Source organism: Aedes aegypti, chromosome 2, assembly GCF_002204515.2.
Source record: "Aedes aegypti strain LVP_AGWG chromosome 2, AaegL5.0 Primary Assembly, whole genome shotgun sequence".
NCBI classification, from domain to species: Eukaryota; Metazoa; Arthropoda; class Insecta; order Diptera; family Culicidae; genus Aedes; species Aedes aegypti.
In genome coordinates, this window is record NC_035108.1 from 246,236,887 (window position 1) to 246,381,065 (window position 144,179).

At 39.0% G+C, this 144,179-nt stretch overlaps 5 protein-coding genes across 11 annotated transcripts; 2 read left to right on the forward strand and 3 right to left on the reverse strand.

The window, feature by feature from the left end:
- Positions 1 to 4,407: 4,407 nt before the first annotated feature.
- LOC5578155 (ribosome biogenesis protein NSA2 homolog) lies at positions 4,408 to 17,074 on the reverse strand. Of its 4 annotated transcripts, XR_002500472.1 has the most exons (4): positions 16,985 to 17,074; positions 7,812 to 8,834; positions 4,798 to 5,127; positions 4,408 to 4,722 (listed from the first exon to the last, which is right to left on the reverse strand). XR_002500472.1 is itself a non-coding variant. In XM_021844709.1 (2 exons), the coding sequence occupies exon 2, from the start codon at positions 8,799 to 8,801 to the stop codon at positions 8,022 to 8,024; it is 780 nt and encodes a 259-aa protein (XP_021700401.1). In that variant the 5' UTR covers positions 8,802 to 8,834; positions 16,872 to 16,996; the 3' UTR covers positions 7,877 to 8,021. The 4 variants fall into 4 exon arrangements, 3 of the variants coding, with proteins under 3 accessions (XP_021700401.1, XP_021700403.1, XP_021700402.1); XM_021844709.1 differs by lacking the exons at positions 4,408 to 4,722; positions 4,798 to 5,127 and having other exon boundaries at positions 7,877 to 8,834; positions 16,872 to 16,996; XM_021844711.1 differs by lacking the exons at positions 4,408 to 4,722; positions 4,798 to 5,127; positions 16,985 to 17,074 and adding an exon at positions 16,569 to 16,873 and having other exon boundaries at positions 7,877 to 8,834.
- On the reverse strand, positions 4,408 to 17,145 carry LOC5578156 (ubiquitin-40S ribosomal protein S27a). Of its 3 annotated transcripts, none has more exons than XM_001663679.2 (3): positions 16,985 to 17,145; positions 4,798 to 5,127; positions 4,408 to 4,722 (listed from the first exon to the last, which is right to left on the reverse strand). In XM_001663679.2, exons 2-3 carry the CDS (start codon positions 5,116 to 5,118, stop codon positions 4,573 to 4,575), a joined length of 471 nt encoding a protein of 156 aa, XP_001663729.1. In that variant the 5' UTR covers positions 5,119 to 5,127; positions 16,985 to 17,145; the 3' UTR covers positions 4,408 to 4,572. The 3 variants fall into 3 exon arrangements, with proteins under 3 accessions (XP_001663729.1, XP_021700404.1, XP_021700405.1); XM_021844712.1 differs by having other exon boundaries at positions 16,872 to 17,013; XM_021844713.1 differs by lacking the exon at positions 16,985 to 17,145 and adding an exon at positions 7,812 to 7,944.
- A 20,048-nt stretch (positions 17,146 to 37,193) lies between these two features.
- Positions 37,194 to 39,046, forward strand: LOC5578158 (cyclin-K). Its single transcript, XM_001663680.2, has 2 exons — positions 37,194 to 38,195; positions 38,650 to 39,046. The coding sequence occupies exons 1-2, from the start codon at positions 37,332 to 37,334 to the stop codon at positions 38,944 to 38,946; spliced, it is 1,161 nt and encodes a 386-aa protein (XP_001663730.1). The 5' UTR covers positions 37,194 to 37,331; the 3' UTR covers positions 38,947 to 39,046.
- Positions 39,047 to 48,750: 9,704 nt separating this feature from the next.
- On the forward strand, positions 48,751 to 107,189 carry LOC5578157 (cytoplasmic protein NCK1). 2 transcript variants are annotated; one of them, XM_021844714.1, is made up of 6 exons: positions 48,751 to 49,245; positions 73,771 to 74,319; positions 74,553 to 74,876; positions 96,648 to 96,984; positions 97,048 to 97,372; positions 105,871 to 107,189. In XM_021844714.1, exons 2-6 carry the CDS (start codon positions 74,298 to 74,300, stop codon positions 106,078 to 106,080), a joined length of 1,218 nt encoding a protein of 405 aa, XP_021700406.1. In that variant the 5' UTR covers positions 48,751 to 49,245; positions 73,771 to 74,297; the 3' UTR covers positions 106,081 to 107,189. The 2 variants fall into 2 exon arrangements, with proteins under 2 accessions (XP_021700406.1, XP_021700409.1); XM_021844717.1 differs by lacking the exon at positions 48,751 to 49,245 and adding an exon at positions 49,337 to 49,425.
- Positions 107,190 to 133,086: 25,897 nt separating this feature from the next.
- On the reverse strand, positions 133,087 to 142,037 carry LOC5578159 (arrestin homolog). Its single transcript, XM_001663682.2, has 4 exons — positions 141,702 to 142,037; positions 133,828 to 134,638; positions 133,636 to 133,765; positions 133,087 to 133,576 (listed from the first exon to the last, which is right to left on the reverse strand). The coding sequence occupies exons 1-4, from the start codon at positions 141,808 to 141,810 to the stop codon at positions 133,475 to 133,477; spliced, it is 1,152 nt and encodes a 383-aa protein (XP_001663732.1). The 5' UTR covers positions 141,811 to 142,037; the 3' UTR covers positions 133,087 to 133,474.
- Between the last annotated feature and the right edge of the window lie 2,142 nt (positions 142,038 to 144,179).

Sequence of the window (144,179 nt, forward strand, 5' to 3'; positions counted from 1 at the left end):
CAACACAAGCGCATGGAAGAATGGTAGTCGGAGAACTGTCAAAACGTATGGAAAATAATGAAAAACGTAAATTACTTGCAATTTAGAAACTGGATCAAAAGAGTAGTGATTAGAAATCAAATGTAAAGTGAATACATAACTTTTTGTGTTTAGTTCATCTTTCGTAGAGCTTTCTTTGCTTCAGGATTTCGTTTTTACTACCACTGAAAAAGAGCCATCTATTGCCTTTTCAGTTTTGAATATCGCCCTATTGCAATAGGTGAGTGAGTGATGAAATTTATGAATAAACCATGACTAAAAAATCAAGAAAAATGAGGTTGCACAGTAGAGTGATGCAAATTTTGAAATGTTTGCTTCCCTATGCTTAAACGATTTAAATTATGATAAAAAGCATCCTCCCAAACTTTGAAATGATAAGTAAGAAATTTGACTGTGCACACGCTATTTGAAGTTTATATGGAAATTACTATGGAAAACGCCAACCTTTTGTGGTTAGCCCTCTATCTCTTCGTCATAATATTTTATGGAAAAGTGAACACACTTTTCTCATGTGAAATCAATCCTGCTACAACTTTGCCGAAGACCACATTTTGATTAGACGTCAGGATAAATTGCTATTCATATTTATAAAGTGGGTTTGCATGTAGCATGCTTCACCAACTGTTCGGCAGGCAACAGTGGTACTCCTGGTGGGAAGAATAGATCAAAGTAATACAGGCTACTATGTTCTACAGCAAACAAGCAGTGTTGCTCTGAAAGTAGTTAAATGATCTGCCCATAAATGCATGTCAGTCCCATGTTTGCTGGATTTCCTATTCACATGGGACAATTATGCGTTTATGGGCAGTGATCATCTCAGCATGTTTTAGACTGTTATCAATAATAACAAATTATCCTTACGTCCCATCAAAATGTAGTCTTCGGCAAAGTTGTAGCCGGGAAGATTTCACATGGGATGAGTTTGTCCACTTTTCCATAGATTATTATGACGAGCTGTTAGAGGACTGAACACAAAAGGTTTGACTTTCCCATAGTAATTTCCATATAAACTTCAAATGGCGTGTGCACAATCAAATTTCTTCCGAATCACTTCAAATTTTGGGAGGATGATTTTTATAATAATTGACACCGTTTAAGCATAGGGGAGCAAAAACTTCAAAATTTGCATCAGTCTATTGCACAGTCAATTCAGATTACCTACTGAAATTTTACTGGGTTTTTGAACTACGGATTTTTCGGTTATTTTTACGATTCAAAGGTAATTGTTAAGTAATTGCGAAATAAATTAACGTACATATAACGTTTATCTAAAAACTTCAAAATTTGCATCAGTCTATTGCACAGTCAATTCAGATTACCGACTGAAATTTTACTGGGTTTTTGAACTACGGATTTTTCGGTTATTTTTACGATTCAAAGGTAATTGCTAAGTAATTGCGAAATAAATTAACGTACATATAACGTTTATCTAAAAACTTCATAAATCAAGAATAAGGGATTATGCCGACACTTCTAGTGACGAACCGTCCATAGTTTGTTTAGCGATTAAGGGACCGTTCATATACCACGTGGACAGAAAAATCTTAATTTTTGACCCCCTTCCCCTCCCCCTCCGTGGATAAGCGTGGAGATTTTCTTAACCCCCTGTCCCCCAATCAATGTCCACATGGACATTTTCGATTTTTTCTCTTATTTTTTTTAATAACTAAACGACGTACAATGAGTTTTAATAAAAGCGATTTTGTATGTATATTGTAAAAAAAGCAATAATGTAATGAATAAAATTGTAATTGCTCAATCCACACCCTGGCAGACAATTATCCGCCCATCTAGACACGGGCTGGGTGAGGACCTACCAAGCCTCCCCCGTTAACATGTCCTATACCGTTTAGCACACCGGGATCTTCCACAAGCAGGCGCCGGAATTAAAGCGGTCCCACAAGCTTCAGATACATTAAATAGATATAGTCCCTCTGGCACTAAACCGAATAGCGGCCTTCATATCATCACTAGCACTGCCTATCCCGCACGCCAAACAAAATGCCGGAAGTAGTGTGCCGTGTAGAACATCCGATGTTCTACACAGCACATTACCTCCGACACCATGCTCAACGTACAGCAAAGACATCGCTAATAAAAAGCGGAATGCGTCATTCGATTCAGTGCCAGATGGACTATAAATGTAACGAAGAGGAAATGAAAAGATAGTAGAGTTGGTTTGGTTGTTGGATTGCTGAAACGAGAAGAAATAAAGTCATTACGTTAAAACGTGGTTTTTATAGTTGAATAAATGTATCGATAGTTTCTCATCTGTTTCTTTCCGTGTCGTAGTTGCGTCGATTCTATCCACCTCGAGTTTTGTCGTCTCCGCTCGAGCAATGAGGACCGCGATGAAATGAAAATATAAAAATATGACCATTAGTGTTTATCTATTATGTAATGTGGTTCTCATTTGCTTTTAAATACCTAAGTAACATGTGAACTCTGCCTCTATCAGAAAATTCTAATGAATTATATTTTATTCTCCTGCACTTTCCCTAACACAAAGTATTCCTATTTAGTAAGACATTTACAAGTGCAAAAGCGCAAATAAAAGTGTGGGACCTCATCGAATCATGTTGATGCCCTCAGAGCACTCATTCTTCGATTTGCGAAAAATGAGTCCGCTGAAAACACCGACCCGACTCGACGCAATCGCGCACCTCTACCAACGCCTCCGCACATGTAAAAACTTCTACGATAAACCTGTGGTGTGAAAGAAATGCGCAATATTATTTTAATTTCAATCCTAACTGCATGACCCGTAGGCTCTATGCGTATGATTGTTCATTATTTTAGCTAAATATACCAGTTATTCCTGTACATCAGAAGAAAAGAAAAACGATTAAGAATATCTTGCAGCGTAAAGTTTAAGTGATCAAATATTGATCCTTTCTTCGAACCTAATTTCATTATACATTGGGTTATGCTATGCTTCGCGTGTGATACGAACAATTAGATTTATCAATATAATGCATTAGCATCCAAACAAATACCCTAGAAAATTTTCTTATTGTCCGACAAACATTTCAAAACAATTACGAACTGCAAAAAATCAACGGTAACTTTACTCAACAAAGCTTTCATTCGATCACCCTTAATATACACAGTCATCAGTAGACCATGCACTATAATATCCTCCTAATATAACGCAGAGCTAAAAATCCTCTCTTGCGTTACCCAATCTGAACAAGAAAACATTTTCAAATACTTCCCATAATTTGTGCACGGCAAAACAGATTCCACTTTCTACGTAATGTAACCTAGTATGAACAGCTGCCCAACTCTCCAGACCTGCGCCCTCCAAGATCCAAGGTGCTGCTGCCTTACGTTCAAAACTTCTTTCCTCAAAGTCTGTCTATCAATTCCGAACTCTATTGCATACTACCATACCAATCAGACCCTATTCCTGACAAGACACAGAGTCATAACCCCAATGTGATGGATTTACCCAGTAAATCCACAACCTTGTCCTAACCCCTCTTACGTTTCGCTATCCTCGAAAGTCACCCATATTGATGCTTGGCAAAAAATATCAGTATTCAATCCACAAATCCCAAATTACACCACATTACGTTGGTCCGTTTGGCGTCGCCGGTGGATACCTGTTCTGACATTCGTTTCTTTTAAACTCCATTTCAACCATGTCCCTCCACTTTATCAATACGAATGTTGACGAATCACGATAATCTGAAGATCGTGACCAGAACGGAGGTAGGATAAATCACTAGGGACCAACTACCACCAAAATTGTGTAGGAATCATCGGAGGATTTCTTGGAAAAACCGCTGTAGTAGTAACTAATGTGAAATCTTAGATGAACTTTTGAGAATTCAATAATGTAATGAATAAAATTCACCAAAAATTATAACAAAACATAATAAAAATGCTCAGTTCAAATTCATATTAAAACCTCATCATGGTTGTAGAGAGAATGAATTGTTAAATAGTAAATAGGTCAAGAAGAGCAAAATTTTGCCTTGATCCGAAATATTTTGCAGCATATTTAGTGTGTCCACGGTGACCTCATCCATTTCTTGTGACGAGCTGCATTTACAGCCTAGAAACATTCAATATATACTAAAGTATTTTAACTGCTCAGTTCACCCAGTCCTTTGGTTCAGAAAGGGGTATGGGCGCGTTTTGCCAACTCGGTTGAGGCAGATTTCTTGTGTGAACAAGTTACAACATAGATGTTCTAAAGTGCCAGAATGAAGTTTTGTGCTTGTGGGGACCACTTAAAGATGGGATGGAACGTCATTACTTCGCGTTCGTGCTTTACTTCTACTTATATAAAAATACCCTACTACTAAACGAGTTCTCAAATCACTATGTCATCATCAGAAAAAAATGAACACAGCCAACCTCTTAGGTGTCAATACGGAATGTGAAACCGTATCAAGCTTTTATTAGGTGGATTTAACCCCATTTATATTTTCGTAATCCTTAAACATTAGAGAAGAAGATCCCTTCGGGCATTTCTACTTAGTAAACGCAAAAAGCACCCGGAGAGAGGCGCAGGCTAGCCATCTTTTACTTTTCCTCCTGCTTGGAATAGACCAGGGTCAGGTGGCACTTGCCGCAGTAGTGACGATCTTCGTGGGCAGCCATGAAGACTCCGGCACCGCAGGTCTCGCTGGTGCACTCACGACGCAGACGGTGGATCTTGCCGTTTTCGTCGACCTGCAGGGATGAGAACAATAATAGTGGGGAGTTAGAGAGATTGGTCCTTGAATGTGTGTAGATTGAAGAACGAACCTTGTAGTACTTGAGGACGGCGAGTTTGACCTTCTTCCTCTTGTGCTTGATCTTCTTGGGGGTGGAGTAATTCTTCTTCTTGCGCTTCTTGGCACCACCGCGCAGGCGCAGCACCAAGTGGAGGGTGGACTCCTTCTGGATGTTGTAGTCGGACAGGGTGCGGCCATCTTCCAGCTGCTTGCCGGCGAAGATCAAACGCTGCTGATCTGGCGGGATTCCCTCCTTGTCCTGGATTTTGGCCTTGACATTCTCGATCGTATCGGACGGTTCGACCTCAAGGGTGATGGTCTTGCCCGTCAGGGTCTTAACGAAGATCTGCATCCTTGATGCCTGTAATTGGTGATCGTGTGGGAGAGATGGTTAATTAATGGATATAAAAAAGATTGATCTTTTTTTTTGTGCAGCTACCTGGAGTTCGAAATAAGTTGAAGAAGTAGTTTGGACAACGGTGAGGCGAAAAAACATCGAAGCACTAAAACTTAGTCTTTACTCTTGAATTGTAGAGCTACGGTACTCAGTAATCAATCATCGTCCAAATGTGTTTACGTAATTATCGATAAAATTTTATCATTAAAAGTTAGTTGCGCTCAAGATACCGTAAAATGTACCCTGACGTTCGTGAAAAAGCTTCAGGATTCACAGAGAAAAAAGCTCAAATATCTCAGAGATCCCACTCAGAATTGATACAATTCTACATCAAATTCTTAGGAGTTTGCTAAGTATCTCTAGAATCCCGTTAAGTAGGGTGCAGAGCTACTTGGACACTTCCATGATTCACTTTGGCATGAGGGGTTTTTGTCAGCCAAATTGTCTGAAACTTTGCAATAAGAAGCAATTTAGTACGACGCATATTGTGGCCAAATATAAACACAGTAGCTTTCAAAAAACCCCTCCGCCCAAGTGAATCAAAAGTGCCAAGAATTGGATCCGACTCCCTATCTCATCATCTCGCATACTCAAAATCCCGCTGAAATTTATCAAAAATTTATAAAAATCCCTACATTCATTCATGACGCGCGATGCACAAGCAGCACGAAAAAAGGAGACTACGCTTGCCGTGATGAAAGGAAAGGTTTGTCGGTTTGCAAGGTTTGGAACGAAGCAGTAGTTTCAACTGAAAGACAAGCTTGAATCAGTCAGCTGAGGACTGAAAATGCTTTCAATGAAATTAAATTGTAGGTACGGCCCTGGTATGGCGGTCCAAATTTTTCTAGAGCAGCATTTTTTTTTAGATTTTAGAATTATCAAAATGTGAAAAAATCTTTTGGAGAAATTAAAAATAGATATTTGCTTTCCTGTTAATCTGGCCGTAGATTGCATGACAATTGTAGATATCGTCTGAAAATCTTTTTCAGAAATTTTCATAAAATTTTGTCAAAATTTAATCTATTTGAAAGTCATAATCTCACTTATTTGAAAATCATGTCCGAATTTAAGTATGCTGTTTCGCTCAAGAAAAGTACAGAAATTCCTTGACTTAATGGGTCAAGAGAGATTTAATTGCTACAGAGAGCCCCATTTGAAATGGCATTTCTTCTCAATAGCGTACTGCAATCAAGGAAATGTGATTTTCTTAACCATTTCTTGGAAGAAATTTTCCACGCATCGAGAAAGGCGATGACTTTTCTTATCAACAACAAACCAGCATTTAGAAAAAAAAACCCGGACTATTGGGTTTATTCTACAAGTAGCGTTAGCTGACAATTTTCGAGTTTATTTAAGATTGATAGTCCGAATTTATGCAAAAACTTGAGGGCATTTTTGGAAGATTTCCTGTAGAAATCTTTGGAAAATCTACAGGAGTAATAAATGAATGATTAGTGGAAATAACGAGGAAGAATTAGTGGAAATTCGCTTACGAGAGTCCTCGAATAGGTATTTTTAAGTGTAATCTCTGTGGATATTACTGGAAGTGTTGGATGTATTGGAACAAACCCTAAAGAAAATCTTTTAAGCATTGTAAAATCACTGTATGAATTTTTGAATGAACTCCTGGAAGAATTGGTGGGAAATTTGTAGAGAAATCTCTGAAAGTATTTCAGAAAACAATTGTTGAAGACTTCACTAGAAGAATTCCTAAGGCTTTCGGTCTAGGAATCTGAGAATAAATTCCTGAAGAAACTGTGGACTAAAAGCGTAAATCTTTGGAGCCTTCAGAATTTCGAACTAGGATTCTATGGCAAGGAAGAACAATTGACTCTGAAGATCTAGGGGCCCAGATAGCCGTAGCGGTAAACGCGCAGTTATTCAGCAAGACCAAGCTGAGGGTCGTGGGTTCGAATCCCACCGGTCGAGGATCTTTTCGGGTTGGACATTTTCTCGACTTCCCAGGGCATAGAGTATCTTCGTACCTGCCACATGATATACGCATGCAAAAAAAGCTGAGAAGCAGGCTCTGTCCCAGTGGGGACGTAACGCCAGAAAGAAGAAGATCTTGCATTGAAAATATATACTTTTCAGGGAATTGCACGAAATCAGTGACCAAGCCTCTCAGCAATGAGTGAGATTCCGATAGAAATTCTCAGGAATTCGTTAAGAATTCCCAGGAATCTTCAAGATACAGATTCATGATTTGGAATTCACTGGATCTGCCAGGTTATTGCTGAATTTTTGTGGATGCGAAATTGAATTTAAAATAATACGATAAATAAGGGGTCATGCACAAATTACGTCACGCTCTAATGGGGGGAGGGTGTCAAGCCAAGCGTGACAAGCCATACAAAATTTTGGGAGGACTCATACAAAAAACGTGACAAAGGGGGGGAGGGGTCCAAAAAGTTGAAATTTAGCGTGACATAATTTGTGTACCATCCCTAACTACTTGCCACCTCAAAGTTTCACTTTTGTATAGGGGTTTTTAACAGTACGAATTGTATAAAATGCAAAGAATATTGCTAATTTTGATCCAAGCCTTTTAAAACCCTCATGCATTTTTTTCCAATATACATTTCTTGAATAATGGTTCAAACACACTTTAAATATCCCTATATGACCAAAATTAAAGCGAAACTTACCGAATTACACACTGCTGCAGTCCATCTGAACAATCTCGTACCCCGCCCAATAAAAAGACCATATCTTGTTACAAAGTAATGCAGTCCTTGGCAATTATATATATTTTTACACTTCCATACAAAACTATACGACGCAACCTTACACGCTAACTTAAGATGAGAACGAAAATATATCAGGTCAGAGAGGGGCGACTTCTCCCCCCACACACACTAAACTAACAGCACAGCGTTAATACATCCGTCGTTTTCCGGGTTGTTCGTCACCTGGGCGTACTTGCCCCAGACGACCTTACCGGACTGGGTCACCAAACCCAGCTCGGAGATGTTCACTTCGATCACAGTACCCTTGGTGATGACGCCCAGGCTGGTGTACATGGGCGAGGAGGGGTTCTTCTTGACGCCGATGATCGGCAGGTGGAACGTGGCCTTCAGTTCCGGATGTGTAACGTGTGCCTTGTTGAAGCGCAGGGCCATCGGCCTGATAAACCGTTCAAACTTCGGAGGTTTTCGGGTGAAGTTCTCGCCGACGTAGGTGACCTTAGTGACCATTCGCTTCCACGCTTTCCGCTTGGTTTTACCACTGCGGATAACTTTGAACACCTCAGAATCTGCCTGGGCGCGAACCTTCGGAATCGGTACGTCCCATTTGCCGGCCTTCTCCTTTCGCTTCTGCTTGATCATGTTAGACAGCACCTTGGCACTGGACTGCACGCCACGATCCAGCAGATACGCCGGGATCGCTCCATCTTCGACCTTCTCGGTGGTCTTCTTGACCTTCTTCTCCTCGTGCGCTTGAATCTTCTTCTTCATCTGGATCTTCTCGTTGCGTCGTTCCTTCTGGAACAGTTTGGCCTTGATGCCGCGCAGCTTGCGGGCCATGGCGGCGCGCTTCTTGGGCTCGCGGGCCTCACGCTTCCGCTTGCGCTCCTCATAATCGAGCCGCCGGCCGTGCAGCTTGATGTGGCGCTCAATGTACTCGTTCTGCGGCATTTTGCTGGCGGTGGTGTGATGGTCCGATCAGAGCTACAATAGAAGAAGCATTGGTTAGGGGGTTGGGCTCAATGAGATCCGGTTTGGATACAGAGGTTCCTCCGCGATGGACACAAAGCAACGATTTCGTTCTGATCCTGATCCTAGACAATCGGAGCAAACGTTAAGCATTTCTTTTGATTTTGATATCTGTAACTCATCACACATGTTATTGATACGCCATTGGAGTGGAGCGTTCAATGACCGTCGACAAGTTGTGTTTTTCTCTAGGCCACGTATTTGACTAGGGTCAAGGTGGGTTTCCCAGGACCCCAGCTTCGATCAGGCCGGATTGTTACATATATGTACGCGTTTCACAGATCTTGTTTGGAATACGATAGAACTGATGATTTGGACAAGATGAGTAGGGTGGCTGATCCAGTGATAGTGTGTGCCCCAATAATAGTGGTAGTGCGGTTTTAAGCGTGTTATAAGCAATTTATATTTTTATGTGTATTTTTCTAACATGACCCTTGGTCAAATAATATGAATGTGTATAAAAAAATCTTGGATATCAGTAAGAAAATAGTAGAAAACAAAACTTTTTTGCTCCTTTGCACCAGTATAGTGGGGCGTCCCTATAATAGTGAGTCTCAATGGGAAATCAATGTAAACCACTATAGAGGTCCCCAAGCAAACTGCCACGAACACCAACGCACAATCAATCTTACACAAGTCGATTTCCTCAGAATGAAAACGTATCGATGTTTATTTGACGTCATTGAGCTTTCGGTCAACGGCAGGCCAACAAGGAAGTGGTTGTTTTGCAGCAATCCTGTTTATATTTGGATTCTCACAGCAAACAAAAGCAATGTTGTGACAGTTCTCACAGCAAACAAAGAAAATTTTGTCAACATTGCACTACTACGCAGGCAACTGGATTGGTCTATTATAGGAACACAAGTTAGCAAATACCACTATTACTGGAACATGTGCCAGTAATGGAGGAAATTATTTTTTTAGAAAATTCAATGATTTTATCATTCTAAGATTATTTTTTACGTGAAATAGAATAGAATACCTTTCGAATGATATATTCAGATATGAAAAACTAACTTCCGTTATGTTTTGGCGATTTTTTATTCCCGTTACTATTGCCTCTATCACTGGTACATACGCCCTATGGTTTTTAGGATCATGCTTATTACGATTGTTCACAATATGAGCTCGCCTGGTATACACTACAATTAGCGAACTCAACATTACTAAAAGGGGAAAATTGATCAACTCGAAGAAAGGATGTATAACCGTCCTAGTCGGACGATTCTGAATCAGTATTGAGGGGTCCTACGAGCAATAATTACTTCTCAGAGGGTGCGTTCCTTAGCCTGATGGTAACATCCGTGGCTTCAAAACAAAGTCATGTGTAAAGGTGCTTGGGTTCGATTCTCAGCCGGTCTACGATCTATGCGTAATGGAAATTCCTTAGACTTCCCTGGGCATAGCGTATCATCGTACCTGCCTCACGATATACGAATGCGAAAATGGCAAAGAAAGTTCTCAGTTAAAAACTGTGGAAATGTTTATAGAACACCAAGTTGCGTAATCCCGAGAAGCAGAAAAAAAATTGATCGACGTCACCGCCAGCAAATCTCAAGATTCTAGACATGATTTCCGAAAGATTTTACACTATACCAAACATCAAGGACTTTTGGTGAGATCTTAGACGGTTTCTAATGGAAATCCTTTGGAAAACCCACATTCAGGATTCTAGCAATATATTCATCTTCAAAATTTTCAAATTTTTTGGTTTCAATTATACTGATGACGTACTTTTTGAAAGGGTTGCAAGACAATTACGCAATCCAGGGTTGGTAGGGAATTAGTGTGTCAAACATAGGAACTTCAAGAGACCACGTGGCTAAACAAAAACCAAACCTTGATAATTTATTGAATAATCCTGGAGGAATGTCTTCAGCAATTCCTGGAGTATTAACTTAAGAAAAGAATGGAAAAATCACCCAGAATAATTCCTTGAGAATTTTTAGAGCATTTTCTGGGAGAATCCATGAGGGATTTGTTGAAGCAATCTCAAATAATTAAATAAAGTACACCGAACCAACTAATCCGATTATAATTATCTAAAAATTAATATACCTGCATCCAAATATTCATTTAACTAATTTTATTGATGTCTAATGTGAATAATATGAATTATTATTGGGGGCCCAGATAGCCGTAGCGGTAAACGCGCAGCTATTCAGTATGACCATGCTGAGGGTCGTGGGTTCGTATCCCGCTGGTCGAGGATCTTTTCGTAAGGGAAATTTTCTCGATTCCCAGGGCATAGAGTATCTTCGTACCTGCCACACGATATACACATGCAAAAATGGTCAATCGGCAAAGAGAGCTCTCAGTTAATAACTGTGGAAGTGCTCATAAGAACACTAATCTGAGAAGCAGACTTTGTCCCAGTTGGGACGTAACGCCAAAAAGAAGAAGTCTTATTATTATTATCTTTATTACCGAGACTTTCAGCCGGAGGCTGGTTTGTCTCCACGGGATAATATGAAGATCCAATGCATTTTAAATAATGATCTTATACAGTCAACTCTCCCTAACTCGATATTCGAGTTAGGGAGGTATCGAGTTACAGAACACAAAACCAGTGCAACTGCGATCCAAGGACCATCGAGCCATGAAAAGTAACTTTTACTATGGTTCTCTAACTCGATATCGAGATATGGAATATCGAGTAAGGGAGAGTTAACTGTATGAGCAATTTGGATTTTATATAAAAAATACTGGATATCACTCATCTATCCGATCGTGCAGCGGCCGCAATCTTGACAAGTGAACACTCGATTTTTTTTTATATTGGCAAATCATAATGTTTTTACTCTAGTTTCAGAATGTGGAATTACCCTTACGAGCTAATTTTTATTTGATTTTTGTCAAAAATTGAACCAACATCGGTTAGCTGGAAATACGACGTGCTGTTCGACACTATTCAAAATTGGATTGGAGGAAGCGTAACCTTATGTTGTTTCACAGGTAAAACTGGGATGTTTTAATATGTATTGTTATAATATTATGAAATTGTTTGTCGCGAAACCAACGTCGCTTGTTAAAGAAATCCCTTGTAGAAATGAAGTGATTGAAGATGTCGTATACGAAGAAGTTTCTGATGCCGAAACATTTGTAGATGGTGATCTCGAACTAACAACTAACCTATCATCTTTGGGGTTGTTCAAATATTACGTAACACAACAATAGTGTTACGATCCATACAAAAATTTAAACTTGTCCATACAAAAGCTGTTACGTGGGGGAGGGAGGGGGTCCAAAATTAGCAAATATTGCGTTACGTAATATTTGAATGAACCCTTTGGTGGCGAAGCTGATTCACCCCAGGAACAGAGAATATGATTATACTAGAGAAGCGCGGAGAGGATTTTGACTTTGTTTATAAACAACATTTGCAATGACTATTAATAATTGAGGTCATTCAAACAATATTTTAGTGTCATCTTGTCAGTCGCAGTCGTTGGTTTCTTATCCAAGCTTATCAATGACGTCACTTACGTATCGCTTTTCACCAACACACATCCATCGTCTCTTTTGCATAACATCTTTTTGAGTCTCATTGATTTTGCTCGATTGGAACCACGTTTGACGGTTCAATTGGAACCTTTGGTTTCAGAATTCGCGCTTCTCTATAATAAACAAATTCTCTGCCCAGGAATACGATGAGTGCTCATTCCGTGTATTCCGTCATTATTTCACCTTCATATTTGGTCGATTTGTTCCAAGGGATGATAAGATACGAAATCATTGTATAACATTGGTTTATTTAGCGTCTAAAACGATCATTTTCAGCAGAAGAACTTGATATGCTACAGAATTTAAAAAGAAGTCATCGCGAATTGTATCTACACAATTTCAAACGTGATTCTAAAACCAAAGCACCATTTTTTGGTTTGGCTTGTAGTAAAACCTAGAGTTATCTTTCAAAAAACTCCATAAGCAAAAGAACTACTAGTGATGTTATGAAGTATTTCTTAAGGTGATTATGAAACTAAGCCAAACTTTGAATTTTCAAGTGCACAAGACGAGATAATCTGACAACAGTTCGCGTTGAAAATCAATCAAATTGCTTGCTTGCTGGTGGTGACCAATGGGATATATTTTCAACGCTGAGCGCTGTTTGTGTGTTTCAAGTCTTGTGCTCTTGAAAATTTGAGGTTTGGCTTCGTTTTATAATCACCTTAAGGATTCCAACTGAATAATATCTGGAGGTGTGGTATCCGTGTAACCAACAATTTCATAACACATTGAACTAAGATTGATCTCGGGCCATCATTGCAATGGCTCTAATCAACGAGGCCGCCACTAAATCGATTCTAACGCCTTTTAGATTTTAGAGACTACCACACTTAGAACAACACTTTGAAGTCATTCCATTAAGGTTCTAATAAGAATCGATCATTGGCCAAAACTAAAAAAGCAGTTTTCTATCGAAAATCTAACAATTCACGAACAAGAAGAACGTTATTTTTTCTCAATAAATTAGGTATATAAATAAACAAACGTTTTTTCATTATTTCTGGATTTTATGATCGTTAAGGAGAAAACTGCTTGTTTAGTAACCAAGTCACTAAAACCAAGCCGGGAAACCCACATTACAATCGGGGGTCGCAACTTTGAAAAAGTGCTATACCAACCCCTTCCAAAAGTTTTAGAATCACTACAGCAGCAAACAATGATCTTCAGTGATTCTCAACTTTTTGGAATGTTGTAATACAGTCAACTTTCGTTCGTTGCACTAATCCTGTAGCCCACTTATAGTGGTAAGCTCCATCGAAGTTAATACGCCAATCGCGTATTATCCTCGATTTTACCATAGTAAAATCGAGGATAATACGCGATTGGCGTATTAACTTTGATGGAGCTTACCACCATTAGTGAAAGACTTTCACTAATCGGGCTGAGTTTTGAGCTGTCAAATAACATAGAACAAAAGAAAAACAGAGCTACCAACATTGACAAATTGCGTCTTATGCCAAAATATGACGTTTGCCTCCGTTTTAGGTGGGCTATACTGCCCATAAATGCATGTCAGTCCCATGTTTGCTGGGTTTCCTATGCACATGGGACAATTATGTGTTCATGGGCAGTATAGCCCAACTAACGGGAGCCCAATTAAAACGTATCCCACTTAAAGATAGTGCAGAGAACGAAATTCGAGAGTATTGGATACAAATTTCTAAGTATAAATTGAACTTCAGACCGATTTTTTATTTTTTAGGATTTTTCAGCTAAATTTTCCTGATTTCATAAAGGACTTAGAAAAACTAAACTCCAAAATAGCAAGGCAGCTAGATTCTAAGCATTTTTCTTGTAAAAACATGAAATGCTTTCCACATCAATCAAATTTGAGTTGACCGACAAAAATACGTTTTCATGCATTAAGTTAAATTTATTAGAATTACAAGAAACCCTTTTCTCTTCCAATCCACACACAATCCCACTAAATCGAAGGCTGGATCCATGAAATTCAGAACGTGAATCTAACATAACTCACAAAAGGATTCCCTTGGATGAGCGACTTTCTCTCATAAACTTGAATAGAATACTCGAAAAGTTATAGGAATATCTCTTAATAGGATTCCGGGACATAACTATCATCGAATCATGGGCAAGATTGATTTCTGGTTAGAATTGTGTACAAACAAGATTCGTACAGAATCTGTTGGGACAACATTCTGGACAGTTTCTAAAGAACTCTGAAAAAGATTCTGACGGAATCCTCAACTTTCTTGAATTTCTAGGTAAAATTAACACATAACAGTGGGAGTCTATATCAGAAAAATTAAAGAGAGCTGTATAACACTGAAGTAATACGAATAAGCACCTTAGAACGCTTGGCAGCAATACGACCTAGCGTCCAGGTGTGAAAAAAAGCTAGCTAACAAAGATGCATATTATCATCTATATTAGAGAGAATCGACAAAATCGATCACATGCTTGATATAACCATAAAAAACTTAAAGAAATGTAAATTAACCGCGGTTTAGTTTCCTTTTCTTATTTTTTTTATGGAAAATAACATTGCGGTGTATCATCTAACGCGGTCGTTCCTTTCCTGGACCATTCAGCGCGTGGAAATTGGGATAAATGCGCAATTTTTTGAAACTGTACAACAGCCGCGCGTTGTATCATATCCAGTGAACCAGTTAATAACTTTCTTCAAGATTACTAAGCTTAGTGGCTGGGTCAGTGTTGCATCTAACACAAAATTCCTCGTCAAATACATAAATTTACAAGTACACAAATACAACTCAACTTACGTTAACTACTGATCTATTAGCTTTACAATAAATTATAATATTTGTGTGCTTTGTTCTGTATTTTGGAATAAGATTTCAACAAAATTCCTAATAACGTAAATTAACCACTGTAAGGCAGTGTGAACAACACAACTATTCTGAAACGAAGATAAGAGGACTCCAATGTTCTCGCCACGACGATCTTGAATCCTCTAATATTACTTCAGAGCGTTTTGATGTCTTCTCCTTTAATTCCTGATTGCGCAAGGAATTATCACACAGAAGACACCGAAACGACTTGAAATAACTGCGATCTACAAGAGCTTTTCAAGATTATCGGAGCGAGTATTTTTCGTGGTACACAGTTAAATCCTCGCATAATTTATTATCACGCCCTGAAAGCCATTGGTATAGTTCGTTGTTCCCAAACATATGGGTGAATATTGAATTGAAGTAATTGACAAAGTTAAACATTCATTTATTCAGAAACAACGAGCTACGCACTTAACTACCAATGGCTTTTAGGATGTTATCATAAATGCGAACAATGGCTGTTATAGTGTTCTGATCCATAATATGGGTCCGTTTGATTCATAATAAGGTCTTCCTCTCTCACTGATCCACATTTGCGGGATGGACAACTTTTGAAATTTTTATCGAAATCGACACTTCTGCGTTGAAATAATCAGGAAAATAACTATTTTCTGTAGAATTATGGTTTCTAATCATACTGTCTTTCAGACAGTGATCCTTAGATGATTCATAACTGTGGGATGACTGAAGATCTTGAATAGTACTTCACACAACGACTTCAGTATTGTTTACGGAATTCTGTACTTGTCCAAATCATCACTTTTATCGTTGCACTTCAAACAAAATAATTTGTGTCCCATGAGTTTACTTACGGTCAAGATGAGTTCCTGACAATCGCGAATCGCAGGTAGACGATCTTTTTGGTTCTACCAATTTGAGGTTATGATTTACAGAAATGCTTTACTTTTGCTCCGCTGTTCGTTGCTTTGTGTCGACGACTGGAGGAACCTAAAATAGAATCAATGTATCGTTAGTCAAACAAGAAAACATTCCCCCACGGTTGCACGATTACGGATCGAACGGGTTTCAACAATTATTTACAATTCCGGACAGTGAAGCAGGTCGAATCTTCAGAGGCTCGATCCCCGCAATGAAACTATAAACTCTGTGTGGCAAGTTGCCTTCTTTGAATCGTCCCAACAAGTTTCTTGTCGCCTTGCACTGAATTAAACTGCACGCACTTTTATGTTTATCGATTCGCTTCAAAAAAGATCTAACACGACACTACAAAGTTTTAGTTTCTTGGGGATCTGCTTCTGAATATTCGACGTGTTTCACTTATAATAAAAAAGATACCCAATCGAGAAGTCATGCTAAGGCTTGGAATGTTTTCTTTGCAGTTTGAAGAACGGATTACTATACTCACCGCGATTGAAAGCCAAAAGTGAATCAACAATTTGAACTGAAACTTCACAAAATCGAAATTGACTGGGATTTTCGCGAAACACAATCAAATTAAACGTTCTTTTTTATAAAAGATCCCCAACACATCATCGTATTCTTCACAGAGCCCCAAAAAGCTTCACTTTTGTTCAGAATTTCACCACCGAACGTTTTTCGTGACACTTCTCTCCTCCGGAAACCAAAGAGTTTACATGTGCCTGTTTACACCGCAAACTACCAAGTCCAAAATCCGTCCGAATTTCACCGAATCCGTCACCTCATTTACCTGTTCCGCAGCGGGGCACCGTTAACCACCAGATTATCAACTGATTTCCCAGGAAAACCTGCACAAAATTACACTTTTTGCCGGAAAATTGTCGCCAGCAGTACGAAACTCACCTTACTCTGACACCATTCACAAAGTAAAAGAAATAGGAAATGGACGACGACGTGCAGCGCCTCTTCTGGCGTCAATTGACTTTGACAGTGACAGCCGGCAGGAAGTGACGGAAACTTCACGCTGGTCGATGCCCATGCAGCCCGGGCAGTGGCAAGGTTGCCAAAACACATAAAAGACGCCGATGACGCTGGAATATTCGAGCAGTTTTCGTAAATACACTCAAAAATACAAACGGTCACCAAAATTAGGCCAATCGCAACTCCGAGTTCACCGGTTGAACTTCCAAAGCGAAGTTTCAATCCAGGTTTTTGAAAGCGCTAATGGCTGCCACAAACAGGCTCGATTTCTGGTAGGGACATGTCGATTTGACGTTTGGCTTGGGTCATTTTCTATTGAACGGACCCAAGCTAAACGTCAAATCGTTGAATCCCTACCAGAAAGCGAGCCTGTTTTCGGCAGCCATTAGCGCTCGTAAAAAGCTGGATTGAACTAACTGTCATTGCTCTGCCAGCTCGGAGTTCATTCATATATTTCATTCATAACGTTGAAAATGGCTAGGGCCCATTCACATATTTCATAACGCTGAAGGGGGTGGGTGGGTGTCCTCGTGATGTTACGGCTCACACATGTAAGCGATATATTTTGTGTACACGCTTGAAAAGTTATACAGAAGTGACGGAGGCTGGTAAATTTTAAAACTCGATGGGGAAATCTTTAGTGTTATTATATATTTAATCATCTTGACTATAGTCGTTGACATGAACAATATGAACTAAAAATCATATTGCTAAAATTTTATATGCGAAATCAAGGTCAGCATATGTGCAAAACAAACAAGTGTTCAATCGCTATGCACATACCTAACGTGTTAATTTTTCAGCGTGTTTGTTTATTGCTCAGTTTGCTTTCAAAAAAAGGAAATAAAATACCACAGAGTGTAAAATAAATTCAAATCGTTAAAAAAACCTGTGAGAAAATTTCCGGCCTGAACCGCTACCAGATTCGGGGCCTTTGGTGAGTTTAGGGTTTGTTCACAAATTTCATAACGCTGAAAATGGCCATTTTTGACACCCACCCACCCCTTCGTAACGCTTTATGTATGAATGTTTTACTAATTTTGTATGAACGATAATGTCATGGAGACACCCATCCACCCCCTTCAGCGTTATGAAATTTGGGAATGGGCCCTTAATCTTTATTTCCCTTAAGGGCTCACTCACAAATTTCATAACGCTAAAGGGGGTGGGTGGGTGTCCTCATGATGTTACAGCTCATATTAAATTTGAAGAATGTTTATACAAAAATCGTTACGAGGGGGTAGGTGGGTGTCGAAAATGGCCATTTTCGGCGTTATGAAATAAATTAATGAACCCTAATCGGACCAATGGAGCATGATGTGGCCTCCAACAAAGCGATCAGCCTGCACCAAGCAACGCATTCGACCTGACTTAAGAAGGTATCCGGGACCTCGTCCAGGACTGGAAATGGAAACCGACAATGCTAGCTGAATCTGCTCTCGCAGCCCCTCCCAGCAACAAATATCGCGGAAAGCTGGTTTCGTTTGCAAGGATGATCGGACTCTCGACGTTCCTGTATCATTTTATGCCGGATTTGCTGCTGTATACCAGCTAGACTGAATGATTTCCGGATCGGCGGATAGGGATCAGCATTAGACTGGCCCAGATTAGTATGGGTGAAAAATAAAGTTGTATTATTCCATGGGGCACCCCTAGGATTAAGGGTAATAGGAAGACTTCCTAAACATTTCAGCTAATTTGGTCATTCCGTGAGCTAGCGCAATTGAATTGAAGTTGATATGAGATTTTCAGCGCAAACATATGCGATCCTGTTTGGGTCGGGAAAATTGTTGATCACGTTCAATCGAACCAAGAATGCCAAAAACACTACTTGATACCATAGGGAACAATATTGTAGAAGGTTGTATGATGATTAAAATTGAGAAAAAATGTGTTTTAACTATCTGAAGTAGATTTGCTATACAGCGGGGATTCGCTGGTTGGAACACGACTGCCTTCCATCTAGCGAATCGAGCGAATCCGAATCCGTTAGTTGGAACGACTGACAGCTGGTGAAAATGCTCCAGACTAACGCATCTGGAGTGCAAATCGTCACGAAACGCACATATACATACACATTTCATTCCTTGTTGTGCGCTCTTACGAGTAGGTCGACAAAGTTCCTATCTCAGTCATACGGCACGTAATCGTACATTTTTTCGCCCACTTAAGGGTTTTTTTTTTTGCGATTATTAATCGCTGAATCGCGCAGTGATAGTGCTCAGGTGACGCGCATTCCGAAGGAAGCAGCTTACCTGTGACGGTGGACAAGCCAAAGCAGTTCCCCACACCGGTAGGACTGTGCAACTTTACCCACGACGATAGCTGCTGAGAGCTAGCAGCAAAGCATACATCACCGACGGTATCGCCGGCGAGCGATTTACCCTACGCTCCAAGGCCATCCATCCAGTCGCTCATTGTTTCGGGTGTATGGACTGAAAGCAGTGGTACCGTAGTTGAGGTAAACAAATTTTCGCATTTTTCGAGCCTTCTTCTCCGCTGATTAATAGACCATTTCCGTGAATTTTTTTAAATTGCTCATATGCTTTCTGGTAATTTACTGAACAAACTTTCCCAAGGAACCCATATGTTTTGAAGCCACTAACTATTGAAAAACAATGAAAAACTGGCGGCACGACTTTACACCCCACGGTCCCCTACACTTTATTTCTCTCCGATTTTTATCAGACCCCTTTTTCTCCTATGATTTTGTCTCCACGTTGTGGTGAATATTTGATCAGCTGATTCGGGTCAATCATGACAGATACCTTTATTTACGTTTTCATCCGCCACTTCCACCGTGGCTATATCCCGGAAACCATCTTGGAGCTGCTGCTGGTCATCAATGTTTCGGTTCCCCTCCGCAATTTTAAGGGTAATTGAGAACGCAAATGATATTGTTGCCCCCGTTTTTATTTGTCTCAAGACTCCCCGGACGCTTTCCATCGTCGTGGTTCTACTAATTTAATGGTAAAAGAGATCCAGCACGACGAAATTTTTCACGACAACGATGGGTATCCTTTTCATCTCCATCGCTTGTGGTTGCTGTGGTGCTCCGCTTGCTCCTGTTCTCTTTTGGTTTTGTGGTTCGCTAAGGGTGGCGAAGAAGATTTTGCTGAAATCCAGAAGATCACCTTCTTCGAGATCGCAAGAAATCTTTGATTGGCACATTATTCTGTTTTGGATTCCTGCAGCTTCCATTGGAATCGAGTAATCGAAACAGTATGCGTTGCATGATGAAATCTTTGTCCCCAGTTTGCCGAAGGGCACAGAGCCGAAGAGGAGCAGAACCCTTTTCATGAACTATTCTGGAGTACGGCAGAAACTTCCACCGGGAAGATGAAGGGGATATTTGTTGTGGTCGTGGAGGATTTTTCGGGGAGACCTGAGAGTGGTAAAACGGGGAAGTATGTAAGCTCCATTGGTCATATGGTTCCGGACGATATAAGCTAAGTATGCTGTTTCGCTCAGGAAAAGTGAAGAAATTCCTTGACTGAAAGGATCAAGAAATTTCCTACAGAGAGCCCCCTTTGAAGTAACATTTCTTCTCAAGTGCGTACTGCGATCAGAAAAAAGTGATTTTCTTGACCATTTCTTGGGAGAAATTTTCCACGCATCGAGATATGCGATTCCTTTTCTTGTCAGTAGCAAACCGGCAGCAGATATCAAACGGTAATTGCTACACGCAAAAAAATTGTGCGGTAAAAACTACCATTTTAGGGGGTTAACTTAAGCGCTCGCACCGGCAATTTTCAGCAGACCAGAAATGCGCTTGATTTTACCATGTCTGTAGTTGGAATCAGATTGTTGTAAATTATTTCTGTCAAATATACCAGTAATGCGGTGGGGTGTACCGAAACATAGTAACTTGGTCTGAATTTCCATGGTAGTTTTAAGAATGGGCGTAGTCAGCTAAAATAGTTATTTTTACCACAGAATTTTTTCCCGTGTAGGTATCCGTTGTGGATCTCAGATTTGTCCGTTTTGTCGTGTAGTCCGTATGTTTGATTCTTGATTTGACATTGACATTTCGTTATGTCTACAAACACTCAACGCAGGGGTGAGAATGAAAGTTGTGGAAAAATCTCCACTTTGTTTACCCACAGGGTTGAAACAACTGTGCCGCACTACTCATAATGTGGTGAATTCTCAAGTTTTCAAAAATTTATATTAAAATCAGGAGTGCATATAAATAAGATCTGAAAGCGTCAATAATCATTAAAAATAATCGTCTTTCGAAGAAAAATATAAAAATAGGGGGTAAGGTCTGACGGAAATGGTCTATTAACCCATTTAATACCAACTTTTTTTTTTTCTCAATTTTTTTTTTTTTGAATTATTATTTTGAAAAGTGATTAATTCACATAAAGTGCAAACCAATTCTTCCTTTTAGAACTTTGTACCGACTTTGTGTTTTTTTTTTTATTTTTTATTTTTTTTTTTTTAACGCCATTAGGAATAGTTTTTTCTATCACCATTCGTGTGGAGTGGAAATCCCACGATGGAAGATTCTGATGAGGGCGGGGGTCCATCGCAATTTTTTATTTCGGATGATGAAATTACTCCTCCTATCCTTCCATTCGAACAAGTTTTGTTATCTGAGGATGTGAATACCATGGAGACGGACGAAAATGGAAAATCCGCTCCGCTGAATAGCGCAGTAAACCATTTGACATGTAGCCAAACAGGATCGCTCGAATCTGCCTCCACCGCTAATCTTACATCCGTCTCCCCTGTGGGATACCCTATTATGCGAGATAATATGTTATAAAATGTACCGCTCGGTTTGCTGTCAGTTGACGTTCATCCAACCAAGTAGGCATGCACTGCCAACACGCACACCACTAATGTATGCACGCAGCAGCCCAATTCGTCCTCTTTCTTCTGTGGACTACCGACTCGACAAGACGTCCCAAGCCTCATCGTATAGTGAGTATTGACATCGATGGGCAATCCTCTACGGGTTTATTCTCAGAATTCCACAATGGCGATCCTGCCAGGTTAGCAGCAAATTATTTGCAGCTAACAATTAAAAGCGAATCGAGAGGATAATCAAATTGAGGATTGCTCAACATGTCGCACTTGGAAAAAAAAAAATTGAATCGAAAAAAAGTACTGTGTGCTGCAAGCAATGTGTGTGGAATAGCGTCGATGAAAAACATGGCGGCTGGCGTCGATGGAACATAGTGGGAAGTATTTGCCGAAGAAAATGTTCAATTTTACTTGTTGGTCTGCATCGAAACGAAATGTGCTCAAGTGTTTGTTTGGTTCTGTTTGTGCAAGATGAGTGCTAAGTGTTGATAGCGGACATGATCGTTATTTTCTCCCTGTGAATGGTGCGATGCTGTTTGACAGACGGCGTGTAGCTATTTGAAAAAAGCTGATGAAAAGAAGTTCTTCAGTGTTTTTTTTCACGAGACGGGACGCTCGGTGAATGTCGCAGATAAAGGAAACTGTCACGAGTCGGGACGCTCGGTGAATAATGCAGGCTATAGGTAATTTCCACGAGACAGGACGCTCGGTGGAATACAGAAAAAGTCAACCACAGGGTGGGATGCTCAGTGGAAATTTACAAGTATTTCGTTCACGAGGTGGGACACTCAATGAAATGCATGTCGAAATATGCCACGAAACGGGACGTTCGTAAGACTAGAAGAAAAGTCTACCTCAAGGTGGGATGCCTAGTAGAGATTTAGAAATGCTTGGTTCACGAGATGGGACGCTCGGTAAAATATTTCATTACAATAAGAATCTGCCACGTGTCGGGATGCTCAGTGGAGATTTAGTGATTTCCACGAGAACGGATGTTCTGTGGAACACGAAAAATACGAGGCTGTTCCAGGAGCCAAAGGCAGGTACATTGTAACCAAATAAACACCAGTGTCAGTGGGTTTAAATCTGATGGAAGCCAGTGTTACGAAACAATTTTACTTAATAAGCCTGTTGAAACGTTGAACCGTCCTAGAAGGGGACGAGCGTGTATAGGTGGATAAGTTTGTGGACGTGGGAATGCTATAGAGCTTGGTTGATTGACTCTTTATTATGGGGAAATTCAGCCCGAGGCTGGTTCATACCCGTCAGAGCTTGGTGACATTTGAATTCACGAACACTTGTCATACACAGTTTGTTTTTATCAACCCCGGTGTTACGGTTACTGATAGTGAATGGTTGGAGGTATCTATGGTCAGCGATTGAGCTCATGGGCACCTATGCAAATTTGCTGGTAGGCAATTGTCCCATTCAAATTAACCCCAAACAGCTGAACTTCGTTTATATTTTCCACTAGTAATTATTATGTGGTATTGGTGACATGGACGTATACGTCCACACAACCACTATGAATGGTGTTCAAAACATGGACGCCGGAGAGATACATTTTTTTGGGCAGATTGCGGAATCGAAATTACTTTAGGCGTAAGGACTAAATGATTTGGTTGAAGATGGCAAAAGTTGTCAGGCAACGACAGCCGAGACTGTCGGCGGAGTACAGGATCACACAGCGGAATACCAGCGAAGGATGTTCGGAATAGTTGAGTAGGAATTACTCGTGAGAACTACGATTTAATAGATACTTTATTCAGCGAATGAAAAACACGTCGCGCACGTAGTAGCGAACTTTTACTTGTGAGCTTTTCTCTCTAGCGAAGCACACACCATAAACAAGGTGCGTGCGCACGGAAGGTGCATACATCAAGGTTCGGCGAAAGAGGTACAAAGTATATTGATGTAAGAGGTGAACATTGTACCTTCCCACACTCCCCCTCAATGTGAACTCTCTTCACTTGAACGTTCCTCGTACAGCCAAGCAGTTCGCAGAACTCTCGGTGCTTCACGGGACCCAATGGTTTAGTCAGGATGTCGGCTTGCATTTGGTCTGTCGGGCAATACTGCAAACGAACTTCTCCTCGATCACAAAGCTCCTTTATGAAACGCTCCTTTGTATCAATGTGTTTCGATCTCCTGCTTACCCGTTCCGAGTGAACAAACGCCAAGCACCCTTGATTATCTTCCATAATGATCGTTGGTTGCTTCTGAGTTTCACCCATGTCACAAAGAAGTTGTCTGAGCCACAAAGCCTCCTGGCACGCTTCACTGAGTGCCACGTACTCAGCTTCCATCGACGACAAGCTTACACATGGTTGACGACGACTGGCCCACATAATGCAACCTCCTCCAATCTTGAACAGAATACCGGATGTCGAGCGACGACTAGCAACATCGCCAGCCCAATCTGCGTCCGAGAAAGCGGTAAGACTTTGCTGTTGCTGATCTCCTCCAAGATGTAACTGGTAGCACCTCGTTAACTTCAAATATCGAAGCACACGCTTCGCCGCAGTCCAATCACAATCCCGGGGAGCACTGAATCTTCTTCCCAGAATCGCTGCACTTGCTGCAATATCCGGCCGTGCAACGATGGCCAAATAAAGCAGCCCTCCAACCAAACTACGGTATCCAGTTGATCTTCGAACGGTTCACTTCTGTCCACCATCTTCACATATCCGGGGTCCATTGGCGACTTTGCCATTTTACATTGTTCCATAGCGAAGGCTTTCAACAACTTGTCAATATAGTTACGCAGTCCCAACTTGAACACATTTCCTTCACGCTTAACTTCAACCCCCAGAAAATGTCGCACTTCTCCAAGAGATGTCAGTTCAAAATCCGTTTTCAACTTGTCGCATATTTTGTCGATCTCCGATTCGTCCGTAGACGCAATCAGCAGATCATCCACATACACTATCAAAATCACTTTGGCACTTACAATGTCCTTGATATACAGGCACGGGTCTGCCGAGGCAGCCTTGAACCCATTCTTCACTAAAACTTCATCCAATCGCCGGTTCCAGCATCTAGCTGACTGCCGCAGCCCATAGATGCTGCGTTGTAGACGACACACGAGATTTTCCTTCCCTGGAACGACGAAACCTGGCGGCTGTCGCATGAACACCTCCTCCTCGAGTGAACCGTACAGGTAGGCCGTCTTCACATCTAGGTGACGAACGAGCATATTGCTCTTCGCCGCTATCGAAAGAAAGGTACGGAACGTTGATTGGCAAGTTACGGGTGCGAAAACATCTCCAACGTCAACTCCGGAGCGCTGAGCGTAGCCTTGGGCTACCAGCCTCGCCTTATGTTTTACGATTTGGTTCTCTTCATTCCTCTTCTCCTTGTACACCCATTTCGAACCAATAGCCTTCTTGCCTTCTGGTAACGGGACCAACTTCCAAGTTTTGTTCTTTCGATGAGATTCCAGCTCTTCCAGCATCGCTCCGCGCCACACAGGGACTTGTAAAGCTTCCTTGTGGTCGGCTGGACCTTCAACTGCACACGCGGCAAAACCTACGGCATATTCCAGGTCGTAATCTTCCAAATGACGTGGCTTTGCTCCAAGATTCGGTCTACCCGACCGACGAACTCTCGGACTGGAACTTGCTTCAGGTTCTTCGACTTCATCATCTACTTCGGCTTCATAGTAATCTTCGTCAGTTTCATCAAACACTTCTCCCTTCTCTTCTTTGAAGGGAATCAAATCGATCACTTCTTCTTTTTCTTTCACACTTTCAGTTTTCTTCTTCATTTCAGCCGATACTTCCACTGACGTCGACCCGTTGTCCATCTCGATGAAGCGAGCATCTCGGCTCACCGTGATCCGATCCGTCTCGAGATCCACGAAGCGATACGCCTTCTGCTCCATCGCATAGCCAACAAACGTTAGCTTTCTTGCTTTGCTATCCAGCTTCTTCCTCTTAGTATCCGGCACGTGGACATACGCTTGGCTACCGAAGACACGAATGTGGCTGAGATCGGGCTTTCTTCCCCACCAGAGCTCGTGAGGGGTTTTCTGGATTGACCTTGATGGCAACCTATTCTGGATGTATGTGGCGGTTAGCATTGCTTCGCCCCAGAAGCGCTTTTCCATTCCCGCGTCGACCAACATACATGTCGCCATTTCCGTCAGCGACCTATTTTTGTGTTCGGCAACGCCGTTCTGTTGCGGTGAATAGGGGGCGCTGTATTGCGATTGAATTCCTTGCTGCTTATAGAAACTGCGGAGCTCTTTGTTAATGAACTCTCCCCCTCCATCGGATCGGATAACCGATGGCTTGCGACCAAAAAGGTTCTCAGCCCACTTTACATACTCTTTAATGATCCCAGCAGCCTCGGATTTGTGTTTCAGGAGGTAAGTCACCGTAAATCGACTGAAGTCATCTGTTATGGCCATCGCGTAACGGTTTCCGCTCGGTGTCTCATTGTCCATCGGTCCACAAAGATCCGTGTGGACGATGTCCAGAATACGAGCCGACTTCCTCTCGACAACCGGATTGAACGGTAGCCTTGCCGATTTACTCTCCAAGCAACATTCACAAACTATTCTCAAACCGCAATCACTCACCTTGATTCCTGTAGCCAAGTCTTCCTTCAGAAGCCGTTCAGCAGCGGCCCAGTCACGGTGGCCGAGCCTCCTATGCCACTGATGCTGGCAGTCCACTTTATGCCGGTTTACCGACGCAGCCAACGACGTCTCTGCTACACGAAGGTAATACAAACCACCATGTCGAAATCCAGTGGCAACAACAGCACCACCAGCAGCCACAATTTCACATCCGTCATTATCGAACGATACACGGAAGTTCTTCTGTGCCAATTTTCCAACCGAAATCAAACTTGTGGAGAGTCCTGGCACGAATTTCACCTCATTCACTTCAATTTTCATGGTTTCGCCGGAACCGTCAACACCAAACACTACACCACTTCCTTCACCCAGGATTTGGGTTTTCTTGCCATCTGCCATCGTGATAAATCCACCCGAAAATTCCTCCAACGAATCGAAAAACGAACGATCGTTGGTCATATGCGCGCTGGCGCCACTGTCAATGACCCAACTGCACGATTTCCCATCACCGACGACAAAAGCAACCCCTCGCGATTCACTCTGGGCAGCTTTGGCTTTACCGGATCCACTACCACTTGCACTGGACGAATCCCCTTCCTTCTTCTGAGTGGCCAGAAACTTCCGGCAATTTCGTTTGATATGGCCGGCCTTCTTGCAGAAGTGACAAGTGCGAAAATCACCAGTCGACTTGCCTTCCGCGGATCGCATTGCCTTTTCGATCTTAACAGATCCACTACCTTTTCTCTCGAGTTGCCGATTATACTCATCAACGAGCTTCGACTTGACGACATCAAGCGAGATGTCATCGTCAGACCGACTGTCTAGCGCGGTAACTAAACCGTCGTACGAAACCGGTAGGCTCCTGAGCAGCATACAAATTTTAGTGTCCTTGTCCAAAGTTGTACCGGCTGCATCAAGGCGATCGAATAAATCATCAAACTCGCGCAAATGATTTTCGATATTTCCGTTTTCGGCGAGATTCGACGCACACAGTTTCTTCAAAAGCGAAACTCGAACGGACCGAGTCGTCTTTTGATGATAACTTTTCAAAGCGTTGAACGTGTCGCGCGCGAAAACACAGTTCTTAACGAGCGACAACTGGCTGTCTTCCAGCAACAAAATAATCGTCGCTTTAGCCTTACGATCGTTCTTCTTCCACTCTTCGGTGCGGCCTGCTTCGTCGGGGAGAGCATCTTCGACAATGCCCCACAAATCATCCCGAGCCAAAAGCATCTCCACCCGCACTTTCCACGTTTGCCAGTTGCAACCGTTCAACTTGGCGATCGAAAATTTTGCCTCACTCATCGTCACCAACACACTGCGTACGGGGTGAACAAATGCAGTTCCCCTCTTCTCACTTGCAATACTGTACCACTTTCGCTTTTCACACCAGCAGACTTGCCGGCCGTTTTCTCACCAATACACGCACACTTTTCCCCGTCGCTTTCGAACGACGCTTGCCCTGCCGATGCAGTGGCGAAGTCCCAAAAGCACTATTCGGCTCTTCCCGGCCGAATCTTCCAACTACCGAATTAATTCCTTCTTTGGCCACTTGCTGGGCTCAAAACCTGTCGGCGGAGTACAGGATCACACAGCGGAATACCAGCGAAGGATGTTCGGAATAGTTGAGTAGGAATTACTCGTGAGAACTACGATTTAATAGATACTTTATTCAGCGAATGAAAAACACGTCGCGCACGTAGTAGCGAACTTTTACTTGTGAGCTTTTCTCTCTAGCGAAGCACACACCATAAACAAGGTGCGTGCGCACGGAAGGTGCATACATCAAGGTTCGGCGAAAGAGGTACAAAGTATATTGATGTAAGAGGTGAACATTGTACCTTCCCACAGAGACTGGAATCAAATTATGACAATCCCACATTGTATTGTTGCTTCGCCATCAAACCGAATAGCACAACTGGCCGCATTTTGAAATCATTTTTCAAGCATGGTGCTGCATTCTTAAGATTCTTATTAACACAGCGCACAGTCGCTCGGAGATTGAAAGAAAATAAATTTAAAAGCAAATTGTCCTGAATGCTGCCAGAATCATAACATGACTATACATCAACACAGTTACCATTCATTAATAATTTGAAGGACTGAGGCTACCGACACATTTTTTTTTTTTCAAATTTTCGTATGTATTCCTAACTATCTTATATAGTAGATGAATGTATGATTTTGTTTTTCAACTAAAAACTTAGTTTGGATATTGGGCTCTTGCCAGCTATTTAAAAATCTGAGGTTAACGCATGGAAGAGCCGATTTGAGTGAAAATAAGTCAAAGTTAGGTTGATTAGTAACTCCGTGTAATCGGCCATCTATCATCGCAATACACAATATATCATATGCTGCTCGAGGATACAACGAAGGCAGTTTTCAATCATGATGACACAAAAAACGGCGTGTATCGAGTTTTAAAGAGTTGACAGAAATAATAACAGCGGAGAACAGTAGAAGTCTGAAATGCTGGAAAGAGTGTATTTGATAGACAATATTTCGGAAATCACCTTTTTTTTATTTAAGCAGAGAAACTTTAGTTTTGAAGATATGCTCTATACAGTAACTTTTGTAGTAATCAAATGTCTACCTGACGGAAAGAGCTGTATTATATTCTATAAACTGATCTATAGAACCTATACATGCAGGCAACTGGAGTAAATATCTAAATCGAACGCTTTATGTATCGTTTAGCATCATTCCACATCGAGTTGTCGATAGGCGCGCGATGTACGTTCGCAAGGTTCTTGGTTCAATTCGCGGTTGCCGTGGAAACTTTTTGGTTTTATAAGATAAATTGAAGTTATTTCCCCGGGATGGCATTTTTTTTAGAGAAGGAGTGGGATGTGGGATACCCTATTATGCGAGATAATATGTTATAAAATGTACCGCTCGGTTTGCTGTCAGTTGACGTTCATCCAACCAAGTAGGCATGCACTGCCAACACGCACACCACTAATGTATGCACGCAGCAGCCCAATTCGTCCTCTTTCTTCTGTGGACTACCGACTCGACAAGACGTCCCAAGCCTCATCGTATAGTGAGTATTGACATCGATGGGCAATCCTCTACGGGTTTATTCCACATCCCCTTCAACTTCTGGTACTGTGCAAGCGACCCCCCGCCGCCGAGCTTATCCACCCGGATCTAAGGGTCCCTTTCTGGTTTTTTTTCGGCCCAAAGGAAAACCGTTAAACAAACTACAAATTGAAAAAGATCTGACAAAGTCGTTCCGAGGCATAATCGAGGTCGCTTCTCCCAGCCGTGACAAATTGCGCATCACAGTGAGTGATCGCGAACAGGCTAACAAGATTGCTGCCTTTGAGCTGTTTTTGATGGAGTACCATGTTTACATCCGGAGCGCTACGGTAGAATGCATAGGTGTTGTCACCGAACCCTTTTTGACACGTTCCGACATCATGTCTGGAACTGGGGGGTTTAAAAATCGTGCCGTTCCTCCGGTTCAAATACTTGATGCGATCCAAATGAATCACGTGTCACCGGATGGCTCAAAAAAGCCGTCAAATTCATTTCGAATTACTTTCTCTGGATCAGCTCTCCCGGATGTTCTTGTGATTGGTTTACTTCGATTACCTGTGCGTCTTTATGTTCCGACGGTTATGCACTGCGAAAAGTGCCAACAGCTGGGTCACACCTCATTGTACTGTTGCAATAAACCACGTTGCAACAAGTGTGGCGAGCAACACATCGAGGGTTCTTGTACCAAGGATCCAAAGTGTGTGTGCTGTGGGCAGGCTCCACATGAGCTCGCGGCATGCCCGAGGTACATTGAAAAAGAGCGACATACCCTGCGCTCTTTGAAACAGCGGTCGAAGCGATCTTATGCAGAAATTTTGAAAAAGATCTCTCCGACTGCTGCACCATCAGCCTCTTCAAACACTAGCAACAACATCTTCGCATCTCTGCCGGATAATGATCAAGGCTCTGGCTCTGAGGATTGCGAAGTGTACACAATAATTGAAACAGGTTCGAAAAGGAAACGTGCTGCTACAAAGCGGCACTTGCAACAGCAGGCTTCTAAGAACGTACCTGTTGTTCAACAAACGCATCAAAATCCTCTGGAAAAATCAAGAAGTGCCGGAAATACCAAAAAGACTTCACCTCCAGGCTTCACATTCTCGTCTGGAGACTTCCCGTCACTTCCGGGAGCATCAAAAACCCCAGATGCCCCAATTTTTCGCTCAGAAAACCAACAAACCTTCCGGGGAAATCGGCCAAATCAGGCCGAGGCTTCTGGAAAAATGACTCTTTCTGGGTTAGTGGATATCATCTTCGAAACGTTGGAAGTCTCACCCACCATTAGAAGTCTTATCAATATGATTCTTCCTTATTTGAAACCTCTTCTGAAGCGATTGGCTTCAAGTTGGCCGATTCTTGACTCGTTCATATCTTTCGATGGATAATTTAACCAACGAGGTCGGGGATATGATCGAAGTACTACAGTGGAATTGCAGAAGCATTATCAAAAATATTGACGCGTTCAAATTTTTAGTTCACAGCAGCCGCTGCGACATATTTGCTCTTTGTGAAACATGGCTCACTTCAGATAAAGACATCTCTTTCCACGATTTTAACATTATCCGCCTGGATCGAGGGGATGGGTATGGAGGAGTACTCTTGGGGATCAACAAGCTTCACTCCTTTTATAGAATTGATTTCCCCCCGATGACAGGCATTGAAATAGTTGCATGTCATTTTACAATCCGAAGTAAAAGTATTAGCATAGCCAGTGTATACATACCGCCGAGTGCTAAAGTATCTCGCCGAGACCTTTCGGCTATATGCTGCGCTATGCCAGCGCCGTGGTTGATCCTAGGAGATTTTAATTCTCACGGTACAGCCTGGGGGTCACCGAAGGACGACAATCGCGCAACTATGTTGTATGACCTCTGCGACTATTTCAACTTGACAATTTTGAACTCAGGGGAAGCAACGAGAATAAAACCTCCAGATGCTCCAAGTATGTTAGACCTCTCAATCTGTTCGAATTCACTATCATTGGATTGCACGTGGAAAGTGATTCAGGATCCCCATGGTAGTGATCACCTGCCAATCAAAATTTCAATTACCAATAGTTCGTGTCAAGCTCGCCAGATCGACCTCGCTTATGACCTCACGAAACATATTGACTGGGGAAAATACGCCGAGTTGATCACCGATGGCGTGCAGTCGGTTGAGGATCTTTCTCCGTTGGAAGAATATCGTTTCTTATCCGGGTTGATCATTAACAGTGCTCTTCAAACTCAGCGTCGCGCAATACCGGGAGCATCAATACGTCGGCGGCCGCCCACTCCGTGGTGGGACGACGAATGTACCGGAGTTTACCGAGAAAGATCCACCGCGTTTAAAGCATACCGAAAACGCGGCGTACGAGATAATTACGAGCGGTACACCTTACTCGATCGTAAGTTCAAGAGTCTAGTGAAGGCGAAAAAACGCGGTTATTGGAGAAAATTCGTCAACGGATTATCACGGGAGACTTCTATGGGAACGCTCTGGACGGTTGGTAAAAGAATGCGCAACGCGTCGTCAGTTAACGAGGACAGAGAAAGCTCGCCTCGATGGATTTTCGATTTCTCGAAGAAAGTCTGTCCGGATTCCGTTCAAGTACAGGCGATATTTCGTGAATATTCAAATGAAAGAACTGAAATGGATTCACGCTTTTCAATGGTAGAATTCTCACTCGCTCTCCTTTCATGTAACAATTCAGCTCCAGGAATGGATGGAATAAAATTTAATTTGCTGAAAAACCTCCCAGACGTCGCGAAGAGGCGCATATTGAACTTATTCAATGCATTCTTGGAAAGCAACATTGTTCCGGATGAATGGAGACAAGTGAGGGTTATTGCCATTCAAAAGCCTGGAAAACCCGCGTCGGACCACAACTCGTATCGTCCGATTGCAATGCTGTCGTGCCTACGGAAGCTTTTCGAGAAGATGATCCTACATCGGCTCGACAAATGGGTTGAATCGAATAGCCTTCTATCAGATACGCAATTTGGTTTCCGCAGAGGTAAGGGGACGAGCGATTGTCTTGCGTTGCTTTCTACAGAAATTCAACTGGCCTATGCTCAAAAAGAACAAATGGGCTCAGTATTCTTGGATATTAAGGGGGCTTTTGATGCAGTTTGTATGGATGTCCTTTCATACAAACTCCACGAGTGTGGACTCTCCCCGATTTTGAACAACTTCTTGTACAATTTGTTGTCTGAGAAACACATGAACTTTTCTCATGGAAACTCAACAACTTCACGAATAAGTTACATGGGTCTCCCCCAGGGCTCATGCTTAAGCCCCCTGCTTTACAACTTTTACGTTAGAGACATAGACGATTGTCTCATGGAAAATTGCTCGCTAAGACAGCTTGCAGATGACGCCGTTGTTTCTGTTACAGGACCAGAGGCGGACGACCTGCAAGGACCTTTGCAAGATACTCTGGACAATTTGTCTGCATGGGCTGTAAAGCTGGGTATCGAATTCTCTCCGGAGAAAACTGAGCTAGTTGTCTTTTCTAGGAAGCGTAATCCAGCAGAACTAGAGCTGCAATTTACGGGTAAGGCACTCACTCAGGGTTTATCGCATATGTATCTAGGGGTCTGGTTCGACTCCAAGTGCACCTGGGGAAAGCACATTAGGTATCTGTATCAGAAGTGCCAACAGAGAATCAACTTCATGCGTACACTCACCGGAACATGGTGGGGAGCCCACCCGGAAGATCTGATAAAGCTATATCGAACGACAATACTATCGGTTTTGGAATACGGTAGCATTTGCTTTCAATCCGCCGCGAGAACTCATATCCTGAAGCTGGAGCGTATCCAGTATCGATGTCTTCGGATCGCGTTAGGCTGCGTGAACTCGACTCACACAATGAGTTTAGAGATATTAGCAGGTATACTGCCTTTATCAGATCGTTTCGTGGAACTGTCGTTTAGGTTCCTCATCCGTTGTGAGGTGCAAAATCCTTTGGTAATTGGCAATTTTGAAAAGCTAATCGAACGAAATCCTCAAACAAAGTTTATGACACTGTACTATTCGTACATGGCTCTGGAGGTTAACCCTTCTTGGAATGTCCCCTATCATGGTTGCTTCTCCAACTTCTCTGATTCTGCTGTAGTTTTTGATCTGACCATGAGGCATGAAATCCGTGGAATTCCAGATCAGCTCCGATCGGAGCACATTCCCAAAATTTTTGCAAGCAAGTTCGGTCACGTCAATTGCGACAGAACGTTTTACACTGATGGGTCAAAAACAAATGATTCCACTGGATTTGGTGTATTTAATGAATTTCATAGCGCCGCCCATAAACTTCAAAATCCTTGCTCCGTATACGTCGCAGAACTAGCGGCTATACATTATGCATTAGAGCGAATTGCCTCTCTTCCCTCTGATCAATACTTCATTTTTACGGATAGTCTCAGCTCCATAGAGGCTATTCGATCAATGAGGCCGGTAAAGCACTCCACGTATTTCCTCCGCGAAATACGATCTAAACTGAGTGCTCTATATAATCAATTATATACCATCACCTTTGTTTGGGTCCCTTCTCATTGCTCCGTTCCGGGCAATGAGAAAGCGGACTCACTTGCTAAGGTGGGCGCTATGGAAGGCGATATTTATGACAGACAAATCGCTTTCAACGAATTTTTCTCAATTGCTCGTCAGCAAGCCTTGATCAGCTGGCAACAAAAATGGGATGCAAGAGAATTAGGCCGATGGTTACATTCCATTCTCCCACAGGTAACAAAGAAACCATGGTTTAAAGGATTGGACTTCAGTCGAGACTTTATCAAGGTCATGTGTCGACTGATGTCCAATCACTACGATCTAGGCTCGCATCTCCATCGAATAGGGCTCACCAATAGCAATCACTGTAGCTGTGATGCAGGCTATCAAGATATTAATCACGTGGTGTGGGAATGCCCTGAATACGACTTTGTCAGATCTGTTCTTAGTGCATCTCTCAGAGCCCAAGGGAAACCAGAAAAGGAAGACATTAGAGATGTGTTGGGTAAGCAGGACCTTGTGTATATGGAGCTTGTGTACAATTTTTTGAAGCAAGCCGAAATCCATATTTGATTCCTCCGTCTTGTCGTTTGTTCCTCCACCTTGTGCCCCCTCGAAACTCGCTTGTTGTGTCGTTACAGGTTTTCGGTTTGTCCACTCGAAGTTTAACGAGCAGCAAAGATGCCAGAATACCACGCTGCTGAAAGTCAACGGAATGATTCCTCAATCCTATCCTTCCCTAAAATATTGTTCTCCTTAACCTCGACTAAACCGCGAGTTTTACGGTTCCCCGAAGCTAACCTTAGATATTAAGAATCAAAACGAAATGTAAAAAAGATTTCAAATGAATTCGGCTCCGTTATGCCTGCTGGCGCTTGAGCCTTGTAAATAAATGAACAAGTAAAAAAAAAAAATATACATACACATTTGTTCTATATATGGAGACTTCAATGCGACGATACTCAGATGCCAAAGTCAGTTTGACATCTTCTCTTGACATTCGAGTGCTTTTTAGTTGGATTTTTTTCCAACCAGCGAACACCCAACCATCGAGTCATTCCATGTAGCGGAACCCCAACGAGCGAATCCCCACTGTACTGCTTAGTATTTCTTCAATATAGCTGGGTGGTAGCCTGGCATAAACCAATAATTTCATATACATTATTCCTTTTTCATGAAATTTATGGTTTAACTAAATCCAAACTGTTTGCCTTATAGGAAATTGGACAAAAAATGTACAATTTGTCGACTAATTGGCAAACTGTAAACGAAAAATTTTGTTCTCCACGTTGTTATTGCCCAATAACAATTTCCCGAACGGTTAAAATCATTTCCCGTAGGGTTAGCTTATTGTTAGGTACAATGCTATTTGAAACGATTCTGAAACAGTCGCGAATGGCTGTGCACACTACGGGAAACAGTAATAATATTGTTGATAGTTATCCGGGTACTGTTTGCTTTTCATAAACTATGATCAATTTTGTAGTTTTGGGGATATGAATCCTGTTCTATTGGACAGAAATGAACTGAAAGTGTATTAGCAAGCCTGATGTTAACTAGCGTATGATCCGATAGATCAACAAATGATCGATATTATATAAAACAAAAGTATTTTGTATCTAAGTATCTAACAGTATCAACGTTGCTCTAACACTCAAGAGCAAATTGTCAAACTTTATGACCGATTCAATAAATTGTTTGCTTTCCCATAGTAATTCCCATACAAACTTTGGAGGGCATGTGCATGAGCTCAAATTTTGAGAGGACACTTAGAATTTGATCTAGAATTGAATGAGCGATATGGGGCAAAAACAATTTTTTGAACCACCCAGACACAGCAAAAATTAACAACCAGAAATTCAAAACCTCAGCACACTTCGGCACACGGGGTACAGAATGAGTTGAGCTGAATTTCCGAGTAGACCGTGTTTACTCTTTAATGCCTAATATCTACATCCTAAGTAGAGCGGTCAAGTACAATTTGTTGCTAATTGGGTTGTTTAGTAATGAAAAATTCACAGTTCATTGTAGCTTGATCGAAAGAGCACATTTTTCTAAGTGTAACACGATTTTATTGCGCTTCAATATCTTAATTTTGATTTAGTAAATGATTGAAAAAAATTTCATTACGTCGACTCATTGACATTTCAATTTACATAATGACAGCTCGTCCCGAAGTAAAATTTGCCGAGGGGTGATTCAAACGCGATTTCCCTACTTAATTCAAACGTGTTTTAAAAATAGTTCCAGGGCACGGAAAATTATGAAACTTTGGATTCTGGCTCAGTTTGTAACGTAGAATCAGAATATGTCAAAAACAGGATACCCCTAAACAAGCCAATTACCAAAGTAATTTTGATAGCTGATTCAGAATGAGCGAAGTGTCACTTTTACTTGCGGAATAATTGAGCGGCACATTTTCACGTACGGAAAAATGACAGCTCCATTTGATTTGTACAGCAGCCGTTACCAATGTTACGAAATCAGCTCTACTTGTCAACTGGATACAGCTCAAGTAATTTGTACAGTTCTCGCATACTCTGAGATAGGGTGATCAAAGTATTTTGGACAGACCGTTACGCGTATATAATTTGGCCATTTACGGCAAAATCAAATGGAAGTGGCCAAATTATATACGCGTAACGCTCTGTTCAAAATACATAAAACACCCTAACGCCCTAAAAGCCATTGGTAGCCACGTGTGTAGCTCGTTGTTTCTGAGCAAAAGAAAGAATAAGCATTCAAACCAACATCACGGGCAGGTAGATAATGATCCTTTCTTTCCCATAGCGTTGTTAAATAACATGAAAATTCATTCAAGTTCTTAGAAACAACGAGCTACACACATGGTTACCAATGGCTTTTAGGGCGAGATCAGAAGTTATGCGAGAGTTGAAGTATTTCTTGGCCATTACTTGTCCTATCCTTTTGCACAGTACTTACGAAGTGGAGACTACCCATAAATGTGGAGAGGCACTTCTAGCGGAAATGGGTAAATTTTCACCCATTAAAGGGTATTCAACAACCGTGAAAGGAAAACACGAAGTTTGAATTTTTAATTTTACCAAAGATTTTTTTAAATGTGTAGACACTGCAACTGCTCGATTTGGCTTTCCTGATAAATTTTCCGTGCATCATCAATCCAACGCCAGTTGCTGCATGGGCTCAACGATCTTCGCTTTTGCACCGAAAGTGACCCCAAAAGAAAACGTCAAAAAATACTCCGCGCATCCAGTGTTTTGATCCGCGAGCTTCGTATGTTTACCTTTTCGCACGGTTCCGTCGCCGTTCCGCGTTCAGTTTTCGCGACTTTCTGCTTTTCCGCCGCGGAGGTAAATCTAGAGCATGCCCAACTGGTACTACGAGAAGAAGGACCTCCGGAGCACGCCCTCGATCCGGGATGGAATCGACTTCGAGACGGAGCGCCGCTACCGGAAGGAAGGCGCTCGCTTCATCATGCAAACCGGCACCTCGATGGGCTTGGGCCACAATACGGTGGCCACTGGAGTTGTGTACTTTCACCGGTTCTACATGTTCCACTCGTTCAAGACCTTCCCCCGGTATGTGACCGCTTGCTGTTGTCTGTTTTTGGCCGGGAAGGTCGAGGAGACCCCGAAAAAGTGCAAAGACATCATCAAAACGGCCCGGTCGATGCTGTCGGATCAGAAGTTTGCCTCCTTCGGGGATGATCCCAAGGAGGAAGTTATGACTCTGGAACGGATCCTCCTGCAAACGATTAAATTTGATCTGCAGGTTGAGCATCCCTATTCGTTCTTGGTCAAGTACGCCAAGTGTCTCAAAGGGGACAGTGCCAAGCTCCAGAAGATGGTCCAAATGGCGTGGAACTTTGTGAACGATTCCCTGAGCACCACGGTGTCCCTCCAGTGGGAACCGGAAATCATCGCCGTGGCCCTCATCTATCTGGCCAGCAAGCTGAGCAAATTCACCGTGGCCGACTGGGCCGGAAAGCAGCCGGAACACCTAAAGTGGTGGGACATGTTCGTCCAGGACGTGACCATGGAAATCCTCGAGGACATTTGTCACCAGGTGTTGGATCTGTACCAGCAGCCGAATGCGCCGGAATCGCCACCGGATAGTCCGCCACAGCTGCCGCCCAGTAAGTCGTCTCCGCCGATGAAACGGGCCAATATATCGCCGCCGCTGACGGGGAAAACCTGTTCGCCCACCATGAGCAATCCGCCGCCGAAGGTAAGTACAATGCAGCAACGTCAGCCTCGGTGGCCATATTGCCCCGTTTTACCCTATAGTTTTTTTTATTAATTGATTAAAAACTAGCTTTTTCAACTACGTTTTCTGAATCATCGCATAAAAAATAAGTAGATGAAAAACCGAATTTAGCACTATACCATTTAATTTCACTAGAGTTTGTATCATTCGGCAGATACACGTATTTCGACCTCAACTGGTACACGACACTGAAGTCGGCTTTACAGTTGAGGTCGAAATACGCGTATCTGCCAAAGGATACAAACTCTAGTGGAATTAAATGGTATTATAGTACTAAATTCGGTTTTTCATCTTCTTATAGATATTTCATTAAACAGCTAGAAGATTTATTAGCATAAAAAATAATATTCAGCTCATCGAGTTCAAAAATGCTGTAAACATGAGAAGAAATTAATCGAAATTTTCCATCTTTCAGACCACGGCACCGCCCCCACCAGTCGAAATAGAAGCAAATCCCATTCCCAAACACATTACCACGGACAATTCATCCCACGGTGGAAACTACGGAGCGTATCCCATCTATCCCATTCATCAGGGGCCACCTCCTTCGCAACCGCCGCCGTACAATTCCGGAGTTCCTCCACCATCTGGTCCAATTCCTCCGCCTCAACCCTGGCAGCATTATCCTCATCCGCACTCGAATAGTGGTTACTACCCGCCGCCTGGATCCGCTGGAGGTGGAGGACGGAACAATTACTATCCGCCCCAGTGAGAAAGGCGATTTGCGCGCTCTTCAGAAGAAGGACATTTATTTGTAGTTTGTCACAATCTATTTAGTAAGTATGGAACATTATACAATGAGTTATCTGAAAGCTCTTGGTTGTTGATAGTTATTTCTGAAAGAAAGTTCTTTCGCTGGCTATATGACTGCCATTTATAGTACTTAGGTACTTAGGTTTTTGTGAGGAGGCTGACCTAACCTGGGGTCACCACAAGAATTATATCATTAATTCGATAAAAAGCCCATATATTTTGCATTGTAAATGTTACCTTGCATTTATACAATATTTGTCCAGCAATGAGCCATTTGAACAACATTGGGCCTTGGATACGTGGCGGAAAAGAGACCTACGCGACCGTCCTCCAGAGCGGAAAAGCTGACACGAGCTAAGCTCCGCGATCAGGAGGACATGGCAACAGTGAAGAGGCCAACAAAGCCAAGAAAAAAGTGCCACGGGATAACCATGCAACGTTTCCACAGAAACCTCGGCCGCTGTTTCTCCGAGATAATCGGTTGCTCTTCTTCAGTCTCTTGCCTGAGGCTAAATAAGGACGACCGCTAAGCACGATCCCACAGCCTTTTGGAATTTTATTCGAAATCGCAAACACTCAACTCGATTTCCTGCTGAAATGACTAACAAAAAAAACTATTGTTAGCTGCCCTGAAGATGTTGCTAATATGTTTGCCGACTGCTTTAAGAACGTGTACAGTTCGAATCCACCAACGTTTCCATCGGACAACCTCAGAAATTGCTCAACTTATGATCTGAATCTCGCGCCTTTCGATATTTCGCGGCAAGATGTATATTCAGCTTTGAAAAATCTGGACGTAACCAAAGGGGCTGGTACTGACAATTTGCCGCCGATAGTCTTAAAAGAATGTGCAGAATCGTTGCAAATGCCGCTGGAGATTATCTATAATAAGTCGCTTCGTAATAGCACTTTTCCGTCGATATGGAGAAAGCCTCAATCACTCCTTTCAAAGCTGGTTCTTCTCATGCTGTCGAAAACTACCGTGGCGTTTCAATTTTATGTTCCGTTGCTAAAGTTTTTGAAGGTTTAGTTCACAATGTTCTCTACGCTGCATCTACCCCAATAATTTCGGAACTCCAGCAAGGCTTCGTCAAAAAGCGATCAACGACAACTAACCTTATGATGTTCACTAACTTCCTATCGACAGAAATCGAAAAAAGGAGCCAAGTAGATGCCATATACTTCAATTTCTCCAAAGCGTTCGACAAAGTGCCACGCGAACTAGCAATAGCGAAGCTAAGACACTTGGGCTTTCCGGATTGGATACTCCGTTGAGGTTGCGATCGTATCTGACGCAACGCGTAGCATTCGTCAACATTAACGGCACACACTCTAGCGTTTTCTCTATTGCTTCTGGTGTTCCTCAGGGAAGCGTTCTGGGGCCACTTATTTTCATATTGTTTATAAACGACCTGTGCTTCCGACTGAAATCGGGAAAGCTATTCTACGCTGACGATTTAAAAATATACAGAACTATAGCATCTCATCTGGACTGCTGTGCGCTACAAGCAGATATAAAAGAACTCGAGCTGTGGTGCATGGAAAACGTCATGGAGTTGAACATCAAAAAGTGTAAGTCCGTTATATTTTCCCGTCGACAATCGTGCATCGAATTTAGATATTCGATTGGATCAGAACCATTGGAACGCGTTGAGTCAATCCGAGACTTAGGTGTTATTCTGGACAGTAAACTGCGGTTTAATGAACACGTCAATGCTACAACTGCGAAGGCGTTTGCAGCCTTAGGATTTGTTCGACGAAATGCTAGCTGCTTCAAGGACATCTATACTCTCAAGGCGTTATATTGCTCGCTTGTTCGTAGTATTTTGGAGTATGCTGTATGTGTATGGTCTCCACAACATACTACCCACCTTATCCGGATTGAAAAGGTCCAGCGTAGCTTCATCCGCTTCGCCCTTCTGCAGCTGCCATGGTCGGATCCGTTTAACTTGCCTGATTACACGTCACGCTGCAAACACTTTCTTCGAGACGCAGTAACCTACAAAGGCTTTTTATGTTTGACTTGATCAGAGGAAATCTTGACTGTCCATCGCTCCTGCAAAATGTTTCGTTCTACGCACCAAACCGACATCTGCGACAACGTGATTTGCTGCTCATTAGACGGCATAGAACTTCCTATGGCTTCAACAATCCGTTATGTGTATGTTCTCGATTATTCAATAGTGTGAGTGACTTGTTGGATTTTAATGTATCCAAATCTGTGTTTAAAAATAGAATTAGAGTTTTAGAGTAAGAGACAGTCTGGGGAATCGTACTAGATTCAAGACAGTGAATAAATAAATAAATGAAGGGTGGGATTATGAATATGTTGCTATTTAATTTAAATTATCACCTATATGGATTAGTATTATGCGTTTTACATAGTGTATTCTGTGCTTTTTCGGCTTTGGTGACTTTCAATAGATACCGATATGGTTTTTTCGCTGCTGGTCTTTTTCGTGCTGAGATTGCAAAGAGTTTAATCCTGCCTAGTTAGGTAGTGGCTACGGTTAGGTTAGCTCAGATCAATCTTCAGCATAAAAGAACAGCGACGATCAATCTTTGCAGACTCATGAAAAATGGTACAGCCCAAGTGGCGATAGTTCAAGAACCCTACTTTCGTAGAGGGAACTTCTATCTAGGTAATCTTGTGGACCCAGTTTTTGCTACAAACTTGAAATGGCAAACTCGCGCTCCATGCCCATGCGTGCTCGTTAATAAATCAATCGTTGCTACACTCATTGCTGAGTTAAGTCCCAGAGATGTATGTGCTGTCACAATCGATGTTTCTGTTGGTGACCTCAACAGGAAATACGTCTATTGTTCGGTATATTTGCCACATGATGAACCATCCCCAACGGATGATTTCAAACGAGTTGTCGTACACTGCGTAACAAAAGGCCTTCCGCTGATTGTGGGGATTGTGGGCAGTGATGTCATTGCTCATCACATCATCTAGGGCAGCTCAGAATTCGAGAGGCTCCAGTCTGATGGAATACTTAAGTAGTACAGAGCTTGGATTACTTACCTTCATGGTGTCTAATAGAGGAGAAGTGTTAGACATAACGCTCTGCTCGAATAGAATCAGTAACGAGTGTTGGAGTGTGCAATGATTGTGCCTCGTATGCGCAACACTGGACGAATGACGCATGCGTCGATAGAGCAGTCGGCGAGCGCGCCAAATATAAAAAAGAGAGGCAGAATGGAAAGTTTTACCATTCATCCGTAATGCGATGTTGGTGATGTTCGATCTGTACAGACGTGTGTTTAGTAAATTTCTCTTGCGTACAGTAGTTGATTTAGTTGTTTTTCTTTCCTATCGAAATCATGGTTCCGCGTTCCGCTTCAGTAATCCTGTTCTGCGTTGTGGTGTGTCCATCTCTGCCCAACAACGAGTTGACGAATTGGCATGTATCAGATGAGGAATCATTATCTGATCATCGCTACATCTTCTTTGAACATTCAAATGTAACTGCGCAGACTTTGCGTTTTAGGAATCCCCGGTCAACAAATTGGCAACTCTACACTGATTTGGTTGCGACCAATCTTCATGGATACTCTCCGTCCATTGAAAATCCAAGTGATTTGGATGCCGTTGATTCTACAACATCCTACATTATGGAGGCTTTTGAAGAAGCATGTCCTCTGCGGTCTGTGAAGACTACAAGAGGGACCCCATGGTGTAATTCCGATCTGACTAGGCTCAGGTAACAATGTAGAAGAAGTTCGAACAGACGCCGTTCAGCTGGATCAGAGTCGTTCAAGTTGGCTCGCAAGGCTTACAAGAAGGCTCTTCTTTCTGCTGAACGATCCGGTTGGACAAAAACCTTTGTACAATTGTTTCCAGTTTAAGTGAAGTCAGTCGGCTGAGCAAAATCCTAGCAAAGTCTAAAGATTTCCAAGTGAACAAAATTCGATTACCTAATGGTGACTTTACTTCTTCTGATGAATAAGTTTTAGAATGTTTATTCAATACACACTTCCCCGGATGTGTGGACATAGCATCTACGGATGAACCCAATATCTTTTCATGTAGTTACGAGTCTCTAGGCCTAGGCAGTATCGTAACTACTGAATCGATTCAATGAGCACTTAATAGTTTTGCTCCTTTCAAATCTACAGGAGCGGATGGGGTTTATCCTGTTCTGCTCCAAAGGGTATTTGAATTTATCAAACCTATTTTGAAAAAGCTACTTGTAAGCAGTTTTGCTAAAGGATATTGTCGCACCGCCACCAAACCGGATCGCGCCAGTGAGACTCGCGACGCGCCTAAACTTGCCGATTTTTGAAATCAGTTTTTTAGTGTGGTGCTGCATTCTTACGATTTTCATGAACACAGCGCACTATTCACATATTAGCTGCGGCACACGGGGCCCGAGAAAACAATAATTTTAAATAAATCATGGTCTTGATTTCTACCGGATACATAATATATTCCCAGATCCCTTTTCATGTGAATTAACATGCTTACCAATCTGGAAAGTCCACAGTGACTCTTTTACACAAAGTTGAATACGATATCGAGAAAGCATTCGCTCAGAAGCAATCCTGCTTTGGTGTTTTCTTGGATATCGAGGGTACCTTTGATAATATGTCTTTCGATGCCATATTGGAAGCCGCACGAAACCATGGGCTACCTACAATGATTACCAATTGGATCCATCAAATGCTCAAAAACCGACATCTCTTCTCGACATTGCGTCAAGCAGCGATTCGAAGATTGAGTGTTTGCGGATGCCCCCAAGGGGAAGTCTTGACACCTATTAATTTAAAAATTGGGTCCATTAATGAACCTTGACACTTTTGATCATGTATGTCGTTTGCTTAGTCGACAAAAACACCAGGGGTTCTAGTTTTAACACTGGGGTTGTTCTTATCTGACATTCCGGAAGGGACATAGACAACAAAATATACCCAAAATTTGAGTTTAAGCCAAAGGATGTAACCAAAGTCAAAATAAACATAAAAAATGTTGTTTGGTGTCTAACAAACGAAAAAAATTAACCTTCCGGTTGTCGCACGGTTTGCCACTGTCAGAACCACCTCGCTGCTGTTGTGAACGAAAAGCGAGGTTTTTCACCAATGTTGTACAAAATACAACAGCGCGTCTATTGAAGTGTTGAAAATTGAGTAAACATGTGGTTTTGGCTTAAGTTTAAGCGTTTGGCACTAAACTCGGGACTGGGCTTTAGGACCCTATTAGTCCTTATTTCATTTATTTGTCAAACTTTTCAGGAATGCTCATGACAACTAATACAAGAACATCTACATCAGGCTGTAAAAAATCTGTATACATCATTCATACGGAACTTCTACAGCCTGATGTAGATGTTGAATTATGGGTAGGACAATAAGGCCCTAAATCCCTGTCCCAATTTTAGTATCAACCGCTTAAGTTTAGGCTAAAAACACATGTTTACTCAATTTTTGTATAATTTTCGTTGGTTTAGGTCCAAAAAACGTTTTTTAGCGGTTTTATAGATTTTGAAATGCCCTGTTGCATTTTTGTCGACAAAGTGAACGTCAAACATGATCAAAAGTGTCAAGGTTCATATTTCGAACAATTTTTAAAATTAAATTTTAAATATGTTATAGCCGTTATTTGAGCGGGAAAATTTGCTAAAGTAGTTGCAAGAACATGCTCTTTCGTATTACCAAATAAAAACAAGAATTTATTAAACATTTTAGGACCCAATTATTTAACTGTCCTACCCAGATTTTGCTACCCACTTCCCGCGCCTCTGAAAGAAACCATTTTCATTTGAAAATCTAAAATACATTTTTTTCTTAAATTGTTTTACATTTTACATATATATATTAAGCTTTCATTCCATACAAAACGATTGGAAATCGGTTAAGCTGTTCAAAAGTTATAATTTTTTTTAAATCTTACAAATCTAATGCGCTGAGACCTACAGTGTGTGCCGATAAACAATGACTGATTTTTTATTTTCAAAAAAATATATCTCAATAACTAAAAAACATACATCGCTAAAAATTTGACAGTATACGTAAAATTTTCTGAACTTTCAAGAAAAAATGAGAACAGCGAGAGCCCCTTTGTTCCCGAGGCCTTCAAAACACGAAAAAACGGACACTATTGAGTTTTTTTTATGTAAAAACCACAATTTTTGTGAAATTTTATAATTTTCCTGAAAAGTCAAAATCTTTAGCCTTCATCCAAAGTCAAAATCTTTAGCAATCGTCCAAAAAGATTGAAAATCGGTCGAAGGGTTCAAAAGTTATAATTATTTTAAAAATAAACATTTTGCAAAATCGCGATTTTTCTGGTCACCCTATTTTGGAAATGGTCACCCTAATCAAAAAATCTAAAAATACGTGTATCCTTATTTCGGATAAGGAACAAAATAGCAAATTTTCACGGAATTCGGAGACCCACTAGATCGATTTTTCATGGAATGGCTGTATATATACATCGAATCAATGTATCAATAAATTTATCAAATAATATTATTTATGATATACTGCTTTGTGACTAAAAATGGGTGCACCAACGTGCCAAGTTCTATTTTTCACCAACTTCACCGCGTCGCGAGCCGCTTCGTTATAGTGCGCATCTATGCCCTCCGCCGTGAGCATTATACGCACTAATAGGAATCGAATTGCGACGTGGCGAAGTTGGTCAAAAATCAAACTTCGCACGTTGCAACCCATCCGGATAAAAACGTATCATTCAGTGAATGGAATAAAACATTAATGTACAATATAACGTATTGGATACAATACAGCGTATTGTAATTGAATGTCGAAACAACATTATTCTTGTTTTGGATATACAATTCAAAAACAATATGATATATTGTAACAGAACACTGTGTTGTTTTTAATTGGTTTTATACCTTACAATTTTGGTCAAATTCCTATTTTCGTGTAAAACAACTATTGCTTTTATCTATGTGGCTTTGCTGAAAGAAGTAAACAAAACAAGTTCAGAAAGCAAGAAGCTCAACACATCCCGGGGACGGACCTGGTGTAGTGGTTAGAACACACGCCTCTCACGCCGAGGACCTGGGATCGAATCCCATCCCCGAGGTAGTGACGGCTGACAACAATGTTAGTCGGGAAATACGAAGGCGCATCATCAGCGGAAGTTGTGCCTACTATGGGCTCCAGAAGAAACTACGGTCAAGAAAGATTCACCCCCGCACCAAATGTACGATGTACAAAACGCTCATAAGACCGGTAGTCCTCTATGGGCATGAGGCGTGGACTATGCTCGAGGAGGACTTGCAAGCTCTTGGGGTTTTCGAACGCCGAGTGCTAAGGACGATCTTCGGCGGCGTACAGGAGAACGGCGTGTGGCGGCGAAGGATGAACCACGAGCTCGCTCAACTCTACGACGAACCCAGTATCGTGAAGGTAGCTAAAGCTGGAAGGATACGCTGGACAGGGCATGTTGCAAGAATGCCGGACAACAACTCTGTAAAGATGGTCTTCGCTGCAAATCTGAACAAGAATGCATGGGGCGCAGCGAGCTAGGTGGATTGACCAGGTGCACCAGGACCTGGAGAGCGTGGGTCACAGTTGAGGATGGAAAGAAGCGGCCATGAACCGAGTGAATTGGCGAATTATTGTTGGCGAGGCTTTATCAAGATATTATGTATCCGGTAGAAATCAAGACCAACATGTATTTATAATTATTGTTTTCTCGGGCCCCGTGCGTCGCAGCTAATATGTGAATAGTGCGCTGTGTTCATAAAAATCGTAAGAATGCAGCGCCACACTAAAAAACTGATTTCAAAATGCGGCGAGTTGAGGCGCGTCGCGAGTCTCGCTGGCGCGATCCGGTTTGGTGGCGGTGCGACAATAATTAATGTAAAGCCAAATAAGTAAGTAAGAAAGCAAGAAATGTTGGGTGAAAAATATTCAAAATGTAAAATTAAGTAGTTTTTTAGAAGTCACTTGACATTAGCTGTAACGACGGATGTATATTTACTTCTATAAAAGTTAAAATTATTTTGCTACTTTTGGCATGAATATCCGTTAAGTTGAGGGACAATCCATACAAAATACAAATTCTATACTTTTCATCACTAATTGAAATACAGTTCGTTGAATTGTTTATGTATTGTACAACAATACATGAATTGCTAATCAAGACAATACATGAACAATATATCGTATTGTATTTTTAAAATTTATGTATGAGAAAATATCTATATTTGTATTGTTACGATACTTAACCACCCATACATTATATTGCAAAAATCTCATATACCATACAGTGAACTGTTCAAAACAATATATTGTACTGTAGTCATATTGTCATTTTACAATATACTGTATTGTATTTCCAATATATTGAATGGTGCTGTTATAATACGTTATATTGTTTTTGTATGTTATTTTTTGTCCGGGCAGTTCAAGCGCGCCAAAAACCTTCCGATTAAAAATGTGTTGGCGATGCTTAAGTTGCAACTGTTTGCTATTCATAATGATGATCAGTTTTGTAGTTTTGGGGATATTAATCCCGTTATGCCGGACAGAGATGGGCTGGAAGTGTACACGGGAAAAAATTCTGTGGTAAAAATAACTATTTTAGCTGACTACGCCCATTCTTAAAACTACCATGGAAATTTAGACCAAATTACTATGTTTTCGGTACACCCCACCGCATTACTGGTACATTTGACAGAAATAATTTACAACAATCTGATTCCAACTACAGACATGGTAAAATCAAGCGCATTTCTGATCTGCTGAAAATTGCCGGTGCGAGCGCTTAAGTTAACCCCCTAAAATGGTAGTTTTTCCCGCACAATTTTTTTGCGTGTATCAACATGCCTGTTGCTAGCAAGCATAATGATCCGATAGATAACCGAATGACCGACATGATATAAAACAGAAATATTTTCTTTTCAACGATAGTTTGAACATAGATTGTTCATGGATGCCACGATGAGTTTATCGTGTGTTACCTTAAAGTTCGTTGATAAAGAAGAGGAAATTGAGCAAACCCAGTACGGCAGGTTAGGCTAACTATAGTCTAAATTTAGTCTAATTCGTTAGATTGTTAGCCTAAATTTTTTTCTAACGTTAGGCTAAATTTAGTCTAAAATTAGACAGATCTGACACAGTTTTGTTAGATATGCTGCAAGTTCGAAACGATCAGTTAGACTAAATTTAGACTAACGTTAGCCTAACGTTAGACAAAATTATGTATGGGCTGTTAGATGGATTTTATGCTGCTTGTGCATATCCCAGCTGTCATCCCAGCATGAAGTGTGATTGTAGTAGTGAACTTTTTCGATGTTCACTACCACTACAATCTCACTTCTGCTCAGCATGGAATGATAGCTATACTCCACTGCACTGTGACGTCACGCCTTCATTTTGACAGGTAGTGGTCCTGTTGTTTACGTTTTGTACTTAGACGATTTCTAGAATTCTCGGAGCGATATTCCTATAAATAATTAAAATGCCGTGGAAGTGCTGTGTGTGGAAGTGCAAATCCACTGTTAAATCTCCCGGTATTCGATTCTTCCGTTTTCCCACAGTCGGAAAATGTTTGAAAAAGTTAGCTGAAGAAAGATGTGAAGCCTGGGTAAGACTTAAGTCCTCTTTCTGAATTTTATCGGGATGCAAAATAGTTTCATATTGGCGTGACTTTAACGCTCTTTTCGAAACTTTTACACCCCTCGTCTCAGTTTGTGGCGTAACCTGTGAACGGCCTGCAAGCGAAAAGTTTTTTGTTGACTGATGACGATCAATAATCATCATCATTTTATAGGAGATTGCGGCGAAAAAGGAGTTTTTCCTCGCTCGCCGTCGTCGCCGTCAGTGTTTTTCGGGCTGCGGATAAAGTGCAAGTTTTCTGATTGATTTCGGTCGAGTTCGGTCGCGGAAAGTGTGTGAATCGCGAAAGTGCGTGCGCAATTACCGCAATCGGTAGCCGGGTGGTTCGAAATTGTGGATTTGAGCCGATAAAAGTGAATTTAAAAGTCGCCCATTTTTTGTGTGATCCCCACAGTGAGAGAAAGGAGGAAGAAAAAAAAAAGGTTCACACAGCATTGATTATAGCAAGACGGGGCGGTGCACTGCTGTGTGTGTGCGTATGTATATTCGCCATCTGAAAGTGCATTGGTGTGTGTGAATGGTCGGCGCAGACATCGAAAGACACGGGAGCAGCGAGAGATTAACCCTTGCATGGCCTTGGTTGTGGTTGTGCAGCAGTGAATAAAAACTTCAATCTGCTCCGCTTGTTGGTGTTTTTGTTGGAAGTGAATGGAATAAAATCGTAAGTTTTGATGTTTTCATTTTTTTTCGTGACAATAATAATGGACGACTGTGTTTAGGGCGTGATAAGGCATTCCCTGAATTCTAAACTCGCGATATGGAAGTCGAACGAAACATATTTCGACCATGGTGTGTTTGTTTCTAATTAAAACGTTGATGTGTGATTTGCATTGGTTTGACAGTAGGTATCCTTGAATGAATCACTTTCTTAAAGGCCTAAAATTCAACTAACAATACTTCAGAACCTTCGTATGAGTTGGTTTATAGCGAATATGTTGAATTCAGCTTTGATCGCCGGTTATCATACGAATCGTTTGTCTACATATTGTTGAACCTAGCATACTGCTTGGTTTGCTGATTTCAATCGCGATATCCTGGAGGTGTTCATATAGGGTAAAAAATGCTAAGGCACTTCATGGATTCCATTTGGTATGGGGGTTTTTGTTGGCCAAATTGTCTGAAACTTAGATTCAGTTCAGTTCAGCAGTTAGATTCATTTCAATACGACGCATATTATGATCATATATAAACAAAAAAATATATGTTTTTAACATTGTTTCTAACAGCTATTAACATACATATAGCAGTTATTACTGAAACTTATTTGAAACCTGGATCCAAACTTTTTTTTATCGTAATGATCGACTGGCTGGAGAAAGTGTTGGAGTAGCAATCATCATTCATATGGGTATAAAACATCAACTTTTTCAGTCCTTTGAAACTAAAGTTTTTAAAACTTTGTGTTTTTGTTGAAATATACTCTCATAGCTGCCTTTTGGCTTTTCAATGCTCTGGACAGCAAGTTAATTTTCTCCGAAAAGACTTGCGAAAATTGATTCGCATTGATTTTTATTGTCATTGGTGAATTTAATGCCAAACATCGGTCATGGAATAATTAGCAAAGTAATTCCAACGACAGAATATTATTTGATGAGTTCTCTTAAGGATATTTCTTAATTCAATACCCTGATTGCCCAACATGATGTTAACTTTACATTACAAACAAAACTTGATATTAACAATGCTCTTGAAACTTTAACAAATTCCATTGTTGAAGCCAGGAGCATTGCAATTCCAAAATGTGAAAAAAAAATTTGAATCCGTGATTATAGACGATGATCTTAAACTCTTGATCCGTCTTAAAAACTTGAGGAATAGGCAATTTCAACGCACTCGCGATCCTGCTATGAAAATTGTATGGCAGGATTTGCAGAAAGAAATCAAGAAACGTTTTTCATAATTAGGAAACACAAATTTTGAAAATAAAATTTCTCAATTGGACCCTGGGTCCAAGCCCTTTTGGATTATCTAAAATTTTGAAAAAACCTCAGAAGCTAATACCGGTATTGATAGAGGAAAACAAATTACAGTCGACTCTCCATAACTCGATATTCAAGGGACCATCGACTTATAGAATTATCGAGTTATAGAACAGACCGAAAAAAATAATCACTAAATCAAAGGAACAAATTTCTGTATTTCCAATACATGATATATGATTACTTCTGTAGGAAAACAATATTATTTTTTAATGTAGTGACCGGCCATTTCTTTCCACAAAACTCACAACACACGGGTTATATTAAAACACGTTTTAATCCTTCAAACCAAACCAACAAATTGAGTCTCGAAATTTGAAATTTTCTTAACAGCCTACTTCGATTCAAAAGCCCTTTACTTCGCCTTCCGCTCATTCAAATCTATTCTATGTTTCTATCTTTGTCTATTATATTTTCCTTTGCCCTTCTCATAATCCCTACACCTACCTTGATACCATGATGGCTACAGCGTAGCGTTACGCCATTACCGGGCGTATTGTAGAGCTCCATCTTCGTCGGTCTTGGGCGAAACTTCTCCAGTTGCCCCGAATGTTTATGGTCGCCATGTCCTCTTTTACTGCGTACAACCAGCGTATTCATGGTCTTCCCCGAAGCCTTTACCTGGTTCCCTGCTTGATATTATTTTCGTAATTCTTTTTTCCGACATTCGCACTAAGTGACCAGCTTACTGAAATCTGCCGTATTTTACACGCTTGATTATATTCGCATCTTTGTACACTTGATACAACTCGTGATTCATGCGTCTGCGCCACACACCATTTTCGAGTTTCCCGAGTCCGCAGCACTTTACGCTCGAAAACACCAAGAGCTTTCCGGTCTGACTCTTTCAACGTCCACGCTTCGTGCCCGTAGAGAGCCACCGGAAGAGCCAATGTTTTATACAGGGCGAATTTTGTTTCCGTTTGCAAGCTGCGGGACCTGAGCTGGTTACGTAGTCCGTAAAAAGGCCCTATTCGCAGCCGCAACACGTCTTTTCACTTCGCGGGAAACGTCGTTGTCACATGTCACAAGTGTTCCAAGGTAAACAAATTCTTCAACAACTTCAAATACATCCCCATCACTACCTCAGCACCTACACCACCATGCCTGACTCTATCTCTACCTGCAACCATGTACTTCGTTTTGGTAGAAATTATGGTCAAACCTATCCTCTCTGTCTCCCTCTTCAGAGGCACAAAGGCCTCTTCCACTGACCTGCGATCGATTCCAATTAGGTCGACATCGTCCGCAATGCCAAAGAGCATGTGCGACCTTGAGATAATAGTGCCATTTCTCTGCACGCCAGATAGCACCCTCGAGTGCAATGTTGAACACTAAATTCGAAAGTGCGTCTCCCTGCTTCAATCCGTCTAACGTCATGAACGAGGTTGACGTCTGCGATCCGAACACTTGATTTCGAATTATCCAGCGTAGCGTAGTTTCGCCGGGAAACCATGTTCAGACATTATCTGCCAAAGCTCATTTCTTTTCACTGAATCGTACGCGGCCTTGAAATCAATAAACAGATGGTGAGTCTGCAAGTTATACTCCCGGAATTTATCTAGGATCATTCGCAAGGTAAACATCTGGTCCGTTGTCGAACGGCCCTCACGAAAACCAGCTTGGTATTCGCCGACGAAGGACTCCTCGAGCAGTCGCAGTCTGTTAAACAGGATGCGCGACAGAATTTTGTACGCTGAATCCAGCAGGGTAATTCCTCTGTAATTGGCACACTCCAGTCTGTGTCCTTTCTTGTAGATAGTTCGGATGAGGCCATCCAACCAGCCGGTGGGCAATTCTTTGTCCTCCCATACCTTCAGAAGTACTCGGTGAATCAACTGATAAAGCTGCTCGCCTCCGTGCTTGAGAAGTTCGACCGGGATCTGGTCCTTCCCAGCATCCTTACAGTTCTTCAGCTCGCTGATAGCCTTTTTAACCTCTCCTATGGTCGGCGGGTCCACAGCTTGATCGTTGTCATCTATGTTCTGTCTAATTGAAGGTTTCAAATACAGAGCTTTTGGTTTATGTGCGAATATTATTGATTGAGTTTTGGAAGCATTAGGAGAAATCTTCCATTTTTGCAAGTTTTGAAGAAAACATATCCAAACTTTTTTGCAATCTACTACAGATGACATGCAGGCTTCGTCCTTTGGCGGAGAGGCCCATTCTTCTTTTTCTTGGCATTAACGTCCTCACTGGGACAGAGCCTGCTTCTCAGCTTAGTGTTCTTATGAGAACTTCCACAGTTATTAACTGAGAGCTTTCTTTGCCAAAGTTACCATTTTCGCAGTCGTATATCGTGTGGCAGGTACGATTATACTTCTATGCCCAGGGAAGTCAAGGAAATTTCCATTACGAAAAGATCCTGGACCGACCGGGAATCGAACCCAGACACCTTCAGCATGGCTTTGCTTTGTAGCCGTGGACTCTAACCACACGGCTAAGGAAGGCCCCATGTCATCCGCAAAAAAAGATTTTTGATATTCCAGAGGTAACAGATGTGAAAATATAGTGTAATATTGGCCCCAAAATGCTGCCTTGAGGAACTTGGAGCAGATCTGATAATTAACCTGAAGTGTATGATTTGGCAGATAACTTTGGATTATTCTAACAATGTATGTTGTAAAATTTAAGTTTATTTTCTTTTACAATCAAGCTTCATGCCAAATACCTACTGTGGAATGCTTTTGTCTAGAAAGGCAAGACCAGTAAAATAGCCTTCAAATTTGTTGGAACGGATCAAATTTGTTATACGTAAAAGCTGATGAGTGTTCGAATGTCCATGTCGAAATCCGAACTGTTCATTGGCAAATATTAAATTTTCGTTGATGTTAACCATCATTCTGTTCAGAATGACCTTTTTCAAAAAGTTTACTGATCGAGAAAGGCAAGCTGATTGGACAATAGCTGGGAGCTTCTGCGGGATTTTTGTCCAGTTTAAAAATTGGTACAACCTAGGCATTTTTCCATTTGTCAGGAAAATATGCGAACTGAAAACGTTTCAGCATTGTTTTTTCATAAGGGCTTGTCTGCATTCATCGATTGCTCTTCGTCATTGCTCTTTTTGCGTTATTGCAGAGAACTGATTCTCTTTTCCAGGACCGGATTTACAAATGTGGGGGCCCTGGGGCCATTGACTTGTGTAGGCCCTTTCCCAGAAACACATTTTGATAAATTAGAATAGATTAGATATTTTCAATGTTTTTGTAAGGTTTTCATTGTCAGAAGTCATGTTTATATGTTCACAGGTTAAATTCAATGCTTATTCGACAACAATAAAGTTTATATGATGGGGCCTAGATAGCAGTAGCGGTAAACGCGCAGCTAATCAGCAAGACCAAGCTGAGGGTCGTGGGTTCGAATCCCACCGGTCGAGGATCTTTTCGGGTTAGAAATTTTCTCGACTTCCCAGGGCATAGAGTATCTTCGTACCTGCCACACGATATACGAATGCAAAAATGGTCATTGGCACAGTAAGCTCTCAGTTAATAACTGTGGAAGTGCTCATAAGAACACTAAGCTGAGAAACAGGCTCTGTCTCAGTGGGGACGTAATGCTAGAAAGAAGAAGAAAGTTTATATGATGATTCCTTTATTATTGGTACCTTAATTCAAATTATGCTTATTCTATTCCTGTTGAAAATGAACTTGAATATTGATGTTGTTGAACATACAGATTTATCTAACAGTTTTGAGTTTAAGAAATTGACTTAAGACTGTAGCAGGTCTTTTTTCTAAAAACTTGGTTGCCTTTTTTATGCAAGTCTATAAGAAGTCTCTATTTTTAATAGAAAGTCTCTAAGGTCTCTAGTTTAATCAAAATGGTATCTGAAGTCTCTTTTTTCCTTATTCTTATTACAGTGAATGCTGATGCAAAATAGAACACTTTGACGTGACTAATCCGCAGGTGCTTCAAGAATTTCGTCGCACATGCCTCGAGGAAAAACTTTAATATACTTTCAGGGACTCCGACAGAAAATCTTTTAGCAATTCCAGATATTCTTCCAGTGATTTTTCAAAGGATGCTTGGAGGATTTTCTTGAGCACTCCAAAGATATTACCTCCAGTATATTTTTCAGGGAAGCTATACTAGGAGTTGCTACAGATATTTTTTCACTAATCCTTCCAACGAATTCTCCAGTTGTTACTTTAAGAGATCTTACAGATTTTTCAAAGATGTTCCAAAGGTAAATCTTTTAGTATATACTAAGGAAATCGATAATCTCCGGAAAGTTATTTGGGATTTAGGACTCTCTTGAAAAATATCTGAGAATCTTTAGAGCAATTCTTGATAGAACCTCTAAGGTAATTTTTTATGGTTATCCTTGGAAAAATTCAGGATATATTCTTGAAATATCCGAAACAAAATGCTTGGACGAATTCCTTAGCAAAATTCTTGGAGAAATTCCACGGGAAATAAGAATTTAATGCTTTTCTGAAGAAATCTTCGGAATAATTGGCTTTGGAAAAATACCTAAATGCTTAAGAAATTTCTAGAATTGTTATTTACAATCGGTAATACGAGCAGTAATACTGCCATGATGTCACGCGGAATTACAAAGGTGAAATGTCTGACCTAATTCTATGATGAAGAATCAAACTCTTATCTTCTGGTTCTTATAAGAATACGTTTTGTTTTTGTGTTTCTTTTTGGTCCATTTTCGGTCTCTTTTTAATTCCTGTCTAGTCTCTTGGTCTCTTTCTTCAAGTTAGATGTCTCTAAAGTTCCTATATTCAAGGTAGTGTTCAATATGCAGTTATGCAGTGTGTTCGATAGAGAATAGCTTTAGAAAATCGCTCTACTTGTTTATCCAAATCGTTTTCGAATCTTCTTGTTTCTCGTGAAGTGTGGGTTCGATTCCCGCTACAGTCCGGAAAACTTTTCGTCAGGAAAGAATTTCGACTGTGCTACTGGGCGTTGCATGCTAGTCCGTTGTCTAGTGTGGTGCTTCCTTCAAAGGACAAATCGTCCACTGGTGCAGGTGTCTTTAAAAAAAATCAATTTTGAATGTTCTGATATTTTGTTTTAGTAATTTATTTTAAACTGATAAATTTTGCATAAAATTCCGCCCATTATTCCGGATTTCTTAAAATAAAATTGAATGTTTCAAAATATAGGATTGATTCATGTACTATTGCATTAATTCTAATTAATCGTAAGAGTTTAACTACAAATCTCGAAAACTTATTCAAATAGTCTCAAGTCAGAATAGTGAACAAACTTAACGATCCTACGTGTTTCGCAGACGAAATTCCACACGTTCCACTCTTACCCAACTAGATTTTTCACTTTTAGAACGTTCAATTCCGGAATTGCAAAACGGCGTAAGTTAGAATGTCAATTTTCGCAATCCAACCGATACTTTCACCGCTCCGTTGTATGGAGAGACAAAGTGACTTAACCACGAATCAAAACAAAACACTGCTTGAGCCGATTTTACACTGGTAGAAAAACGACGAAAGTAACTGAATGAAATTATTATTTTGTTATAATAATTTTTGTGGGAAATACCAGAAACTACCTAGTTTTTGAACGCAAGCTGATTGTATGCAAAATTTGAGCCATGTACACGACGAAGAAATGTTAAAAATGTTACTCATTTTAAAACAGTTTTAGAAGACAGGTTGTTATTCTTCCTAATTAATTTTCTCAAAACCGTATGAAAGTTACTTACGTCGATTTGAAAAAGTAATCGAGAAATATGTTTGTCAAGGTTTGTGGGGGCCCCTAAAATGAGGGGATCCGGGGGACATAGCCCCCTCGGCTTCCCCATCGATGCGGCCCTGCTTTTTTCGTAACATATTTCTATGCTGTATGATGAAGAATTGCTTGATTAACAAGAAATATTACAGACTTAGCTAATTTAGCGAAGTTATTAGCGAAAGAGAGGATTGATGAGGAGAAATCGCTCATGTCGGTTAGGGCTTTCTGAAGTAACAGTGTAGATTTGGTAAATATATCAACCAAGAATGGTAAGCTACACTCTGGAACCGCTTTAGGTTTTTGCCGTTCATTTGCCTGCTGCGAGCAGGTTCGGTTCGTTTGCGCGAAAGGTAATCCCAAAAATTAGACTTATGATTGCCCATGCCATTTGCGCATACAAACTTTTTGGTATCTTCCTTCACATGACAGACGTCCTAGCGTGAGAAAAACCTCCGCATATCATGCATTTAACATCCATGCGGCCATGTTTGGTACCATGACCTCACTTTTGGCACTTTTATTGAAGTGAATTAAATAGTATTCTTGAGAAAACCCTTCATGACGAATACCAAATTGGGTTCCCTTTTTCATAATGATTACTTAGACTGGGGAAAATCCAATCATATATTCCATTTTTGATCTCCTCAGGTGACTTATTGTCACTTGAGAGACCTTTCATGTTTTGTCGGCATAAGTAAAAAAATGTGCTTTCTTCGAGATTTTTGAGAAGAAGTTCGCGATCTTTTCTATTATCATCATAAATCACTCGTCCTTATGATGTGTTGTAACATAAAACTCTTTTTAGTAATCAGTCACCGAAACTGAATGAATTGCATACTCGCGTTTGCTACTGTCAATAGAAAAAATCCATCACCCATCCACCAATCAGTTTCGCCAAAGCATGATTATGAACCAGTTGGCAATAATACGGCAAAGATCCGTCCTGTAAATACGAAAAGCTTCTGCCTGACACACTCTACTCCGAAGTGTCCCATGCTGAGTTTGCGTGTCTTTAGTAGTGTTAGTGTTTATGGCACTGTTTTCATCATGCTTATGTTTCCTCTTGCCAGGGATTGGGGCGTATAACTTTCGTCCTTTCCTGTGTACATTGTTTCCACCATCCTTTCCAAACTTATGGCCATCGAGGCGAATCACCCTTCCCGGAATGTACACAGTGTTGGACGATACATTGGCAACTTTTTCGATTTTCCATACACAATGGTCAACTTAAGAGAGTTATTATTGAACCGATTTGAATACAATTTTCATAGTTCTTCAGACATAACATGAATTTCAACATACATGTTTGCGTGATTTTTCCAACTAGTTCAAGTCAAGCAATAACGGTTTGACCGTTTGAATAAAGAGATTTTTTGAATAAAATTCAATAATTACAATACTCAATACTTTGAAGGAATTGCTTTGTGGTATTTCAGCAAAGCTGTAGATGAACAAGAGATAAATAAGTTAGCTAGAGACAGTTTTTGTTTAGGGCTTTGTATTGTTAGATAAATAGTTCATAGATACTCAATAAAAATTTCACTCCATAAAAATCGTTATTACTTTTGAACTTGTGATTGGGAAAAATACTCAAAACTTACATCTGACGTCTTGTGAAAAGTTAATTGAAATCGGTCCATAAAGTATGAAATCTAGCCTAGAAAACTTGATCATTTTGTATAAAAAATTTAAAAAAGTTTCAAATTTGTTTTCCAATACTGTAGATATGTTGAACTTTATCGTACGTTAACGAGGAAAAGCCAAGTCTAGCTGTGGCGGTGTCGCGGAACGTGTTTTCGTTTATTTTATATCGGAGGCTTTTGTTTTCCCGACAATCATCAGTCGAGGCCTCTCCAGTCGAGTACAAGTTGAGGATTTCCTCGCTAAGAAATTGTCCTTTTACCTCTCATCATAACCCGTGCCCCAATCTGATGGTGGTTTGGTGTATGCGAGTCAGAAATTAAAATGGTTAATCCAGACCATGGCAATGAATAGCTAAGTGACACATCTCATGTGCTGTGTGCTAAAGCTATTAACCGAGCCAAAAAGCGGATACTGAAATATATCTTCCTACGCACCGGTGGGGGAGTATTTTTTTGAAAGAAAGAGAGAGACATCACCTTCGGTTTAATGATTCAAATTGTATTTGGTTGCGACAATGAGTTGATTTCGTATTCTTGCTTTATTTTGTATGTTCGTAGGCCAGGTCGTCCGGTCTAGCTTGCTGTTTCTTCGCATTGAAGTGCTTGGTTTAGTTTCCCACGGGCTGACCTCGTCCAATTTTCTGTATGAATTGCGTATGCGGCTTGATTTCTTCTTTCCGTTTATATAATAGTGATTTCAATTATGTGTAATTTTTAAATGATATAAATCGCACCCGTTCTTATAGTAACTTTTTGTTCTGTTTGATTGAGTGAATTTCTTCATATAGAAAATGTTAGAATTTTATGGTAAGCTGTTAGACAACTTGGGTAATTATACGACTGTTCTTTTTTTAGAGAGTTATTTATTATATTTAAACAAGTCTCTATTTTGAATAGAATGTCTTTTAAGCCTCTTTTTATTTTTTTTTTTGAAACACGATATTCTTGAGGCTGCAGATATTCCTATGTGACTATTCCATTGATTCTTCTGGAATTCTTTCGCGGATTCCTTGAGGAAAAAGTTCTGAGATTCTCCAAAAATTTCTACGAAATCTATCAGATAAATTTATTACACAAAAATTTTCTTGACAAAATCTTACTAAACAAAAATTTTGAAGGAAATTCCTGTAGGAATCTCTGAAGCAGTTTCTCGAAAACTTATTCAATTAGCCTCAAGTCATAAAAGTAAACAAACTTTATCGATCTTACGTGTTTCGCAGACAAAGTTCTACACGTTCCACTCTAAACCAACTTGATTTTTCACTTTTAAAACGTTTTAAATTTCCGAATTTACAAAACGACTTAAGTAAGATTTTCAACTTTCGCAAACCAACCGGTACTTTCACCGCTCCATTGTATGGAGAGACAAAGTGACGTAACCACGAATCTACACAAAACACTACTTGAGTCGATTTTACACTGGTACAAAAACGTCGCAAGTAACTGAACAAAACGGCTCATCATATTTTTTTATGGAAAATAATAGAAACTACCTTGTTTTTGAACGCGGACGGATAGTATGCACACGGCGAAAAAAATGGTAAAACGATGATTCATTTTAAAACAGATGTAGAAGACATGTTGTGATTCTTCCTTTAAACGTTGGTTTAAAAAAGCAATCGAGATTTCTGGTGATGTTTACTGGATAAATTCTACAGTATGCCTTATGAGAAAAAAAATATGCGTAAATCGCCATTACATGTTTTAATGTAGTTTTTATATGGAAAATAGAAACGCAGCAAAAATTTGATTCGTTATTTGTATTTTTCAATCTGTTTTTCGCTTCGGACATGATTTGTATCTGTTACTTTCCCCCTTACTAGAAAGAAATTGAAAGCATACCTTCATATTTTAGTATGCTGTCATCGAGTTGTATATCTTTGTGATTATATTGTCGCACCGCCACCAAACCGGATCGCGCCAGCGAGACTCGCGACGCGCCTCAACTCGCCGCATTTTGAAATCAGTTTTTTAGTGTGGCGCTGCATTCTTACGATTTTTATGAACACAGCGCACTATTCACATATTAGCTGCGACGCACGGGGCCCGAGAAAACAATAATTATAAATACATGTTGGTCTTGATTTCTACCGGATACATAATAGCTTTTAGAACATCAAAAATGAGATGAGATTCCTCACAGGCCTTGTCGCGAACATTCGCCCATGTCAAAAAAATGATTTAACATATTTTAGCATATACGACTCATTCTGGAGAGCTGTGTTTGAACCTTCATATAAGTGTGATAAGCGGCTCTGTTTTGCTAAAAACCTATGGGCAAGTACTGATCTAAGTTGTTTCTAATCAAAGGAACAAGCTTCTACCTTAAGAATCTCTTATATACCTTTGTATTGCTTGTTTATTGCACATTAACAAAAAATACTGGCAGATCAAATCTATAAAACGCAAATGCTCCCAAAACCATGACCTTGGCAAAATATTTTACTGTGACACGAAAAACACGTTCTTTACGACCTCCTCCATGCTCTGATCCTGAACAAACTAATATTTTCAACTATTAAGGGCGATTGTCGAAGGTGGAAGGTTTATCACCAATTATTTTGCTTTAGTATATTTGTCCTGTATCGCTATAATTATGTAAGAATCAGAGTTGCTTAGTATCAATCATATCAGCTGATGGCTGATGGTCTAAAACTATCACTATCACTTGCGAGCTATCAATATCACTTTGATTTGACAACCAACAGCAGTGATGCGACATCGCACTCTAGATCATAATCACTGCGGAATGAGTGATCACGTGGTAATTGGGTCCCAAAATTTGTAATGAAATCTTGTTTTTATTTAATAACACGAAAAAGCATGTTACTGTAATTACTTAAGCAATTTTTCCCGCTCAAATAATGGCTTTATCATGTTCAAACTTTAATTTAAAAATTTGGTCCATAAATGAACCTTGACACTTTTGATCATGTTTGACGTTCGCTTAGTCGACAAAAACACCACAGGGGTTTTAGTTCGACCACTGGGGTTGTTCCTATCTGACATTTCGTAAGGGACACGGAAAACAAAATAAACCCAAAATTTGAGTTTAAGCCAAAGAATGTGACAAAATCTAATAAAAATGTTTTTGGGCTTAAACCAACGGAAAACATTAGAAAATTGAGTAAACATGTGTTTTTGGCCTAAACTTAAGCGTTTGGCACTAAAATTGGGACAGGGCTTTAGGACCCAATTATCCATGCTCTTACTGTTTTTCAGTGACCAACAAATAGTTTCAACCTATCTTCAACACTGTCAAAAATATCGTACTGATAAATGGCCATTTTAGCTGCTTAATTTAAGGCTAAACTTAACCCATCAGTGATATCCATAGTCTATCGCCATCAATGCACTTGTGATGGAGTAGACGGCGTGATGTTGATATGATGTAGATTGATCCGAATTGTATCGCAGTCGGCCTGTACAAATCAGCAAATTTTAAGCGTTGATAGTGACAGCGAGCAACTCTGGTAAGAATTAAAGAGTTCAAAAAAATAATAAGAGACGAAATCTGATCATATTGAAAATAAGTCAGCTAGCAACTATGCCATATCCATTACGCAGCACTGCCAATGTTGAATCCCACGCTTAAAGTGGGTCACAGGTTTCATGTGTTGAATTTACACCGATTTGGGTAACGAATGAAAAATTGACTGAATGTGTGGAAAACCAATGCACATTGGTCCCAGAGCCATACCTAGGAAGACAAAAATGATTGCACCTAAACCGTCAATTTTAGATATATGGTGTCTTCGGCAAAGTTTCTCCATATTTTTCAGAAATTTTTTTCAGTGATGTGAAACTAGGGTAGCCCACATTGTTTACGAGATCAGCACATTTTTTTTTGTGGACGCATTTAGGCCTACATAACGTTCTACAATGTTTTAGAACGACCGATTTGGAGCAACTTTGTTGAAGAACCCAAATTTCTATCTCTTATGGTTCGCGAGTTATGACTTTTTTTAAACAAGAAAGTTAGGGTGGTACTGAAATTTTTTTTTTCTTGATAAGTTTTTGTACGATAATACATATATATTAAATTTTAAATGACATTACATACAGTTATTTCGGTTGTTCCAGCAAATATATCTTTTTTTCGCTTTCTTTACCATATAATATTCGGTTTATGGTGAATATATCGTAAAGCGTAGATTTTTTATAAATACTTTGTATTCAGAATTTTCAATTTTGCACATTTTTTGCTGAAGGCACCAAAGAGCTATCTTGATTATTTTTCATGTTATGGACACTTTTCGTTTAAAAACACATTATTTTCATAACCTTGTCAATCTTTTCAAACAAAAAAAGTTTTCACAGTTTTTTCACCATAAACAGAGAAACAGATAATCTTTTTAATGGCGAAAAAAGATTGAAAATCCGTTTGCGCCTCTTGGAGATCTTGGCATTTAAAAAACAACCATATTTTCGAAGAAAATTTCTGATAACTCTGTAACCATAAGAGATAGAACAGTAGTTTCTTCGGCAAAAGGTTGCGCAATTAAAAGTTATAAAAGTGCTCGGAACAATGATTTTGCGAGAAATTATCGTATAAAAGTTATACGATATTAAGATAAAAAACTGAGTTTTCAGTACTACCCTAACTTTCTTGTTTAAAAAAAGTCATAACTCGCGAACCATAAGAGATAGAAATTTGGGTTCTTCAACAAAGTTGCTCCAAATCGGTTGTTCTGAAACATTGTAGAACATTATGTAGGCGTATATGCGTCAGCAAAAAAGTTTATATGCTGATTTCGTAAACCATGTGGGCCACCCTAGTTTCACATCACTGAAAAAATGTCTGAAAAATATGGAGAAACTTTGCCCAAGACACCATATATCTAAAATTGACGGTTTAGGCGCAATCATTTTTGTCTTCCTAGGTATGACTCTGGGACCAATGTGCAATGTAATGAGTAGAGCATGCTTTATGCAAAGCATGAAAATTGCAACCGACACTCGTGTATTCAGAAAATATGCTACTTCAGAAGAAGCAACATTTTTGTTTGAGCCGTTTTCAGCGTGTGTGTAAAAGTGTTGGACAAGTGTGCTGCTCGATTGGAACGACATTGACAGTAAATTTGGAATTCCAATTAGAACATTTCGTTTCTTTGCTTATAGTTTCTTTAGTAAGAGTATACTACGGTAGCCAGAAATTACTTTCGCACACGAAAACAATGAAAATAACGCTTGTGTATGCAAAATTCACGTCCAAACAATTTTCCCTTTTTTCTGGACCATATTGTAGACTGTTTTAAGAAATTTCTGGAAGAGTCTTTGGAGGAATTCTAGTACGAATCTCTAGAGAAATAAAAAGGGATCTCTGAAGTATCTTAGAAAAATCAGACTGTTTCACGCGAGGGATATGTATTGCGTAAATTGAAAACTCGGTTCAACCGCGTAAAATCATCGGTGGTTCTCGACGAATTATACAAAAAAAAGCTTTCGAATTTTTGGGTTGGGTTGAGAGTTTTAATATTTTAGCTTTAAACCCCAAGAGCCCATTAGGAGTCATCATTAAACCCCAAAAGAGAGCCCAAAAACTTACCGTGAATTCCAATGATCCCGTAGAGAATCACCAAGACCCTGTTACGAAACTTCAACATTCCCCTAAGATTTATCAGGTTTTCGTTTGCAATCAATAGCTTTCCGGTAGGAATGTTTAAGTTCTAGGTAGGTATCTTTAGCTGTGAATTTAAAGTTCACAGATTCGGTCGTATTTTGCTCAAAATACCTAATATATCATTGAAAAATGCCGGGAGTAAGCTACTTATTTCCAGATTCCGTTTGAAATTCACAAAATTCTTCTGGAAATGTTTATGATTCTGAAAGTTATTCTTAGAATTACGACAAAACTCCATGGATCCCATTAGAAATTTCCTGGGTTCGAATAGATAGCAATCCCTAGTTTCTTACAAGGAGTCAACTAAACCCCATAGATAATTTCCCGGATCCCGCTGACAATAGCTTGGATTCAACTCCAACTGAAAGGAACTTGCTGGAAAGCCCTTGGATATCACAGATAATTCCTAGATTCTCCAAAGAACCGCTGAAAATACAAAATATTTCTGAACAAACTTTTATGGGCTGTCCATTAACCTTCCGGTTCCGTCGCGCGGTTTGCCACTGTCAGAACCACCTCGCTGCTGTTGTGAACGAAAAGCGAGGTTTTTTCAGCAGTGTTGGTCAAAATACAACAGCGCAACGACTGAAGTGTTAATTACGTACGACAATTTTGGTTTTCTTTCAGAGCCCCTATGGTGAGATTTTATGTATGAAATTGTATGCCGTGTAAGAAATCTCCAACCCCCATCATCCCTTATGTAATTATTGGACGGCCCCTTAAAAGTTTCGCAAGGAGATTAAGATTGCGCTTGGATTCTGCTAAGATTTCTTAGGCTTTGGTTGAAAGTACTGCGAATCTTGTTAAGAGTAAAAAATTCTCAAAGATTTCATTAGAATTCCGCTCAGAATTTTCATCATTCTACCGGAAGCTTTTACGGTTCTGTTAGGAATCCTGAAAATCACTCCTGGAAACGTATGGATCCTGTATAAATTCTTTAGAGGCCCGTTAGGTATTCTCAGGATCCAAATGAGAACCCTCAAAAAATCCCAGGGAATCCCAGGAGTCCAGATTATGCTGGGGTCGCTCTAACAATCTCAGGAAAGTAAGTAATCCTCTGGATCTCGCACAGCCACCTCAGCGTTTAACTTTGATTGAGCTACCTACAGTAATTGGGAGTAGGCAAATCATATCATAATTGTTCACACTTAGATTAAATTACTGGGGTCGGTACAATTTTACTGGGTTTTGGAACTTAGCTTAGCTTAGCTTAGCTTAGACTGACTACACATATCAATGGTTGCTATTCCGTGATTGACCGAAGTCAGTGAAAATGCACAAAGAATCAACTAGAAGTTCGGTTGGGATTGGCCATAATCTTCTTCAGTGTGCATAATTCAGTGCCTCTATTTATACAGGGTCAATAACGGCGCCGGCCACGTCCTTGCAGTCAGGTGGGATTGGGGGAAGGAATGTTAGTATGTAACCTTTGCTATTTGGAGACCGTGTTTGCCTCTGCATCTCCACAAAGGTTACTGGGAGGGATGTTTGTTAATGGGAAGGATCGTTGGGTCACAGGATTCACTTTGATAAGCGATTAGACCATGATAAATAATTATTTGTGAGATATAAACATGCTTATATGTAAATATGATATTTTCATTTGATATGAACAACATCTATGTAGAGAAAAAATATGCCGACACTTGATGTGACGAACGTTTCAAAGTTTGTTGAATAAAGTGAACCTTCTGGAAGTCTACACTTGAAGTGTCGAACCATTCATAGTTTTTTTTTTATAACAAAAATAAAGGTAAAAAGAAGAAAGTGTTTTGAATAAAAAAAATTTAGACATAAATAATTTATGAATCAAAGCTTATGTCGACACTCACAGTGACGAACCATTCATATTTTTTTTTTTTTTGAAAAAATCATATTTACGTCTCACCGTTGTAACGATTAAGGGTGCAATCATACATATTTTATAGATTAGAAACAGTAGCATAAAACGAGCTCACCAATTGATCCGTCATCCTTGAGCAGCAACAATCCTCTTTGAACTTCACTCCTTTAATAGGCTATATAAAAGCACTCAGAGAAAATAGGCGTGCAACCCGTGAGGGAAAACAACTGACGACTGCTCGGGCTTTCTTGACGCACTGCCCAGGAGCAAGCTTCAACGTCGGAAGATCAAAAAGAACTCCAATTTTACTGGGTTTTGGAACTACCGAAAAAGTCAGTAAAATGAAAACTGTCGCCACGCGTGATTGAAAAGCAAATTTCACCATGTTTTATTTTTTATCGATGTATGATATAAAAAGAAAGCTCTCTGCAAAATTTCAATGAAAATCTCTGTTTTTCGATTTCTGACATTTTTTTTTAGATTACTGACTTTTTCGGTAGTTCCAAAACCCAGTTATTTTTACCGAACAGATTGAGTGTGTTATTTGTCGCTACAGAAATTAAAATCCTCTCTGTCGTCTAAATACCTACAAAAAAAAAAAACAAGTAAACTACCTATGTAGTTAATTGTTGCACCCCAGAAATGATTTTTTGGTCTAACAAGGTTTTTGAAGTCAATTTATGGTGAAGATGAAACGAAGCCAAATCTCAACCCTTCAAAAGCACAAACCCAAAGAACCAAACAACCACTCAAGCCGAAACCCTGACGGATTGGTCATCAGCGAGTGATAAGTCAATCAAGCCCTTAGCCTGAGCGGCTGTCCAGTAGTGTGGGACAAAATTTAGATTCTCGCTCCAGTCCACTTTTTGGCTTTTAGGTCCCAGAAAAAACAGTGCAAAATTTCAGCTCGATCGGTGAAACTATATTTACGCGCCAGCCGTTCAAAGTTTGTATGGGATTTATTATGGGAAAACATACTTTTGCAAAGAAAAATCGCCAGAGGTCGATCAATTTCACCCAAATTTACGGTATCAAGGATAAGTTGGATTCTGAAAAAAATCTGAGTAGTTGTCCCATAAAAAAATTAATTCCATTCTTATAAAATTCAAGCCAGATGCTAAGTATCTTTTTCATATAAACAAAAAACTGTTTTATTGGCTGATTTTGTTCGACATTATTGAACAGATTTGTTGTGGACTACAATAAGTTTGGCCCCCCAACAAATTTTGTTGCTGAGATTTGGCCCGCGGTTCTAAAAGGTTGGACAAACCTTGTCTAGATTCTGGAGTTGTAGTCTTGAAAATCCACACAGATGATATTTTAAAAGCATCTTTACAAATGTCCTAGGCATGTCGCGGAGCACCTGTAAAGGCTTCGCAGAGCATCAAGATTACAAACCGTTAATGGCATTTCCCATATATTATTATTATTATTATTATTATTATCTTTATTATCGAGACTTTCCCATATATTAACCCACATTTCACACTCAAGGGTCTGATTGTGCTCCTAATCCACGCTCAGTTCTTATCTCAGTTAAATCTTCTCGTCAGCTTGAAAACATATTTTCCTGAAGTATAAATGATTTCAATAAATGTTAACCGTATTATGCAGTAGTTTGAATAGGATCACTTAATCAGAATACCAAAAAAAAAAAATCTGATTGCAGTGGAAACTTTTCCATTGTTTTTACATTCATGCAGTCTTTAATCAACACTACAAAATACAGCGATCATCATCGCTCCCTGGAAAACATAATTCCAAGCCAAGGGATTGTTCGCAACTGGAGGTTTATGAATTGATATCAAGAAGTACAGTAGAAATGATCGCAGTGACTTTTGGTTGTAATAGTAAAAGTGGAAAGTATATATTATAATTAGAATAGTCGGTAATATTAGTGAGTACTCAATTGTTCTGGATTTTCAAAGCCCGATCAGTTTATGCATTCTCATATGAACAGTTGACAATATATATGAAATGTATCAAGTTTTCCTCTAAATTCATATATTTTTCAACACATTCATATTTTCCAGTATTGCTTGCATTACTGTGTCAAGTCTACAACAAATTGACTGTATACCTTACCCTAACCCTCGCTATTCTTTCCGATGATGTTCATGCATAGATCATTAATATCATTTCTGCTAACTATCAACTTTGGACTGACTTGCACTCTTATTGCTCCATCAAACGCAACAACATTAAATTGAAAATTGAGAGAATCTCTCACGTTTCGCTCTCTGTAACTATCATAATATGCAGCACATTTTGAGAGACTGTTTATCGTATACTGCTACAGCTTTGATCAGATCGGGAGGATAGCAGTGCATGATAAAACCCATCTGAACAAGCCCCAAACCTGGGGGACACTATTGATATAGGAAGTTCAGGGATTGTTTTATCATGCCAGTAAAATAAAACGCCTACCCCCAACGGTAAACAAGCGAGAGAAATGGATTTTATCATCGCTCTGTCTTTGGGGCTCTCGTTCACTGCTCCTATTTATCAGACTTGTAACAACTTGAAATACATTGCCGATCATGGACCACACTAGATGGGATGTTTTTCTTTGCTTGCTTTGGTCATGCTTCAAAATCAAATGAGAGCGAATTCTGCAATGCCTGTTCATGCGTAAACCTTCGAGGCCGTTCAGAACATTACGATAGGTAAGAGATTCCTGAGATTTTTCAACTATTAGTGCAAGTGTACCATTAGTGGTGCACCTAAGGGAAAACTGCTAAAACATGGTGTTAAAATCATGAAATAAATTATTTTAGCGTATCATTCGATAGATCTTAAATTCTTCTATCATTCAAACGTATAAAAATCACGATTCATTTGAAATTTCCCTGCAAAAAGCCTTGCACCAATGACACAGTGCAACAAAAATGACATTTTTGCGTGTCTCAAGAATCAAATGATGTGTCTCTAGTAGATTTGGGGTTGCTGAATGTGATGCCGTTCTCATAAATTTCCCAGCACGTCACATTTTTTTGCTACAGGTCGCCAAAGTTGTATAAAACATTGGTTTTATTGATATTTATCTAAACTTGGAAGTATATTTTATCAAACTTTTTTGTGATCTCATCCACAAAGCATGCAAAAGAGAACTGAAATTTTCGTTTTAGATATATTTTGGTTGAAATTTCACGATTAAATTTAGAGTAAACCGATTTTTTCAACATGCTTGCAGTCTCCATACAAAATTCTTCGTTTCTCTTATATGGCAAAATACAATACTTTTATAAACCATCAAAAAATAGCTTTTCCGCATCAAAAGTGTTATAAACTTTTATGTTAACGTTCAACGCTCCGTCATCGTAATCATCGTCATCATCGAAACATCAAAAGCAGTTTTTTCTGTTCAAAACTAAGAATTATTCGATAAAAATGTGTTCATTGTGTTTCGGTTGGAGAATAGAATACAGTGAACACATTTTCTTGTAAAGTTTCTTGATTTTGAACGAAAAAACTTTTGAAAATTCCGAAAACAATGACGGATCCTGCCCCCTTAAGTATTGTTATACACATAAAGTTTGAATTCTGTGGCAAATTAAGCAAATAAGTTGTCTTACAAGCTGGTAAACCTGCATGCAAGTTGGCTGAAATAGTCATTTTTTGCATTTTCAACAACCAATATCTCAAAAACTAGAAGTGCTATAATATTTCTGTAAACGGCAATGGATGCAGCAACCCTTAATTAAGTAAATAGAGGTATTTTGATGCTGGAGTCAAAAACGTGTTCCGCAGTGTAATAGGAACACTGTTCCTTTAGTGGAGGTATGTTTTAGGAATAGTTCCTTTAGTGTAGAGACGTTCCGATATTGCGAAGTATCGATATTTGATTCGATACGGTTATCGAATCAAAGTATCGATATCACCGATATATTGATTCAAAATATCGATATATCGCAATATCATATGATATTTTTGAAGGGTGCAAAATTTATATATCGCTCAGTTATCTAATGTTTTGTTTCCTACTATTCGCAAACAATTCTTAGAACCCTCAATATTATCGGTATCTTGATCGATAGCGACATGAATGTCTTCTTTGAGGTCGTCCATAAACCACGAAGTCGTTAATGGGCGGATGAGAGTCTGGTCTGGGGCCCAGATAGCCGTAGCGGTAAACACGTAGCTAGTCAGCAAGACCAAGCTGTGGGTTATGGATTCGAATCCCACCGGTTGAGGATCTAATCGGGTTGAAATTTTCTCGACTTCCCAGGGCATAGAGTATCTTTGTAACTGCCACACGATATACACATGCAAAAATGGTCAATTGGCTAACGCCAGAACGAAGAAGAGTTCTGGTAAAATAGCTCGATTCATAGAAATTTGTGGGGACAAAAGACCACGAGACGGGATGGGGGTCTGGTAATCCGAAAAAAATGACCACGTAATGCAAAAAAAAAAAGAAATAGTCAAAAAACACAAATTCGACTTGAGGCACCTCGTAATCTTCTTCAAATTTGATAAAAATTTGTCTGGTAGTTTGTTTTAGTATTGCAATTAAGACTAGGAGGTGACTGGTTGAATCCCAGACATTTCGATTTTTGTGAAATGGTCTAATGGACAACCTATATTCATTCATTTATAATTCATAATCTATATTTATTTATTTATTTTCATTTATTTAACAATTGGCATACAGTGACCCCACGCAGTTGAATCACCCACAATTAATGAATCAGCTGATTTCAAAAGACAAAATTATTATCAAACTTGTCACAAAACATCACAGAATTATTTTTACACATAGTTTTTTTTATCAGTAAGAACAATTCTGTGATGTTTTGTGGCAAGTTTGATAATAATTTTGTCCTTTGAAGTCAGCTGATTCATAAATTGTGGGTGATTCAACTGCGTGGGGTTACTGTATGAACTGCTTTGAATGAATCAAAATTTCATTGTATTTCGAGAAACCCCTACCAATACATGGATTGGTTTACGATATATCTGAAGGAAATATCGATATCATCGATATATTGAATAGGAAATATCGATACCAAAATATCGAATATCGAAAGCAAAATATCGATATTCCGATATATCGGAAGTATCGGATCGTCTCTACTTTAGTGGCGCAATCCATTGATTTCTTATGGGACTCTCCACTATGGGTACTGATGCACCACTATAGGTGCAAAAGAGCAAAAAAAATAAACAAAATAATAGTTTTAAATAGTTTTACGGTCAAATTTCATAAATATTATTCGATTACTTGTATCATTTTCGCATCGTACATAACAGAAATATATCACATAATCATTTATTAGCGCGAAACATGCCAAAACACACTACCTCCACTATTGGAGCTACCTCCACTAAGGGAGCGTTTGCCCTATTGCATAATAGAGCGAAAGATTGTTAACCTGTCAACTTTTACTCCGTAACAAGTTGGTAGCGTGCAATCTTATTTTGATATTTTCAATGGAAAAAAGTTGCGGAATTTAATGTTCTGTACTACTTCTGAGTTGTCCTCTCTGACAGTTTCAAACTGAAATAAAGTTAGTTTCACAAATAATTCGATGTAGAATTAAAAATAAGGTATCGCGGGGCAAGTGGGTAAATGGGGTAAGTGAAAATAATTGGTGTATTTTAATGAATATGTGAATTGACGTTTTAAACTCTTGCGTAAACCTTTGAGGTCATTGAGAACATTACGATAGGTAAGAGATTTCTGAGATTTTTCAGCCATTGTTGCATAATAGAGCAAAATACTGTTAACCTGTCAACTATCACTCCGTAACAAGTTGGCGGCGTACAATCTTATTTTAATATTTTCAGTGGAAAAAAGTTGCGGATAATTATTGTCTGTACCACTTCTAAATTGTTCCCTTCTGACAATTTTAAACTGCAATAAAAAAGATTTAGAATTAATTCGACAAAGACCTAAAAATAACTAAATTGAAACACTGTCAATTTTCTAATCACGTGCGGCAAGTGAAAAGTTTCTCATTAGAGATTAAATTTTGTTTTCTCTTTAGGTAGTATATATAAGTGCTGATAATTCAAGAAACACTATACCGTCAAACGGGGAAACTTGCAACATTTTTTACCTTCAATCAACCAAAACCTCGATCTAAACATCATCTAAAAATCTAAGTTCCTTTTAGAACTTTTAATGGCCGGCCCACTTACAGAATGGGATGACAGAAGATTGAATCGAATTATTTTGTCATATCAAAAGTCAGGTTATTCTTAAATGTCCTTATGCGGGGTGACTTGCAACACTCAATGCTAATTTAGTTTTTGCCAACAAAATGTTGATATTTTTTATTAGTTACACACGCAGCGAACTGGACTATCGAAATTCATACATTTTGCCTTATGAAAGATGGAACGATTATCGCAATACGAACGCTTTATGTATCGTTTTAGCATCACTTCACACCAAGGCGTCGATAGGCGCGGGGTGTACGCACGAGCCTATCGATCGCAAGGTCCATGGTTCGATTCCAGGTTGTCGCGAAAACTATTTTTGTTTTAAAATTTCGGTTTCATAAGGCAAATTAATGAATTTCAACCCGATTCCTTGTGGCGAATTTTCATAAGGGGTTAATGTTTATCGATAGTCCATTTGCCTGAGTGCACTTGTTAAGTATTGTTATTAATGTATTTAAAGCATTCAAAGCAGTGCAAGAGCATTTTGAATACCTTTTTATAAGAAAATAATTGAGCTATTTTTGTATGGGAAAAAGATGTGTTACTTTGATAAAATTCTAACACACTTGTTACATCTTGATAAAATTCTAAATTGCTTGGAAATAAAGTGTTGCAAGTCACCCCGCATAGGCACATTTTTTTTAATTATTTTTATTAAAAACTTGTTGCTACAATTTCGTAAAATAAAATTCGTCATATTATAACTTATTAGTTATAGAAACACCAGGTAGAGTATTACTTTTGTAAATTAAATCTATCTCATGTTTTTAGGTCACGATGTTGAACCTCCATCAAGTATCAGTTTCAAGACATGTTAAAGAATTATGTTTAATGTATAAAAATATTTATGATAACGGCTTTAATCGTGACTCTTACTTGAATTGTGAGTCAAACGTATTGAAGCACTGATTTGAAACAAATTTTCTTTTGAAATTTGTGTTCTATAGCGAAATTTAGTTGTAAATTACAATGTGTTGCAAGTCACCCCGCCGTTGCAAGTCACCTCGTTTGACGGTACTCAAAGGTTGGTTGTTTGGTTTAACGAGGCTTTAACCGCAAAAGCGGTCATTCGCCTCTCTAACGGTACTCAAAGCGTTAAATGCTATTATCAAGGCCAAACCATGGAAATGGAACTTCTCTAAAAATAAGGTTGCCAAATTTTACGATATTAATATGTTTACTTCAGACAGCCGATTAAAAGGAAGACGTTGATTGGAAAGTTCCAATATAAGAGAACGCACGGAAATTTTGTGGAATGTCTGTGTAAAGCTAGTTCAAAACATAAAAATGGGGTATAGGTGTATCCACATAAAAAAGTTTCTAAGTACTGTATTGCAGGATTCCGTTTGATTTCTCTTGAAGAGTTATCCGAAGTCATATCCGATTTTCTTAAAAACAAATAATGAGCGGTGGAAATTCTACAGAGCAAAAATTCAACTGCTGTCCCATGATGTAAGAACTAACATTGGAAATGTTACAGTTATAATATTGTCGAATCATTTCAGCAAACATAACTGAACAGAAGAAAATTCAAGTAACAAGAACAAAATTTCCTTTGTTTACATACTACTTATGTTATTGTTTATTGGGACGCCTTAACAAATGTTAAAGGTAATAGAAATCGTGAATGTAATTATTTGTTTTTGAATTTATCGGTCAATACGATAAACTTAATAAAGTAAGGATACATTTTTCAAAAAATGTTTCTGTAATTTTTTTTTTTTTAAATGAAGTGCTGTTTGTATGTCACGAAATGGCTTGAGAACGGGACAACCGATCTGCACAATTCTTTCACTGTTGTCTTCTTGAAGGGTTCCGACGTGTTCGTGTGACGAAAAAGTTTGGGGAAGTTTTCGGAAAATTTGGTAAAACGGGGGAGTACTTATATGTTATTTTGTATGGGAGGCTTCATGACATTTTTCAACAGCCTACTTGATGGCAAGACGAAGTTTGCCGGGACCACTAATTTTACATAAAAATCAATTTCAGTATACTGCTTATATTTGGTGGGAGTCAAGCTAAAAAATATACACGACCACATTTGTTTTAATTTAAGGTTTCTAGAATTTGAAGAATCCCAACTATGCGAAATCCATTACCCACTTGCCCCACGGTACCTTATTAAATCTTTTTGAGTTTCACTCTATGACATATTAACATATTGGCATTGTTTGCATTTCTAGTTGCAGCGATATTTATTGTTCTGCTTTTTATTTCTTTTTTCCAGACTTTTCCACTAGGATTGTCCTTAGCGTCAAGGACCTGTTAAGCTGAAACAATGGTATCACGAAGAAAATCACATCACGGTTCCGAAAGCATCGTCCGTCATCAGCAGATATAAATCTAGTGGGACGGATACTCTCCTCTGGATCTTCCTGTTCGCTTGGCTCTTTCTGTGCCATTTCTCCGGCATCCTTTCTGCCTACGTCTTTCGTCATCTGATACCGAGACTGTTTTCCTCCGCTGGCGGATTGTGAGTCGATAGGAAAAGAAGAAAGGCCACAGAAATCACGTGTCGGCAAGGATCTTTCGGGCCAATACAACAGCTGACACGACGCCAGGAGGGAATACCGCGATAAGACGCGTTTTATCAGCTATAGATATACAACTTTGCGGCGTTGGTCCTGAAATAGAACCCAACATAGTCATTAGTTTGTAAGTGATTTAGCCCAATATTGGTGGTGTCGGATCAAGCGAAGTGCTGGCTTGCGCGAAACCAAACACGTAGGTGCTGTGTAACATTTGTAATCTCCGATGGCAGGAAGCATCAAGCAAGGTAATTGGATGAGTTTTCCATTTATGTTATATGTACACAGTGATTTTAAATGCAAAGAACACGATTATCATCTTTTTCGGGCGAAAAGAGTGAAAATGTTGGTATATTATGTACGGCATAGTTATTGCATATGTTATTTGAGCAAGTTTTGACTTTAAAAATCGTGTTTTGTTCTGCTATTTAAGCCACTGTGCTGTGGTTATGTTTTCTGAAACAAAAATCTCTTCTTACAGAGGATGTGTGCTACGTCGTAGCTAAGTATGATTATGCTGCACAGGGTGCTCAAGAGCTAGATCTAAGGAAAAATGAACGCTATCTGCTACTGGACGACAGTAAGCACTGGTGGCGCGTCCAGAATTCCCACAATCAGTCCGGCTACGTGCCTAGCAATTACGTTAAGAAAGAAAAGAAATCGGTTTCGCTCTTCGACAGCTTCAAGAAGAAGGTGAAAAAGGGCTCCTCGGGCAGCAAAACGTTACCGAACTGTTCTCCCTCACGACAAGTTGACAGTCCGACGATGAACCGGAGGTTACCGCCGGATCCATCGGACGCGATTGGTAAGTGGTTATTCGATCTCTAATATTGCTTTACGATGAAGTGCATGCACTGCCTTTCTGCGCATACTGTCCCATCTTTCAAAACAGGCAAAAGAGAAAAACACAGTTCAAAATTGTAACATATTGTTGCTCCGCGTTAGCAATAGTTTCGACACAATCAAACAATTTCTTTACAATAATGTAAGCAAGGGTGTTCATCAAAACCACGAGTTGGTTTTAGTAAGAAAATTTAAATTTTACTATGAAATTTACAGTAGGACTGTTATGCGTAAAAATAAGGCATTTTAGGAGTACAGTGAAACCTCCATGAGTTGATGTTCCATGATATCGACTCATGGAGGTTTGACTGTATTTCTACCCATAACAGTCCTACAAAATGTATAAGACTGACCTAGCTCAGTATGGGAGAAAAATAAAGTTGTATCATTCCACGGGCCACCCCCAGGATCATTCCTTAGGGTTAGAGGAAGACTTCCTAAAAATTTCAGCTTATTTGGTCGTTCTATGAGCTGGCGCAATTGAATTGAAGTTAATATTGTATTTTCAACTCAAACATATGGTAAACAGCATATCATCCCCTATTTGGTTCTGGAAATTTGTTCAATTTGCGTTCAATTGAACCCAGAATGTCAAAAACACTAGCGAACAATATTGTAGAAAGTTGTATCATGATTTAATTAGAGAAAGTTGGTGTTTTAACCATCTGAAGTGGATTTGCAATAGTGCTTAAAATTTCAACATAGCTTGGTGGTAGCCACTAAGCGAATCCTAGCCACCTGCGACGCTGCACAGTGATTCCTCTCCATACAAAAGAAGGAAACAAGTTTTGAAATAGATTTCTCAGATTCTTATAAAGTTTCTTTGCTCTGATTGACTAGATTGTTAATGTTTTAGAACCCGTTTTGAGGTGATTTTTTAATATATCAGAATTTTATGTTATCAACAAGTGATTTGGCTTCGTCAAGCTATATGGCACTTGAGCCCAGCTAGTTAATGGTTTGAAAATGGAATCATTCAGTATCGTTATATTAGTGTCTTACGAAATGATTTTCATACAAATATGCCTTTTGATTAGCACTCAAACAGAAGTATTCATTATACTCATTAATATTAGAGTTTTCATTCCCGGGAACATTCTGTTTCCCGGGATTCCCGTATTTCCCAGGATTTTCATATTTCCCGGGTAGCATTATAAAAAAAGAAATTACAACAGTCGACTCTCCATAACTCGATGTTCAAGGGACCATCGACTTACGGAATTATCGAGTTATAGAATATACCGACGCAAAAAATCAAAAAATCTAATGAACATTTTTTTGTATTTCCAATACATATGTGATCACTTCTGTAAGAAAGCAATATTATTTTGTTAATAATTTCTTACCAAATATTTTTGGTAACTTTTTACGAAAAGCTCCGAAAATCACGGTATTTTTACTGACATTTGTTTTTATTATTTTCATGTTTTTCAACTTTGATTACAACTTGCCAGTATTTATTCACATCCAAACAAGAAATGATCTTACTTTCCCGAATAAAAAGGATTTAAAAATGGATATCGAGTTATGGAGGGAAAATTGCTTCTTACGTGACATCGACTAGTGGAGATATTGTCGCTTGTGCTACTATAGCCTATAATACGAAGCAAAGTATAAATCAAAACCGTGTTTTTACAAAACTTTTGCATTTTTGCTTTGAAAAGTGGATCAAAAGCTTTTGATTGATATAAAAAAGTTCTAATTTAATTAATTATTTTGTTTTATGAAAAATAGTGTTTCTTAGTAGTGCTACTATAGGAACAATAGGTTTCCTATAGATGCAAGGGAGCTTAAATTATAAGCAAAACTATATATCGATCATTTTTTTTTTTAACAAAATCGAGTTGTGTATCAATGGTACTTAGGTATGTGGTTCCTGAGCTTCATGTTAAAAATGTATTGCAACCATTTTTAGCAAAACGGCCGTAAAAAGCTACTAGTGCGACTTAGGGGACTTTCTACTGAGGGAACACCGACCCTACACGAAATACGAATAATTTGAAACATTAAATTCCACCAAATTTGCTTTATTTTCATGTTTTTCAGAATTTCCCGGGATCCCGGGATGGTTAATTTATTTCCCGTTTCCCGGGAAATCCAATCCCGGGAAATTTAAAAACTCTAATTAATATATTATCGTACTCAGAATTGTCACATTCAATCCAATTAGTTGAACGACAGTAAACCGAAAGGGCGAACACGAAATTATTGCGACAACGAAAATGGCATGCTAATTTTCTTATAATGTTTAGAATCGAATCAAAATTTTAGGGTAGTTTTATACATATATTTACTTCAAAAATCAAAAGAATAGTTAATCGATGGAGCCTTGAGTGTAAAATTGAAGGCATTTTCGCTTAATGCCCTCCATCAAAGTCTTTACAGTGTCATCCGGTACCAGTTTCTCAGTTTTTTTTTTCCATTTTCCTAACATATCCTTCTCGTCTTTGACTGTCTTCTTGCTCTTCCGAAGTTCCCGCTTCATTATTGCCCAGTACTGCTCTACCGGGCGCTGCTCCGGACAGTTTGGCGGATTCATGTCCTTTGGAACAAAATGGACAGAATTGGCCTCATACCACTCCAGGTCACTTTTAGAATAGTGGCATGATGCCAAATCACTCATATTTGTAGATCCCGCCATTTACTGTGCCCTTTGTCACAAAAGGCTCACTCCTCAGTCCGCAAGAGCAGATGGATTGCAAAATGAGATATTTGGAGGCGAACTTCGACATTTTATTCTTCTTAAGTTTGTCGTCCACATCGCACTTGCTCTTGCCGGTGAAAAACTCTAACCCCGGAATTTGCTTAAAATCGGCTTCTATATACGTTTCGTCGTCCATCACACAGCAGCCATATTTGTCAGCATCTTCTCGTAGAGCTTCCGTGCCCGAGTTTTAGCCATCGATTGTTGCCGCTCATCGCATTTTGGACGTAGCTCTGCGACATGCCGATCTTTTTAGACAAATTACGGCTTGATATGTTGGGATTTGCTTTAATCATCCGCTTCACCTTTCCCTCCGTCTTTTTGTTCTCCGATCCCGGTTTTCTTCCAGCTCCTTTGCCGTGGCCCAACGTCAACCGCTCCTGGAACCGCTTCAACACTCTGGAGACGGTTGAATGATGAATGTTCAACATTTTTCCCAACTGCCGGTGCGACAGGTCAGGAAATTCCAGGTGTTTGGAAAGAATTTTTTCTCTCGACTCGCGTTGGTTCACCTCCATTTTTGTTGAATCGAAAAACACGACTTCGTGTTTGACAGTATGGAAACAATACACATCAATGAGAAGGTGTGCAAAATTTGGTTAATTTTTACCCAATGGTAGAAAGTTATGCCCAATTGAATGTGTCGCAATAACTTCGTGTTCGCCCTTTATGTTGCGAAAGATGAGTCTATGATTTACCGAAACTTGATTGAAAAATCTTCAATTTAAGACTAGTGTCATATGTGTGCGAGTGTGTACTCATTAGAGTAGTTCAAAAAATCGTGCTCCACACCGCTCATTCGAATCTAGATGAAATTATGAGTGTCCTCCCAAAATTTAGCTCATTCGGATGAAAACAGAGACTGCACAAGCCCTTCAAAGTTTGTATGGGAACTACTATGGGAAAAACAAGCAATCTATTCAATCGGTCATAGTATTTTCCCATGTGCTCTTGAGGGTTAGAGCTACACTGATATTGTTAGATACATTCATCAGTTACAACTTTGCCGAACACATGGGTAAATACTATGACCGATTAAATGAATTGCTTGCTTTTTCCATAGTAATTTCCATACAAACTTTGAAAGGCTTGTGCAGTCTCAGTTTTCATCCGAATGAGCTCAAATTTTGGGAAGACACTCAGAATTTGATCTAGAACGTTTTTTTAACCACTCTAGTGCTCATATTTAAAACGAAATTGAATTTCATTTGGTCTTCTCCATATATTTTACAAAGGAGCAAAAAATACATTTACGTCGTCGTGTTCTCCAAAATGCTCTCAAAACTTCAATTTTCACTCAATCTTCATGAAACTTTGAAAAAAGACTATTCAATTATCGTATAAAATACAAAAATATTTTGGGAATCAATAGTGCAAGTAAATTTTTCGACTATTTTCCGCTCTCGCATCACTGTGCGCTGGGCGAGCTGCGGTATATTTATATCAGTAGATCTCAACCTTTTTGCAGCTGCGACCCCCTTTGAAGATCTACAAATATCTCGCGTACCCCTTAAATGGATGGTCTCGAAATAAAAGTTTATGAAAGCCGTCCAAAGTTTTCTTTATGAACCAGCAGATACCCTTGGCAGGCACACCCTAAAGTCACGTTTGTAATTAATAAAACATAGCATTAAAACTAAGCAATTCGCATAAATTCGTAAGTGGTACATTTTTAAACTGATGTATGAAAGTTGCCCCTTTCCATCCGTTACTTTGGGACTAACCCCTGACTCTCACACAAGATTGACACATCAACTGGCAACGTCCTTACAAAAGCACAGGAATATGCACTGAAACACAAGTGATCAGCTACTTAAGAGAGATTCAGAGAACTCTACAAATTTTCAGACATGTGTACAAACAGATAATGCAATACTACTGCTAAAATCATCTGGAGTCCACTAGATTTACGAATAATCTTGCCAAGAGTTTACTAAACATCTTTTTCAGAGTCCGATAAAAAACTTCTGAGAAGAATATTGTCTAAATCAACAGAAAATCAGGTAGTTGAGATGCTTCCAATAACAGTTCTTGCTGGCTGGCTTGTTAAAAATATTCACAATATACGATGAAGTTCTGTTTTCACTAGATTTGAATGATGTCTTTGGGTATTTCCCAAAGAAAGGTTAGGTGTCCTCCATGCATGCTGCTTGGAATAATTTCATAAACTTGCAATAAGCTTTTAAGAAGCCTAACAGTAATCTTTAAAAGATCTAGTGATCTTATAAAGATTTCTGCAAAGATTCTTTGTCTGACAAGTCCGTAGCCGGCAGATAATAGTTTCGAGAAGATTGGTTTGATTATTCAGAAACAGAGAATAAGTTCAATTTTTTTCAATTTCTATAATAGTTCGTTTAGAAACTTTCCGAGGGTCTCACCAGGATGCTGGAAAAACCTGTAAATCACTAAGGCAAAATAATGCCACGAATTTCTTATGAAAACCTCTAGGAACGAGATTAGGTTCGTTGTCACAATTGAAAAGAAATATATATCATGCATAGTCAGTTAGGTTAAATTGGGATTGTAATCTCTTATTGGCAGAAAAACACTGCAAGTATTGACCTGCCATTGTGTACATAAAAATTGAACAAGTCCATTTTTCAATATTTGAAATTTAAAAAATCTGAACCCCACTACCAATGCTCTATGCAAAACAAACGATGTAGAGATTGCTTGTATTTATTTTTCAATCATGAAAAATGACACATTTACAATGGCTTCGCGGACCCCCTGAGAAGTAATCACGGCCCCCTAGGGGTCCGCGGACCACCGGTTGAGAAACCCTGATTTATATGATTGTACGGGAGTGCTTATCTAAGCCTAACTTACAACAAATGAAAGGTTAATGAAATTGAGCTTAAATCCAGATACAACCTTCTGCGACTTTGTTCATTAGGGTATCAACTAGTGAATTTGTCATTCCGGATTCAATTGAATGCGATCAACTAGTATACAGATCGAAATAGTGACTGTGACATAGGGTAAATTTTCAATATATTTGAAACGAATATCCCATACAAACTTCAAATTGAACGCGCCAGCTGGTGAAGCAACCAATTGAGTTGAAATTTTGAGAGCGCTTTTGTTTTGCCCTAAGGCACATATCTAGGGGGTGCCCAGTTGAGTTTTACAACTTTTTTTGTTTAAGCGCCAGTATAAAAATGTATTATCCAATTTCGTGCCGTAAAGTGCCCTAATTTAGCGCATCGCCTGATTCCGCGAATTTGGCCCAACATTTAATGAATTTTAAGAAAATGATGAAATTGGTTAATTTTGTTACCTTTTGAAAATACATCACAGTTCTACAGAAAATACCATTAACTTAGTTCGTAAACCTATTTGAAAATATACATAATGCGCGAAATTAGGGTCTTAGCTGCCCTGAATTACGGCACATTCCGGTAGTTAGCTGCTGTGACCACTTGACTACTACAGTTAGCTGCTGTGACAACTTGACTACTACAGAAACTATTTTTGCTGAAATGTTGTCCGACATTCCTGCAACATGTCTCGCCCATTGTGCACTTCCAGGCTTATCGGGTTTCTGGAGTACTGAGGTTGCCAAAGCGCTGCACCACCGCGCAAATCATTCTTGTTGTTCATAATCCACCACCAAAAGAATTGAGGCCTTCTGAATTGAGAATTGAGGCCACGGCGTTCCAAAACTACTTTCGCTTGCAGGACCTTCTCGAGCATTATCCACGTCTTTTGCCCGTAGAGAACTACCAGTCTCATTAAGGGTTTGTATATGGTGCGCTTGGTACAAAAGTAAAGTTTATCTGATTTTAGGGTCTTAGTGAGGCATACAAACTCGTCTACATCGCGAAATCATCACTGCCGATTATCGTTATGCGTTGAGAATATATAGTTCCTCAATTCCTGTTTGTCACTCCTCTCTAGCTCCAACACCATGTACCATTTCCAGCTGCCTTTAAAGTATCAAACTGATTGATAGCATAATTAAGTTCACTTAACGTGGGGCACACTGAAACAAAATTACACAGAATTGATTCACACAAAATCGGGCTCGTCTGGACCAACACACAATTTCAAGGTGTCCATCCATCCGGGAAATCCGGGAAAAGCGAGAAAAACCGGTGAATAACAAATGACCAGAAAATATCCGGGAGTTAGGAGAACACACCGAGAATCCAATCCTCAAGGAATTTCTTGAAGAATTTCAGGAGGATTACCGTAACGATTCTCGATTAATTTCCGGGAGAATCTCAATGAAACCTATGGACGTATCTCAAAGGGTTTTCCTGAAGAATTATAGAAAAAAAAAAATTCTGGACGTATACAAAAGAGTCAATGAGGGATGTCCGGAACCATCTCAAAGATTTCCAGAAGAATCCTTGTAGTGGAAGTATCAGGAGGATTTCCAGCAGGATTTCTGGAAGAATCCTAAAGAGATTACCGGACAAATTCAAAAGGGTAGCCCGGAAGAATCCTTGAAATGTATTCCGTAGAATTTCAACAGGATGTTCGGAAGAATTCGAGAAAATTTACGCAAGAATTGCAGAGGCATTGTCGTCAAAATCACTGAAGATTTTGTGGAAGCTGACCGGAAGTACAGTATGGCCCATAAAAAAATGCGAAAATTTTCATTTCATGTTTTACGGCAGCTTTTATAAACAAAAATGTGAACGAAACATTCATGTTGTTTATAATTTGTAATGTTTAATTTATTCGGACTCAGTTTTTTGGTTTAGACATGCTTTTTATCTGTTACTTTCACCTTACTAGAGATAAATTGGAAGCATACCTTCAAAATTCATCATGCAGTCATCGAGTTCAATATCTTTGTGATGAAAACTTCTAAAACATAAACGATGGGGTGAAATTCTTCACAGGCCTTGTCTCCCGCATTCGCCCATATCGAATGATCGAATGGGTTCACACCTGAATCATAGGAGACTTTCAACATATATATTTCCGAAAAAACGACTCATCTTGGAGAGCCGTGGTTGAACCTCCAGATAAGTGAGATAAGCGGCTCTGTTTTGCTCAAAACCTATGAGCTAGTATTGATTAGAGATGGGCAAAATAGTAATCTAGGAGTGAATCGTAGGTGACTCACTCCCAAAAATGAATCGATTCTTTTGATCGATTCGTTGGCTCATGAAAAGAAAATGAAAAATATTTCACACAAGTAAAGGAAAATATAACAATTTTTGAATGAAAATAGTTTTTATACAGCAAATTTATCTATACATATATGTCCGAATGGTTCGACTGGGATAATTCCAACTCAAAAAATTATCCCTAGTAACTTTTTAAGCCCTCTTCCAAAATGTTCCGTGCAAATGAATCGTGACTCTTTTTAAAAGAATCGTGGTTCGTTCACTCTTTTTCGAGAGTCGACTCTTTTCAATGATTCGTGAGTGAGTCGCCCATCTCTAGTATTGATATAAGTTGTTTCTAACATAAGGATCAAATTTCTTCGTAAAAAAACTGTTATAGACCTCTGTATTTACTTTTCATTAAACTATAACAAAAAACAAAGGCATATAAAACCCATAAGACGCAAATGCCCTCAAAACTAAGACCCCGGCAAAATATTTTATTGTGACTATGAAAAACACGTTCTCTAAGAACTCCTCCATCCAATGATACCAAACAAACTAATATTTCTAACAAAAAAGCCCCATGCACGTTTTCGGAAAAATTCCAGAAGCTTGTTGTGAAGAGTCCTCACGAAACACCCGGAACAGAATTCCTTAAACAAATCTTAGTAACATTTTCGGAAAAATTCCAGAGGAATTTTCGTAAGAATCTCAAGGGTATTAAGAGATCTTTACTGGAATCCTTACGAATATCGAACCGATAGTAGACTAATTTCTTGAAAGTTCTTTCTGAGAGATCACTGAAAAAAAATATCAGTAGATTGCTAATATGGTTTTAGTGGGTATAAGAATAGAATCTGACTGATATTGATTAAAATTATTCGTAGAAAGCTAAACCAAAAAAAATATTTGGTAAATTTCTTACCTTAAATATTTTTTTGGAATCATGGTCGGTCAGATTAATTAAGATTTCCATTAAGAGGATTTTTTTGATTATTAATGATACCGATTCTTGGTGATGCCTTATCACGATTACTAATTGGAGTAGTTTTCGATCTGTAATAAAAGTCTAATGAGGCCCCTGAAGAGATTTTTTTTATGGATTTCTTCATATTTACAGCAAATTCTTCTTATCATCTCTGACCAGGTTTTTGCTTCACTCGATTCTTGGAAGATGGATTTATGACATAAGTGTTAGCCAACTTCATATGGGATAAAAAATGTGTTTGGGGATATCGTTTCTGTTAATCTCTACCTCAATTCAACATGAGTTTCACCAGATCAAGAATTTCTCGAGGAAGGACCATGTCTTACGCACAGTTCCAAAGGCATTCTCAGAAGGTGATTGGCTATTGAACTTTGCCCTTTTGTGGAAATATTGTCTAAATTTAGATACATAGAGCAGACATTTGGTAATATAATTCCGAATTCTCTCTGATCTTTCTTTGAGTTCTAGTGGGTGGAAGTTCTTTAGATATTTCAACAAACAGTTTATATCTTTTTGCCCGAAACGTTTAGATTTAAACCGTTTGAGGCTTAAAGCATTTTATAAATATAATTAAAAATAGTTCATAAATAAATTAGTTAAAGTCCTCCAAATTTAAACGAGAAAAAAACTAGAATATCAAGTCCAAAGGTCATTTTGCCATCAGTTTGTTAATATTTTGGACAACCGGGAAAAATCCGGAAATTGGATATTTAGTTTTGAATGGACACCCTGCAATTTGTGTAATTGTGACATATCCTGACAAATCGCTCCTGTGCTGATTCTTTTTTCTTCTTTTTCATATAGTTTATGGTATACAGACATAATTTGCAATATGCTACACTATCTATCAAAAAAAAAAAAAAAAAAAAAAAAAAAAAAAAAAAAAAAAAAAAAAAAAAAAAAAAAAATGGAAAGATTAAGCAATCTACCCAAGGCAATTCTTCAGTATGTATCCGAATTACACAAAAGAGCCCACTATTTTAAGAATCGTAGTCAATTCTGTGTAATTTTGTTTTAAGGCCTTTTGGTGCGTCATCACAAAATGGCTTCTTTCAAAAACATTAACATAATGTTATGATAGTATTGGTATTTGCATCATCAATAAAATATAACGGCTCATCGCCTGATTATATGGATATTTTATACGAAGAAAAATGCTTCAGATGGTACTCCAATATTTAATTTCAGATACAGCATTGTTAATTTAGTGACACTATTCTTCAGATTTATATTCCCAAAAAAAATCTCCAAACTTATGCCGCATTTCATTGCCTCACACAACTACACTTGTAAATAGAAGGTGCTTACCTTTTCCGTTGTAATTCTGCATTAAAAATGAGTGTATTGGATTTTATATTGCGTTCACAACACTTTCACTAAACAAATCTTTCATTTACTTTCCTTAAAGGAACACATTTCAAACGGGAACTGAAAATTTTTATAGTTTTATCAACCGCAACAATCAAATATGATGGCGGCGTTTTTCACTTGTAGCAAATCGACGACGACGACGACATCACCGTACGTGCACAATCATCGCGATCGTGAAGCGCAGTGATGCCAAGGATGCCTTCCATAAATTCATTGCAATTAATGAGAATTGATCACAAAAATCGTGGAAATTTCATTGAATCAGTTATCTTGTGATAAAAAACTTTTTGAAGAATTATAAGGTTTCATAATATGCGGCAATGTTCTGAAAACGAACATATTACAATTCGTAGAAATATCTGTCACCTACAACCTGGCAACACCGTCATCTCCTGCAAACATAAACAGTGCCGATGCATATCAAGAATATGCGATGAATTCTACATCAAACAGAGAAGTTCCGTTGCTCGTCAATAAATCATAATGTGTTCTTTTGATATGTACGATTAAACAGCAGATTTTGATTTTCAATACTCGTCAAATTACTGAATTTCCCGTGTGTTTACATAAAAATATGCTAAACAAAAATTATATAATTTTTGTTTGTTTGTTTTGAAAATGTACATGGAAAGGTTACACTACTACTATTACATCAATGATGATTCCAATGATTCTTTGACTTACACGCCGCTTCACCTTAACGATCAACGCTCCGTCATCGTAATCATCGTCATCATCGAAACATGAAAAGCAGTTTTTCTGTTCAAAACTAAAAATTATTCGATGAAAATGTGTTCACTGTATTTCGGTAGGGGAACAGAATAGAGTGAACACATTTTCCTGTTAATTTTCTTGATTTTGAACGAAAAAACTGCTTTTGAAAATTCCGGAATCAATGACGGATCCTGCCCCCTTAAAGTGCTAACGTGCATCCGTAACTGTAGAAAACAGCAACAAGGAACACCGATCTTTTAGCAAGGAAAAGAAAACACTCCGTTGTTTTCTTTAGCCTATGCTGCAAAGCTAGAATTTATTCCACAATTAATCATAATTCTTACATGTTCATATAATATACATACAACTTCGGTGCCTTACATCCGTGCTGTCGCTTGTTTTCATGATTACTGGTTTGACAACACGGGTGCAAAACAGAGACCGAAGAATGACAAACACAACATATATAGTCCGACAATATACAGGGGCTCACAATACATTTCTCACGTAACATTCAACCCCCCCCCCCTAATAACACTTCGAGTCAGATTTATCCCGAAGTTTTACCTCCTTTACCGAGACGATAAGACGAACTCACGTGAGAATTGTAGGCTAAACACAAACTTATTGAATGAACTACAACATTCCGGATTTATGCACTAATTTTGAAAGCCTTTGGGACATGCATTAGCGATAGTCCGCTCATGACCCTACGGTGCAGATATGTTTGCTTGTAAAACGGCCTACAGCGGCTATCTTCGCGTCGTCCAGTTTTCAATGAAGCATCACTCCGATGTATGCGTCTACATCGTCCTTTAGCATCGTGGAAACCGTTCTCCGTGAATTCCGATCTCCTAATTGAGGTTATCTTCGGCGCGATAATGAAGAACTTTCGAAGTTCTTTGCAGTGTAGACAACAGCAACAAGGAACACCGATCTTTTAACAAGGAAAAGAAAACACTCCGTTGTTTTCTTTAGCCTATGCTGCAAAGCTAGAAATTATGTCGGGGATGAACCAGCCTCGGGCTGAATTTCCCCTTAATAAAGATTCAATCAATCAATCAGCTAGAATTTATTCCACAATTAATCATAATTCTTACATGTTCATATAATATACATACAACTTTGGTGCCTTACATCCGTGCTGTCACTTGTTTTCATGATCACTGGTTTGACAACACGGGTGCAAAACAGAGACCGAAGAATGACAAACACAACATATATAGTCCGACAATATACAGGGGTTCACAATAAATTTCTCACGTAACAGTAGCTTTCTGCCTCCAAGTAATTCAGGTGTTCATCGTAGTGTTGATTCCATCTTTCATTCATCTCACGATCATTCGGCAAGTTACGACACGAAGCCTTTGCTCTGTCTCCTCATCTGTGTGTATCGTACCGTTTTGACGGGACACTATCAATGCCCTGCATTATTCTCGTCTAAATTCGACTCTCTTTGTCAAACCAATGAGCTATAATAGCTACGGCATTATCTTTACACGAATCTATAGGGGTTTTAGAAGGGATGGTGGCTGATTAGACATGCTCTGCAACCCCTTTACACCCTCTCTTTATTGTATTGAAATTTCTGGTGAATTCCCTTTGAAAACCAGCACGCAGCCTAGATTATTGTTTGTCTTTCGTTACTTTTTGCCTTTCGGTCTTTTATGCCTTCAGGAACTGTCTGACTACCGGTGTTTCTGACCTTTAGCATATTCCGCCTCTCGGATCTTTCGTTCTTTCATCGCTCTGTCTTCTAGTAATTACGGATTTGTATTTTTTCTGCCTTCTGGTTTATTCGGTCTTTTAAAATTTCGCCTTGTGCTATTCTTCGTCTTCTGGTGTTCTGCCCTTTGTTTTTTCGCCAATTTCAAACTTTTGCGAAACTTCTGCAAATCTCTCCCAGTGATGCGAGTTTCGTGCAAGTGTCTCTGCTTGCGGGTCCGCACATCCATTTAAAACACTTCATACAGGAGACGGACTGCTCACAAATAACAGTACAATCTTGATCAAATCGCTTTCCATATTATTTCAGAGCTATAGGCAGATGCCTCGTTACAATAGATGGTAGTACCTAATCATCTACGTATCATCTAAAATTGCTTTAAAATTCCACATCACATTGTACTATTATCTATCATCTGGTATTCTGCCTTATTGGGTTTTTAAGTTACTTATCACTTTTAGGTCACTTATCACTTTTAGGTCACTTATCACTGGTACGCCGCGATCACTGGTACGCCGCGGTACAGCGTGGTTTTGCGAACCTCGCTGTTCTTAATTGAATCGCGACGAACTTGACTTAACTTGCTAAACGATAGCCATCCTGACGTCTGTCAGTTGGGTCGCTCAAGGGTTCTTCAATTAGTGGTCGATGGCCAAATTTGGACACGTCCAATTGGGTCGAGCTAATGTATCAGAATCGTTACGTTTATTGCAGTTCAAAGGTTTTTATACATTTTCAAGGTCTGGAACAGTTTGCTAAAGTGTGTATGATAGAAAGAGTAATTTGTTGCATAGGTGAGACAACTGGATTGACAATGTGACCAAAAAGTTCATCTTTGCATGCTAAGCAATATCGGTTATTTGTCGCGATCACTTTGGCTTGGCTTGTTATTTGACTCCTCCGAGTTGCCCGCAACCAGCTCCGGACCTCACCGAGGGAGGTAAGGTGAGCCGATAGAACGATGCACCTCGGTGGTATATGGTGACTTCCATATGTGCCGTTTGTGATTGCATAATTGCCTGGTCATTGCTTTGGTGCTAGGATGGTTGGTGTGTGTTATTTTACAACATGGGTTTTATTTTGGGTTATGGATCCAACTGGTATGCTACACCATCCCCCTTTACGAGAATAATGTAATGTAATGAAATTATTCTAAAAGATTCGAAAAATTTGAATGTGTATCTCCAGTTATCTCTTACATAGTTGTTTGATAGAGTTATCGTTTTTTTTTTTTGTCCTTAGTTCATAAAATATAAATTAACCTAGATGTAGCTAACCGAATTTTGCACTCCTCAGCATATAGCTGGGAACTTTCACCTACCTCATCTTTTACTTATTTTTTGAGTTTATTATTTTTTTGAGAGGTTAGGCTCGGTGGTACTCTAGTTCAAGTTATTCTTAGAGTTATGCTTTAATTATTCTGTTTTTGTGTACTGTTACAATTTTACCTGAAAGTATATGCTCTATTTCACAATTTGGCTCATCTATTTTTGTAATTTTGTATGGTCCAAGATAAAATGAATCCAATTTTCTTCTGTTTTCGTTTTTCAAATAAATTTTGTCGTTAATGTTAACAGAAATAGGATTGATATTGTTATCGAATTGTTCCTTTCTTCGGTTTTTTTGTTCTAATAAAATTTGTTTTGCTATCTCATGAGATTTCTTTAATTTAAATTTTAATTCACTTTTGTATGAGTCGTAATTGTATATAGGTTCATTATTGTTTTGAATAGTATCATGAGGGAGAGTTGCTTTTTTTCCAAAAACTAATTCGAATGGGGTAAAGTTATGGTCTGTATGAGGAGTTGTATTGTATGAAAATTCGTAAAATTTTGTCCATTCATCCCAATCGGATTGGTGCTCATTGGTGAATGATCGCAAATACTCATTTAGGCATCTGTGATTCCTCTCCAATGAACCGATTGATTGAGGATGATATGGCGTTGAAAAGGTTTGTTTAATTTGAAGTAATTTGCTAATTTGGTTCAGGACTTCATTATTATATTCAGTACCTTGATCGGAACGCATTTCGAGAAAATTACCGTAAGTTAGAATAAAATTTTCAACCAAAGCTTTAGCTATGGTATTAGCCTCTTTGTTTTGTATCGGAATAACAACAATGTATTTAGTCAAATCGCACTGGATAGTTACACAGTAGCGATTGTTTTTTATGGTTAACGGTAGTGGTCCTACCGTATCTATGGAAATAATTTCGAAAGCTTTTGAAGGGGTTGTTGTAATTCTCATTGGTTCTTTAGTATGTTTGATAATCTTATTTCTTCTGCACAATTCGCAGGCCTTAACGAAATGGGCAATAGAATTTTTCATATCTCTCCACTTATATTTCTCGCGAAGTCTGAGATATAAGCGATGTTGACCAACATGACCTCCGAGTGGTGTGTTGTGGTGGTTATTTAATATAGTTAAAATATCATCTTTACTATTGACAAAGAGGGGCTCTTTATAAATTATAATTTGTAATTGTTTTAGAGTTTTATGCGCTATTATTTTAAATAAGTTCATTGGTACCAATGTGAAATTATAATCGTCTGCAGACATTGCTAATTTTTGTATTTTAAATCCTTTGGCAATTTTTTCAATTTCTGAAAGAGCATGCTCTAATGCGTGACTTCCATTTCGAACATCTTGATGCACTTGTGCAAAAAGTGTTTTATTATCTTTTTTCCATATCATAAATTTCATTGTGTTGTTCTCTACGGCTGTCGACAGTTTCATCATTTTTCTCGTTTCCGTAGGACGTTCGGTTTCATAAACTGAGAGGTGATCAATCTCTTTTATTTCTTCTTGGATTTTATCTTGTATTTTCTTTAATTGCGCCTTTTTCCGGGTCATTGACCTAGTATTTACTAATAATATATTTGATTGTCTTAATTCTTCAGACGTAGTAACTATTCGCGAAAGCGCATCAGCTGCTACGTTTTCCTTACCCTTTATATATACAACATCGAAGTCAAATTCTTCTAATTCGATTCGGATTCTGGTTAACTTTGATGTAGGATTTTTCATCCCAAAAAGATACACTAGTGGTCTATGATCGGTTCTTACAGTGAATCGTTTGCCATACAGGTACGGTTTAAAGTAATTTATCGCCCAGTGTATAGCTAACAATTCTTTGAGTATAGTCGGTTTATTTTTCTCTGCCGGAATGAAGGTTTTGCTTGCAAAAGCTATTGGTTGCTCTCCTGTTTCTGTGGTTTGTGACAAGACGGCTCCACATCCAATATCAGATGCGTCTGTCGTTAATGTAAATGATTTTGAAAAATCTGGATATTGTAGAATCCTAGGAGACATCAAATTATGTCGTAAGAGGTTGAATGCATGTTGGCATTCCGATGTCCAAATAAATTTAGTATTTTTTTTAAGAAGTTTATTCAAAGGATTGGCGATTTGTGAAAAATTTTCGACAAATTTGCGATAGTAATTGCAGAAAGCAACGAACCTTCGCACATCGTCGACATTTTTAGGAACAGGATAATTCTTGATTGTTGCATACTTTGCTTCGTCAGGTAATATTCCTTTATCCGTTAACTTATGGCCCAAATATGTGACCTCCGTTCTAAAAAATTTGCATTTTGAAATGTTCAATTTTAATTCGTATTTTCTTAATCTTTCGAAAACAGTTCTTAAATTTTGCAAATGATGTTTTAAAGAACATCCAATAAGGCTGATACAAATATTAATTTTCTTTTATGTCACCCCCCCCTTCAAAAATCCTAAAATTTTGAGGGGGGAGAAAAAAAAAGATTCATCATTTTTTTGACATCAGTTAGGTTTTTTTATTTTCAAAACCAAAAACAGGTAAAATAATGATCCTGATGACAATTGAAAAAAGTTTTACAACTATCGTTAAAAATAAAAATTTGAAAAAAAAAATAACTTTTTTTTCATTTTTATTTTTTTGTTCCTTATTTATTTTTATCCCCCCCCTCGTACCTTCCAAGTGGTCTTGGACATAAAAGAAAATAAATATTTGTATCAGCCTAACCACAATATCGTCAATATAGACAAATGCACGTTCTGGGGTTAATCCAGCCATAGCGATGGTCATCATTCGCTGAAAACTATTCGGACTAATGTTCAATCCGAATGGTAGTCGTTTAAATTGGTAATGACCAGAATTTGTTGAGAATGCTGTGAACTTTTTTGAGTTTTCTTCTAAGGGGATTTGATGGAAACCTGACATCAAATCCAGTGTACTAAAATATTTCGCTCTACCAAGTTGATCCAAAATGCTATCAATTCTTGGCAAGGGGAATTTATCTGGTAATATTCTTTTGTTTAGCTGACGAAAGTCTATTACCAAACGCCATTTTTTGTTGTTATCTTCTGATTTCTTTGGGACTAGTAGTATTGGTGAATTATAAGATGAAACTGAAGGCTCTATAATGTCTTCTTGTAGCATCTTTTGCACTTGGTTTTCAATTTCTTCTCCTTGCGAATAAATTGTTTTGTAGTTGGGAATGTACACAGGAACATTATTGTTTAAGTTAATGTTCTTTGTGTAAAAATTGTTAAATGTCAACTTCTCATCAGGTAAACAAAAAATGTCTTCATAGTCAGTAACTAGTTTTTCGAAATCATTTTTCGCATAAGTGGGAATTTGTTGTATATTGACTCCTTTCAAAATCTTTGCACGTCGCTCCGAGTTAGATTTGCTAGAATTTTGAGTTTTGCAGATATGAAAGTTTCTGAGCGGTTCCATTTTTGGTCTGAAATTAGTATAAGCGATATAAACTTCGTCATTTGTTGTATTTATAAATTTGAATATGGGCTCTTTGGCCGATATTATTGTGTTACCACAAAAAATTCCAGGTTCAACTTCTTGTGAATAGACCACCATATCTTCTTGTAACTCTAATCCTGGTATGTATCGAGTGACTTCATGGCGGGGAGGTAGAAAAAGTTTTCTCTGAAAATTGTCTTCAATTGGGATTGAAATTTCTTGCTGCTTTACTTTAAACGACAACAACCAAGGCTCATAATCTATTTTACATTGGTTCACACTTAAAAAGTCTCTTCCAATAATGCCATCGGTTGGTATTGGAAAATCGTTTTCCACTATTTGAAATTTTTGGTTCACCGATGTGCCATCTACTATTATATTAGCATAAGTGCTACCAAGTGACGAAATACCATTATGTCCGATTCCAGAAATAAAGCATTTCTCGTCGGGATAATATATTTGTGTAGGTTTTACTATGTTTGCTTTTATGATAGATATATCAGCACCAGTGTCCACTAAGAAAGTACAACGGGTATCAGACAAATCTAGTGTCAGGTTTACATAGTTGGAAACTGATGCATTTATCGTGCATGCTGTCCAAACTGTGCGCCTAAAAAATTTGGATTTGGCATTATTTGTTGGGAGCCTGTAAAGTTCTGGCTATTCACCATCGGAATTTGTTGATTTTGCTGATGTTGTTGCATTGGTAGTGCTAGAGCCTGCTGTTGGCTATGTTGATTTGTCGCTTGCAATCCAGGTTGCATGAAATAAATAGTTGGTCGTCCTCTTTGACTGTAATGTCCTCTGGATTCCATGTCCTCGTGTATTCCATTCACTTCTCAGGTTTTGAAAACGAGGTTGGTTATTATGGTAGAAGGATTGATTGGAATTTTGCCAATTTCGTCCCAACCTGTTATGAGGGTTGCGATTCCCTCGTTGGTAATTAAAACTACTACTTCGTCCACGGCCTCTATTATATTGATTCCTGTTGGCCATGAAAACCTGAGCTTGCATGGCATTTGCGTTTTTATGTTTATCTTCTTGAGCTTTTTGTACCGCGTCATTCTCTTGTAGTTTTTGGATAGCATCGTTCAGCCTGGTAAATGTTCCAGCGCGCAGTATTGTTTTAGTTTCTGAATTTTTCGTCCCAGCAATTAATGCGTCGACCCCGCACTTGGTGGCCATTTGTAACGCTACATCACCTGGTATTCTGTTTCGTATGTAGATGGACTTCAGCTCTTGTGTGAGCTTTTCCACTTCAGTACAGAAATCTTCTGTGGAAGACGTTTGTTTTGTATTTTTAAGTTTCGCTAAAACATTCTCAGCGGTGGTTTTTGATGAGCAATTTGTCTTCAATGCATCAATTAACTGATCAAGATTTGCGTTTTCAGGTATTGATTGTCTAGCGGTTTCTGTAAGTCGCGTTTTGATAAATCTAAGAGTGGTGGCTTTTGCTGCGTCTTTGGCAGCCTGTGAAGCAGCCGCGTTTTCGTTATTAACTATATCGACGAATAGTTCAACGGAATCTAGAAATGCGTCAAGATTCTTCGGGTTACCGTCATACATATTGATTAGTGTGGCACCAGTTTTAATGTTTACTTTTGCCATTTTTGATTGTATCTTGTTTAACAATTTATTAATAAAGAGAATTGCGTATGATAATGTGAACAGGCTTATTTTATGAATTGCAGCCCTTTCAAGTTTAGATAATATTAATATGTGTACGTTGCTATAAACTTGTCTAATAGCATTTGTTAAAAAAAAAACAATTCTGATTCTTTGATCTCGGTTTCAATTATAGCTAATGCGTCCGTAACTTTACCATAAGTTAATTTTGCGTTAATTAATTTTTGCTCTAAAGTAATTTTTCGGTATTTTCTGTTCGGAGCTTTGTTAAGATTTCTCAGGATATTATTCAAATGATTGATACCTTCATTGATGATTATTCTATTTTCGTGTGTTTTCATATCAAATAAATTAGAATCAAAATATAATATAAAAATGTATTGAAAAAAAAAATAAATTCCGTATGGAACGAACTCACTTCAATGCCGTTTACGTCACCGTATTGCGTTCCTCGCCATCTGTATATTTTCCTTCCAGTCTCGCAGTTCCTCGCACAGCCAGTTGTACATGTATTTTAGCAGCAACACCATTAACATCGCACAAAACAGCAGCAAGGATGGACCGTTGATTCTCATGTTGATTTCACTGTCACTGCGTCGCACTTGAAATGTCATTGCTCTTACTTGATTGCTGTTACGGAGGCAAGCGAAACTGCTCGCTTTATAGCTTCCTGGGTTCGCAGTCGTTCGAGCTTGATGATGATATGATAAATAACGTATAGAAACACAAGCACTAAAACTGCAGTTCCAATATACACCAGTTTCGTCGTTGCGTCAGCTGATCTTTCTAAGTGAGCTGTTTGTTGTACGTTAGTATTCACAATTTTGATAATTTCTTCCGGCACCCTTGGTGGGGCTAGTGTTGTGACTTCATTACCCATTTTAATTTTCTAGAACACTTTTAAAACACAAATCCAATTATTTGTCCACCAATTCTACACTGAATTGCATCATGATGAGTTTTTACTCCCATTCGCGTGAACACAATTAAACTACCGCCTATTGTTGGCAAAAATAATGTTGCCCACTGCAGAAGTTCATCTTTATTTTCAACCTTGAATACTTTTTACAGGTTCACTAGTCCGGTCGCCATTTAAGTTACTTATCACTTTTAGGTCACTTATCACTTTTAGGTCACTTATCACTGGTACGCCGCGATCACTGGTACGCCGCGGTACAGCGTGGTTTTGCGAACCTCGCTGTTCTTAATTGAATCGCGACGAACTTGACTTAACTTGCTAAACGATAGCCATCCTGACGTCTGTCAGTTGGGTCGCTCAAGGGTTCTTCAATTAGTGGTCGATGGCCAAATTTGGACACGTCCAATTGGGTCGAGCTAATGTATCAGAATCGTTACGTTTATTGCAGTTCAAAGGTTTTTATACATTTTCAAGGTCTGGAACAGTTTGCTAAAGTGTGTATGATAGAAAGAGTAATTTGTTGCATAGGTGAGACAACTGGATTGACAATGTGACCAAAAAGTTCATCTTTGCATGCTAAGCAATATCGGTTATTTGTCGCGATCACTTTGGCTTGGCTTGTTATTTGACTCCTCCGAGTTGCCCGCAACCAGCTCCGGACCTCACCGAGGGAGGTAAGGTGAGCCGATAGAACGATGCACCTCGGTGGTTAATGACTTCCATATGTGCCATTTGTGATTGCATAATTGCCTGGTCATTGCTTTGGTGCTAGGATGGTTGGTGTGTGTTATTTTACAACATGGGTTTTATTTTGGGTTATGGATCCAACTGGTATGCTACAGGTTCTTCTTCTTCCTGGCATTAACGTCCTCACTGGGACAGAGCCTGTTTCTCAGCTTAGTGTTCTAATGAGCACTTCCACAGTTATTGACTGAGAGTTTTGTATGCCAAATTTGCCATTTTCGCAGTCATATATCGTGTGGCAAGTACGACGATACTCTAGGGAAGGGAAGTCAAGGAAATTTCTATGACGAAAATATCCTGGATCGACCGGGAATCGAACTAGACACATTCAGCATGGCTTTGCTTTGTAACCGCGGACTCTAACCACTCGGCTAAGGAAGGCCTTATGGGGTTTCGAATTGGAAACTCCTGGGTAACTTTATCCTGCGGAAGTTTATATTTTCTAAGAGTATACGCAAAAATAAACTATTTGGTGCAAGAATTCTAATACGACCAAAGTAACATGAAACTTTTATGCGTATAAAGACAGTGCATTGTTGTTTTTTATGTAAAACTTTTATCTGTTTCAAGCTGAAGAAGAATACATACCGCCGTGCGGGGTGACATTGGGCCTAGGGGGTGACTTTGACCGCCCTTTTCGATGCATCCCATGGCTAGTACGGAAGTCAAGAAACTAATCCATGACCCTCCAGGGGCTATTTATAACGTATTCTTGAAGCTTGCCACATTGTTTTCATTATTCTGATTTTAGTTTGCTGTAAAAATCTTGGCCCAAAGTCACCCTTATGGACCAATGTCACCCCGCACGACGGTACATCAAATTTTCGAAAGCACAAATCTAGAGAACCTGACAGCAGTTCGAGTTAAAAACTCTAACCAACCACGCAGTAATCAATCGCTCTAGTTGTCACCTACAATGACTGTTTAGTTCCCTAGATGTGTGCTTTTTAAGATTTGATAGGAGTCTTCGACTCGTGTTCTTCTTAATTGCAGATAAGACATCAGCATTTTATATTTTTGATTTTGTCATTTTGTTCAATTGCTTTCTATCTTCCCTTATACTGATTACATTTCCTATTTCATTGATGTTTCTTTCGGTGTCATGTGGATTACACAAACGCAATCCAACAGCTTCCACCCCCATAGGAACTGCCATAGTTAAGTATAACTACCAAGCACAGCAGCAGGACGAACTGTCGCTCATCAAGGGAACTCGAATATTGATCCTGGAAAAGTCCAACGATGGTTGGTGGCGCGGCCAAAGTGGCTCCGCGACGGGTTGGTTCCCGAGCAACTACACAACGGAGGAAACCGAAGACGACACCGTGCATACGTATGCTATGGCGGAAAATGTTCTAGATATTGTAGTCGCGTTATACTCATTCAACTCCAACAACGACACGGAACTGTCCTTCGAGAAGGGCGACCGTCTAGAAATTCTAGACCGACCGGCAACGGATCCGGAATGGTAATGCTGTAGTCAACGCAAAAATATGTAAGACAGATCTAACAAATCCTCGATATATTTTAGGTATAAAGCCCGCAACAACAACGGACAGATCGGATTGGTGCCACGGAATTATCTGCAGGAACTATCCGAGTATCTGGCGCAGCCCTACCGGGGTAACAATGGCAGTGGGCCGGACTCGCTGGATCGACGGCCAAATGATCAACAGTCGAACAACAACAATTCCAACTCCGCCAATAGTAATAATAATAACACCCAACAACTGGACCGACCACCGCTGACGGGCAAAAGCTGGTACTACGGTGCTATTACTCGAAGTCAATGTGATACGGTACTGAACACTCACGGCCACGATGGCGATTATCTTATTCGGGATAGTGAAACGAATGTGAGTATGGTTTTATTTGTCCTTTACTTACTTAGCTTGATTCTTGATGGACCACAATTCACCACATGTTGAATCTACGACGAAGCCCTGCGCCTGCCACATTAGGTTCCAACAAACATTGCTTTGCTTTCAAAGCATTCATCACCAGCCCTACTTTTGTTGCTCCGCGCTTCAGGCTGGTGTACACGTGTGAATAACTATAACACTTCCCTAAATCCCCAGTACCCCGAAAACCATTTTCTGAATGTGATGTTTCCCCGAATGACACATTACCCCGAAACTCAATAGGGGTGATCGGGGCAATATGGGCCGCCTAAGGATAACGTCATGGAATACATAGAAAAGCAGCAAAAAATATGGTTTAAATGCAAGTGACTTGTACTATAAAATGTTGTCTTCCATGTTACGTCGATAATTAATGTTAACATCAACTTGCAAATTCATCAAGCAAAAGTAACCACTGTAGCTCCCCATACTTTGTGAGTTTAATCTGGTTACCTGTTGTCTTTGCATGCTAAAATTTATATCAAATCAGGTATAAAATATAGAACATTACAAAATTATTCAAGTATTCAACATATATTTAGCTTAAAATCAATCCTAAACAAAGATTTAACTTCAGCAGCTCTTAAAGTTCTTGGAAAATTTAGCGGCGCCATCTTAGCATTCGAGCTCAACACTGAATTTACGTGCGATACGCGGATGACAAAACGAATTCAGGTATAATCATTACTTTGGCCAGGTGAAGTGTAGGTAAAATGAAGTGATCTACGTGATTTTTCACGTAACAATGATGTTTGGATTATTTTGAGTGCAGAAGTCCGAATCACTAAAGGCCGAATCATAAAAGGCCGAATGGCAGAAGGCCGAATCACAAAAGACCGAATCACAAAAAGCCGGATCATAGAAGGCCAAAACAATATAGAGTCGAAATTTTAAAATCATTTTTTTAAACCTCTAATATACAACACACTTTTTACAATGTTTTGGACATTTTTACAGTAGAGTAAGGCGGGAGCTAACATCATTAGCTGAATAAGAGTGTATCCAGCCAAAATATGCTTGGTGCTTTTTTTAGTGTGTCACCTAAGAAAAGACCCTTGTAATTTTCTATAAATGGAACTTTTTTTCTATCTAACCTAATACTTCAATAATTGCGCTGTTGTATTTTGTACAACACCGGTGGAGAAACCTCGCGACAACTGGAAGGGTAAATATACGATCTTCTTCTTCTTCTTCTTCTTCTTCTTCTTCTTCTTCTTCTTCTTCTTCTTGGCATTAACGTCCCCAACTGGGACAGAGCCTGCTACTCAGCTTAGTGTTCTTATGAGCACTTCCACAGTAATTAACTGAGAGCTTTCTTTGTCAAAGTTGCCATTTTCGCAGTCGTATATCGTGTGGCAGGTACGATAATACTCTATGCCCAGGGAAGTCAAGGAAATTTCCATTACGAAAAAACCTGGACCGACCGGGAATCGAACCCAGGCACCTTCAGCATGGCTTTGCTTTGTAGTCGCGGACTCTAACCATTCGGCCAAGGAAGGCCCCACTACCACTTTATGTATCGATTTTAAAAATGTATCATATGATTCTGTACATGTAGTGCACAACCCGTTGAATTTTCAGCTTCATTGGTTAACTAAAACTCGAGATTTGCTTCTGCAAAATTTTGATAAAAGATAAGGAAAATAACACGGTATCCCGTGTTACCTTAACTGACGACTGCATTTAAAAAGGAATCGACTTTTTTCATATTTAAATTTTATTTGTAATGTTCAACTATAAGTCGACCTTTTGTAATTCGGCTTTTTGTGATAATCCCGTTAGACAGTTCCCTATAGCCGTACTAGTGGCTTTTTACGGCCGTTTTGCTATATATCATCGCAAAAGGTTGTTTTCATGAAAGTCATAAGCTTCTTACCTACAAACCATTGATTTATAGTTCGATTATGTCAAAAACAAAAACAAATTATCGAAATAAATAATTTTTATTTCAATTTACTTTGTACTTACAGTAGCATAAAATTGTAACTATAATAGCACTACCAAGAGAAGTTTTTACTAAACTAAATAGAGGAAGAATTAAGAACTTTCTACATCAATCGAAAGCTTTTGATCTATTCTTCACAGGAAAAATACCTAAGTTTTATAAAACTACGAGTTTGATTATGTTTTGTTTGCGTGGTGAAGCTAGTGCTAATATAGAGACAGAAATTTAAAATAGTGCTACTTTAGGTACATGTGTTCTCAAGCGATATTGATTACACAAATATTCTTTCGAGTAATTTTCTTATTTTTTCTACAAAACTAATATAAAAAGCTTTAAGATAACGTAAAAATAATATCGCTGGCTTTAGTATTTCATTTTATACAAATATTTGTTTCTAGCTGATCGGCTATTGGTACATCACCCTAAAAAGTTTTGGAAAAAAGTTGTTAGATTTTACCTAATTTTATCGAAATCGAAGAAAAAAATGTTTGTCATTAATAGTGATTTTATTGTTTATCAAAGATTATCTCTGACAATAATTTCTACAATCTAGCTTGTTGCCCTTTTATTCATTTATTTATTTATTATCGTCAATCAAAGTAGACTACATGTTAACACTTAAATCTATATACTGCTATATCTTACAGAGTTAAAGTATATTCTTAGGTTACTACGCGACATTGTTAAGTCTATTGTTTCGCAATGTTGATTATATAAACTCATCATTCGGTTTAGAGGAGAAAATTTTGCATAATTAGTACGACGGTGATTAATAAAAAAACAAGTTACGATTCCTCAATTGCCGGGAAGGAGTATAAAAATTTAAACTGTTTAATAGGTTAGGAGAATCAATACGATGCGAAACAATATCGTTCACGAATGAAACCATAGCGAATTCGCGGCGCTTTTTCAATGTCTGAATATCAATGAGCATGCATCTTGATTCATAAGATGGAAGAGGGAAGGATGTCCAGCCCAATTTACGAAGAGCATATAACAGAAATTGCTTTTGAACTGATTCAAGACGTTCTTCATGCGTCTTCATAAAAGGAGACCATACAATACTACAATACTCTAACATAGACCTCACGTAAGCGACGTACAAAGTTTCAATAGTGTATGGATCATTAAAGTTAGAACCAAAGCGTTTGATAAAACCGAGCATATTTGTTGCTTTATGTATAATGGTGTTGTAATGATCGATAAAAGTGAGTTTTGAGTCTAAAATTACGCCTAAATCTCTGACCCTATCGCATTTTTCAACGATTTGATTTCCTAAAACTACAGTTGTTTCTTCTGTGTTTCGCTTTCTGCTAAGAGTAATTAAATTACATTTTTTAACATTTAACTGAAGTAGGCTTTTACTACACCATTCATCAAAAATAGATATTTCACTCAGATAGATGTCAATGTCGTTAGCATACTTGATTTCCATGAATAACTTCATATCATCGGCATAGATAAGAATATTTATATGCTTAAGAATGTAGGAAATATCATTCACATATAATATGAAAAGAAGCGGTCCTAGATGTGAGCCTTGAGGAACTCCTGATGTAACATGGATAGGATTCGTTTTTTTACCATTATATCTCACCATTTGTTGCCGATTTGTTAAATATGATTGTATCCAGTTCAAAGATGGTTTATCAAATCCTATTTTTTCTAACTTGAAGAGTAACATAGAGATGCCAATGCGGTCAAATGCTTTGCTGAAGTCAGTATACAGAGCCTCTTTTTTTTTTTTTTTCTTCTAAGCAATGGGGGATATTCTGCTCAACAGACGCCGTGTGGGGTTAGGGACCATTTACTACATGCAAGCAGTAAACAGGACTACACCCCCGACCCACTAAACCATTTCCATTGCCGCCAAACCCTTCGTCTCTCCGGGACCACCAAGAAGGCATTGCTTCGGAGAGGGGCTATTGCACATCGCATCCTCCAGGTTAGCTGCGTAGCCATGCAGCAACGAACATCGATGACACGCTTAGGGGGGTCCACCAAGGTAGCATGCTGGCGCTTTGCCAGCTTCCCAGGTGGTCCTCACCTCCCGTTGTCCGCTGAAAGCGGGCAGGGTCGACCACTACGCCCGCGCCCAGCTGCACCGCAGGTATCAAGAACTGATACTGCGGGCTTCGCAATTTGACCTACTGAAGGCTCAGGCCCTATCAGCTAGCACCAGCTGGGATTGCTGACGAAGGGGCCTCCACCTGCCCCGAACAACCAGAGGCTCGTATCCACCCAGTAGGCCGGCGCCACGACAGCAGCGCTACCAGGATGTTCTCCCCGTGGCCACTTAATCGCTGTAAGGGTCGATTTCGACCGTAGGGCACCGGTATGACCTACGTAGCCGACTGCGAACCCTTGGACCACCTGTTGTTTAGCGTCTGCACTAGCCACTCCTCGAGTCCACTCGCCACCTCCTTTGCAGTTCCGAGACGATGTGGGTGATAGCCGATGAAACGGCATTCCAGCCAAACTCGTCTACACACATCCTCTGGACCAAATTGTCCGGAGTCGTGTCCCGACCGCATGTGGCTAACATGCGGTCACGCATTGTGCGCGCTCGCAACCCTCAGGCACATTAGCCTATAAGTACTCTCTAGCTTGCTACGGTAGCTCTTGGTACTTAAGGCCGTGCCCCAAGCCGGGCCACCATACCTCAGTATGGACGAGGCGACACTGGCCAGAAGCTTTCGCTTGCTGGCGTACACCGCAGAGCTATTGGACATCATCCGGGACAGTGCCACAATAGCTGTGGAGGCTCTCTTGCAGGCATAATCGACGTGGCTACCGAAGGTAAGCTTATCGTCGATCATCACCCCCAAGTGTTTGACGGAGCGCTTCGAAGTGATCGTGCAGTCGCCTACACTGATCACCGCTTGCTGCACCGACTTTCGGTTGTTGACAACAACCGCCTCAGTTTTGTGGTGAGCCAATTCCAGTTTCCTGGAGCTCATCCACTCCTCCACAATTGCGATCGAGTGGGCTGCAGTTAATTCCACTTCTTCGATCGATTCACCGTAGACCTCCAGCGTAATATCGTCGGCAAAGCCAACGATGACCACACCCGCCGGGAATTTTAATCTCAACACCTCGTCGTACATGACATTCCATAACACCGGGCCCAGGATGGAACCTTGCGGGACTCCTGAGGTTATGTGAAAGCACTTCCGACCCACCTCTGTGTCATAGACTAATACCCGATTCTGGAAGTAACTTCCGAGAACCTTGTACAGGTACTCGGGTATCCCCAGACGCAGGAGCGCATCGGCAATAGCCGCCCAACTGGCACTATTAAATGCGTTCCTTACATCCAGAGTCACTACTGCGCAGTAGCGAATCCCCCTCCTCTTACGCTGGAGTGCTATCTCAGCGGTTTTCTTAACCGTCAGAATAGCGTCTACGGTGGACTTCCCTTTCCGGAAGCCGAACTGGTTGCTTGAGAGACCATTTACACTCTCAGTGTACCTCAACAGTCTGTTGAGGATGATCTTCTCGAGCACCTTCCCCGCCGTGTCAATCAAGCATATTGGTCTATACGCCGACGGGTCACCAGGTGGTTTCCCCGCCTTTGGCAATAGTACCAGGCTCTGCCTCTTCCACGCATCTGGAAATACTCCCTCGTCCAGGCATATCTGCATAGCAGATCTGAAAATACCGGGAGCCTCCAAGATTGCGACTTTGAGGGCCAGGTTTGGAACTCCGTCCGGACCTGGTGCCTTCCCCATGCTTAGGGATTTTGCAATCCCTACAAGTTCCTCATCGGTTACTCTATCCTCATCGCCAGCCCCAATCCCCGGCTGTCCTACAAAAGGAGGCCATGGGCTAGGGTTGTGGCGCGGAAAGAGCCCCTCGATGATCCCCTCCAGCATCTGTGGAGATTGCTCCGTAGGAGCAATTGCACCTCTTGTCTTCGCCATAACGATCCTGTAGGCATCACCCCACGGGTTCACGTTGGCACTCTGACAGAGTCTCTCAAAGCAGGCCTTTTTGCTTGCCCTTATCTCGGACTTCAGCGCGACTTTGGCAGCGGTGAACACCGCCCGTCGTTCTTCACGCTCCTGCTCGGTACGTGCTCGCTGCATCCGCCTCCTGGCCCGTAGGCAGGCACGGCGCAGGTTCGCAATTGCTTGAGTCCACCAGTACGTCGGTGGTCTCCCATTTCTAGGGTGGACTTTCCTAGGCATGGTCGCATCGCACGCACGCGAAAGCACCGCTACCAGTTCGTCCCCGCTTAGGCCGAGTAGGTTACGCTCACGACGGAGCGCCTCCCTAAGTACTTCGTCATTGAAGTACGATGTCTTCCACCTACGAGGGCTTAGCCGTGACCTAGCCGCTTCCTCTACGCGCTGCCTGCTGTTGTTGTAGTCGATACTGTAGCGAACCGCCAGGTGGTCGCTGTGAGTGTAGGCATTGTCTACCCTCCAGTTCGAACTACTCGTTAGGCCAGGACTACAAAAAGTAACGTCGATAATCGACTCCGCTCCGTTTCGGCTGAAGGTACTTTTGGTACCAACATTAGCCAGATCGACATCTAGCACGGCCAGTGCCTCTAGCAGGATTTGACCTCGCTGGTTCGTGATGCGGCTTCCCCATTCCACGGCCCAGGCATTGAAGTCACCCGCTATTACTACTGGCCTTCGCCCTGTCAACACGGTCGTCATGCAGTCCAGCATCTGCGTGAACCTACAGAGCCTCTACATAGTTACCATTGTCCATAGCATTCAAAGTATAATTGGTGAATTCTAGTAAATTTGTAGAAGTGGAACGGCCTTTAAAAAATCCATGTTGTGCAGCTGTTCCTTAATTGCCCAAACAATTTTCTATTAACAATGGATTCATAGAGCTTTGGACTCTATTAGGGTCCTAAAGCCCTGTCTCAATTTTATTACCAAACGCTTAAGTTTAGGGCAGGAAAACATGTTTACTCAATTTTTAAATGATTTTGATTGGTTTAAGTACAAAAAACATTTTTTTTTATGATTTTTGAGATTTTGTCACACCCCTTGGTTTAAACTCGAATTTTGGGTATATTTTGTTTTCCGTGCCCCTTCCAAAATGTCAGATAGGAACAACCCCAGTGTTAAAACTATATGCCCTGTGGCATTTTTGTCGAAAAAGTGAATGTCAAACAAGATCACAAGTGTCAAGGTTGATATTTGGAACCATTTTTAAACTTGAAGTTAATAAATGATATAGCCGTTATTTGAGCGGGAAAACTTGGTAAAGTAGTTGCAAGAACATGCTCTTTCGTATTATTGAATAAAAACGAGAATTCATTAAACATTTTAGGACCCAATTCCACGATAATTACGAATATCAGTTTTCTTCCCTGATTTGTAAATAGGTACTAAGAATGATTTCTTCCAGATTTTAGGAAATTTGCCGGATTTTAGTGACATATTGAACAGCCAAAACAAAGGAGATGTTAATTCAACAGCAAGCTTCTTCATAAATACTGGAGGGATTTCATCAGGTCCTGCACTTTTTGTGGCATCCAATCCTTTCAAGCCTGATAAGATGTCTTGTACACTTATCTGGTGCACACTAATGTCATTTGAGGGGGCAGGGAAGAATGAAAAATAATTTAGGTCCCGATCCTCTTCTGAAAATGTCGTATAGATTTCTTGGAAAAACGTTGAAAAGAGGTGGCAAATTTCTTCCGGGTTGTTAGCGTCTTTATCGTCAAGTTGCATTTAGGTATGGCTTTCAGCTGTCTCCCAGATTCTGACTATCAGACGTAGCAGACAAGCGACCAGTTTCTTCGGGCCCATCTAAGCTCCGCTGACTTGTTATTTTTTGGCTGTTAAACGGCATCCTTTACTTTCCTCACAGTGCGAGCTGATTAGGTTGCTATTATCCAACATTCCGACATATATGCCGCTGTCTTGAACCTACGTGCCTCTGCCCTCAGCTTCATTCAGCTGTTCATCGTAGTACTGCTTCCACCTTTCGATCACCTCGCCTCCATCCGTCAAAATGCTCCCATCTTTATCATTACTCATGTCCGGCCGGCGACACGAAGTTTTTGCGGGATGCGTTTTCGATAGAACTTCCGCGATTTTTGGTTGCGGTATAGCGGCTCCATTTCTGTGCATTCCGCTCCTTCTCGCGGTTTCCTGGAACAGGCGGGTCAGCTGCTTCAGTTTCTATCAATAACGATCCACGTTCTGCCGAGTATCAAGGTCATACCAAAGCGGGCTGCTTCAATCGCGTTTGCTGTTAATAACGAAGACTTTTGGGCACAGTTTTACAATTACCCGGTGAACAGAGTCAATGATAGTAGCGCGAGGTCGGTAATGTCGGGGAAGAGCTGTCCATCAATCTAAACGTGGTCGATTTTTGCTTCCACCGTTTGATCACCTAACGTTTGTCCGACAAAATACTCCTATATTTCTATCTGTAGATTTCTATTTGGGGTACAAAATCTTTACGGGATGAAACTATTGTTTTGCCTCAATTATAGGGTGTTTTTATTATTCAACTCAATCTATTAATGTTTCAGCTCGGTGACTACTCAGTGTCGCTGAAAGCGCCCGGACGCAACAAACACTTCCGCGTGCATGTGGAAGGCAACATGTACTGCATCGGACAGCGAAAATTCCACACACTAGATCAGCTAGTGGACCACTACCAAAGAGCACCTATCTACACCAACAAGCAGGGAGAGAAGTTGTACCTGGTACGACCCCTCCCCAAGGCAAACGGCACCTAAGAAGGACCCCCGCCCACCACGACAGAGCTGATGCACAATAGTCGTCGCATTTGTTGGTAGTCAGGTAAGCGTGCGTTTTTTATGATTAGTTTATATGAGACAAAAGGCAAAACCCATACGCATATAAAGCTAAGTTGAAAATAGAGGGACGTAATTTAAGACGGAAAATAACATCCTTTGAAATGATATTTCATAAACATCTTGTATTGATAATTATTATAATTATTTATTTATCAAACTTTTGAACGAGAATACCCCGTAAAATACAAAAGCTGAAACAAATCACGAATAGAGAAAAACTGACTACTAAATAGTGTATTAAAAGGGGAAAAAAATAATATACTCGAGGAGCATAATCAGAATCTAGTGACACGAAATTGAATGTATGTGAGTATTATAGGCGAAACGGTGCAAGAGGCACCATCTTTAGTATATGCATTTAAGCATTATGCTATTAATACCCCAGCAAACTCCGAATAGTATCCTATCAAGAAGAAAGTATGTGTTATTATATCAACGCAGAATGGCAATTATCCAGTCACAAATTCATTACGCAGATGCTACAAAAACTGAACTTATATAACAAAAAAAACACAGAACACATTTTGAAACAAAACATAACGGTGCAGCTTCCAGATATTTATTACTACTACACATATGAATGGAATATATAAGCAGAGTAACCCGTATAAATGGATGATTCCAGCAGATGTCATAATCCGGCCAGAGCACTTTGAAAGCTTGCATCCCGTAATTCTTTTAACTGCATTTCACACTGGTCTATAGCATATACGTGCTGTTGCTTTTGAATATGATAGAAAATGTTATTAGTCACAATTTGCGAAAGGATTTAAGTTTTCTTTGGTTTAAAAACTTTAGAAATAACTCTGATTTTAGTAATCTCATGGAAATTGTTAACAGCTTAATGTTTGAAGATTTAATTTATCAATTTTAAAAACATTTTTTTACAGTGATCATATTTTTTTTTATTCTACTTATGAACTCCGACATTTCTACCACCGATTCGATTTTAGTAGTTTAAAACTCTCACTAGCTACTACTTTTAATAGAAAAGTGACATCGGAGTTTGAAGTTTTTATTCTCTTCAAGCAATGATAAACATTGCAAACAACGTAGTTGAATGTAATGTGGAACCAATCATTTGGCGTGGTGAATGTGTATAATTCAATGACAACACCCAACACATCTGAACCTTTTTAACCTTTACAAGCTTACCTTCGGGTAGAAGTCTGTTCCATTTGGTGCATGATGGGGAAAAACTTCGAAAGGCAAAACTCGTTTTCAACGCTGCATTACCTTTTTCGAGATTGAGACGTTTATTTTCAGTAAACATAGGTTTCATATGAAGCGAGAGAGCTTTGAATTTGTACATAAAAATCGAATTGATTGAATGTAACCTTTTTTCAAAACTAGTGTTAGTAATTTTAACTTGAATTGAATTTATATTTTAACGTAAAGTCATTCTAATTATGAGTATTATAATATTTTCCTTCTAAAGCAAGAGTTATCGTGAAAATTGACAAGGCCTTCAACTCAATAAAGACGTAGTACATGGTTGCAGGTAGAGAACGAGGAAGACCTAGGTTGTTGTTCAGGTTGTTTTCAACTTCATTGATCCACTCAAATTCGAGATTTGTTTCTTGAAAGAAATAAATATACAAACATTGAATGCCCCCATGTAACATCAACCTTCCTTGTGTATTGAGGGCATTTTCCACCAATCAATGCAAGCAATTTTCCGATTTTACCTATTTTTTTCTCATAGAATTCTCTACAGATTTCTACATGTATTCTACGTAGAAGCATCCGTCCGAATTTTGTTTTTATAAATTGCTCTAAAAATTTGATACATTCCTTTATGATTCCTTTAGTCACGCCTCCATAGAGCCCTTCAAATATATTTTTCTGGATTCCTCAACCATTTTTTTAAACAATTCCCCTTATAATTACTCTAGGCAATTCTACAAAAAAAAAACTGTATCTTGCACGTATTTCTCCATCGGCGCCTCCATTATCTGCCTTATAAATTCGTACTGAAAATCATCCAGGTATTTCATCACGAATAATACTGACTTTCCACTAAGAATTTCTCGAGGGATTCCACCAAAAACTCCTCTCATGATACCTGTGAGAATTCCTTCAAGACTTTTTCAGTGGCTCTTCCAAAAAAAACCTTGAAGGAATTACTGGAAGAATTTTTAGAGACATTCTTGGAGGAATCTTTGAAAGGATTTCTGAAGGAAATGAAGGAGGAATAACAGGAAGAATTCCTGAAAAACAATCCAAGAAAGAATACCTGGACGACTCTCACGAGGAATTCCATTAAAACTTCCTAAAGAGACTATTGGAAGAATCTTTGGCAGAATCCTTAGAGGTGTAGATGAATTTATGTACGAATCTCTGGATAATCTTATGGGATAATTTTTGGAAGAATAGCGCCAAGCATCCTTGAAATAAATTCAGTAGTAATTCTGGTAAGAAACCGCAGTAGAATTCCTGGATGAATCCCTCGAGGGAATTATCTGTTTTTGAAGATATGCCCTGGGAAATCCCTTGAGGTTTTCTTGAAGGAATCTCTTAAGAAAATCCTGAAGGAATCTCAGGAGAAACAAATGGATAGAACCTTGAAGGAATCACTGAATACATTTCTGGACGACTTCCGGAAGATGTACCAGAAGCGCTAACTGGAGGAACCGTTTGAGGAAATCCTGAAGGAACCTTGTAGGAATTTATGTGCGAATTTCTGGAGAAATTCTGGAAAAAATCCAGGAGGAATTGTTATAGAAATTCCTTGCAGAATCCCTAGATGAAATTGTAGAGAAATACTCGGAGGGACGACTGAGAGAATATGCAGAAATTTTGGAAATTATCCTCTGAGAATTTCCTAGAACTGTAGGAATTGATGAAAAAACTCCTGGAGAAGTTCATGAAACTCTGCAGAAATTGGTAGAGGATTTTTTTTGAGAAATTCTTAGAGTAATACAAGGAGAAAATTTGGATCATAGAAAACATTATTTGAAGGATTCATTACAGAATAACTTCTAAAAAAGAAGGAATAACTGAAAAATTACCTTAAGGAATTCCTGGAGAAATATCGAGAAATTTCTAAAGAAATCACTGCAGGAATCTTTGGAAGACTTACTGGAAAACGAAACCCTGAAAGAATCGCTAGAGTAATTTTACGAATACTTCCTAAATAAATCTTTTCAAGTACTCATATAAGCATCCCTAGGGATTTCAGAAGGAACCCTTAGAAGTATCATTGGAGGAATTTCAGTAGATCTCTAGAGAAATTTCATGGAGGAATCCTAGAAGCATTACCCCCAATATCCCAGGAAGCATTCATAGAGAAATTCTTGGAGAAATTTTTAGGGATCAACCTAATGTAGTCTCTGATGGTATTCCTGATAGGTTCCCTGGTGAAATGTTGGTTCAAAAATAATTTTTTGATTGCTTTCCAAAGTAATTGGCCATTTTGGACCCCTAATGCATAATGTGTTACTTTTACCTAATTTTCTAATGAGCCCTAGGTTGTTAATGCAGCTTGGAACATTTGTGATTGGTAACTTGTTTCTTGTGAAGCATGACAACGTATTGAATGTACCTACTTATAAAAATATTACTTTTGTTTAAAAATCAGACAATTTGAATCTCTAAAGAATCATTTTCACACAATCGCCCCATGCCAACTGGAACAAACTCCTTGGAAATAAGCACAAACATACGTGCAGTAATGAATACTGATAACAATAAGAATGGATTTATCGGCGCTAAAACTTTTCTTAATACATTGCAATTGTGGAACGAAATTATTAGTATAAATCAGCTGGGTAATGATAGAAGTAATAAATCACTCTCGCGTGTATGGATGTACGTATTGTATTATCGAACTCTCACGGATTACAGGACCCCGAGCAACCCCGAGGTTGCGATTTTTGTGGACGCCTTTTTTGTACTACGAAGACGACGACGGTGACGGACAGTGAATCTAATTCAATCGAAACAATTCGTCAGCATTACCTAGTAGTAGTAGCAGCAGTGTTATAGTGCATATGAGAGAAGTGAGACCGAAAACTAAACGAAACAAGAGTCACAATAAGGCTGATTCCAAGAACAATTGTCATCCTATAAGATAAACATTGAATATCGATCACATCACATCATTCATTCTTGCTTGTTGTTGCACGTATACATCAGGGTAGTTTAGAAAAGGACACTTTTGAGCATCTGCAGTTTACTTCCTCAAGAAAAATGGGTCAAATGTGCTTGAAACTGATACAGCAAAAACCAGTTTGTACGATTTGTTCTTAAGAATATTCAGCAAAGTCTCAGTCATGATTCAGAGCCCTCTTTAACCTTTCAGCTGTCGCGCGCATTTTTATAACGCAACATTTTTCAACATGGAATACCTCGTGATCCAGATTTAATATAGAAAAAAAAACTATCTGTTACAAAGTTGTTAAGGAGATCAAGGGCTACGTTCTGGTGACCAAATTAAATAGGAATTCAACCGCTGGTTGACGCTAGTGAGTATGAAACTTTTGTTTTGCAAATATCTCAGGAGCCTGACTATTTAGAAAGATGAGGTCTTCGCCAAAGTTGTTCAGTAAAACAAGGGCTATCATTGCCCGAGCCACATGCTTCATATTTTGCCACCAGGTAGTGCTAGTGTGCATGGAACTCAGAATATCTCAGGATCCTGACCACCTAGAAAGATGACGTCTTCGGTTAAGGGTTGTTTAGTAAGTCAATAGCCCTTGACTTGTTCGAGCAAGTTGATTCAAAGTTTTGCCAGCAGTTGACACTAGTGAGCATGACATTTTTTTTATGAATGTGACAGGTAAATCACTTACAGATCAACTTAGCCGAAGATGCCATCTTTCTAAGTGATCAGGATCTTGAGATATTTCATAACAAAAGTTTAATGCTATCGAATCTCTTGGCTAAAATAATGATAACCCTGAGCAAATCAACAACTTTTTTCAAGATGCCATCTTTCTAAGTGATCAGGCTCCTGACATATCTAGAAAACCCATTTTTCATGCTAACTAGTGCCATCTCGTATATCTGAACTAAAATTATGATAACCCTTGAGCTACTGAGCAACTTTGCCGAAGACTTCATCTTTATAAGTGAGCAGATTCATGCGACATCTACAAAACAAAAGTACCATGCTCACTGGCACCAAATGGTGGCAAAGTTTTGCATCAACTAGTACGAACAATAAGAGTCCTTTACTTACTGAACAACTTTGCCGAAGACGCCATCTTTCTAAGTGGGTAGGTTTCTGAGATATCTTCAAAACAAAAATAAGATTTTCATGCGCTACCTAGCGGTCAAATTCCGAATTAAATGAAGTACCATCAGATATACAGCTATATAGCTATAGCCCTCCACCTACAGAGAAACTTTACTGAAGACCCCTGGTTTCTAAATAAATTGGATTTTGAGATAAACCGATTTCAAATTGTAGTCTACTTGAACCATATACAATATTGGACAAAACATTTGCAACTTTTTCGATTTTCTATACAAAATGATCAACTTTGGTAAGCTATATATCAGTTATTTATGAACCGATTTAAATGAAATTTTGGCAAAACATCAGACATAACTTGAATTTTAACATATATTTTTGAGTGATTTTTCCAATCACAAGTTCAAAAGCAGTAACGGTTTGACTAAAGTGAATTTTTTGACGATTTTTTATAAATGACATAACTAAACATGTATAAGGAATAGCTTCATGGTATCTTCAGCAAAGTTGTAGATTTTAACGAGATGATCAAGTTTGCTGAAGACAGTTTTTATGTAGGGCTATCAGATTTTTGGATAAAAAGTTTTGAATTTTTTGTCGAAAATAACACTTTAGTTAAACCGTTATAATTCATAAACTCGTGATTGGAAAAATCACTCAAAAATATATGTTCAAATTCAAGTTGTATCTGATGTTTTGTGAAAATTTCATTAGAATCGGTCCATAAATAACTGAGATCTAGCTTACCAAAGTTGGTCATTTTGTATGGAAACTCGAAAAAGTTGCAAATGTTTTGTCCAATACTGTATAGTGCGTTTATTATTATGCGACTTTTATGTTCATTTATCCGCATTACTTAGGGCCATACTGTAAGGTAAGATTTTTAAGAACACATTTTGATTTGGTGTCGATAGATACTACTTTTGCAATATGATAGCATATAAATCACAACTGTTGTACAAAGTACAACAACGCGACAGCTTGAAGGTTAAAATTGAGATGAGACTTGTGAGAACCAGAGCCATAGTGGATACTATTTCCAGCGTGCTCATCATTTGACTCATCATTTTTGCGCTACCTTGGCTCAGCTATTGTTTTCAGAGTGGATAAACATAAGAGTGGCGTCAATGTCAAAATTGGAACAGCGGTGAACTGTCCTTTCCATACAAATCCACGTTTCAATCGAGCAGAAGATCTGTCAAAACTGGAACATGACGTCACTCTTGTTTAAAGGCACTCTAATTGTTTTGAAGGTTATGTTCTATGTGCTGCATAACCTTTTATTAGCAATTCGAGCAAAAATGCCATAGAAGCCATTGGTAATTAAACGTTGTAGACTCAAATGGGAAAAGGACAAAAAAACCTATGCATACCGAAGCTTTCATTCGTTTGCTCAGAATCAACAATATTTTATGTCCAAATTTTCTATCAATTAGGGTGCCGGTGCCATCAGTGGACTACCTAAGCTGTAAAAAATCATAACAAAATAACGAAAAGCCCTAACCGACATCTTTTGGCGTGAACAGAAAGATTTCAACCTCTACTATATGGGAAAATATAAAAAGAGTGATAAAACTATTTTTTTAACATAAAATCGCTTGAGCCATTATTGGTACACGTGTTCCAGTAGTTGCGCTATTGCTCCAGTAGAAGACGTTTTGGAATTATACAAGGAACTTTTAACAAAATGGTAAATTTTTACACAGGTTTAACATTTTTCCCTCGGAACAGCAATTTTCGAATGAAGCATAAAGATCATCTCTGAAACTTTTTTTTGCGTGATTTCAATTATTTATATGATTTTTTGATAAAATAAAAAGCTGAAATTTGGCAAATCGGCTAAACTAGAGGCGATCTATCCACCAAAAATAGAACATGTCGTTTGTATCGAAAAATGTACGTTTTATTCCATAGTCCAATCTACTGGTACATTACAACCATTGGTACCGGCACCCTATATCATGTATTTGATATTAATAATGATTATCAGCTATCATTAGATAATCTCAACTCCAATGAAGCTGTTCCGTACATCTTGCACGGAGAACACAATTCTCATACTGGTCAAATGTCGTACAATTGCTACCCAAGTCAACTAACCCTCACAAGTGAAGCATTCCTTAAAATGCTCACCTATAGCGCCATTTTTGTTGTACTCATTCTTCGTGTATAAGTTGCATCATTAAAACACATGTTCATGTTCAGTCAAAAAATTGAAATCTTCAAACTGCATAAAGTTGCCAGTTTGCAACACAAAATTCATCATTTTAACTTTTTTGTGTTCTCTTTTTTGCTAGTAAAACTGCATTCACACGTCAATGAATTCGTAGATCCATTTTCTATCTTGTGAATACCATACTTGAAGTGAATTTTAATCATATAAGAATACGGCAAATCAATGGAACTAGCCGTATGAAACAGTATATTAAAATGAAACAAATATTAGGAAAATACATCAAACTATACCAAATCGTAATTAGCATGTAAAAGTCAAATAAGAAATGCAGCAATTGTAATTTAAAACTAAAAAGCTAACAGTTCGAAAAAGAAAATCCAGCAAAAACATGCATACACATAAACATAAACGATAACATACATTTACATACAAAGCAAGTAAATCACCGACAAAATAAAACCGTTCTCATCAGCGCGGGCGGATAACTCAAATACGATACGCAGCTGTACTCAGATACAAAAAAAACGAGCATAGTAACTACACAACATCCGTTAAAGTGACCATACGCATGGGGAGTAGGTCTAAAAACCACGAAGCAGCACCTCTTAAAATACTGCGCTCGTCGATATTCGGTTGTATAGAGAAAAAAAAAGAATCATTTGTGACTGGACAGGAACCGGAACGGTCGCAGAACGGTGCATGTTGTTGAAGGAAATCGGATCGATTCGAAGAATGTGCGAACTTTTCCGTTTCGTTTTTTTGTAGGCGGAACTAGTGGCGAAAATCGGTAAGGTTTTCTCTCTTTTTGTGGCATATTTGAACAGGAATTAGTAGATGTGGACGGTAGCAGCATATTGAATGAATTAGGACTAGAATAACGCAGGGGAGACAGAGAAAGCGAGATGCGACAGAAGAGCGATTGAGCTTCTAAAAAGACAACAAAAAATCATAGACCTATGACGGATAAAGCGATTTGTGAATTAAAAAAATATTAAAAGAATAGCTTTTACGCGTTTTTATTGGATTTTAAGTAGTATTGTTGCTGAGCTTCTGAAACGTACCGAAAGCCATGTATACAGCGAAACCCCGGTGTGGCGTACTTCATTTACGCGGTTTTATTCGGACGGTCTCGAAAATTTTCGACCATAATGTGGGTACCGAACCGCGAAGTATCAAAGTGATGTGAGGAACAGCGACAATGTCTGCAGATGGCGACTGTGCCAGGCCTCTTGTTGAGTCTATTTCAAATTGCAGAGGTTTCATTTATTTTCATAAACCAGACGTCGCCATATTGGCGTCCAAAATGGCGTTGCAAATAGATTTCTGAGATCTACTCATCGAGCCTGTTTTAAAATGTCAATATTGTATTACTGGCCAACGCACTCAATTACGCTTTTTAGAGTGTCCTTCGATCCGGGAAAAGCGGGAAAAGCCCGTGAATTGCAAATGACTGGGAAAAATACGAGCGATACTCGGGATATTGTAGAACCCGCCGGGAAAAAGCACTAGAGATAGTAAACAGTTTCTGCCAAAAAAAAAATCGCTGATTGCCAGGAGAGATTTTTGGCAGATTTTTTTTTTCGCAATAGCAATTTGCTGGCCTGAAGGAAAGCAAAAATGATAAAACCCTAAGCGCTCAGCAAATACTAATATTTTTTTTGTCAGTATACTGGAACACGTATCTAGTTTTAGAAGGTGGATCACTGGCGGGTAAAAAAGGGCTATTTTTTGGGACATGCTAGGTTATTTTTATGTATTTACAATGACAATAATTCGTATAAATCATGGAATCTGATATTCAACATTATAAATGAAGGAATCTAATTCAACATTATAAATGAACATTATAAAAGACCTTTTATCCTTTCGACCTTTTGTCTTTCGACGTTTTGTCGTTCGACCTTTTGTCCATAAACCAAATGAAGAGGCTAGTACCATTTAGAATGTATAGGATGTAGCCACTCGGACTTAACCCTTCAGTCGTCGCGCGGTTTGTCACCGTCAGAACCACCACGCTTCACGCTTCGAGGTTATAATTTTAGTGGATATTAAACCATTTCAATTCTCGAAAACTAGAGATCAAACATAATAGTTTTTGATTCTCCGTAATAGTTCCTCAGCCACAGATGTTTAGATACAAATTGGCCACTTTGGCGTCCCGGGGACCCAAAAATAATCATTTGTAGGGTCAATGCAGGACACATGGTTATCCAGCTCAATCGATTCTCAAATGTGTTTTTTTTTTTCAATTGTTTAATTATTAGGCTCATACAGTTTTTTGAACCTCTGAGGAGCCGACTATCAAGAGAATAACACTTAAGAAATATTTAGAAATATCTTTATCTTATTTAGCTTGCGAAAACTTTTCCCCTGAGGGGCGTGGTCGACGGATCCTGAAGAGGCAAACTGGGTTCGACACTGGCTTGCCACTAGCTTTTGCTTTTGCTCTTCCATTACGGCGTTAAAATTGTTCACCAGTTGCGTGGCATTTGGAATACCATACTTCCGACGAATGTAGTCGCTGTCGATCTCCGCTTTCTGCTTATCTGTTTATTGTTTCTTTCCCATTTGTTCCTTTTCGACTTCCAAAGGCTCTTCAAGTATTTCTTCTTCAATCACTTCCACAATGTCATCCTCGGTGATGATCAATTCCTCGTCCACAATTTCCGCTTCTTTCGCTTTGGTGATTACAGCGTACGTAGTTTTCCTCGATGTACAGGAGTTCATCAGATGTCCTAGAGACTGGCAAGCAAAGCACTTGTCCCACAGACCATCGTAAAAGACCTTTGCCTTCCGATTCTTGATTCCAATCGATGACGGGATTTCTTTTTCCACTTGTATGTGTACACCCCGCACACCATTGTACACACGCTCCAAGCCGTAAAACCGTGGCAGGCCTTAGAGTACGTTCCAAATCCGTCGCCATTACCTGACTTGACATGGCTCTGAACATAGTATACCCAGAACCGTAGCGTGGCCTTATGGCGCCCTTGGCGAACCGCGATTTGAGCGCCCCTAGTTCAAAGTACTTTATATTTTTTTTGCAGGTCAGAATTTTCAGAAAATTATCAAGAATTCTTTCCAAAGTTCTAGAGTGTTTCTTGTAATTACTGTTCATAGAAATTCTCAAAAAATAGCATGATAAAACTCAATAAATACTATAAGGCTTATGCAAGAAGGCATACAAAATCTTTCAAATTTCTTTTACATATGAACTGTCTGAACATCCTCAGATTATTTTAAACAATTGTAAATAAAATTACTGTTTATATGGTTAGAGACGAATTAAAAGGCACTTCTTTTTCTCTATAAATTTTCATTACAATCTTGTTGACTTAAAAAACGAGGGTCAGTTGCAGCATATATTCAATAAGTGCTCGATAAATTCTCTGTATAATCGAAACTATGTCGAATACTTTTGCCTTGAATTATACTAGAATAATTTTTAAGGTGCAAGTAAAAATGAAGCAAATTTCAAAAATTAAAAAGCAGTTTTCGCCTTTGGAATCAACAAATCGGAAAAAATGAAAACACACAGCCTTTTTATTTTAGAAATAAAACAGCTGTGTGTTTTTACTTTTTTCGATTTGTCGATTTTAACGGCGAAAACTGCTTTTTCACTTTTGACATTTGCTCTATTTTTACTTGGGCCTTAAGAATTTATGTCAAAGTTGCGTTATACATTGGAATGAAAGAGTTTAAGGTTTTCACAAAAAGTTCATGCAAAATAGTTGAAGATTTTATTTTCAGGAAAAACTCAAAATACCAAAAGAAGTTTCATTAAAATATATTAAAAGTGAATTAAATACCGAACTCTGTCAATCATTGAAATCGATATTACTGATTCAAACATTTATCAGTCAGTTCTGATCATTGTTTTGGAGAAACAAACAAATCTGTTGTTACAAAAATACCCTATTCCATTTTTTTTCACTTATATCCTTTTTTAATGTTAGGTATATAATTATCTCATAATTCTTTTCGGGATACTGTGATACTGTGCGCAGGATTGAATCAAATTTTTCTTTGAGACTTTATGCAAAACTGGCTTGAGGTTCTGTGAGAACACCATTAACCATACCAAAGAATTCTGCTTAAAATTCTGTCTGGAACCTACCTAGTATTCTTTTACGATATTGGCTATAGGTGGTATTTATGACTTATTTTTTGAGGAAATAATGTGCCGAGTAATTTGAAAATCCTTCCGGCAGTTTTGTAGAATCGTACAATTTTAACTACCAGTCAATAGAATTTTATTCCAGTTCAGAATTTTATGGTTATTTTTAATGTAAGCATAAGTTGATTTATCATTGCTATCAAAAACTGTTTTCGAAATTATTGAATGATTTTTTTTATTGAAAAGTCAATATCTCAGAAATTTTGTATTGATGAATCATTCAACATAGAGCTTATTGATTACATAGGAAGAACGACACAACTTTGCATGTGAAGCTTCATAAGCCCTCTATCGCTATTTATGTCTATGATTGTTTTTCTAGCTGGATACTGTGACTGCAGAAAAGAAAACAATTTAAAATATGTATCTCCAAATAATGCCCAGATGCGTCACGCATTTTTGCGCCCCCTGATGGCTGGCGCCCTTGGCGGGTGCCATCCTGGCCAACCGCACGCTACGGCACTGAGTATACCATGAAGGACTATGTCAATCCTAGCATGGCCTCCCGGCTTGCATAGATAATCATGGGATCATTAAGGCGACTATTCCAGCGGAGATGGATAGGGGTTCTTAGGGGGACCCATAAGAAGTATTCACGAAGCCCTAGGCCGCGAACGGAACACTCTGGACCTAAACGGTGAAGAGATAGTTGCTGTGATATTACGAGCTTGTGATGCTCCCATGCCGAAAAGGGCCCTTCCTAGAGAGAACAGGGCGCCGGTGTACTGGTGGTGCGAATCAATTGCAAATCTTCGAGCAATCTTCCGTCGGGCTAGACGAAGAATGCAATGCGCACGCATAGAAGCACAAAGAAAAGAACGTGGTGCTGCATTCAGAGAGGCAAAGTTAGCTCTCAAAAAGGAAAGCAAGAGTCGAAAACGGGCATCCTTTGATAGCCTATGCCAGAGTGCCAACTCGAGTCCGCACATGTTCAGAACCACGATGCAACGCTGCATAGATCAAGGAATCGTCCTGGATGTATGGAAGCGACAGTAATTGGTGCTACTACCAAAGGCGGGGAATCAACCAGGTGACTGGTCGGCGTATAGACCTATCTGTCTACTAGACAAGACGGGCAAGTTATTGGAGAGGTTGATCCTCAACAGGCTAGTACCATATACGGAAGATGCGGACAGCCTGTTCAACAACCAGTTTGGATTCAGGAAAGGTAAATGTACTCTGGACGCTATCCAGACGGTCATTCAGACAACTGAGGTGGCAATCGAGCATAAAAGGAGCGGCATCCGTCACTGCGCGGTTGTCACTCTGGATGTGAAGAATGCGTTCAATAGCGCAAGCTGGGAAGCGATAGCCCACGCACTTCACCGCCTCAAGGTACCGGTGTGAAAGAATTGCTCAAGTACTGTGCATGAGCTGGTTTTAGCGGGTCGTCGTTGGTGCGTCATCCCCGCATTCCCTGAGTTACCTTCTCAGGGAACCTGTTTGCAGATTTCCCCCTTGTAAAAATAAGGTACCGGTGCAGTTGTGTAAGCTTCTAGGAAGCTATTTTGACTGTAGGATGCTACTGTATGACACATAGCATGGGCAGAAAAACGTTCGAATTACCGCGGGAGTACCTCAAGCTTCAATCCTGGGCCCAACGTTATGGAATGTGATGTACGATGACGTACTGAGGTTGTCCCTTCAGACGGGTGTTAAGATTGTTGGCTTCGCCGACGATATCACCCTAGTGGTCTATGGCGAATCGATGGAGGAAGCAGAGTTGACAGCAGCGCGTTCTATTTTCAAAGTTGAGGAATGGATGAAGTCTAGGAAACAGGTCTAGGTCAACAACCGCAAGTCCGAGCAACGGGCTTTTATCTCGATAGGTGATTGCACCATAGAGTCAAAGCGATCCTTTAGGTATCTTGGGGTAATGTTCGATGACAAGCTCAGCTTTGCTAGCCACGTTGAGTATGCCTATAAAAGGGTTTCTACGGCTATAGCGGTGCTTTCGAGAATAATGTCTAACAGCTGTAATTGCCAGCAAACGCAAGCTCCTGGCAAGCGTGGCAGTATCCATACTAAGGTATGGAGGACCAATCTGGTCAAAAATGCTTAAAATGAGCAGAAACGGTTGGAAAGCACGTACAGGATAATGTGCTTAAGAGTAGCAAGCGCATACCGAACGGTATCTAAATGGGCCGTGTGCATCATAGCCGGGATGACGCCCATCGGGCTCATAATCAAGGAAGATGTTCAATGCTTCAATCAAAGCCCGCGACACGTGTAAAGAGGCAACGCTCAGAAGTTGGCAGCAGGATTGGGATAACTCCACTAAAGGTAGATGGACTCTTCGGCTGATACCAAATGTGTCAGATTGGTATGAAAGAAACCATGGGGAAGTGAACTTCCACCTGACGCAGTTTCTGTCAGGACATGGTTGGTATAGACAGTACCTGCATAGATGGTTCGGGCACTCAGAATGCGTGCCCCAATTGTGCTGGTTTGGAGGAAACAGCGGAGCATGCCGTGTGCGATTGTCCCCATTTCATTGTTGTGAGAGGTCGCATGCTCGCTACATGCGGAGGGGACACGTCCCCCGACAATATTATAAAGAGAAAGTGTGCAGATGCCGACTGCTGGAATGCAGTAGCTACGGCTGTCACTCCCATTATGTTAGAATTGCAGCGCCGACCAAAAGTTGGCTGCAGAGGATTAGCCCTCGGCTGGTCCCTTGTAACATTGTTAAAGTCGGCTAGGAGAAGTAGTTTGCCTAGGCCAAGGAGTGTATCGAAAAGTAGTCGCAAACATTCAAAATATTGGGTTGAACCCACAAAAATTTTTTTGATCACAAATACCTACTTTACAATGTGTTTAAAATAATTTTTTGTTTTGTTTATTATAGAGGTTTTAAACCACCGGTTTCATTCGCCTCTTTGTTTAAAAATTATGATGCGGTGATATTGTTTCAATAAAGTGACATTTTGTATGATAATTTGTCAAATTACTAAGAGACGACGATGAAAATCTTGCACACCTCTGAGAAAAATGATATGTTATAAAATCTGTTAAATTTTGAAAAAAAAAGGTTTTTGTTTATGCTAATATATTCTGCGCCACAATTCTCATGACATAGTGTAAACCAAGCATTTAAGAGCAAATACAAAAATCAAAAAAGTCGATTTTGGTAATATCGAACGTTAGGAAAAATTAAAAATTTTTAGATTGGAAAAGTTTCTTTGCATATTTATGAAGTAACGTAAGCAAAAAATGGTACTCTATATAATTACCGCTGTATATGACAGAGCTTCAAAAGTTGATTATACAAAAGTTACTTTCTAAAACCGACCAAATTCCAATAATTAAGCTTTCTTAGAACAATAATTTTTTTTTTTTGAAATCTGTTTTACATGCTATATGAAGTAAAATATTTTCCGATAGAATAAGCTTTTCGTCCTTTTTTGTGTGATATGAATTTTGTTCAATACAAACCATCGAATCTTCAGAAGACACTTAAAAAATGTAATTTTGTGCAAGATTTTGTTTTCTATGTTTTATAAAGCTTGTTGTATTTATATTAAGACATCACATTATTATTTTTTTAGTTTCTTCAATACTTGATGACATGATGAAGATTTGCGTGAAAAAAAAAAACTTTTACAAAGATAAACTATGCTCTGAGATACACCGTTTTGAATGTTTGCGACTACGTTTCGATACACTCCTTAATATGATTAACTTTATAAGCATCCAATGTTGGCTATATGATTTCCCAATGCATCTTAAGTAATATTCAATCGAATATTGTATGCATCAGTTATCAAGTTCCATTTTTTTGTGTTTGTTGATTACGCATTAGAAAAATCAGATAGACGCTATATGATTATTGTAATAGGATAAAGATCGCAGTAGGCCGCGCGCGCGAACGGATGTTTTTTTTTTTTCTATCTTTATTAACGAGATTTTTAGCCCTGGGCTAGTTCATCTCGGGGGCGCGAATGGATGTGTTAAAAACTGATCTGTCACGTTTTCATCGTCTCCGCAAATTGTTAGATTCGGCTGTTTCAGTTTTTGAAAAAAGTGTCTATAGCGGAATCAAAGCGGTGTATTCTACAGTTTTTTGAACCTCTGAGGAGTCGTGTATTCATACAGTTTTTTGAACCTCTGAGGAGTCGACTATCAAGAGAATAACACTTAAGAAATATTTAGAAATATCTTTATCTTATTTAGCTTGCGAAAACTTTTCCTCTGAGGGGCGTGGTCGACGGATCCTGAAGAGGCAAACTGGGTTCGACGCTGGCTTGCCACTAGCTTTTGCTTCTGCTTTTACATTACGGCGTGGCATTTGGAATACCATACTTCCGACGAATGTAGTCGCCGTCGATCTCCGCTTTCTGCTTAAATATATGTTTAGGGGTCGTCCATAAATGACGTAGCTTTTTATGGGGGAGTGGGGGGGTTTCTTCACGAATTTGTGACGATGTGTGACGAGGGGGTGGGAGGGGTCCTAGCTAGTGGACGTATCATTTTGGATCACGCTGCTAAAATAAGAGGCGCTGAAAAAAATGTCACACGATTTTTTTTTATCAAACTTCTTTTTTCATTGTTTGACTTATAAAGTTCGGTTATAAAATGATGATTCAACTTCAAAACATTCATATGACATGATTGAAAAAATTGTAACAAAATTTTAGATATTCTGTAGTGCAATATACTCATGTAATAATAAATTAATTTATAAATAAATAAATTAAAAGATAAATAAATTAATTAAAAATCAACGCTTTAACGACTTGGAAAACATTGTTTTAGTTTTATTCATATATTCTGTTAGAGCTTATTTCTTAAAAAAAAAATATATTCGTTTTGGCAAATATTACATTCAAACAAGATATTCATTCCGTGAATTATGCTCTCAAGGTTGCAAAATATCTGCACTCAATCAACTCATCGATTTGTTTTGATATATCAATGTTCTTGATGGAATAGCCTGAATAATACTTGATGGAAAAGCCTGGACAACAGATTCGAGTGTTATCGAAATTGTTCTATCATTCAATTTTCTTAATAACTCGGTAATTTGAAGAAAGATTATTTTTAGTATTTAATTGTATCGTTATAGGTTGTGTAAGATTATTTCAGTATGAAGAACGATAATGAAGTTAAGCTGAAATATCAATCAGTGCGCATCGTACCTTCGTGCTGTGCGTACACGAATTCTCTCTGCTCTTGGAAGTTTTCTTAAAAACTACCTAAAGCAATAAACAGAACTTTTCAGTGCTAAAATTAAAAACGGTACTTTTCAGTGCTACTAAAACAGTACTTTTCAGTACTATTTTTTCTACTATTGATCCCTTTACGATCCTTGTTTGGACCCGTGCCTTCGATTTTTCGTTGGACCCGTTGGCGAAAGCTAGCGGTGGTAATCCTTCTTGGAAAAAAAACCTCTCGAAGGTCACGTCTTCTTTCGTTTATTAACTAAACATGGTATCAACAACTAACAAAAGGAAGGGTGAATCTCTGAATTCACTACTTCCGTCCAAAAAAGTGGGTTTTAAAACTGTCACTACACGTGGCAAGAATGGAAGAAAGGACGCTTCCCCGGAATGCGAAGTTTCTTCCAAGGGTGAAATGAATAATTGTATCGAAATGAGCAATCAGTTCGATGCTCTAGACAAATTTTCCGAACACCAAATCGAAGCAGCCTCTAGCCCAGGCTCTTTGATTCAAGTGAGGAAGCAAAGAGTGCCGCCTATCGTGGTCACTTGTTCCGAATTTGGGGGATTTAGGCAGGAGATCTTGAACTCCATTAGGGGAATCAAGGTTTCCTTCCAAATCGCAAAGAAAGGAGACTGTCGCGTTTTGCCGGAAACTCTTAAAGATCGTGAACTTCTTCTCAGACATCTTGAAGAGAAGAAGCACAAATTTTTTACTTATGACGACAAAACTGAACGTTTGCTCAAAGTTGTCTTGAAAGGTCTCTGAAGAGATCAAAAATGGAATAAATGATTTACTTGGATTTTCCCCAGTCCAAGTAATCATTATGAAAAAGAGAACCCAATCTGGCATTGTTCGGAAAGGGCTTTCTCAAGAATATTATTTAGTTCACTTTAACAAAAAAGAACAAAATAATATTAAAGCTTTAGAAAAAGCAAAACTTATGTTCGATGCCCGTGTGACGTGTGAACATTTCCAGAAACCTGGAGGAAATTACCAGAACCCCACTCAGTGCCGTCGGTGCCAAAAGTGGGGTCATGGTACAAAAAATTGTCGCATGGATGCTAAATGCATGATTTGCGGAGGTTCTTCTCACGCTAAGGACGTCTGTCCTGTGAAAAAAGATACCCGAAAGTTTGAATGCGCCAATTGCAAGGGCCCTCATAAAGCTAACTTTTGGGAATGCCCTTCACGCAAAAGAGTCGTTGAGGCTCGTGTCAGGCAGATGACGGATAATGTCCGTTACGATAACGGTCGTTTCCGCAATTTGCCTGGTAGAGTATCGAACAATGCTCATTTTTCAGTTAACGATCGCTTGATCATGAATCATACCCATCAGGAAGATCATAATCATGCTCATTCACAAACTAATTTTAATCCGTCGGGTAGCCGTTCGAATCTTTCAATTTCGAATGTATCCACCCACGGTAAATCCTTTGCCGATATCGTAGCAGGAAATTTGAACTCCTCCCCTGTTCGATCCATGGGTACCCATTCTACTTGTTTCAAATCAAATGGAAAAAACCCTACCGCCACAGGTAACATCTACTCCGCCTCTTCGTCTACCGAAAATTCTAACGGAAAATCATCAAATGCACCCACAGTGATATGTCTGCCTCTGATTTTAATTTTCTAACTGAACAATTGAATCTAATGATTGATGCAATGTTCAAAGCCACCACTATGACTGAAGCAGTCCAAGTTGGTGTAAAATATACAAATCAAATTGTTATTGGATTACGTTTTTCTAATGGATCCAAATAATAATTTAAATATCATGTCCTGTGGTCCCAAAAGTGCCCACTGTAGTCAATTATCCATTTTAGGTCTACATTAGCCCTATTTAGCACGAGACATGAAAAATGAACCGTCGCACGATATGTATTGGAGTTCAATTGTCCCTAATTACTGGTTCCCTCGGGGACATGCGGTGGTCCCGGAAGTAGTCACTGTAGTCAACTATCCGTTTTGAGTCTACAGTTGCCCTATTTACGACAAGACATGAAGAATGAGCCGTCGCATAATATGCTTTGGTGTCGAAATCGAAATGTCCCCTATGCAAAGTTCCCCCGGGGCAATTGGCGGCGCCATGAGTGGCCAAATCTGTACAAGACTCTTTCTCAATTTATAATAGGGTATTTTATGATAAGCTAGGGAGAAAACAATATTGCGCGACATATTTTGAGTGAATAAATTGTTTGATCCCAATTCGGATCCACTACCGGCACCGATTCCGGGGAAATGGCCATATCTTGGTTGTTTCTGGATCGATCTTAATACTTGGCGCACCAATCGCTTCAGAATTTGATCTTCAATCTCCATGTGTAGTAAAATTTTGAATTTTTAGCCGAGACCTTTACTAAAAACATGTCATAATTTTACTGCATAAGACATGCTTCCGGAAATCCGGATTATCACCGGTATCCGGTGGTCATAGTTCATCTCCGTGGATTCACCTCAAAACTAGATTAGTTGACCCGTCCATTACTTCTTAAAGAATTGAAATCGGTCAATTTTTGTCAAAGTTACAGCATTCCAAAGTTGGCCCAATTTTTGCCTGTTCCAGTTATTTTGACAACCCCCTGTACATCAAATATTCCATCATTTGCGATACTTTAATAATGGGGAGGGTGCAAAAAAAGGGGGGAGGGCTTCCTGCAAATCTTATTACAACTCTTCATATTGGACTTAACGTTTAAAACATTATATGGTACATGAATTCCGCTGTCCTGAATATAAAACACTGTGTCGGTTTATTGATCAGATTAGATTTTTAAATAAAAAATGCAAAAAGTTCAAGTATATTTTAAAAATGACCTGGGGCAGACACGAACATTCTGAAAACGCCATTATTTTTGTTTATTTTTATACTGTCAAGCCCGGGTTGTCCGGTCTCTGTGCATTCAGATCGACTTTTTTGTCGAACAGTGTTATTGAGGCGTGATAAAATCGAACAGAAAACCGTGCTAAAATCAAGAGTGAAATAATGAAGCGTTATTAAAACGAGCAGTTATAAAATCGAGAAACTACTGTACTACCAAAGGCGGGGAACCCACCAGGTGACTGGTCGGCGTATAGACCTATCTGTCTACTAGACAAGACGGGCAAGTTATTGGAGAGGTCTAGGTCAACAACCGCAAGTCCGAGCAACGGGCTCTTATATCGATTAGGTGATTGCACCATTAGACTGATGCAAATTTTGGAGTTTTTGCACCCCTATGCTTAAACGATGTCAATTTATGATGAAAATGATCCTCCCAAAATTTGAAAAGATTCGGAAGAAATTTGGTTGTGCACACGCTATTTGAAGTTTATATGGAAATAACTATGGAAAAGGCAAACCTTTTGTGTTCAGTCCTCTAACTGCTCGACATAATAATCTATGGAAAAGTAAACACAGTCATCTCATGTGAAAACTTCCCAGCTACCACTTTGCCCAAGACCACTTTTCGATGGGACGTAAGGATAATTTGTTATTTTTGATAACAAAGTCTAAATCATGTTGAGATGATCATTCACTTACTTTCAGAGCAACACTGCTTTTTTGCTGTAGAACATAGTAGCCTGGATTACTTTGATCTATTCTTCCCACCAGGAGCACCACTGTTGCCTGCCGAACAGTTGGTGAAGCATGCTACATGTAAACCAACTTTATGATGATGAAAAACAATTTATCCTGAGGTCCAATCAAAAAGTGGTCTTCGGCAAAGTTGTAGCTGGGAGAATTTCACATTAGAAGTATTTGTTCACTTTTCCATAAAATATTATGATGAAGAGATAGAGGGCTGAACACAAAACATTGGCGTTTTCCATAGTAATCTCAATATGGTCGCCGTTAAGTCAGAGGGGACCAAGTACAAAACTTGAGAAAATTGGATTATTCTCTCATTAGATGCAAAATTACTTTACCTCCGTTACACTTTGATCAGATTGGAAGAATGCTGTAAACTGCGAGAGATATGTAATAAGTTTACTTTTGATGATCAACAAAAATCGATAAAAGTGTGCAGTCAGAATGGACCAAGTGCTTATTACCATAACAGCGAAAATGATCAGCGCGCTTAGGAATGCGAGGAAATAAAAGACATTTCAGGATATTTGTCAGATTTTTCGACATCGAATCATTCTTCTACTTATCCATCAATAGAAATTTATAAATATTACATGATTCGATGCATTTGATTTTGATTTTTGAACCACCGGTTTCATTCGCCTCTTTGTTTAAAAATTATGATGCGGTGATATTGTTTCAATAAAGTGACATTTTGCATGATAATTTGTCAAATTACTAAGAGACGACGATGAAAATCTTGCACACCTCTGAGAAAAATGATATGTTATAATATGTGTTAAATTTTGAAAAAAAAAGGTTTTTGTTTATGCTAATATATTCTGCGCCACAATTCTCATGACATAGTGTAAACAATATATTGGAAAATACATTACCAAGCATTTAAGAGTAAATACAATATCAAAAAAGTCGATTTTGGTAATATCGAACGTTAGGGAAAAAAAACATTTTTTTAGATTGGAAAAGTTTCTTTGCATATTTATGAAGTAACGTAAGCAAAAAATGGTACTCTATATAATTACCGCTGTATATGACAGAGCTTCAAAAGTTGATTATACAAAAGTTACTTTCTAAAACCGACCAAATTCCAATAATTAAGCTTTCTTAGAACAATAATTTTTTTTTTTTTTGAAATCCGTTTTACATGCTATATGAAGTAAAAATATTTTCCGATAGAATAAGCTTTTCGTCCTTTTTTGTGTGATATGAATTTTGTTCAATACAAACCATCGAATCTTCAGAAGACACTTAAAAAATGTAATTTTGTGCAAGATTTTGTTTTCTATGTTTTATAAAGCTTGTTGTATTTATATTAAGACATCACATTATTATTTTTTTAGTTTCTTCAATACTTGATGACATGATGAAGATTTGCGTGAAAAAAAAAAAACTTTTACAAAGATAAACTATGCTCTGAGATACACCGTTTTGAATGTTTGCGACTACGTTTCGATACACTCCTTAATATGATTAACTTTATAAGCATCCAATGTTGGCTATATGATTTCCCAATGCATCTTAAGTAATATTCAATCGAATATTGTATGCATCAGTTATCAAGTTCCATTTTTTTGTGTTTGTTGATTACGCATTAGAAAAATCAGATAGACGCTATATGATTATTGTAATAGGATAAAGATCGCAGTAGGCCGCGCGCGCGAACGGATGTTTTTTTTTTTTTCTATCGTTATTAACGAGATTTTTAGCCCTGGGCTTGTTCATCTCGGGGGCGCGAACGGATGTGTTAAAAACTGATCTGTCACGTTTTCATCGTCTCCGCAAATTGTTAGATTCGGCTGTTTCAGTTTTTGAAAAAAGTGTCTATAGCGGAATCAAAGCGGTGTATTCTGCACGTGTTCTACTGGGTACTGCTTTGTTAATGCCCAATCAGCCGGTAAAAAAGCATCGAAGCCAAACCTCAAATTTTCAAGAGCGCGGATCCGCCGGACAGCGGATCGGCCTGATGGCCATTCGATCAAATGATCACTCGCTGGTAGTGACAAATGCATCAGGTTTTAGCTTGCACCGCTGTCTGATTCTTTAGATTTATGCTCTTGAAGGTTTGAGTTTTGGCTTTGTTTAATCATCACCAGAAAAATCGCATATTTTTGCGTCGTCGCGTCGCTAAAGTTATTTTCCTCGTTTTAGTTTGCACGCTTTCTGAGTTCAATAAAGATTTCAGGTTTTCGCGTCCGCGGAGTGATATTTCGCTGTTGTGAAATGAGCATGCTGATTAAAGTAGCTACAGCTACTTAATCAAGGATGGATGATGAATTTGGTGAGCTCGTTTCATGCTTTTATTTTAAAAACGGATTTTCAACATAACATCGAGGAATTTATTTTTTAAACGGATTTTTAACATATCATCGAGGAATATTACTTTATTTTATTTTATTTTTTTTCCAAAGGCACTCCGTGCTCGTGGCCACTACTGTGCCGGAATCAGTTCATCTGTATCTACTATACCGATACAGATCTATTTTTAACTAATCTATATTTACATCTGCTTTCGCTCTCTTCTACTCTTTTACTCTCACCCCGAGCAGGTAGGAGAGAGCTCTGCTGTTCAAGTCCAATCGATTTCCTTAAGCCATAGTCCTTTGCTCTTGCGGTGGTTCATTTTGCCGTGTTCCTAAGTCATTTGAGGCTAGCTGCCTACGAAGAGGGTCAGTTTGTCTCAGTCACCATCTGACTGAAACTGACGGAGGATGGATGTGCTCCCCTAGGCATGGTTCTCCGTGCGGCGTCCTCCGGAGGCTGGACTGTTTTTTTTGTGGAGGGCTGGGAATTGAATCCATAACCTTCCGCTTATGAAGCGAAAGCGTAACCTCAAGGCTACGGACCCCCCTAGAAGAATATTACTTGAATGAATTGATATGAAAAAAAAAAATTGAACAGTTCATCACTGTTACGTACATTAATATTGAAAACCCCATGCCTTTCCTTTTACCTGATATTCATCATTATAAAAAAATACTTTTGAATGGTTCTACGCTAAAAGTGTCGACTTAACGTATGTTCACGTTGTCTTTTGAGTATTGATAGGTGATTTTTTGAACTGAGGTTGCATGAATCGCATCACTTACCAAGGTGAATCTTGATCATGCAGCTATGATCCCTCCCAACGAACAAAAAGTCATTCCCATGACAACCATGGAGATGCAGAGGTGATCTCGGTCTTTAGTAACAATTGCAGAGCTAATCGGTCTCTCACGACATTGCAGAGCTAATTAATTGAACAACAAAAAACTTTTTTCGCGTATTGCAGTTATTAGAAATATGAGGTAATTATTCATTCATTGGAAACCTTAAAGCAATATATCTTGTTCGTTCTGATTTTAAATTGCAGACGCACAAAAGAAGTATAATTTGCTGGTGTATTTTTAGGTATATTTAGGCGTTGCATACCTCTAGGCGTTTAATCTTATATGGAAATTTCGATTTCGTATGAATGCCTTTCGCTAAAGCAGCGTCCATTTATTACGTAAGGTTAAAATTGAAAATTTTCGACCCCTCCCCCTCGTAACGCTTTTTATGTGAATAATTCATTTATTTTGTATGAGCCATAACGCCCTTTCAGCGTTACGTAATTTGTGACACCGTCCTTTGAGAGCTTTTGCCCGAATTCATGTTATACTATAACTAGGCTATTAAGGATAAGTGTCGATCTCATTATAACTTCCTTAAATAGTGATCGTAGAATAGATTGTTTGTAAATGTTTCCAAAATTCCAAAATCTCATCAAATTTACATTCGAATAAAAAGTCTCAAATGTCCTCGAGTCCAACGGAAACAGCTATGATATGAAGTTATTTTTTTATCGAGATGCAGCACCGTTCATGGAGGTTGATTTCCGAAATTAGGTGTGCAGAGGAAGGAAGGGGGTCTTACAAAGTGTAACGATAAACACACAAATTTGAAATTTTCCATACAAATGCTGTTACGTGGAGGAGGGAGGAAGTAGGGTGGGCGAAGTTATGTTGAAGGTGTTGTGGCAAAAGTGGAGTGTTGGAAGCCCAAACGCAATTAATTGTTGAAATGGCATCATAATCCAGAAATTCCTGTGGAAATTCTAAGAGGAAGTGTTACTGCTAGAAAGCAGAAATCGTTCATGAAAAACTTTGTAAATCCTGACTACGGAAGATTTTTGGAAATAAGCCCCACCCTAGGGAGGAAGTCTAAATTGGAAAATTTTGCGTTAATCAATATTTGAATAATCCCTTAAATGGTGTGCGAAGTAATGGAAAGCCCGCCGTCCATCCGTAGAAAGAACGAGTAGAGGTGGAAGCAGAGATAGTTAGTCCAGGAGGGAGAGAAGGTGAAGTAGCGGGACGACCCCGTCGATAGTGAAGAAGGAGATGTGAGGTAGCATAGCATATATAGCATAGCATAGCTATATAGCATAGACTGACTGTACATGTCAATGGTTGCTACTCCGTGATTGATCGGAACTGGTAAGAATTGCACTACGATCCAAATGAATAAGGGATGGGAGTTTCCGCTTACTCTCGAAGTGCAATTTTAGCAGATCTCATATTATTGATCAATAACGGCGCCGGCCAAGTCCTTACAGTCAGTTGGTATGGGGAAAGAATGTTAGGGTGTAATGATTGTTGCTTCTAGAGACCGAGAATACCTCTGCATCTCCACAATCACCACGGGAAGGGTGTTTATTAGTGAGGGAGGAAACGATCTGGGAGTCACCTCTGGTCGGTGATGCGATCCATGGACAAGGGGGAAATACAGTGCACCCCCGCTTATTTGAACGGTACCTCATGCAAACCATTTTTAATTTGAACATCTAGTCACTCTAGAAACGTATTTCTGATTACCTCTTTCACTGTTTTGTTTTGATTCTGCGTTTTGTTCCACAGCGTTCCATTTCACTTTACTCCGTTCCATGAGCTAAATGACGTATGAACCATTTTTAATCTGAACGATGTGCAAATTAGCGGGGTACAAATTGAAAAGTGTTCAGATAAAATGTGGTCAATCCAACGGGGGTACCCGGTATACGACTTATATTTAAAGCTAGTTTTTTGGTAGAAGCTTTAAAAAATACGTCAACATCTATAATGTCGAACAATTCAAAAAAGGTTTTTATTAATGACAAAAACTGAAAATAACATGTATATATTTTAAATTATATGAAACAGGAATAATGCCGACACTTGTAGTGACGAACCATACGTAGTTTGTTTGAAAATTACATATGAGTATTACTGTGCATTTTGTCTCGATATGGTAGAAGTAAAAAATACGTCAACATTCACAATATCGAACAATTCAAAAGATAAATTTTAATAATGTCAAAAAGATTTTTTTTCTATCTTTATTAACGAGATTTTTAGCCCTGGGCTAGTTCATCTCGGGACCAACGGCTTTACTTCCCTTCCGAAGAAAGTCGTCACTAATTTTTGTTTGTGACTATCTCGGGGATGGGATTCGATCCCAGGTCGTCGGCGTGAGAGGCGTGTGTTCTAACCACTACACCAGGCCCGTCCCCATGTCAAAAAGAGAAAAATATATGTATATTGAAATTGTATAAGAAAAGAAAAAAAGCATAATGCCGACACTTATAGTCACGAACCATACTAAGTTTGTTTTAATATTACATAAGAGTTACGCTTTCAAGAAAAAATGTGTTATCATAAGCATGAAACGAACTCACCAGTTGGTAATCCATTCTCGACTGAACACAAAACTGACACTGACAGCAAAACTTCTTGGCGTCCCGAAAACAAACCGTCTTGCTTGGGCCTTCCCAAATACCTACCCAGCAAGACGCTCCAAAACAGGAAAAAAAAAATCGGCGACGAAACCACGCGCGAAACCGTGAGCAAAACCTATCTGCCGACGCAAAATTGAACCGTCCTGCTTGGGCTTCACGAAGCACTACCTAACAAGACGCTCCAAAACAGGGAAAAAAAAGAACTTTCCGGCGACGAAAACACGCGCGAAACCGTGAGCAAAATCTATCGGACGACGCAAAACCGAACCGTCCTGCTTGGGCTTCACGAAGCACTACCCAGCAAGACGCTCCAAAACAGGAAAAAAGAAAAAAAATCTCCGGCAACGAAAACACGCGCGAAACCGTGAGCAACATCTATCCGACGACGCAAAACCGAACCGTCCTGATTGGGATTCACGAAGCACTACCTTGCAAGACGCCTCAAAACAGGAAAAAAGAAAAAAAATCTCCGGCGACGAAAACACGCGCGAAACCGTGAGCAAAATCTATCGGACGACGCAAAACCGAACCGTCCTGCTTGGGCTTCATGAAGCACTCGATAGTGAAGAAGGAGATGTGAGGTAGGAGATAAACTGTAAGTAAGTGGGAGGAAATATAAATACCTGCCCCTATTGAAAAGAGGAATCTCATCAGAGATTGGTAAAGATCATTCCATTGGTTACATTGGTTCCATTTCCCTGGAATGATTCCTGCAGCTTTTTTTTCAAGTAATATGTGAATGAATTTTTAAAGATGAACTTCCCGTTGAATATTTGTGGTGGAATATGATACACAAAAATTCTCTAAAAAGATTCTTTCACAATTGCTTTCAAAAACTTCACTTTGATTTGTTGAGAGATTTTTACAAAATTTCTTCAGGATATCAGGTACAGGCTCTAAAATAAAACCATTGTTTTCCGATGGCCATCGTTCCAATTATTTTTATTTTATTTTATTTTATTTTACAATGTTGAATCTGCTTTGTTCACAGCTTTACTCACTGAAATATATCACTTTTTTTTTGAAAATGTAACAAACATGTCAAACGATTCTAGATTTTTTGTAATATTTGTGGTTGAAATCGTCAAATCAAGCAAAAAATAAATAGCGGTGGTGCGATTAGCTGTTAGTATCAAATGGAGGTTTTTAAAAGTATCCAGGTATCGTTCGTTCGTGTTGGCGTTCGTTCCGTTTTTTTTGGTGACTGCTTTTGTATGCAGTGGTTGTCAGGTCCAAAAAGGATGTGATCGGCAGGGGCTGAATGTCCTTTCCATCTCAATTGAACCAGTCAGCTCCGAGGTTTAGTCAAAGTCGACCGATTGCTGCTGGTCAATAGTGTCCTGCCGAAAGGTTTCCACATCGGCTTGGCTATCAGCGTGGATAATCTTGGCCTTGCTGCCAGGCTACGAAGAACAGAGATATATTAATTTTTGAGTAAGTTTTGATAACAGTAATATCTTACCTTGGGGTGCATCAGAACAAAAGGTAGTTCAGCAGCCAGCTCTCCGCCAAGGGCGCCGAGGAAGAGTTTCACCTTTACTGCGTAGGATACAATGATACCGAAAGCATCGCGTTGATCCGGTTGGGCCAGTCTGTTGGAAAACGGTAATGTATTAGCTTTGTACAATTGACTCGATTAATGTTCAATACTCACAGAGTCGTGGAAGCTAAGCACTGCTCGTGGCGCTTGATCTGTCCATCGAGAGCGATTCCGCGTCTTTGCTTGTTGGAAGCCAACAAAGGAGTCAGGTACATAACCTTCTGAAGGCTGGAGCCTGGTTGAATCGGACATCCTTCGCTAGTTTCTATCGAAGCCACAGTGTTACGATAGCTTCCGTTCTGGAAGAGCACCACATCGACACCCTGTTGAATCATAGCCTTGACTTTCTTCACCACCTTGTTCGAATTGTTACGGATGCAGATGTTGACCCCAATTCGTTCACCGTGCAAATAGAGTTGCTTGTCCAAAGTGACCTCCAACTCCAGCTCTCCGGGGCTCAACATGAAATCCTTGCGCACAACCGTGCACGGTTGCTGTCCTTGTTTGGTCGGAGCGAACTGGATCTTGCGGATTCCCAAGGATACCGTGCTGCGACGATGAGTACGGTCTGTTTCCGATTCACCAGCAAAGATCTTCACGTAATACGATACTCCGCACGGTTCTCCTTGGTCCTTCTCACCCGGTTGGAGGGTAACCGAAGACGGTGCATTCGGGGAAACGTTGAAGGTAAATGGGAACGCGTTAGGGCCCAGTTTCTTCAACAAGCGGTCCTGCAGCTTGGTTTGTTCCTTTCCGGATTTTTCCGGCTGTGGATAGATCTGTTCGGAGGCCAAGTATAGCTCCTTCTGGAAATTCAGTCCCATGACTTCATCCTCTTCGCGGCCGTACCGGAAGCTGCAGATGATCTGCCCGAAAATCTTGCGGTGGTCGCGGATGTATTCGTCATCCAGGACAACGATACCGTCTGAAATATGGATATTAGCTTAGTTCCTACTTTTGCTTTAATCATAATATTCGGTGTTTTGAAGGATTCTGTATAATCACACCAAATCACACTTTTACATGTACAAAACTGTCCCCTTTGGTTTGCTTTCACGCTCTTATATCTCAATTGAGGCCTTGGTTTAAAACCGTAAACTTATCACTTTTTGGAACTAACTCAAAATCCTCTTCACATATCCAAACAGGAAACGCACAGCTTTTCAGAAAGATCATGCTGAGCGTGATGGGTTCGAATCCGGGATAAACCTATTGTTTCTATAATATAGGCCCTACTAAAAGAAACTATTTTTATTGAACATAAGTGTTGAATAATTAAGAACTTATTTTACTTGTATTGAAAGCTTTTGATCCATTCTCAGAAGAAAAAATATAAAAGTTTTGTATAAATTTTGATTTGTGTTTTGCCTTCGCCGTGAAGCTAGTGCTACTAAAGGAACAAACATAAGAAATAGTGCTACAATAATAGGTCCATGTGTTACTATAGTGGCACAAGCGATAATAAATACAAAAATATGAGTTTTTACATTTTGAATATTTTTCCACAACACCAAAATGAAAAGCTTTCAGATGACGTAAAAATAATGCAGCTGGCTTTATTTTTTGATTTTATACGAATATATTTTCATAAGTATGCCGTTGTACCAATGGTACTATATTTTTGAATTGGATTTTTTTTTAACTTTTCAGGATATAGATTATTTTTCTGCTTGTCCAGATACAACGCAAAAATGGGTGAGCAACCAGAGTAAGAAAAGAAAGCGCTCAGTTAATTATTGTAGAAGTGCTCATAGAACACTAAGTTGCCTTGGAGGCAGTGGTCATATAAAAAACTGAAGTTTTTGATAACATGATGCATGTGAACATGTAATGACAAAATTGTGCAAAATTAACACTTAAAAAGCAAGTCGTCCACTATTGCATTCTTTTGCTCATATCTTTAGATACAATTATCAAAGTTTTAACGGTTTTGCAAGAAAATAGTTGTTCCTTCAAATTATTCTACAAAGATTTGGATACCGGTGGTCAATTCGGATATATGGCCGTCATATATTTAGTGTCAAAAGTGTATAAACTTCGATTTTGAGTGGTTATATTTATTTTTTAAATCATCATAATTACTCAAGTGATCAACGTGTTCAGACATAAGTGACCGGAACTTCATATGAGATTTTACTCAAATCTAATGCCGTTTTCTATACTGTGACGTATATCATCAGTGACACCACATTTACTAGATAAAAGATCATCTTCTGATGCAAATCTGGATCACATTGAAAACGGATGATCATTTTAGGTCAATGTTATCTTTTGATTATAACAAGCTATTGGTATACGTGTTCCAGTAGTTGTAGGAATTTATAACTGAATAGTTGATTTTCACATAGATTCAACATGTTTCCCTCGGAGCAACAACTAAAATCATTCGAATGAAGCATAAAGATCATCTCTGGGACTTTTCTTCATTTTATACATACTGCTTCCATCAGTTGATCAACTACACTACTGCAACACAACGGTAGCAACTGATGCAAGGGTGCTAAATTTTCGCGAAATCTTAACTGTTTATATGAGTTTTTAATGAGCTGAGAGCTTAAGCTTGATTGACCGCTCGTGGTTGCTACTCCAGTATCGCCAGATCAGCTGCACTTACATAAGGAACCAACCAGATGACTGCTTGGGATTAATTTGTGATCTTCTATTTCAGACAACAATGTTGCCTGCCACGTCAGAATGCAGACCAATGAGGGGAAGGGGAAGGAATTGATGATGCATTCAACTGGCTTCCACGGTAGACCGTATATACCACTGCGTCTACGCCAGTTCATGCGGGAAGGGTAAAGGGGTGGGGTAATTTTTATGGCAGAGAGGCTTGCTAGTTTGGTTAGCAGACTGCCTATATATCAGGCGTAAGGAAAGGCGTGCTATAATGATGAAATAATGAAAGCGTAGGGAAACGGTTTATTTATGTCCGTCCCGGGTTCTTGCAAATGCTATGAACTGTGATAGATCAACTGTGACATATTAAGAGCGGTAGATAGAAGCAAGTGAAAGATACAACTACAAAGTACGAGGAAAGGGACTGGCCTGGGATTGAACCCATGACCTTCTGCTTATGAAGCAGAAGCGGTAGCCATTAGACCACCATATATGACTTTTTAATACTATAAAAAGCTGATATTTGGCAAATCAACTAAACTAGAGGTGAAATATCTACCAAAAAATAGCGCACGTTTTATTCCATGGTACAATCTACTGGTACATTTCAACCATGGTACCGGAACCCTGTATTGTGGCAAATTAACGCACATTTGAAGGAAATTTACTTAATGCGAAACAATCAATCTTACTGTTTTGTAAAGTAAAACTATCGGAATCCAAATTGGACTGTTTTGGATACGGTCGATCATTATGCCGAAACTCATTGTATGTGACACGTTCATCATTCTCATCAGAATTATCTCAGGATTCTCTTCAGAATCCTCTAGAGATTTTCATCAGATGCCTCTCGGGATTCTCATCAGAAGGCTGCTTCCTATTAAAACCCTTGCAGGAATCTTATCACAAATCCTCATGAGAACCGTCATCAGAGTCCTCTCAAGATTCTCATCTGAACCTTCTCAGGATTCTCTACACAATCCTGATAAAAGGGACAAAGAATTCTAAGAGGATTCGAGTAAGAAGCCTCAAGATTCAATCAAAATCTAAGAGGATTCTTATGTTAATCTAGAGAAGATTCTGAATAGAATCCTGAGAGGATTCTGATGAGAATTTTGAGAAGATTCTGATGAGAATCCAGAGTGATTCTAATGAATATCCCAAGAAGAGTTTGAGAGCCTGAAAGGGTTCTGGAAGGAAATGCTAATAGAATTCTACTGAAAATCGATGAAGAATTCATGAAAAAATATAGATGAAAATCTTGAGAGAATTCTGATGAGTATCCTAACGGAATTCTAGTAATAATCCTGAGAAGGCTTTTATGAGAATTCTGAAAGGATTCTGGTGAGATTCTTAAGAGGGTTCTGATGAAAATCCAGAGAGGATATTGATAAGAATACTGAGAGGATTCTGGTTAGAGTCCTGAAAGGAGACTGATGATCCTGAGAAAATGTTGATGAGAATCCCGAGAAAAGTGTGATAAGATTCTTGAGAAGACTGTGATGAGATTCTCGAGAAAATTCTGTTGAGAATCCCGAGAAGATTCTGATGGGAAACCGGAGAGGTTGTATGATTTGTTGTGTCACAAATCATGAATTTCGAAAATAGAGCATTGAAATTTCGAAAACAGGGAGACAACATATTTTAACTAAACCGGTGTTTCGTTATGATCGACCATTTCCAAAGTAGTTCAATTTGGTATCCTATAGTCAGGGCTGGAATAACAAATATGAGGGGCCTTTTTCATAGATTTTTTTTCGATAAAAACCATACATTTATTGGTTCTGGTAATTTGATTAAACGTACGGTTCTAATTACCAGAAGTAAGCTTTCAACTGCTTTAAACCTTTCATAAGCGTAGATTGGGATCAAAATTCTTATAGTTAGAGTTTATACACTAATTTTATAACGCCAAAAATAGCCAATTTCAACACCCTTCCACGCCAACGTAACACATTTTGTCTCAGTTTTTTTCAGATTTTGTATGAGCTGTAACATCTTAAGATCATCCACCCATCCCCTATTGCGTTATGACATCTGTGAATTACCCCTTAAAGGATGTTATTGAATGATAAATGTATAAATGTCCTGATTTGCTTTCAAAGATTATTCGATATTTGTGATGCTTTCCGTACATTTCAATATTTAAAATTAGAGTTTGGCTAAATCTCTAAGTGATCTTCCTTTTCTTTTTAATGGTCATTAAAAGTAGTTTAAGCATGAATCAAGTTTGTGGTGTTAAATTGGAAGTCCATATTGAGGAGAAGTTAGGAAATATTCCAAAAAAAAAAAATGATAAGGGAGTATGTAAAAAAAATTGAAAACACAACTCAAAACTCGCGACAACTGTTCGTGAAGCTTTGAGCGTGTTACACGAAACGGAACACCCCTATATCCCTAAATTAGGTCAAGTCCAAAGACCAAAAAGTTGGATTTTAAGGAAACGTTGCGTTTTGATTTCTCCGTAAGACTGAAAAGCCGTTAACTCAAAAAGTTACACAACAGTCGTATTTTAATTATACAACAAAAAAAACAAAAATCCGTTGAGCGTATATTAAAATTATTGCGTAACAGCTATATATTTCTTCAAGCACAATCTCACTGAATCACAGGTTGAGTTCTCACAACATCCTAAAAGAATTTCATAGAATCTTTCGCAGGGTTCTCGGAGTACGGTATCACAAAAAATCATGAACAGGCCTTTCACTTGATGCAGGGTGAGTGACGGGCGGATTTCTTTTGTAAACTTCTTTACAACTTGGTAGAATATTCAAAAAATCTAAACCTGTAAAACAACCAACAACAGTTTGTATTTTTTTGTCAGAAATGTTTGATTTAGTGGAGACTACCAAATTTTAAACTACCTTACAATATTATTTCTGAAATCAACCCCAATGAGGGGGAGTGTTGGAAGTTTTAGAAAAGTCGCAATCTTCTTTCAGTAAGTTAATCATACGGCAACCTCTGAAAAAAGGCTAATGAGTAAGCAGTGCATAACAGTTCATAGCAAGTTTTGCGCTTGTTTTCAAAAGTTTTTTTTTATTAATTAATAGAACAAGTTCCCATTGTTTATGTTACTATTTAGGTTTTAGGTTTCTAAATGATATCTTGACGATACACAAATTTTCAAACAATTTTCTTCGATTCCATTTGAAATATGTAAAAAAGCTTCTTATGTTTTTATTAAACTTTTTTTAACTTAATTTTATTAAAGGATTTGGCGAATTTGTTCCATTCTTTACAAAACAACTATAAAAATCTTTTATGAAGGAGTTGTTGAGCAGAATCGTTATAAATTTTCTCGAAACCTCTGCAATTTTTTTAAACAGATAAATATATAGTTAGCACATTGTATTCAAGAGATTCAAAAACTAAAATAAGTGGTCCAGAAATTTTAAAAAGAAATTCTTTAATGCTATGCTCTGTTGTTTCTGCAGATGCGTCGCATGAATAATAATTTTCTCATGAATTCCTTCAAAATATCTCTTCAATAGTTCTTACGAAGGACTATCTTGTAGACCTTCTGTTTTTAAGTCTCAACATGATATTTTGTGGATTTCAATAATAATTTCACAAAGTTTAAAAAAAAAATCGTTAATTGGACAGCATCCATTTATTACGTAACGCTGAAATTAACAATTTTCGACCCCCATCCCATCCGTAACGCCTTTTCAATGAAAAAAAAATAAAAATTTTGTATGAGCTGTCACGCTTGAGCCAACTTCCCTTCCCCCTAGAGCGTTAGTAATTTGTGGATGGCACCAGCGTGACAAGCCTTATAAAGGGGGGTCAAAATAGATTAAATTTAGCGTGACAAATTTAGATACAAATTTGCATTATGAAAAAAAATGACTTAGGGGCGCCGAAAGACCGGTTTGCCAAGGGCGCCATGAGACCACGCTACGGCTCTGGTTACGATACACTTTTTTTAATGTATCACATTAATATTGGGGCTTTCGACTTCGACAATGTTTTTGATCTTCATAATTCAAGAAATAGTTTCACCGAATATCGTAGTGATCTTACATAAATTTGAGAGTTCATAAAGCTTTCAACAAGTATGATCATTTTTCTTAGATCCACAATAGTAGGACAAGTATACTATATATGACATACATATTCATAAATGATTTTACTTGCAAGCAGAAGGATAACACACTAATTTATTGGTCCACATTGTTTTTTAGTAATTCTAAATCTATTTCAATGTCATTTACTCAACTAAATCCCATTCTTAAAAATTTGATTATTTTGTTTTGTTACTTTCATTTTAGTTTTGTTTTTGTTCATATCTCTACTATTGCTTCGCTCAATTCAATCAATTTAAATTAATGAAAGCAGCTGGATTTGAAACCTTATTGCTTATGAACTCGTGAATGGAAAAATCGCTCGAAAATATATGTTAAAATTCAAGTTCTATCTGACGTGCTGTGAAAACTTCATTTAAATCGGTATATAAAAAACTGAGATCTAGTCTACCAAAGTTGACCATTTTGTATGGAAAATCGAAAAAGTTGCAAATTTTTTGTCCAATACTGTATATTTTTAGTGTTTTTTTTATTGCTGAAAGTGATCAAATAATTGCCAATGTCTAAATATTGTATCGGCTGTTTTTGACAAAACGCAGAGTGTTCCACTTCGTTAAATGCTTCCTAATTTTGCTTCCCATTCGAAGCACATTGTAATTTCTCCTAGAATTACTGGTGGAATGGAAGGTGTACACTACATGTCCGGCCATGTATCCGGATCGCCCACCGGTATCAAAATCTTGAAGATGCATAGAAATGATCTATATTGGATCAAAAGATAATAGCAAAAGAATGCCAAGTCATATGCCTTATAAGGGGCTGTCCATTAATTACGTAAGACAATTTTCGAGGTTCGATATTAAACGACAAATTAATCATTAATTTTTTTTCTATCTTTATTAACGAGATTTTAGCCCTGGGCTAGTTCAATATCGGGTCCAACGGCTTTACTTCCCTTCCGAAGGAAGTCGTCACTCGATTTTTAGTGACTATCTCGGGGATGGGATTCGATCCCAGGTCCTCGGCGTGAGAGGCGTGTGTTCTAACCACTACACCAGGTTCGTCCCCAAATCATTAATTATTCCAAACGACTTCTTCACCTCATGTTACGTTTTTTGTCGACAGTGTAAGAGGCTATTCAGGCAGAAATTTCAATGAATTCTAATTACATTTAACAATGCCTGCAATTGATTTCACTTCTCCGGCTTCATCCCACACACTTCTACAGGTTTCACTATGCTAACTAAGACGCTAAAGCAGCTGCAATCACGTTAATTCAATTGTGCCTCCTTCAACCCACTTTCTTATCCACTTATGAGGAGTTACAATCAATATACACACCAATCGGCTCCACTCCTGACACGTGATCGACAAAGTCACGTTTTCCCATGTAGATCGTGACCTTGCCATTCGGGGAGCACTTCTTGAAGACTTTGAAGTTGTAAACCATTTTGAGGTGGGTGGTTTTTATCGTATGCCAAATAGTTTGCACAAAACTGTAATCACTTATAATTTATGATTTTCTTTGAAAAATATCACTCGTATTGACACTGGTTGCAATGGTATGGAAAGTATTTCGTTGTTTTTTCTAACTTAAAATATTGCTTCTCACTTCCTTTAGATTATCTGTAAGGATGACAACCGTTGTTGAACGCAAACTAAATTCAGCAGACAAACTACGCCTACCTTTATACTATTTCATGTGACGAGGGCTTTCCCAACGGAAACCATTTTCCCCGTGTTAAGGAATTTTTTGATCCAATTATTGCGACCACTGTTTGGGTTTCGCGCACATTGTCCTTTTGTTTCGCTTTGTTTTTCACTTTATGGGGCATGTGTTTGTGGTTGTGAAGATATCCCTCCCTAGAAAAAAAAGCTGTGTAATACAGTTGGTGACAAATGTTACAAACCAAATGGCAATTTTTGCCTAGGGAGGGATCGTGGTTGCTTCGTAGTCCCATTTTTATGATCTCGTTTAAATAAAAAATCTACAATCGTTTGACGTAGAATTATACTGCCCATAAACGCATAATTGTCCCATGTGAATAGGAAATCCAGCAAACATGGGACTGACATGCATTTATGGGCAGTATAGCTCTGTTATGTAGATTTATCCCAATCGTTCTAGCTATATAATTAAATCAGGATGGTTTCTTTTGTCAGTTTTAACACAAGTTTATGTTTTCTATTCACTGTTGTTTATCTGTTGAAAAGAAGACAGAGAAATACCATTGTTCTATAATTGATATTTGATCTCTAACTTTTGTCAATGACTGTATGAAGAATAGGAAATAATAGGGGACCTTGGGGTCACCAATCTGATATATCTTGATTTTTTTTTTGTGGAGGATAATTTCAGTTATTTTGCAGTTATTTTTTTATTAGTAGAACAAAACTTTTTTTTTTTAGGATTCCGAAATTAATTCAAAATAATGCTTGCCGGGATTTGAGTCCTATCCAATAAAAGCAAATGGCTAACAAAAATAACCTTTTCGAGTGTCTCCAAGATCAATTTCCAGCACGTCACAATTCTGTGTTACAGGTCGCCAAAGTTGTAGAAAATATTGGCTGTATTGGTTTTGAATGAATTTCTAACTCTGATTTATTTTTAGTCTTGGTTATATGAACTTTGGTTAACTTAAATGTTTCTAGGCAACATAATTTGTTTGAAGAATATCCTCTTGGAGGGAGTAGTGGGCGGTCTTTTGATTCTGTTGCATGCTCCGATGGATTGAGCGAAAAAATCAAGATCTACCGTGTCCGGTTCGTATTGTGCGAGAAGATCTTTGTGTATAGTGAACTCGTTTCATGATTATGATAACACATTTTTATCGTGGCAAAGTAACGTTTATGTAATTTTCTAACAAACTATGGATGGTTCGTCACTACACTGCCTTTCTACGCATATTTGTCCCGCGGTCCATATGTTTTACATAGAACATGAGATAGTAGGCGTAGAAGGGCACTGCCCATATTTGCAAGGTCAACGTAACCACCAACACTATCGTTGCTGGGAAAATGCGTTTTTGTGTTCCTAGCTACATTATTGACTACTTTAACAATTTAGCTCAAATAATCTGTGCATTTGCCAAAGATTGAAATTCAAAAGTTGACTGGGGGAGACTTTTTGATTAATTTCTTACTTTTGTCATCTGCAAACGCATATATCGTTTTATCCGTAGAATCAGTGAGTTTGATAAACGATTATATCATATAGGTAATATATAGAGTCTGTATATAGATTTTTAAACATAAATTGTTCTCTCGAGCTGTTATGTTGCAAAACGTATGGTCGGATTTTTGTTTATCATATTAATTATAAACATACCATCTTTTGTACATATCTCGCATTTGGTATTGTATTCGTTTATCGTAACTGTAGTGATCGATAAGACTCAACCGATTTTTTTCTTTGGATTATCACTTGAAGTACAGTCGTTTTTTTGGATTTCACAACGCATTATTAAAAATACCACAAGAACTTCTTCTGAAATTAGGGTGACAGTCTAACAAATTTACGTGTCCAATTTATTAGCATACACGAAACATAATGATTCAACTGCTCCAATGATTTTCAACAACATGTTCACTGCTATGATTTTCATTATGTCGTAATAATTTTTGGCGGTCAATCTTCTACTGTCCAACACATATATTTTGCCTTCAAACATAGACTGTTCGTTTTTATAAAATAATATTTAGTAAAGTTTTGTTGATAATTTTCAAAGTTTGTAATTTTTCTGTTTCATAAATTCTATCAAGCCTAGAAAGCATATAAATAAATACAACCCCGAAAAATCCTCGACCGTCACAGCTTTT

Excerpts from the sequence above, each read along its gene's own strand:
- LOC5578156 (XM_001663679.2), bottom strand. The coding sequence starts at position 5,118 with ATGCAGATCTTCGTTAAGACCCTGACGGGCAAGACCATCACCCTTGAG. Across the intron at positions 4,723-4,797 it reads CCGTCCTCAAGTACTACAAG|GTCGACGAAAACGGCAAGAT; the intron begins GTTCGTTCTTCA and ends TCATCCCTGCAG.
- LOC5578155 (XM_021844709.1), bottom strand. The coding sequence starts at position 8,801 with ATGCCGCAGAACGAGTACATTGAGCGCCACATCAAGCTGCACGGCCGG.
- LOC5578158 (XM_001663680.2), top strand. The coding sequence starts at position 37,332 with ATGCCCAACTGGTACTACGAGAAGAAGGACCTCCGGAGCACGCCCTCG. Across the intron at positions 38,196-38,649 it reads TGAGCAATCCGCCGCCGAAG|ACCACGGCACCGCCCCCACC; the intron begins GTAAGTACAATG and ends TCCATCTTTCAG.
- LOC5578157 (XM_021844714.1), top strand. The coding sequence starts at position 74,298 with ATGGCAGGAAGCATCAAGCAAG. Across the intron at positions 74,877-96,647 it reads GGATCCATCGGACGCGATTG|CTTCCACCCCCATAGGAACT; the intron begins GTAAGTGGTTAT and ends GCAATCCAACAG. Across the intron at positions 97,373-105,870 it reads TTCGGGATAGTGAAACGAAT|CTCGGTGACTACTCAGTGTC; the intron begins GTGAGTATGGTT and ends TTAATGTTTCAG.
- LOC5578159 (XM_001663682.2), bottom strand. The coding sequence starts at position 141,810 with ATGGTTTACAACTTCAAAGTCTTCAAGAAGTGCTCCCCGAATGGCAAG. Across the intron at positions 134,639-141,701 it reads GTCAGGAGTGGAGCCGATTG|ACGGTATCGTTGTCCTGGAT; the intron begins GTGTGTATATTG and ends TCCATATTTCAG. Across the intron at positions 133,577-133,635 it reads TTGTTCTGATGCACCCCAAG|CCTGGCAGCAAGGCCAAGAT; the intron begins GTAAGATATTAC and ends TGTTCTTCGTAG.